General features: G+C 54.1%; 2 protein-coding genes across 14 annotated transcripts; one reads left to right on the top strand and one right to left on the bottom strand.

Annotated features, from left to right (window-relative positions):
• The first annotated feature begins 20325 nt into the window (after window positions 1-20325).
• Window positions 20326-31335, top strand: STK25 (serine/threonine kinase 25). Of its 6 annotated transcripts, none has more exons than XM_068544043.1 (12): window positions 20326-20485; window positions 20927-21049; window positions 25161-25391; window positions 26033-26089; window positions 26592-26700; window positions 27348-27505; window positions 27590-27775; window positions 28254-28399; window positions 28565-28712; window positions 28862-28933; window positions 30534-30670; window positions 30849-31335. In XM_068544043.1, the coding sequence occupies exons 2-12, from the start codon at window positions 21020-21022 to the stop codon at window positions 30886-30888; spliced, it is 1314 nt and encodes a 437-aa protein (XP_068400144.1). In that variant the 5' UTR covers window positions 20326-20485; window positions 20927-21019; the 3' UTR covers window positions 30889-31335. The 6 variants fall into 6 exon arrangements, with proteins under 6 accessions (XP_068400144.1, XP_068400146.1, XP_068400145.1 ...); XM_068544045.1 differs by having other exon boundaries at window positions 28565-28679; XM_068544044.1 differs by having other exon boundaries at window positions 20326-20423.
• A 118-nt stretch (window positions 31336-31453) lies between these two features.
• FARP2 (FERM, ARH/RhoGEF and pleckstrin domain protein 2) lies at window positions 31454-121340 on the bottom strand. 8 transcript variants are annotated; one of them, XM_068544050.1, is made up of 30 exons: window positions 121254-121319; window positions 117674-117752; window positions 116107-116191; window positions 113278-113308; window positions 110763-110979; window positions 83768-83872; window positions 82891-82933; window positions 81658-81736; window positions 78878-78975; window positions 77130-77244; window positions 72191-72338; window positions 64878-64973; window positions 62681-62844; window positions 62273-62341; window positions 61681-61738; window positions 59597-59828; window positions 49276-49436; window positions 45252-45341; window positions 44747-44880; window positions 44330-44411; window positions 43309-43558; window positions 42327-42457; window positions 39170-39238; window positions 38522-38611; window positions 35087-35169; window positions 34126-34244; window positions 33730-33890; window positions 32617-32724; window positions 32279-32430; window positions 31454-31983 (listed from the first exon to the last, which is right to left on the bottom strand). In XM_068544050.1, the coding sequence occupies exons 5-30, from the start codon at window positions 110949-110951 to the stop codon at window positions 31914-31916; spliced, it is 3096 nt and encodes a 1031-aa protein (XP_068400151.1). In that variant the 5' UTR covers window positions 110952-110979; window positions 113278-113308; window positions 116107-116191; window positions 117674-117752; window positions 121254-121319; the 3' UTR covers window positions 31454-31913. The 8 variants fall into 8 exon arrangements, 5 of the variants coding, with proteins under 5 accessions (XP_068400151.1, XP_068400152.1, XP_068400153.1 ...); XM_068544051.1 differs by lacking the exon at window positions 117674-117752 and having other exon boundaries at window positions 121254-121332; XM_068544052.1 differs by lacking the exon at window positions 113278-113308.
• Window positions 121341-121896: the final 556 nt, after the last annotated feature.

A 121896-nucleotide genomic window follows, 5' to 3' on the forward strand; every position in this document is an offset into this window, starting at 1 on the left:
CATGTATAAAAGTGCTTGTCATATAATAGTTGCTCAGTAATTGTTAGCTGTTTTTTCAGAAAAGCTTTAAAATGTGAGTGCTCATTTTAATGCACTCTTTAACTCACAGTCTGGAGCAGGACAGAGTCTGCCTCTGGCATTTCTGAAGAGCACTAAGGTTTGGGATTCCGTGTATTTTATAGATGGAAATATGGAAGCTTGGAATGGGAAAGGGATTGCTGAAGGAGTCAGCGCAGGACTTCGCATAGGCAGATTGGGACACCCCCCCACCCCCGCCCCGGGCCCATGGAATGTATCTCTGGCAGAGGAAGAACCTATGCCACCCCCATCCCCCCCGCCCCGCAGTGGCCTCAGGCAGCTTCCCACCCTGCCCACCGCCTCAGTTTCCTCCTATACAAAAATAGGATCACGTTTTCTACTTCCTGTCTCCTGGGCAGCATGGACGGGTGTGGAAAGACTCATGCGCCCTGACACAGGAGTGACAGATGCATCTGTTTAGCGTGGTTCCTTCAGTACAGGAGCTGCCGTGCCTGGATCCAGCCATGCCTGAACCAGTGGACCTCTCCCTGGACTTTTTAGACCAGCTCAAAGCCGTGTCTCAGGATATTCACTACAGGATACTGAGGACCCTGAGGAACTGGAAACGGCCCAAGTGTTTATCAGAAGGGGAGGTTAAGCCCATCTGGAGTATCCAGACCACAGACCCTGAGCCAGACCTTAGAAAGCCCAGGTCAGGGTAGAATCAGTTGAGACCTTCCTGTCGCTTGAGGACTGGAGGAGGCTGACCTGATCGGCCCAGTCCCAGCCCCCAATCCCCCAAGTGTGTGTAGACTTTCCTACGGTTGCCATTGGCGCTGAGTTTCCACCTCTGCAGATTTCCTGCTCTCCGCTCTTGTCTTTTGTCCGATCCCTCTGTCTGCCCTGCACTTGGCCCAGTGGGTCCCTGGTTGCCGAGAAGCCTTCTGAGTGCCGACACCGGCCCAAACTGGCTTGAGCACAGGGAGCTTTGTTGATTTATGTGACTAAATTGTCCTGGGAGACACGTACTGGTTTCAGGCATGGCTGGATCCAGGGGTCTCTCTTTCTATCTGTGAGTCTGTCTGTGCTCCTTCGTGACAGCTCTGCTCTCAGGCAGGCTGTCCCTGAGTGATGGCAGAAGACGCCACAGCTCCCTGTCTACACCGCACGAGTTCAGTCTGTCCCAGTGGGAAAAAAAGCCGGTCTTCCCAGGGAGCTCCTGGGGATGACCTGGGGCCAGCAGCTTCTGTCCCGTGCCCATCTCTGAACCAGCTGTGGCTGGAGATGGGAAGGTGCCAGTCTTTCGGGCCCGGTCATATCTGCGGCTCTGTGCAGGGTGCAGGGGCCTATCGGTGCCTCCGAACCACCTGGAGGAGGGTCCTGGCTTTCCGGAGAAACCTGCTCAAGTCCGCTGTGTGGGCCACAGTTTGGGGAGCAGAGCGCTCCATAACCCAGTGACACCAGTGTAAGAAAGTGAGCGGCAACGTCCACCGCGACGTGGACAGGGGTCCTGCCTGGTCTGCACATGGCCACGCAGAGGGACAGGCACAGGAGAGTGTTGTCCCCTCCCCCGAAGCAAGTGCCCAGGCCCCCGGCATACCCTGTCCACAGCCTCCTCCAGCGCCCGTGTGGGCCTCTTCCCGAGCCTGGCCCTGGAGGGGACTGAGTGGCCGGAGTGGACGGGTGTGGACGTGCAGGGCTCACGTGCAGGCTCTGGCGTGCAGGGCCAGCTGTGGGCCCAGCAAGGGTCTTGGCAGGAGGCTGGCCTCCCGGTGGGTCTGGGCCTTGCACCTGTTGGGTGCTGGCCTGCGTCATTTATTGAGTGGTTCCTGGGCTCCTCCTGTGTCCAAGGATCCCCGGGCCGGCGGGGCCGGCCTCACCACAGCCTCTTCGCTCTCCTCTCACAACGTATCCCGAGAGCCACTTCTGCCTCCTGCTGCTAGTGCCCCAGGCCAGGCCACTGCCGCCCACCCCCTCTCCAGTCTGCCCTGTGCACGGGGACAGTGTCGTTTCAAACCAACCAGATTCGTCAGCGCAAAGCCAAGGCCTCTCCCCTCTCTGCCTGCTCGGGGGGCTCCAGCTGAGCAAACACACTTGTGCCACGGGGCCTTTGCACGGGCTGTTCCTTCCTTCCTAGATTGTTACAGCTCTGCTCACGTGTCACTTCCTCAGAGAGGCCCCCTCCTGTGCCTGCCTCTCCCTTTGCCCCGGCTAAAATCTTCCCACCCCCCTGTGCCCAGCAGGTCCCTGCAGGGGTAGCTGAGGACAAGGTGGGCCGGGAGGATGTGGCGTGGAGCCCCCAAGGGGTGTGACACACTCTGCCCCTCGCTCACCCCCAGTCTGCCCTCTCGGGAGTCCAAACCATCCCTGACAGTAGGTGTTCATATATAGTGTTGTTCTGTGTGTGTTCTGCTTCCCTCTGGGCAGCCGCCCACCTAGGCCTCCCTCCTCCTTCTCAGGCTCCCCCCGGGCCCCAGGGCGGGCGCCTGTGCTGAGCACACGTGTGGACGGAACCGAGAGCGGGGCCGGCTGTGACTGTGGCCCCCACTCCTTCCAGTGGGTCCCCCGAATCATCTGCTTTGGGGGGGCGAGTTCTAAACCCCGAGCCCTCCTGGCCCCTTTCCTCTTGAGGGCTGCGGTGTCTGCCAGGCCATCAGCGATTACAGTAGCGATGGGACACCTCCGGCTACAAGGAACAGAAAGCCAGCCCTCAGACAGGCCAGGGACTTATGCTCTCACCTCCTGGAAGGAGGAAAAGACAGAGGGGCAGCCGGCCTTCCCAGGCACCAGCCTCTCTGCAGGGGGTTCCACGTGCCACCTCGGTGGAAGCTGGAGCAGCGGGGAGACGGAGGCTCCCAACCCAAAATTTAGAGTGTCCTTGAACCCTGGAGATGTTTAAGGAATCCCAGAAGCGGGGGCTAGTAAAGTGCTCAAGAGACAATCAGTCGTAACCCTCACGGCTGGCCCAGGCCTCGGGTGAGGTCACCACGCGGCTGCAGATCAGAGCGCCCCAGGGGCGGGAGCCTCAGGGGTGACACGCAGGGTCACAGTGGGCTGACTCCGGGGGGTCTCCCCTCGGGCTTCTCTGGCCCCCCCCCCAGGGACTAAACGGTGGGAGCTGCACCCCACCTCCCATTGGGGAGGGGTCCCACCGGTGCCACTGAGGGGCAGGTAACCCTCACCACCCCCCCAGCAGAGTTGGGTGGGCGGAGGCTGGGGGACGGGCCCCTGGGGTGGGGCTCTGCTCTGAAAGGCTGCCTGGGTGGGCGTCCATTCCCTGCTCTTCCAGTGACCCGGCCATGCGACTGTGACAGGAGATGTCCAGATGGGGCCTGGGCGCAGAGGCAGCACCTCCAAGCTTGGGAGGCTGACAGCCCCATTTGCCCAGAATTCTCCCGGGGCCAGCCCCTCCCCGTTTATTTTTCACCAGAAGCTCATACTTCACGGGGAATCAGAGCCCAGGCCAGAAGGGTTTTGTATAAACTTGGATAAGAGCACGATAAACAACCTGGGAGCCCGCACGACAGAGGGCAGAGCAGCCCGGGGAGGGGTCCACGTGCCCGGCTTTCAGCCCCGCCCCCCGTGTCCAGTGGTGGCCAGAAGGGTGGGCTCCATGCTGCTGTGGCCTCGTGTCCTGGGTCACATGGAGCAGCCACGTCGCACCTGCCACCATCGCCTGCCCCTCTGGCAGCACCCTGGCTGTTATAAGTTATAAAATGAAGTCTTGCCTGCCTGAGGGGTGAACAGGGCGTCGCGTTGTTTAATGCACTCGTAGGGCCCCGGGAGCCGAGGGGGCCAAGCACCTTCCTGGCGGTCTGTCAGCGTCTGAGCCTCATGACTCGTCCTGGCAGAGGATTTGCTCGTTTTTTCCAGCGCGACTTCTTTTTCTCATTGGTTTGTCTGTGTTCTTTATATTCTGGGTATTAATCCTTTGCCTGCAAAAGTTTCCCCCAGGCTGTCACTTCAAGCCTCGTTTCTTTGCTGGTTCAGAACTGGCAGGTCTGACCCTCCCCGCCCCAAGCTCCTAAGCCAGCCGCCCAGGCTTTGTTCCTGACCTTCTGGTGTGCTTTTTAAAATCCATTTCTGTGAATGTTGAAAAGACTTTCTTTTTCTTCCCCAGATCGGGCTGGCAGTTGGTCCAGCATCTCCTGCCGGAGAGGCCTGTGATTTTCCCAGAACTTTAAACACTAAGCTGAAGCCGGGTCTGAGTGTGTGTGTCCCAGACCTACCCCGGCTTCAATCCCTCCATGCTTCCTGTTACTTTATCATATGTGTTGACACCTGGTACAGTCATTTCCACCTGTATGCATTTGTTGGGCATTTTAACCAAAGTTATGCATGTCCGTGGTTTAAGGAATCCAGTGGTTCTTGGGGGTTTTCCAGGAAAAGCAGCTGTCTCAGGACCACCTTCCAGGCAGGCAGTTTCCAAATCAGGGCTCATCCCAGCCCCTCCTGTGAACGCCTCTGCTTTCACTGCTGCATTCCTCAGCCAGGGCACATCCATGCAGAACGAGGAACTAGCTCCCACAGCCCCACACCTACTTCTTGGCCCCTCTATCTTTCTTTTTTTAAAAAAATTTTAATGGTCTAGTTGATTTACAATGTTGTGTTAATTTCTGCTGTATAGCGAAGTGACTCAGTTAAACATATATACATTCTTTTTCATATTCTTTTCTATTCTGGTTTATCACAGGATATTGAATAGAGTTCCCTGTGCTCTACAGTAGGACCTTGTTGTTTATCCACCCTACGTATACTAGTTTGCATCTGCGAACCCCCCCAAACTCCCCATACTTCCCTCCCCCACCCCACCCCTACCCCCTTGGCAACCACAAGTCTGTTCTCTATGTCTGTGAGTCTGTTTCTGTTTTGTAGATAAGCTCTTTTGTGTCATAGTTTAGATTCCACATATAAATGACATCATAGGATGTTTGTCTTTCTCTTTCTGACTCACTTCACTTAGTATGATCATCTCTAGGTCCATCCATGTTGCTGCAAATGGCATTATTTCATTCTTTTGAATGGCTGAGTAATATTCCATTTTATATATATATAAATACATATGTATATATGTAAAGAAGATGTGGTACATATATACAATGGAATATATACATCCCACATCTTTCTCCATTCATCTGTTGATGAACATTTAGGTTGCTCCCATGGCTTGGCTATGCACATGGGGTGCATGTATCTTTTTGAATTATAGTTTTGTCTGAGCATATGCCCAGGAATGGAACTGCTGGATCATATGGCAACTCTATTTTTAGTTTTCTGAGGAACCTCCATACTGTTCTCCACAGTGGCTGCACCAGTTTACATTCCCACCAGCAGTGTAGGAGGGTCCCCTTTTCTCCACACCCTCTCCAGCATTTATTATTTGTAGACTTTTCTTTTTTAATAAATTTATTTATTTATTTATTTATTTATTTACTTTTGGCTGCATTGGGTCTTCATTGCTGTGCGTGGGCTTTCTCTAGTTGCGACGAGCAGGGGCTACTCTTCGTTGCGGTGCGCGGGCTTCTCATTGCAGTGGCTTCTCTTGTTGCAGAGCACGGGCTCTAGGCACGCGGGCTTCTGTAGATGTAGCACGCAGGCTCTAGAGCACAGGCTCAGTAGTTGTGGCGCACCGGCTTAGTTGTTCCGCGGCATGTGGGATCTTCCCAGACCAGGGCTCGAACCCGTGTTCCCTGCACTGGCAGGCGGATACTTAACCACTGTGCCACCAGGGAAGTCCCTATTTGTAGACTTTTTAATGATGGCCATTCTGACCCATGTGAGGTGATACCTCATTGTAGTTTTGATTTGCATTTCTCTAATAATTAACAATGTTGAGCGTCTTTTCATGTGCCTGTTGGCCATCTGTGTGTCTTCTTTGGAGAAATGTCTATCTAGGTCTTCTCCCCATTTTTCCATTGTGTTGTTTGTTTTTTTGATGTTGAGTTGTATGAGCTGTTTGTATATTTTGGAAATTAAGCCCTTATCGGTCACATCATTTGCAAATATTTTCCCCCAGTCCATAGGTTGTCTTTTTGTTTTGTTTATGGTTTCTTTTGCTGTGCAAAAGCTTATAAGCTTGATTAGGTCCCATTTGTTTATTTTTGCTTTTATTTCTATTACCTTTGGGAGGCTGACCTAAGAAAACATTGGTATGATTTATGTCAGAGAACGTTTTGCTTATGTTTTATGGTGTTCTCTCGTATATCTGTCTTTAAGTCATTTTGAGTTTATTTTTGTGTATGGTATGAGGGAGTGCTCTTACTTGACTGATTTACACGCAGCTGTCCAGCTTTCCCAGCACCACTTGCTGAAGAGACTGTCTTTTCCCCATTGTATAATCTTGCCTCTTTTGTCAAAGATTAATTGTCCATAGGCGTGTGGGTTTATTTCTGGTTGGCCTCTCTGTCTTTCTTTTTAAAATCTCCGGGTCCTTCATCTCCATGGATTGGTGGAGGCTTCTCCTCTCTGTAAAGGTTCGAAGCCGTGCTCACAGTTCTAATTTTCTGGGGGATCCTTCCGCGCACACCCCGAAGTTCGCCACAGGTGCGTCCAAGCATCCAGGGTTACCTACATTCAGATGCGCTCCCCAGATGAAGACCCTCGGCGTCCCTGGGCCCTGACCCCACAGCCCCTCCACTCCGCAGGGACCCCATCAGGACCACGAACGACGCTGTGGGCTGGCCTTACCCTGACCTCTTAAAGACACACGCAACACAGACCAAACACCTGCCGTAGTGCTCGTTAATCCTCGAGGCGGAGGACGACAGGCCCCACCTCCCTCTCTCATTGGTGGAGGGCCGAGTCCCCGCCCACCTCGGTGATCTCATCACCCTCAGCCTTGGCCGCAGCTGTAACTACCTTCGCCGCTGAGATGCCTTTCCTGCCTGGAGGTACCTTAAAGCCCTGCAAATACTTATCAGTCGCTTTTCCAGATGCCTCCGCCAGCCATCGTCACCTCCCCTCCGTCTTCCTGCCCCGTCTGTCTGCACGGGTCCCCGCCCCCCGCCCAGGGTTAGGAGAGCGCCTTCGTTCTGCCTTCTGGCCTTTCTGTTGGATTCTGATGCCTCCTTCTTACTCCCTGACTGTTGCCTTAACAGAGTACCCTGGCCTCTGTTTTACGGGCACAGTATCTTATCTCTGGGGATTGTGATTTCAAGAGGCTTTTTGGTGGCTGGCATCCCCAGGCTGCCTGCTTTGTCCCCATTTTTCCAGCACTTGTATATGATTTGGTCCTTCCCTTTGGGGGCGGCGGGGTGGGGGGGTTGGTGGAATTCCTTGGCTGTCCTTCCACGTGGACCAGCAGCTCCTTGTGGGGTCCGAGCAGAGCCGGGTGACTGACCGGCCTCTTTCTTGGGGTCCCCGAAAAGAGGTCTTCTTCCCCTGAGAAGGTTGCTTGGGTCTCCTGCGTGGGTGGGGTGGGGTCCCCGTCTGGCTGGTGGCATCCCGGAGCAGAGTGCGGGAAAAGGGGCCAGAACCACAGGTCGGGAGGTGGCACCTCCTTTACCCCTCCCCCAGCCCTCGCCGTCCCCCACTTTCCCAAGGCTGGGGCCTCGCGGACCCAGTTTCTCTTGTAAAGAGGGTCTGAGCTCATTTTGTCCAGGGGCCTGGCGGTAGGAGGTGGGGAAGGTCAGACCCCTCACAGCCACCTGTGCCCCACTGCTCATCACTGACCCCTTCTGCAGGGACTGGGTTTATCGCTGTCACAATATTCACATCTGGGGGGTGGGGGATGGGTGCACTCCCGTCCCTAGACAACGGGCCGGGCCACCTGACCTGCCTCGGCCAGTGATTTGTGAGCAGTCATGAGGGCCACAGCGTGTGTCTCTGCCTCCTTGCTTTTCCCTTTGCTGCAGGATGGCTGTCTTCCCACCGGGCACCTGGACGAGGACAGCATGTGAGTGGAGCCTCGGGGAACCTGGCAGGGGCGACACGGTGCCTGTGTGAGAAAGGAACCTCAGCTGCTGAGAGCCACCGTGGTTGCCGGGCTGTTTGTTACCAAGCGCGGCTGGGCTGGGCTGACAGCTGCCCTCACGGAGGTGGGTACCAGCCTCACCTTCCCATCAGAATCAGGTGGGAAACAGTAACATCTCTCACCCACTGCTGTCTTCTCTCCAGTTTCCTTTGTTCCTGTGGGTTCTCCTCTGGTTTAAGATCCCTCCGTGGTCATTCTGGAGGGGCTTGCCGAGGGGGACGTGGCTGCAGTGACCCTGTGCCTGTTTCCCAGCCAACACTCGTGCAGACTTTACGGGCGCCCCTGACGCCCCTGAGCCCACGCCTCTTGTGTTCTCTCGCCCCTATTCTCTTTCAGAGCAGCTTGTGGGAGCAAACTCCCTGAGTGCCCGTGTGTTTGAAAACGCCTTTAATTCCATTGTTGTGCTTGAAAGACTGTGGCTTGGAGTAGAATTTGAAGCATCCCTGCACTGTCTTCATACTCCAGGTGTACCTGTCCCCCTGATTTTTGTTCCTGTTCCCCCTCGTATCCTCCCCCACCCCTCCGTCCCTTCCTTCTCTCCATCCTTAATTTCCTGTGGCTGCTGCCACAAACCTGGTGACTGAGAACAACAGACACCTGTTCTCTCCCAGTTCTGGAGGCTGGAAGCCGGAAAATCCAGGAGTGGCAGGGCTGTGTCCCCTGCAGTCTCTGGGGGAGGGTCTGTCCCAGGCTCTCCGCCTCTGCTGCTAGCTGCTCGGCCTGGAGCTGCGTTGCTGCCCTGTCCGCCCATCTTGTCACGTGGCCCCTCCGTGTCTCCCTCTTCTTCTTTTTTTTTTTTTTTGGCTGCACCACACAACCTGCGGGATCTTTGTTCCCTGACCAGGGATCGAACCCATGCCCCCTGCAGTGGAAGCGCAGAGTCTTAACCACTGGACCACCAAGGAAGTCCCTCCCTCTTCCTATGAGGACATGAGTCACTGGGCTTAGGATGTCAGTGTGACCTCATCCTAACTTGTTCACATCTGCAAAGTCTCCATTTCCAAATAAAGTCACATTCACATGTATCGGGGGTTAGGCCTGCAACATATTTGGTGGGGGGGACACCATCAAATCCACAGCACCCCTCTCCATTTTTAAGATTTGTCTTTATCTTTAGAGTTCTGACATTTTACTATCATGTGTCAGGTCAAGATTTTCTAACCTGAAAACCTACATTCCTCTTCAGTTTCAGGGAAACTTTCCCCAGCGTGTGTGTGTTGGGGCGGGGGGGTGCCTCCCCTCCCCCTCCCTCCCCTCTGGTCCCCTCCTGGAACTCCTGCTAGAGGGACAGTAGGACTGGGGCATCTCTCCTCCACGTCTCGTGACTGTGTTTTTCTGGGCTCTACATTCTGGAGGGATTCCTCGGCTCAGCTCGTGAATCTGTTTACTGCGGAGACACAATTCCTTCCGCAGACGCTGCCCTCTCTGGCCTCCCTGCATCCCAGAGTCTTCTCCGGCTGCTCCATCAACTGCGTTTCCCAGGCTTGGGGTGGGGGTGGGGTTCTTTCTTCGGTCGAGCTGCTGTTTCCCGCCTGTCCTGGCCTTCTTCCAGTGCCCGGTGTGCTGGCTGAGGAACAACCCCCAGAGATGTTCTCATCCTGATCCCTGAGATACGCTATCTCACACAGCCACTGGGACTGTGGGATTAAACTCAGGGTCTTGAGAAGGGAGAGCACTCTGGACGGTCCAGGTAGGCCCAGGGCCATCGCAACGGTCCTATAACAGGGAGGTGGGAGGGTCGGCTCATAGGGGAGACGGATGTGTAACAGGGTCCGAGAGAAGCTGGGTCGGAGACACGCTGCGTTGCTGGCTTTGCAAGTGGAGGAGGGGCCACGAGGCAAGGGATGCCTGCGGCTTCTAGGAGCAGATTCTCCCCCAAGGCTACAGAAGGAACGGGCCCTGCTGACACTTTTAAAGCCCCCAGGCCTGCTTTGGACTTCTGCCCTCCAGGCTGTCGGATAAGGGTGTGTTGTCTTGGTCTTGCGCAGTTTGTGGTGATTTGCAGCCCAAGGACACGGGCTTAGGGACCTGCTCTGCTGCCCCCCTGCCCCTGTAACCTAGTCATAAAACTAATACATGTTCATCTGATAAATTCTGGAAAGTACAGAAAAAATGTTAAAATTTTGCATGGAACATTCATACTCTGGCTCACGGGCAGCCATTGTAATGGTTGGATGCATTTCTCGCCATCCACAGGAGAGACGGGGGAGGGGACTCAGGGATGGAGGGAGCTGGGCGGGAATACGAGCCATTTCTGTGTCTCCCACTTGTGTCTTAGGTTCCGGGCGCTCGAGCGTCAGGACCTTCTAAGCAGCGTTTTGGTGTCTGTACCACCTTCCACTCGATGGGCGTTTCATTCTGTTATTTATGTCACCGGTCACTATTGAGCTAAATCGTGCGTCTCTGATCATTTTCCTGGCCTTGGCGCCCGGGAGCGGAGTTGCGAGGCTGGCGGGAAGGGGAGTTTTAAAAGCTTCGCATCTGGAGCGAGTTGTGGGGACAGCGTTGTCCCCCGGGGCCCAGTGCCAGGACCCGAGCCAGAAAAGGGCTGAGGAGGTGGAGCTTTGTCGGCGGGCATGGGGCACAACGGGCATTTGGGCTGGAGCCCGATGCCACCCATCTCTGCCCAGAGAGATGGCGCTGGCAGCGTCTGGGAGGCTGGAGGCACCTGGAGGCGCCCGGCTTCACCAAGTGTCTCCCAAACACCTCTCAGTGCTGGAACGCAGGGATTGGCCCGTGCGGCTAGAGAAGGCGGCCCAGGCCCCGGGGGGACGCCTGTGTGGACGGCCTCGGGGGTGTGACTGTCAGGGCTGCTTGCCCCTTGGCTACCCTGGGCCCCAAGTCCCGGCGGGCCTGCAAGTGCCCTGCTCACTGGGATGAGTGGGAAAGACCTCAGCCCCACACTCGGCAATTACCGCGTGCCCCGAATGGACGTGCCAGACGTGGCGCCCACGCTGGGCAGAGAGGAGCCTGGCTCGGGCCCGTCCCAGCGGCCATCTCCACGGCTGTCACACCGTGCCCCACCCGCCCCCGGCCGTCCCCCATCTCGTGGCTGAGGGTTCACGGAGGGCAGCTTTGGGCCCTGGAGGAGGGTGGTGGGCACCCAGCACAGGCTGGCTGACCCTTGGCCAAGGTGGACACTCCGCCGGTTGCACGGCTCCTGGGAGAGGCCAGCGGAGGCCGGTGGGGGAGGGAAGGCCTGCCCTGGGGGCCACCCCCGTCTCAGAGCTGGGACCCGAGGCTGCTGTGAGCGCTGAGGCCCTGAGGACAGGCGGCAGGTGGCAGCAGCTGGCAGTGGGCACTGGGCACAGCCTGAGCTGCCAGAGCCTCCGGAGCAGCCCTGGGCTGTGAGGCCAGACCCAGTTCAAGGTCCGGAGAGAGAACCTGGGGCTGGGGGCCCTCAGGGGTGGGCGTCCACTGCATCTGCCACCCGGGTCCAGCTAGGGTGGGGAGGGGGTCCCGGAGGTAGGCAGGGGGCACCTATGATGCCCCCACCTCCCCCGGAGAGGGTCAGAGGTAGGAGGAGAGCTGGGCCCCCCGGGGTTGAGGGAGGGCAGGGCCCTGGGTTTCCGGTCACTGTTGGGGGCGGGAGCAACGAGCCACATCCCTTACTGTTGAAGTTTCCACAGTTGGGAGGATTCAGTGAATGTGGGGGCGGGGGGAGGAGGGCCCCGACCCCCTCCTCGCTGCCCAGCTCCAGGGGCAGCACGGGGATGCAGGGCCCTCCCCCGGACTGCCCACACCCCTTTGCGGAGCTGGAGACCCCAGGCCGCCCCCACCTGCCTCCAACCCTGGCCTTGACCCAGCAGCCGGCCTCACGCCCCCTTCACCGAGGCCATAAACCGTAGATGGTTTTCCTCTCATCTGTGACAAACGGTTTAACCACAGGTGTGGACCTGCCAGCCAGGTGCCAGCAGGGTGGGGAGGGGTTGGGGGCAGTCTGCCTGTCCCACGTCCCAAGCTCGTGAAGCCGTGACCCCTGCGGTGCCCAGAGGCCATCGGCTGAGGGATGTGACAGGGCTCGCCTGCCCAGGGGCCGCCGGGAGCCCCCCAGCCTGCAGCCCACGTGGGACAGAAAGCGCCCCGGTCCCCGGCCACCCCAGGCGACAGGGACAGGCAGCGACAGGGCTGGGCAATTACTGGGCCCTTTTCCTCCTCTTGGGACGTTTATTTTTCCCGACAGGAGTTCTTTTTCTTCCGTTTTCTCCCCCTTCCTGAGGTCTGGAGGCCTTCTTTATGCACAAATATGTTATTTTGAAGCACTCTGCATTGTTCTGAGATTTCAAAGTCACGGCCAGAAGCCAGAGACAACATATTTTTCTGGCTATAAATCCTGGTCACTAAAGTACGCTTGGAAAATAAGAAAGCACGCAGAGAGAAAACATTTAAATCTGTGTTGCTGTGTAGAGAGAAGACTGTGAGTATTTTGGCCTGTTTCTCCTCAGTTTAAAATAACACACACACTTGTACAAAACTAGTGCGTGGCCCTGAAACCTGGTCTTGCACTTAATGCTCTATCCTGTGTGCCCCTGGCGTCCCTTCTCCTTCCTGGTGGCCGTGGGGCATCCCGTCCATAACCAGAGGCTCCTACCCGCCCCTCCAGCAGCCTGTCCTCACCCACAAGGCGTGCCTGCCTGGGAGAGCCCCGCTCTTCGCAGACACTCCCCCCGGCTTTGGGAGTGGGGGGCTGCATCGCACGTGGCAAGCCCGGGGTCTGCCTGGGGTTTGGACTTGAACCTGACGGAGGGACGGGGTACTTCAGCTCAGAGGAGAAAGCCTGGTGCCCTCTGACCTTTCCAGTCCCAGGGACCTCCAGGGTGCGTGTGGTTTAGGGACCATTCGCACTCAGCTGGGGGTCCACTCACGGTCCCCACTGGACAGAGGGGAAGCGAGGCTCAGGGTGCGTGTGGACAGCAGGGGTCAAAGTCTGCGGGTCAGGCAGAGAGACCCCAGGGGCCCGAGGCGCCAGCAGGGTGGTGGCTGGCGGGGGGACCCGGCAGGTCCTCTGCCCTGAAGTGCTCACCGCCCGGGTTCTGTGCCACACCCGAGCCCAGGGGCCGCTTGACCCCGTCCTCCCTGTTCCCCAGGACACCCTGAGATGGGACATCCCTGGGGGCCCCGGGACGCCTGCCATGTCCTTGGAAGAGGGGCCGTTCCGCCCAAGGAGAGGCGGCCAGACAGGTTCCACCCGCCACCCACCCAACACGGCCTCAGCACCCTCGCCGCCCGCTCTCCACGAGGGCACCACCGCCAGCTTCAGCCCACGCACGGGGCCTGGCGATTTCCCTCAGGGACCCGCTCCCAGGGGGAGGCAGCTCCAGCCCCACCTACGCCTGCCACCCACGGTCCCTGCACGGAATGTGCTCCTCCGACACCCCTGGCGTGAGTCAGTTCGACACCAGTGTGGCTGGAAGAGGGCGCGCCGTGGAGCAGAGGCCTGGGTGCCTCACGCCAACGCCAGGCCCCGGACCCAGTGTCCCGGCACAGTCTGACACCAGCACCAGGGCCACCTTGCGCCTGGGATCATCAGGCCGTGGGGAGCCCGGTCAGGCCCGGAAAGGGTGGCAGGGACAGAAAGCACTGCTCCTCACCGGGACCCTGGGTCCGGCATCGCAAAGGAGAACCCAAGCTCTGGTGGCAGGGAAGCCCCCTCCGAGCGTCTGCCCCCGGGAGCCCCTCCCTGATGGGCATGGCCTCGAGTGGAAGCCTGGGTGGCATCCTGTGCAGTTCAGGGAGGCCCACCGGCGGTCTTCCCCACGCAGCACGTTCAGAACCTGCTCGCCCCGCCCGCCCCTGCGCTCGCCCCTGCGCCCGCCCCTGCGCCGAGCCCCTGCGCTCGCCCCTGCGCTGAGCCGGCACCGTCCCGTGCAGCCACCCTGACCCCTGCCTGGCCTGCTGCCCGTGTCCTCCAACCCCAGCACCTGGGCCAGGCAAGGGCCAGCCGCCAACGCTCCAGCTGCTCGTGTCCTTTTGTTGCAGGAAGGCAGACCCCTTCCAGGGCCCGAGAGCAGGCTCTTGTCTAACACTCGGAAGTGAAATGTCCGAGGAGACACACGTGCTGACAAAGCAGGGGACGTTATTGGGAAGGGGCGCCCGGGGGGAGAGCAGGAGGGTGAGGGGACCCAGGAGGACTGCTCAGCCGCGTGGCTCGCGGTCTCGGGTTTTACGGTGATGGGGTTAGTTTCCGGGTTGCCTCTGGTCGGTCATCTTGCTTGGCCCATAGTCTGACTCAGGGTTCTTCCTGGTGGCGCGCGCATCTCTCAGCCACGATGGACTCCAGCGAGAAGGGCTCTGGGAGGTCGGGCGTCTCCTCCATCTTCCAGCCCCTCCTGAATCCTCCCGGTGAGTTTTGGCAGTGGCGGCAGCACCGTGTCCCTTATGGGGACCTCCTGTTGTGAGAGAACTCAGGCAAGCGGCCTGGTCAGGGCGGGCGGTCCCGGTCAGTGGTTCCCTACCACTTCCTCATCGGGCCGTGCAGCCTCTAGATGGCAGCCCTGCCGAGCCCTTTGAAGGCAGAGAGGAGACTTCCCGGCCCACAGCATCTTCCGTAAGGTGGGGTTGCCCTCAGGCTCAGGCCCTCCCTGCAGGAGGCTCACCTGCACCTTCTCTCCATACCTGCCTGCCCACTTCGCTGGATCTGTTTTCCTTTTCCTTTGCTTTTGTGTTTCTAGCATATTCCTCTAGAACACTATGGACCGAATGGTGTCCCCCCCAAATTCATATGTTGAACCCCAATGTGGTGGTGTTACGAGATGGGCCTTTGGAGGGTAATTCGGGTTAGATGAGGTCCCCACGATGGCATTAGCACCCTTCCAAGAAGAGACACCAGAGGGCTCCAGCTCTCTGTCTGTCTGTCTGTCCGTCATGTGAGGACATGGCAAAAAGATAGCCGCGCGCCTGTAAGCCGAGAAGAGGGTTCTCCCGGGAAATAACCCTTCTGGCCTTGGCCTTGACCTCGGACTCCCAGCCTCCAGATGTGAGAAATGAATGTCTGTCCTCTAAGCCTCCGGGGCTGTGGGTCTCTCCTGGCAGTCGGAGCGGACTGATGTGAGTCTGGTGCCCAGCTGTCGTCTTGACTCCTTGTTTCTGCCTCTGCCACATGCTTTCGTCACCCAAGCGTGCTGTGCGCCCCCCTTCCAGGCGGCTGAACTCCTACCCCCCGGGAGGGGCCAGCTGGGCCCTGAGCTGTAGGTCTGCCCCCTCCTGTGGTGCAATCCCCCCCCCCCGCCGTGGCCGGGGTGACATCGCTGACGTGCAGCACAGCCCTGGAGGGCTGCCCTGTGCTGATGCGCTCAGGCACAGACGGAAAAGAAAAGTGGAGCAAAATGGTTAGGAAGAGATGCGTTGCTAACATAACTCATTCTAAGTATTTATAATTAATTTTTTGCTAATGGCGGTAACACCCCGCTCAGAAAATTCCTGAAAATTTAAGGGCAGGCTCTTGGGAGCCGCTTGGTGTTTGTTTCCCACGGAGGCTGAATCCCCAGCCCTGGGGCGCGGGCGGCAACAGCCCCCCTCCGTCACCATCGCCCAAGCTCTGGCCCTGGGAGTCTTCCAGCACCTTCCCAGCCTCCCTCGGCGCAGTGGCTGCCAGTGTCCGGGGCGGGGGCCCCAGCTGGGGGCACAGGTGTCTGCGGGGCCCCCTGGCCCCAGAGGCCTTGCCCTGTTGTGCCCCGGCAGCTTTCCTGGGTGAAAACAAGCACAGGCTGCTCTTCTGGTCTCCTGGAGTCCCAGGGGCGGCCTGGCTCTGGGCTCTCCTGCAGCTGTTCCTGGGCCAGGCTTCTCCGAGCCAGTTTCCCAGCACTGATGAGTCGGCTTCGGGATCAGTGTCCCCACCGTGGCCACCTCCCGAGCAGAGGGAGGGAGGTGGGGAAGCTCAGCCTTTCCTGCCCCGAGGTGGTGGCCCTCCCGTGGAGAAGAGCACTGGGCTGGGACACGGAAAGTCCAGGCTGACAGAGTTGACCGGCCAGAGGTGACTTGAGACCACTCTCTGGGGGGAGGGCATGGCGACCCAGGATCCAGCCGGGGCTGCACCCGGACCACAGCAGCACCTGGTGATGGGAGAGCTGCTGGCTCTCCCGGGTCCCTGCCTGGGGTCCCCTGTCCGGGAGACACCGACTCTGGCCCTTCGGGCTCCTGACGCCTCCCCCTGGGCCCTGCCTCTCAGCTTCCCCTGCAGACCCCAGCAGGGAGTGCCCACCGGTTCCTCCCAGCCCCACCCAGGCAGCAAACCCAAGGGTGCAGGAGCCCCGACCTCACAGCCCCGTGCATTGTTGGGGGTTTCAGCCTTGTCTCTGCGGCATGGCTCTCCTCCCCTGGCACCCTGCCCCACCCTGCCCAGGCTGGGCTGCCGCGGGCACTGCCTGCTTCCAGGCCCAACGCAGACGTCCCAGGACTGAGACCCAGGCCACCGCTTTCAGATTCCAATCCGTTTCTGGACTACAGAAATTCCTATCATATCTTCAAGTCCAGCCGTTTCTCCTCCCTCTGTGTCTGTCTCTCTCTGTCTCGCCGCTTCTGTCTCTCTCCCCCAGGTGTTCAGAAATACTCCGGTGGGGGCCGCCTCCTGGACCAGCTCCCTGGGGACTGAAGATGCGCGGGACGCCCTGCCGTGAACACGGGGGCTGCCGTCAGAGGAGCGTCACCAGGACAGCAAGCTGTGGGGTGGCTGCAAGGATGGCGCGGGGCCCTGGACTACACAAGGCGCAGCCCCCAGGGGGCTGGCCCCTCCCCAGTTCCCAGGCCCGCATCGCTTTACGGATCTGCTCCCTGGGCAGAAGAGGAGGCTGGACAAGGGGGAGGAGGAGCCCGGCCCCAGGATCAGGCCCGGCCTTCCCAGGCTGTGGGCCCTGATCCCTGAGTCCCAGCTGGGGTTCCCTCGAGGGGCAGAACCCCGTGAGCATCCTCTTCCCAGAGCATGGGGTGGTCACACCCCTGAGGTCTGGCACTGGACAAGGGCCCGTCGTGAGGCTGGTTGTCCCACAGCCAAGCGCACAGGCCCAGGGAGGCCGCTGGTCCGTCCCTGAAGGTGTGGCTCTTCCCACCTGAGGTCCGCGCTCGGGAGGGGCAGGGGCTGGTTCTGTCGGGCGGGTTATCTCAGGTCCTGGGCCCCCGGCCTCCCTGGCTTTGAGGCAGCCTCGCTTCCTCCGTCTCCAAACCTTCCCCTTCTCTGTTTCTCGGGGCCCCTCATGAGGAGGTCCCTGGGGGGCTGCACCCTCCCCCAGCCCCACTTCTGCAGAGCCTCAGGGCAGTGCCACTCAGCTGTGGGCAGGGCTCGCCTGGGTGGTGAGAAGGGGCTGGGCACCCGCTGGGGTGTCCTCAGCACCCCGGGCTCCAGGACTTTCCAAGGGGACATGCTCTGTCCTCCCCCTTTGGGGTGTGCGTGCCGTCTGATAAAGGTGCCCTGCACCTCCTCACAGAAGCCATGGGGCCTGGAGTCCACCTGTGAAGTCCCAGGAGGGGACAGGAGCAGGTGAGATGGGGAGGCAAGCGGCAAAGTGCAGTCTGGGCCCCTTCACAGAACAAGTGGCCAGATTTCTTCAGCACCTAAATGGCGAAGGGAAAAAGAGACAAGAGACGGATCACAACGTGTGGGCCTTACTGGATCTCAATTTGAACAAACTGTGTGTAGTCACACATCTGAAACCACATATATACACACACACACACATATATATGAAATTTGAACACTGACTCTATATTTGCTATTAAGGAATTATTGTCAATGTAAAAAAAATTTATTTGTAAAAAAAAATACAGTAACATGGCCTTTTTTAGTGTACAGTTCTATGAGTTTTACTGCCTGTATGGATTTGCGTAATCTCCAACACAGTCCCGCGCCCGGAAGCCCCCTCCCGCTGCACCGCTGTAGGCGAGGCTGCACCCCAGGCCCTGGAAGCCACTGCTCAGTTCTCCTTCCCTGGTGTTGCGTCCTTGTGCCCATGTCGCCTAAATGGAGCCCTGTACCACGTACGCAGCCTTTTGCGACTGGCTTCCTCCTCTCACGTGATGCCTTTATGGCCCCTCAAGTTGCAGAAGTACCAGTGCTTTGTTCCTTTATATTGCTCCGTGGTGCTCCGTGGTGGGGATGGACCACGGTCTCTGCACTCACCCTGTTGAAGGCCATCTGGGTTGTTTCCAGTTTGGGGCGATTATGAATAGACATGCTGTAGACATTTATGTATAGGTTTTTGTGTAAAGGTAAGTTTTCATTTCTCCAGGGTAAGTACCCAGGAACGGCAATGCTGGGTCATTATGTAAAGTGTCTGGTTGACTTTCTTTTTTTTTAATTAACAAACTTTCTTATTTTTGGCTGCGTTGGGTCTTTGTTGCTGCGCGCGGGCTTTCCTCTAGTTGGGGCGAGTGGGGGCTACTCTTCGTTGAGGAGCGCGGGCTTCTTATCGCGGTGGCTTCTCTTGTTCCAGAGCACGGGCTCTAGGCGCGCAGGCTTCAGTAGTTGTGGCCCCCGGGCTCCAGAGCTCAGGCTCAGTAGTTGTGGCGCAGGGGCTTAGTTGCTCCGCGGCAGGTGGGATCTTCCCGGACCAGGGCTGGAACCCGTGTCCCCTGCACTGGCAGGCGGATTCTTAACCACTGCGCCACCAGGGAAGTCCCAAGTTGACTTCCTAAGAAGCTGCCAAGCTGTTGTCAGAGTGGCTGCACCATTTTGCATTCTCAGCATCGACGGCCTATGTCCCAGCTTGTATCCTCACCCTGAGTGACTGACCATCCTGCTTTGCCAGGACCTAGGGGTTTCCTGGGACAGGGGACTTTTCAGTGCTGGAACCAGGAAACCCCTGGGAAACCAGGATAGTTCGTCACCCTACCTTTGTCAGCACTTGGTATTGTCAGTGTTTTTTATTTTAGCCATTGTAATATGTGAGTAGTTAGTATCTCATTATGGGCTTAATTTGTATTTCCCTGAGAGCTAACGATGTTGAGCATCTGTTCACGTGCTATTTGCCATCCATGTGTCCTCTGTGGGGAAGTGTCTGTTGAAGTCTATTCTCAATTTTTTCTTATTGGGTTGTTTGTTTTTTAACTGTTGATTTTTGAGAGCTCTTTATATATTCTCAGTACATACAGTTGGATATGTGATTTGCAATTTTTTCTTCCAGTCTATGGCTTGTCTTTTCGTTCTCTTAATAATGTCTTTCTGAGAGCAAAATTTAAAAATTTTGATGAAATCCAATTTATCATTGCTCTTTTAAAATTTGTGGTAAAATATGAAGAACATAAAATGTATCATTTTAACCATTTTTAAGTGTACAATTCACTGACATTAGGTAAATTCACCATGTTGTGTAACCATGATCACTGTCTATTTCCAGAACTTTGTCATCACTCCAAACAGAAACTCTGTACCCATTAGGTAATATCTCCCCGTTTTCCCCTCCCCCAGCCCCTGGAAATCTCTATTCTACTTTCTGTCTCTTGAGTTGGCCTATTCTTGACCCCTCATCTAAGTGAAGTCATACAGCGTTTGTCCCTTTGTGATAGATTTATTTCATTTTATTTTATTTCCTTTTAATTGTGGTAAAATACAGGTCGCATAAAACTTACCATCTTAACAGTGTACAGTTCAGCAGCGTTAAATACATTCACACAGTTGTGCAGCCAACCTCCAGACCTCTTTTCATCTTCCCAAACTGAAACTCTGCCCGCATTGAACAACACGCCCACCCTGGCAGTTACCCTTCACCTTTCTGTCTCTACGAATCTGGCTACTCTCGGGACCTCACATACGTGGAATCAAACAGTATTTGTCCTTCCGTGACTGGCTTATGTCACTTAGCGCCACGTCGTCAAGGTTCATCCAGGCAGTGGCTCGTGTCAGAACCGCCTCCCTTTTTCAGGCTGAATAGTGTTCCCGGGCACGTCCAGACCCAGTCATCCCTCCCTGACCGGGGGATGCTGCAAGGGGCGGGGCCTGCAGGACTGGGCGGGAGCCCAGGGCCAGGTGCTCCCAGGTGCGGGGAGGAGGAGGGACAGCGTGAGGGCAGAGGGCGGAGGGCGGGGGGGAGGGCGGAGCGGAGGGGCGGCCCCACCCACGGCCACCCCGGCCCGGCCCCGCCCCGCGGCCTGCCGGGAGACGTAGGCCCGAGCCTCTCAGGAAGCCGGACTCGGAGTCCCAGAGAGCTCCGCGGCGCGCCTGCGGGCCGCGACACTGCTCCACCGCGTGGCCTGCCGGGACTTGTAGTCCAGCGCCTGCGGGCGCCCCGGCGCAGGGCGAGAGAGGGACTCGGTGTCCCAGAGAGCCCCGCGCTGGGCCACGACGCCGCGCGCCCTCGCCGTCGCCGCCGCCGCCGCCGCCGCCGCCGCCGCCGCCGCCGCCGCCGCCGCCGCCGCCGCCGGGGCTTTCTCCGGCTGCCGCCGCCACTGCCGCTGCTTCGCGGACTGGAGGGCCCAGGCATCTCCGGGCGAGCGGAGGCTGCGGGTGGGAGCCTTCGTAGGCACTGCGGAGCGGGCCGGGGGAGGCCGGGATGGAGCCCCCCGGAGGTGGGCGCGCTGCCGGGCGGGCCCGCGCCTGGGGCGGTTGGGGAGGGGGCCGGGCGGCTGGGGGAGTGGGGCGGGGGGACGGCTCCGGGGGCGGGGTCGGCGGTGGGGGTGGGGCGCGGAGAGGGCACTGGGGGCGGGGTTAGGGGCGGGGGTCCTGGGTCTGAAGGAAGGGCAGGGGCCGGGGGCGGAGGTGTGAGGGGCTTCGAGGAGTGCCCGGTGTTGGGTAGCTCCTCCGGGGAGGCATTGGGCTGGGCCGGGCGAGGAGGAGAGCGCGGCAGTGGGGATCCTTCGGAGGAATGGCCCTTCCTGCTGACTCCAGCCCGCTCCCAACCCCAGCTGGTCCCCAGATGGTTGGAGGAGGGGGCGGCCGCCGGGTCCCAGGGGAGCGGGGAGCCCCGTGTACCCGGAACAGGGCACCGAGCAGGCCTGCTCTCCCTGCAGTTGACTGAAGCGGGTGAGCCAGGTTCCAGAGCCTCCAGGCGGGATCTCGGGGCCTCCCGGCGGTGCAGCGGATGGTCTGAGGGCCGCGCAGACATGGCTCACCTCAGGGGATTTGCCAACCAGGTAAGGGGGGCGTCTCGACCGCGGGCGTGTGTGTCGTCGGTGCACGTGCGCCTGGCACGGAGCGCTGGCTGCAGGGTCTAGAAAGGGCGCTTCACCAAGGTCTGTCTGTTGAAAGTCGTCCTGGCGTTTCCGAAGAGCAGCCCCTCCTAAGGCGTGTGTGGGTTGAAGGGAGGAGCTCGTGGGGAGCCCTGTGATGCACAGCCGTGGGCAGAGCGGGGAGCAGTCTTGCGGTGCTCAGGCTTGGTGGGCGCAGGGCCGACTCCGGTTGGCTGGTTTGCAGCGTTCTGTGGGGCAGGGGTCTCCAAGCCTGTCAGCGTAGAGCCACAGCGCAAGGTCAGCGGAGGGCGTGCAGAGACCTATCTTGGCAACGGGGCCGGCCCGCAGGAACCTGGGTCTGCGCATCTGGAGGCACGTGGAAGGTCGGGGTCCACACGGAGCCTCGGCCTGGGCAGGGACGCTGGCCGTGTCCGGCTGGGGCAGGGGCTGGGGGGGGACGAGAGGAGCTGGGAATGGGATTTAGCAGCTGTTGGGAGAGTCGGTTTGCAGGGAAAGCCGAGGACACGTGTGTGCGTGTGTCTCTCGAGGGGGCTGGAAAGGGCTGCCTCTGGGCTGGAGGTGCCTGCCTGGAAAGCGCCCACTCTCTTTCTTTTTTGGCTGATTGGTTCTCATAATTCCCGACACCCAGCCACCTTGAGGCGTCTGGCTTTGCATGTTAACTGCCTGACTCCTGGGGACCCTCCACAGTGTGCCCTGAGGCTCCGTGGCTCTGGATAAGAGCGTCGGGGGCAGCCGGCGTCCGGGCTTCTGGGCCATACGATTCCCCCTCTTTTGTTAGTTCAAATCGAGTGTGACTGGAAGCTGATGTGAGGTGAACCACCCTGGGAGTCGGGCGTTCCTGCGTCCTAGCTGTTGGGTCTTGTTTTCCTTAACGTGTCGGCTCCAGCGTGGTGTAGGCTGACCGCTGTAAGGTATTGGGAGCTCCTCTTAAAGAGAATATAGCGCTCAGTCTCACTTCCGTTAGCTGAATCTGAGGATGGGTGCCCAGGAGGAACAGGAAGTGTGTGTGTGTGTGTGTGTGTGTGTGTGTGTGTGGGCGGCAGGGCTGGGGTCAGGGTCAGCTCCAGACCCAGCTGGGCTCCTTGGAGAAACCTGGAGCACCTCGCACAGTTGCTGGGCAGGGCATCCTGGACCAGCTATGGCTGCAGATGGGCCCCAGGGCTTGCTCACTGACGCTGACGGGAGCTGGTGGGTTTTCGTTCATCAGTGACATCTTGTGTCTTTTAAATTACATGACTAAGATACTGGGAGGGAAGTCGGGCTCGAGTTTATTCTTATAAAGAGCTATAGGAGTGGCTCCTGTGGGTCCCAGAATGAGAAATTGGAGCTATGAGCCACCCCTGTACCTGTGTGCTGATGGCACTTGGAGTGTGGCGGCCTGGGCGTCCGGATCAGTCGCCCGGGGAAGGGGGCGCAGGCCCAAAGGAGCTGAGGAAGAGACCCCAAAGGAAGGAAGCCCCTTTTGTCCTTTTATGGGTGGAGAGACTTGGTCTTTGTTGGCGGCAGGAAGCCGGACAGGACGTTGTTTTCTCTTGAGGTGGTTGTCACTGTGGCCCTTTGAGGCGGTCCCTGCATGGGGCATGGGGTGTGCTCCTCCACAGCCACGGGGGAGCCCTGGATGTCAGGCCCCCGCCCAGCTGGTTCCTGCCCTGCCTGCAGGGTCTGGATGGCTCCAGGGAGCACCGCGTGCACATTGGCTGCCACCCGTCGTGGGGTGGATGGGGCCGTCGGGCACCCCTCATCTTGGAGGGTGACGCTAATGGCAGGCGTATCACTAAACGGACATACATACAGACAGACACACTGCTAAGTGGTGGCCGCAGACCTGGCAGCCCCAGGGCTGATTCAGAGAACCAGGGTCTGGGCCCAGCGAGCAGCCTGAGCAATTGTCCAGACCGTGCGTGTTGTCAGGAAGGGCAGCCGGAGACCCAGGCTCCGGAGCACTTGTCTCTCCTTCCGCGGGCAGGGCTGTGAGCAGGTGTGTCTGCGACATGCCTGCAGGGCTGGGACCACGGCCCGGGAGGCTTCCTGTCACGCTGTCTGCTCAGGGGACTGGCCTGTAGCACTGGGGACCCAAAGAGGGTGAGAGTTGGGGCCGGGGCTCCCCACTTCCCTGCCGAGCCCGGAATCTGGTTAGGGGTCTGCCCTGTCTCCCACTTTGGGGCCGTGGAGGGCTGGGCGCCCTGCCTGGGGTATCCCTGGTCAGGCCGCTGCGGGGGACCAGACCCAGCCCTGCCCCGCGTGGAGAAGGCGGGGAGCGTGTGTCGCTGGCAGAGGCCCGAGAGCGGGAGGGACGGCGGTGCCCATTCGTGCTGCCAGCCCTCGGCCCTCCTTCCCTGGCTCTTCTCTGAGACCACCTCAGAAGGGGCACCGGCTGGACCGGAGGCGTCCCCGGGGCCGTGCCAGCGCTGGCGCGGGCTGGGGCTGGGGCTGGCTTGCAGGTGAGTGGTTTGCTGGGCCGGCCCCCAGGGGTGCGAGAGGCCCTCCTGGGCTGGCTGAGCCGAGGGGCACTGGCGGAGGGGCAGGCGGAAGGGGGCCGTGTCCCAGGCTCGCTGGCCCAGCCCTCCCCGAGGCCCCGTCACCTGCTGCCCTCTCCTGGGAAGGCAGTTCGCTGGCCACTTCGGGTTGACACGTCATCTCAGTCTGGAGCCAGCTGGGCCGCAAACGGAGCTCTGCCTGGGCGTGAACCCGCGGGGTGCACGTGGGCTCTGTGCTCCCCTGGGCTGTCTCCTCTGGACCTGGTGAGCGCGGCCGCCCTGGGATGGGCCCGCCCTCGGCACCAGCGCGGACGGTGCTTAGCAGCCGAGCAAGTGGTGACTGTGCCTTTTAACGCCGCCGCTTTGGGTGGGCGCCCGCCCAGACGTCCTCTGGGTGACGGTGCTTGGGGTGGGAGGGATGTGAGTCCTGGTGGATTTGAGGCCCGGCAGGGCTTGGAAAACCCTTTCCGCCTCTGTCTGGACTAAACGCTAGGCTCCCTGCCAGCCTTTCCACGGGTCCCGCCCAGGGCTGCCGAACCCCACGTGGGTCCTGGGGCTCCAGCGCCTGTGCGGCCGCTCCAGGCTCTAAGAACGTGGTCGGTGGCGGGAGTGAGGTGATCTCAGGAGCCCAGGGAACCGCGGAGCGGGGGTTGGGGGGATGCCAGGGGTGCCCCACCCGCTCTCTGGTGCTGCTGCCTCCGCGCAGCCCCACGTGGAGCTGTCTCAGCCTTGGATGCACTGAGGGTCAGGGTCAAAAAGCAGGGTTGTCACCGCGGATGCCCCTCTGCCACCGCGTCCAGGTGCTGGGACAAGGAGGTGCCGAGCACCTCCTGCCCCGGCGGCTCAGCGCCTGCCAGGGCGGTTTTGTGCTTCTGTCTTGGGGACTGGGCGGGATGGCGCTCTGTGTATTTGAACATCCGGATCGAGCATCCAAGACAGTGTCGGTTTTCAGCTCTGCGCTGGTGTGAGGACTGATCTGGGGGCTCGAATGGGACTCTCTCTAAGGGGTGTGGCTTCCAGGTGCGCAGGGAGAACTTGGTTAACGCGTGCTGGGTTTGTTTTTTGTTTTAGTTCACGGGCTTTATCTTTTAGAGCAGTTTTAGGTTTACAGGAAGGTTGGTGAGAGTTCCGTACATCCCTCGTCCCTTCCCCAGGGAGTTTGTTGCGGTCACTGACGCAGCGTGGACGGGCTGTTTCTCACGAGGCCGGCAGGGCGCGTGCGGTTGGCTCCTGGGTGGTTACAGCGTCGCCCGGGATCGCCTCACTGGCCCCAGCTCCCTGTGCTCCACCGACTTGTCCCTCTTAACCCATCACTGTGCCTCGCTGGGCCCTCCCCACGCGGGGGGTGGGGGCAGGTCGGGGTGCCCTGCGTGGCCCCTCTGCCTGCCCACGGCCCTGGTATCTTGCCGAGGGCCCAGGCCTCGCCGCGCTCTCTGGGGGCGTTTTCCCTTGTATGGAGGGTAACTTTATCTTCTGAACGAAAAGGGATAAAGGAGGTGAGGAAAGCATCTGGGGGCGCTCCTGGCTCTTCTCAGCTCTCGGGGTCACCGGCTGCCCGGCCCACCCTCTGTCCCCAGCACTCTCGCATGGACCCCGAGGAGCTCTTCACCAAGCTCGACCGCATCGGCAAGGGCTCGTTTGGGGAGGTGTACAAGGGCATTGACAACCGCACCAAGGAGGTGGTGGCCATCAAGATCATCGACCTGGAGGAGGCAGAGGACGAGATCGAGGACATCCAGCAGGAGATCACGGTGCTCAGCCAGTGCGACAGCCCCTACATCACGCGCTACTTCGGCTCCTACCTGAAGGTGCCTGCGGGCTGGGGGCTTGCTCTGCGCCAGCCGCGCCAGCGCCCGCCCCTCCGGGGAGCCGTCCAGGTTCCCTGTGGCCAGCATGGGGACGGCCCCGGCGGTCCCCGTGTCTGCTCGGGAGGCCGAGGCTGGGTCTGCCCACACGTGGGCCTAGTCTGAAGGGCGGGGGTCCCGACAGGTGAACACAGACCCAGCCTCACGGTGGAGAGGGCCCCCAAGAAGCGACAGCCCCCAGGGCCAGGCGTGCATGCAGAGAGGGGCCTGGCCTCATCCTGAGGGGGAGCCCTTGGGATGGCAGGGCGTGAGCAGGGTCCCTGGGGTCGGCTGGCTCCGGAGTGGCCTGGCTGTGCCCGCTCCCCAGCAAGGGTGTGTCTGCTGGGAGCGCTCTGGGCCCCCCTGCAGCCGGAGCCCGGAGCCCTTCCCAGGAGGGCTTTGAGGGCGGGGGCTCGGCTGCCGACGGGGCTCTTGGTCTGTCTGCAGAGTGTCTGCAGCGCGGGCGTGGCGGGAGGGGCGCCAGGCTGGGCTGCCGCAGCCCCTCCCTGGTGGGCGTCCTGGCTGAGTCACCCCTGCTGGGGGCGTGTGTCGGGGTCCCACGCTTGTCGGCTGCCCCGTGCTGACACGTGCTTCTCTGGTACCAGAGCACGAAGCTGTGGATCATCATGGAGTACCTGGGCGGCGGCTCCGCCTTGGACCTGGTGAGGTGTGGGCCGCGCGGTGGGTGGCCCGCAGGGCGGGGCCAGACTGAAGTTGTCTGGGGGTTGTCCTTGGGCCCTGGGTTCCCGTGACCTCCCTCCCTTTGCCGTCTTGGCGCGTCGGATGTTCCTCGGGACCCAGCCGGTGCTGAGGGGTCCCGGGCCTCTGCGGGCCTCTGGCGGGTGGGGCGGTTAGCTCCCCCAGGCAGACAGCTCAGGGGTGTGGCCGGGACCCCGTTGTCAGCTGCTACGTTTACAGCGAAGGTGCAGGTAGCATGTGTCTGTCCTCAGAAAAGGGCCTCCCCCACACCCACGTGACGTGGCATCTGGAACTTCTCTCTCGAGAGTGGGTAAAGAAGTAGGAAGCCCCCGCCATCCGGAGGGTCACCCCGCGCCCGGTAGAGAGGAGGTCGAGCTCAGGCCTTGGCGCTGGCTCTGGGTGGTGGGGAAGGGAGGGTGGGTCGGCGTTGCAGGGGAGGCCCGAGTGTCTCCTCTGTGTCTGCAGCTTAAGCCGGGCCCCCTGGAGGAGACCTACATCGCTACCATCCTGCGGGAGATCCTGAAGGGCCTGGATTACCTGCACTCGGAGCGCAAGATCCACCGAGACATCAAAGGTCCCTCGGGGCTGTGAGGTGGCGGGTGGCTCCGGGGCTCGGGGCTGGCGGTGCTCAGTGCGCCCAGCCTGCGCCCCCCGTGGCCTCGGAAACCCAGCGGTTCCATCTTGCTCTGTCTTCCAGAAGACACTGCCAGTAACGGACAGAGCTTTCTGAGTACCGTGTCCCCGCGCGCTGGCAGAGCAGCTCTGCACGTAGCGTAGGAGGGACCCTATTTAGGCCAAAAACAGGGACTCTCGCTCAGGTCTTAGATCTGAGCGTGAGGTGTAGTCAGGGCAACCGTGCTGGTGTACACGAGTGGCCAGGCCACCAGGGAGGGACGTGGCTGAGGGGCTGACGGGAGGTGACTGGGCAGAGTGAGTGGACGGTCAGGCTCACCTCCGCCTGTTGCGTGATTTGGGAGGAAGGGCCGTCGCTCTGTTTGTGGGATTTTTCATAAGAGGCGACCACCAGGAGGGCCCTGGAGCCTGGCCTGGGGGGAGCACGTGGCTGGGCCCCTCGCGCGCGGGTGCCCCCCGGCAGTGCCCTGGGGCCCTGGTCAGGTCGTAGGGTAGACGCCGGGAGGGAGGCGCTTCCTCGGGCAGCTGCGTGCGGGCAGGAGCCCTCGTGGCGCTGAGGGTGACGCCCCGCTGTCCTGTGTCGAGCAGCTGCCAACGTGCTGCTCTCAGAGCAGGGTGACGTGAAGCTGGCAGACTTCGGGGTGGCGGGGCAGCTCACGGACACGCAGATCAAGAGGAACACGTTCGTGGGCACCCCCTTCTGGATGGCACCCGAGGTCATCAAGCAGTCGGCCTATGACTTCAAGGTGGGCGCGGCGGGGGGGCGGGGGGGCGGGGGGGCGCGCTCAAGGTGCCCCGGCTGCAGTGGCCCCGTGTGGCTCTCCGTCCAGGCCGACATCTGGTCGCTGGGGATCACGGCCATCGAGCTGGCCAAGGGCGAGCCCCCCAACTCCGACCTCCACCCCATGCGCGTCCTGTTCCTGATCCCCAAGAACAGCCCACCCACGCTGGAGGGCCACCACAGCAAGCCCTTCAAGGAGTTCGTGGAGGCCTGCCTCAACAAGGACCCCCGATTCGTAAGCGCCTGCAGGCCCCCGGCTCCAGGAGGTGCCGGCCTGCATGGCTGGGCGGGTTCTGGCCGCGCTGGAACCAGGCCCCAGGGGACAGCCCTGTGTGTGTGTGTGTGTGTGTGTGTGGGGGGGGGGGTGTGTGTGTGTGGGGGGGTCTGTGCTGGGAGGCGATGGGGCCTGAGGCCCCTCCCCTGTGCCAGGTGCCCCCTCGGCCCAGCCCCTCCTAGTCCAGGGTGGGCTCCGCTGCAACCCCCGGCCGGGTCTGGGGACGCTCCGGAGGGCTTCCCCCTGGCGAGGACAGCGTGCAGCCCACCGCAGCCTCCCTGTGGCCCCCTCCCACCTGGAGGCCCCTCACCGAGCCCCCCGGGAGCAGCGAGGCCGAGGCCCAGGGCTCAGCCCCGGCTGCTTTGCGTCTGAGCCCCAGGAGCTCGAAGGGCGGAGCTTGGCTGCCCGGCGCCTGGTGACCCGTGTCTGTCCCCGGCAGCGGCCCACCGCCAAGGAGCTCCTGAAGCACAAGTTCATCACGCGCTACACCAAGAAGACCTCCTTCCTCACGGAGCTCATCGACCGCTACAAGCGCTGGAAGTCAGAGGGCCACGGCGAGGAGTCCAGCTCCGAGGACTCCGACATGTAGGGGCCCTGCTCGTCCTGTGGGGCTTCGGTGGGCGCAGGGGCAGGGTCCCTGCTCGGGGGTAGGGATTGGGTGCTTGTTGGCTGGTGTCCCGGGCCCAGCGTTCAGGGCCGTGAGGCCAGGTGGACTTCGGGGCCCTTGTGACTCTTCCCCTTCCCCTTCAGCGACGGAGACCCTGAGGACGGAGAGCAGGGCCCCGTCTGGACGTTCCCCCCCACCATCCGGCCGAGCCCGCACGGCAAGCTGCACAAGGGGACGGCCCTGCATGGCCCCCAGAAGGTCTGGCTGGCCCCAGCCTCGCGCCCGCGCCGGGTGGGTGGAGGCCTGTTCAGAGCTGACCGGGGGGGGAGGGCCGTGGGGGGCACGCCTCCTGGGCACGTGTGCTCCCCAGGGCGGGTTTCCAGGGGACCGGACACGGGGTGCCTGAGCTCGCGGCCCTGCTCACCCCCCACGCTTTGCAGTCAGCAGAGCCTGTCAAGCGGCAGCCGAGGTCCCAATGCCTGTCCACGCTGGTCCGGCCCGTCTTTGGCGAGGTGAGGGCCGGGCCGGGGTCCTGGGGGCAGGGGCTGCCCCCGCAGGGCCACAGCAAGGTGCGCCGGCCAGCCCGCCGGTGCGCAGGCTTTCTGGGTCCCGTAGAGCCCACGAGGGTGGACCCGCGGGCCCGGCCTTCCGAGTGGAAGGGCCAGGGATGGCTGGGGCAAGCTGGCCTGAGGTGACCCTTAAGTTCCCAAGCCTGCCAGGGTTCTCTGGGGTTCCAGGGCAGCTTTGATCACGAATTACCGTCTTAGGACCTTTTGTCTTGAACCAGAAGCACGGGGTGACTCTCTCGTCTAGAGAGAGGCCGGGAGATTTAGATCTTGGTGTTGGGTGTCAGGCCCTGGACAGGGAGCCCTTAAGGGCAACTCCCCAGTGGTCACGTGACCCGGTGTCTGTGTCACCTGCTCATGGGCAGTCGGTAGTATCCCCAGGAGCATGAGTCAGCCGGCAGTGGGTTGTGGTCAGGTTCACACCCAGGGTGTCGCTGGCACCTGGAGCCCGGGGAGGGGGATGGGATGTTGAGCGTAGCGGCAGCAGAGCCTTGCCACGGAGGGTGGGGTGCGGGCATGGGGCAGGGGCGTCAGGACGCAGGCAGGCACGCTGCCACCTCCAGGGGCCTGGAACGCCTGGGGTGGGGGGAAGGGGATGGGGGGGGAATGCCCCTGGTTGTGCGGGCACCTGGGGCTGTGCGGAAGGAGCTCGTGGGGCTCAGTGTAGACAGCTGGATCAGAAGCCTGAGCAAGGCCGCACACGGGGCGGGGCCGGCAGCTCTGGGGCTGTGTGGTGTGTGTGCGTGTGGGGTGTGTGTGTGTGTGTGTGTACACGTCCCAGCTGCGAGGGGGGGGTGCTGTGCACAGGGCAGGGCTTGGGGCTCTCGGGCTGCGTGGTGTGTCTGTGTGTGTGTACACGTCCCAGCTGCGAGGGGTGGGGCCGTGCACAGGGCTGGGCCTGGGGCTGCGTTGTGTGTGTGTGTGTGTGTGTGTGTGTACACGTCCCAGCTGCGAGGGGTGGGCCGTGGGCTGGTGTGTCTGGGTAGGGAGGTAGGTGGGGAGGTGTAGCCCCACCTAGGCTGGCTGGGGCCCCCCACTTAGGGTCCTGATGCTGAGGGCTGGGCCTAAAGTCTGGCTGCTGGGTGGGTGTCCTGGAAGGTGCGTACCCCTCTGTTTCTGTAGTGTCGGGCGTGGTGGGGATGGCCTGACCAGTCTCCAGCCCCTCCCTGCCAGGCCAGTTGCAGGGAGAGCATTCCTCTCCTTTGGGTCCTCACAGCCCGGCGGTGCTGGTGGCCCCCTAGTCCCAAAGGTCGGGCCGGCGGGGTCTGGCTGTGTCCTCTCACTTGCCGGACCTGAGCTGTGGGCTTCCAGGACCCTGGTCAGGAGGGAGCCACGAGATTAGAGAGCCAAGACCCGAGGACTCCCGTGGTGCGGCGGCAGGCGAGGGGGTGGGGCAGCCACTGCCTCTCCTGGGAGCCCCTCCCTCAGGCGTTCCGGGGACCTGCCGTCCCAGCTCTGCGTGGAGGGACCACGCTGCAAGTCACAGGCGAGGGGGGCAGGCTGCCAGGCTGAGCCTCTGAGCAGGCGCACGGGGGTCTCCCTGCAGCTCAAAGAGAAGCACAAGCAGAGCGGCGGGGGCCTGGGGGCGCTGGAGGAGCTGGAGAACGCCTTCAGCCTGGCTGAGGAGTCCTGCCCCGGCATCTCGGACAAGCTGATGGCCCAGCTGGTGGAGCGGGTGCAGAGGTGAGGGTGCTGGGGTGGGGGGGGGGGGGGGAGGCCCAGGACGCGCTTTGGGTGCTCGCTCTCGGGACAGGGCAGGCGGCGGGACGAGGCCGCACTGGCTGCGCTCGGCGTCCCGGAGCCCCCACCCTGGCTGGCACTCCCAGGCGGCAGCAGCAGTGACGGGGCGTCCGGTCTGCAGGTTTTCACACAGCAGAAACCACCTGACGTCAGCCCGCTGAAGCCGCTGCGTTTCGCACGCAGGGGAGAGAGGGGTCTTCGTCTTGAGCTGCCTTGTCGAGGACCGCGCTGACTGGAAACCCCGTGTGCTGCCGGGGCCACGCCCCCAGCCCCGAGCAGAGGGCTGCCCCGTTGCCTCGCCCCCTCGCGGCCAGGCCACGGCCCCACTCGGCAGCAGAGCAGCGCCGGGCCGTCCCCTCTGCAGGCTCCCGGGCGGCGTGGCCACCCAGACTGAGGGGCAGATATGCCTCCTCCCCACCCGGCCCGATGGCCCTCGGAGGTCGTAGATTTGCCTTGTGGTGTTGGATCAGGTACCATGTCTTCTCATAAGTACTTGTGTCAGCCAGAATGTTGTTTTTTAAGAAAAATCGAACTTCCTTGCTTCCCTAGTCTGGTTTTCATAGAACGTTGAGAGGTTCCTGCCACTTTCAATAAAGACCTGACTTGGAGACATGCTGGTGGTGGCCGGGCGGGGTCCACAGCCTGTGCTCCAGGCCTCCGAGTCCTCATCACAGCACGTGGGGACCACGTGTGGCCCACTGGACGGCGAGGGGCAGCACGCAGGCACGCAGGAGATGCCCTTTATTTCTAACCACACGCACATTAGCACAGCACACCTCCTGGGGACTGATAAATTATGGGGACTTTTTGCAGAGGTATGTGGGGTGGGCGGCAGGGTGGCTTCTGCTGGACTTCCATGCAGCTGTGACCCAGGGGCCCTGTCCCCACCCCTCATTTCACCCAGCCTGAAAGGCAAGGTCCTGCTCTGGAGGCGGACAGAGGGCAGGTGAGCACCAGCCTCGTCAGTGCATGGAGCTGGGCCTGTTTCCACGCACACGCGTGTTCGTCCTGGTGCCCCACGGGGCCAAGAGAGTGACTGGGTCTTGAAGGGGCCTGTGCCCCTCCCAGGTGTCCCTGTGAGGCCCACCCACTGCCAGTCTGCAGGGGGGACACGGGACGAGCAGTCGTGGGCACGTGCTGGCCCTGCTCTGCTTGCTTGGCTCTCCTCAGCCGGGCACGGTGGGCTTCATGCCTCCTCCTCAGGGGTCCCAGCCCTCCCTGGTGAGGTGCTGGCGCTCTTGATCACCTCCATCCACCTGAGAAGAGGTTTCGGAACCGTCAGACCGGCCCCCCCCCCCCCCCGTCCCCACATGCTTGTTTGGGAAGCAGGGGGCGTGCTCTGGCCATCAGACCAGTGGGCTTGCGCTCAACTGTCTTCCCAAGAATGACCCCAAATGAGGGAGTGGGACTGAGCATGGGCCAGTTAAACGCCTGGAAGCAGTGCTCGGCCGTTCCTTTCCAGGACCCAGGAAACTCGCCTCTGGTGTCCTCAGTGGAAGCAGGAGAGGCGAGGAGATACGGGGGGCCCTGGCAGCCCCCCCGCGAAATTACCTCCCGAATGTGTATTTGCTCTCAGCCCGGAAGAAGTAGATGTGGGACTTGAACTGGAGCTTGAAGACGTGCTCCTTGTGGATGCCGTCGGCCTCCCCGGGGAGGCTCACGCTGTAGCCCAGCAGCGGGAGGCTGGCCAGGGGGCAGTCGTCCTGGAAGGCAGCAGGGCACGCACTCGGCACGCGCCCAGCCCCCGGCCCTCTCCCCACACGGCAGTGGCGGCGGGGCCAGGCTCGTTCGGAACTGAGGGGGTTCCGTGAGGGCGCAGTGGGCGGGCATGGCGGTCCTGCAGTGCCAAGGGCAGAGCCCCCCTCAGGCTCGGTTAAGCACCCCCCTACCTGGTGAGTTTTGTAGAAGAACAAACAGAAATTGGTGAAGACCACCCAAAGCTTCTGCCAGCCGTTACTGTTCTTGAACTTCCTCAGCAGGTATCCCGAGAGCTGGTTCTGAAAGGAAAAGAAAAGCCTGTGGGCCTGGGTGTCCAAGGACCGTCAGCCCCTAGACAGCCACTCTGCGGGCTCCGTCCTCGCAGGGGCCTCCTGGGAGCAGGTGTCTTCCCCAGGATCACCCGCCACAGGCTTCCCTGGCTCCGCTCCGCACTGACGGGAACGCGGTGCCCTTCCCCGTGCCGCTGGGACGCTCTGTGCGTCGGCAGTTAACAATCTGAAGGATGGTAAAAAGTCTGGAGAACGAAGTAGAATGACGCTGTTTCTTTCCTGTCATCACAAATCCCCTGTAACAGACACGGAGCCCAGACTGGAAGGTTCTCAGACGGTGGGGGACAGGGGTGCCCCATCAACAGAGGCCCACGCAGCCAGCTAACCCTGGCCCCGGCCCGCAGTGTGGCGCCCCTCTGGCAGGGCGAGGGGGAGCCGCCCCGCTCGGCCCCGAGTCCTGGCGCCACTCTGCGCTGGCCCTTGTGCCCTCCGGTTGGTGCCACCACTTCCGTCCTCGTACCTCACTCTGGGGCGAGGCACACGGGCCCGAATACGTCCGCAGACGGCAGGGCCCTCCCCACGACGCAGGCCTCTGTCCCCGTCAGGGTTGGTGCTCACGAGGGCCCCGCACCTCTGACATGTGAGGGGGTGGCACAGACGGCGGACGCGGTGTCCAGGGCCACTCCGCCGTCTTGCAGGCCCCAGCGAGCTGGCCACGCTCCCTGCTCCCCCCGCCGCCGTGTCAGGACCCCCCTGCGCTCCTCGCCTGCTCTGCTGGTCCCTCCCCCGGCTTCCGCAGAAGCTCAGGACAAGTGGAGGCAGAGGCGGCCCGGGTGCAAAGAGGCCTCTCCCGGTGAGGGAGGCAGCCATCCCGGGATCCCGGGGCGACAGGCCCTTCAGAGAGAGCTCCTGACGGCACCCACCCGGCCCCACCCACCCGGGCTGCTCTCCCCCGCCACCGTGGACCCCGGGTGCCCCATCAGCCCACACAAGCAGGGTCTCCGGTGGCCGCACCTCGACGGCCGCGCTGCGGTCGGCCCTGGAGATGCTGGTGGTGCGGTCCCAGCACACGTGCATGGCGGTGCTGGCCCGGTGCTGGCCCGGCCCCCCTGAGGAGCAGCGGGCCCCGCGAGCGTCGTCTTCCAACTCCTCCAGAGAGACCTCGTCGGAGGGCCCTGGGAGAGAAGTCAGCCCCCGCTCAGAGGAGACGGGAGCCCCCCCCGCCCCCCGGCCAGCAGCAGGCAGGGAGCGAGACCACGCGCTGCTCCTGCCAGAAGAGCTCCCGCCCCTCCCGCCCACCTGAAAGGTCCCTTGTGGACGGAGAGCACGTGGGCCCAGCGGGCTGCCCGTGACCAGGGGGACGCCCACAGGAAAGCTTCCTTGTCTCCCGGGGGCCCAGCCAGCACTCACTGCGGGGAAGGGGGCACAGCACGCTGCCCAGCGGTGCCAGGGCCGTGTCGGCGCTGCTCTTGGCTGCATCGATGGCGGCGTTCAGGTCCCTCATCCACTTTTCTTTCTCCAGCCGGGTGCTGCGGGGCAGGGCCGAAGCTCAGCCGCTGGGCAGGGCCCACAGCCGGGGCTCCCGGCCGCGCCCCCTCCCACTGGGGGGCAGAAGGTCAGGGTGCCTGTTTCCCCCTCGTGCGCCCTGTCCTTCGGGTCCAGAGGGCTTGTCAGGACGCTGCGGGAGGCCCAGCCTGCATCCGCCACGCTGGAACGGGGGTGCGCTACCGGGTACTTCGTTCCTGGAACGGGTTTTTAAGTCTCTGGGGCTGTGAAGCTGAAATATGAGACTGGGTCCTCGATCATAATTAAGCTGCCAGGGTTTCCTGGTGGGAGTCCAGCGCCCTGTGCTATGACGTCAGCCAGCACCCCGCAGGACGGGAGCTGAGAGCCAGGCGCCGCCCGCCCGGACGCAGGACGACGCCTCCTTCGGAAGAAGCTGGGGACGCAGGCTCCCACAGGGGAGGGACCAGGCACAGCGTCCAGGCCGCCAGGAGCTCGGGTCGCCTTGCTGTCGACAGGGCACAGGGGGCGGGGAAAGCGTCCGTTTGCCACTGTGCTACGGCCCAGTCAGCTCCTGCTGCCCAGCTCCGGGGCGGGAGGCGAGTGACGCCAGGCCTCGGTGTGGCCGCCCCGCCGGGCTCCCCCCGCTAGCCCGCCGGCCCATCCCTTGAGCAGCCAGCAGCGTCACAGCCAGTCTCTGCGGATGGTCTCACGGTCACAAGCTCCCACGGACAGTGCAGCTGCTCCTGTGGCCGCGTAGCTTTGAAGCAGCGCTCAAGGGGCCGTGTGTCCCCGTGACCGCGACACTCTCACAACTCAGAGGGGACCAGGGCCACTGGGCTGTGGAACGTGGGCGGAAGGCCCTTACCTGGCTGCCAGCACGACTGTCTTCTGAGCGGCGTAGATGGTGAAACAGTGCGGGACAGACCACTCATTCTCGCGTTCTTCCACCTGCGGCCGGGAGAGGAGGCAGAGCGTGACCAGGAGCGGGGCTGGCGGAGCCCGAGCTTGCGGCGGGACACAGGTGCTGACCAAGCCCACGCCGACTCTACGAGGGGCTACAGGAGACACAAGGGATCCCCGCGCCATGGCGCCTGCTGCCCAGGTGGGCAAGCTGAGGGCCATGGGCACCTAACTACTCACCGGTGGGTCCAGCACTATTAGCTGAAAATCAAGCACGGGAAAAAATGTTGAGCATTTTAGTTGAAAAGGGAGTTGGACAATTCATGTTTATAAAGTGGTACCAAAAGCTAACAGAGTAAGATTCAGGCTAATCTCAGTTATGAGAGATTAAGAGAAATAACTCCAGAACAAAGTATTCCTTAATCAGACCTAAAAACCTAGAGGAGAAACTGTCCTCTGACCAAGTGAGCTTGTTCTAGGAATGAGGAAGGTGACTGATGGAACCCACCCTGTCACAAAGTCGAAGGGAGAAGAGTGACCATCCCCCTCCACATGCTGAAACACCTTTGCCAAAATCCCACATGTTATTTCTGATAATACCTCTTAGATACAAACAGAAGCAAACGGTGTCTTTCACAAGCCAAGAGTCACCATCCTTCCCTCCACAGTCAGGAGCGAGGGCTGGCTGTCTGTCCCCAGGAGCAGCCAGTTACAGGCGACCCCCCCCCCCCCAGAACATGGGACGCCAACCACCGAGCCTCACACTGGACTTAAAAGGGTCTGAAACTAACACGAGCGCAGCCAGCAGGAGGTTATCAAGATGTCAGCTGCCCCCTCCAAGTCAATATGTAAATTTAATGCAGTTTCAACAGAAATGCCAATGGTGTTTCTTGAAGGAATTTGTCCAAATGACTCCAAAGTTGATTTAGAAGAATTAAATACTTGAGCAAAGAACTGTTTAAAGAGAAGGACAAACAAGGGAAGGAAGTTACCCACACAGTGACTAACCCTTACACCGCCACTAATTAGAAGAGTGTAGACTGATGTTGGGACAGACAGAAATGGAACAGGACCTTCAGAAAGAATCCAAGTGTAAAGACAAGAATTTTTTATATGATAAAGGCAGACTTTGGGATCAGTGAGAAAATGGAGGATGCAACAAATAATGGGAAAACTGACTATACGAGGAGAAAATGTTACATCCCAATCTAAAAACATCAAAACCAACAAATTTTAGGCAGATTAGGTAAACGAGAAAAAACTGTAAGCCCATCAGGAAAGAAGTCCCACACCAACATAGTCTTGGTGTGGGAAAGACTTTCTGAGCCCGTGCCAAGGACAGAAACCCTAAATTAGGAAAAGATGGACAGACTGACTACAGAAAAACGTCTAAGTTCACCCCTTCAACACGTATTCGTCGGGCCTCTGTGCCCGTGGCCATTCTAGGAACAAGACAAACGCGATCCCCGTCTGGAGGGAGTTTATAAACACTGAGGTGACACTGAACTGCAGGCAAAGTGACGGGAATTACGTACCTGGAAAGCACCTGAGACCTGGAAGGGTTTAGGAATGCTTCACAAACGCTAACAGGCCAGAGCGACAGACGCGCCCGGTGCCTCCTGGGGGAGGGCAGAGGGCGCAGGAAGCGGCCTTGCTGGCCGTCCCCGGGGCGCGGAGGACGGGGTGGACGGCCAGGGCTGCCCAAGGCTGGGATGGCGCAGGCGCAGACGGGCCTGGAGGGAAGGTCACCCAATCAGCCGCTCCCACAGCCACTCAGCGGGAACAGGGAGCCCCAGGCTCACATACACGCGTGGCTGTTTATCTCAAGGCCATAACTAAGGACGCGTAGAAAGATCCAATGGTGCTGTTTCTAATTCTGAAAAACCAGACGTAGCCAAAACGTCCAGTGCAGGGAGCTGGTTAAATAAACTGGGGCTCGGCGCGCCAATCCACTACCCATGGCTCCTGAGCCGGTGGCAGAAGCAGAGGACACGTGAGGATGTTCGAGATGAACTGCCGAGCAAAACCAGTGCGGGTTACACAGCAGCTTGCGCAGGGCGTTCCCCAGATGATGGCGAAATGCCGACAGCACTTACTACTGGGCAGTACGATGACGAGTGCTTTTCACTGTACATCTTCAGTTTCTCCCTATACTGAAGGTATAATTTTTAAAACAGATGGGGTCTGCTTCCAGGGATGGCAGGTGAGGTCATTCAAACTGACCCCTTTTTGCTGAGAGTTGGAAAAGCTGAACAAATGTTACAGAGACACCTGCGGAGGCTCTGACGCTCTCTGGAAGGCGGTGCAGTGCCCAGCGTGCGGATGGCGGCGAGAAGGGCCAGACGCCACGAAGGAGAAAGGGGCGGAGGACGGCGCTGACGCTTTGGGAATTGGGAACTGGACACGGGTCGGACCCCACCCATCCTACACCTGGATGGGGCCTGGCAGGGCTGCAGAGAGAGGTGTTCACCGCCTAAGATGTTCTGGACAAACAGCACATCTTTATGGCAAAAACCTGAACTTGGCCGCCTATCTCTGCTGTTCCCAAAGATGGGTTCCAGGCCGAGTCTACACTCAAGGGGGAGTCTCTCCCATGACCTTCAAGGCCACAGAAGGCACTGACCACGGAGGAGAAGACAGACCGCATCACATTAAGACGAAGAATTCCTGCTCATCAGAGACAACGTTAACATGCCACGCGGCACTGAGACGGTGGGGATGCGGACACGCCCTGGCGGCACGTGGCGTGGACAGAGCATGCGGTGCGGCCCAGGCCCTCAAGAGCTCTGAAGACAGAGCTTGCGCCTCTTCACGGGGTGGAGGTCAAAGGGCAAACGAGAGGCCACACAGCACGACTCAGGGGAGGTCACCGCGAGCTTCCCTGAGGCCAGTCCTGACCTGCAGCCCGCCCTCTCTTTAGCGGTGGTGCTATCTGTTTTACCATTTTAAAGCTGTGCGTGTGTGAAATAACTAATTATGATGGCGAAAGAAACCAAAATCGTCAGTATAAGAAAAAAGAGAGAAGTATAAAATCAAGGAAGTGAAAACTCTACAGTCTTAAGAATTAGGGGTCCAGCTTTCTCTTTTCAAAGCTGTGTCAGCACCCAACCCCTCCAGCAGCACGGTGGCCCCCGCGCCCGACCCGGGTTTTTCACGGAGTCTCCCCGCAAAGGACAGGGCTCCGTGGGAGGAGTAGGTGGGCTCCTGGAGGAGCTGGGCCTTGTCCTGCAGAGGCTGGTGGGCTTGGTCAAGAGGCCCTGGAGGGGCTGCAGGTGGGGCTGTTTGAGCACCAAGAACAGTAGCCATAACAGGGTGAAAAGGCACGAACAGCCCAGCAGGTGCTGCTACGTGGCACGGCCCCCGACCACCGGTCCGGACCTGCCCGGCGCCAGGCGCTCACCAGCATGCCGCGCAGCGGAAGGAGTCCCCGGATCCGGAAGTGGCTGGTCCCCGAGGCACCTCTGCTTGTGTACAGCAGCATGTCTGAGAACTGAGGGACCAGAAGCTTTAGATAAGTGAACTCTAAAAACAAGTAACAAGGACTCAACATCTTCACAATCAGACCAACTTCAACTCCAAGGGCCCTGTGTGCTTACTCAGTTTGCTGGAGGTTTTTGGCAAAAAAGCGATTTTTGTTTCATTCATACAGTCATTTCGGCCAGGGGTGACCAGTAACCACATGGGCCAGCAGACCTCTTGGGCCAGTGGGAGGCGGTGGGGGGCTGGTCCTGAGAGTCACCCCCACCCAGGAAGGCTGGGGTTTGACTCCACTAGCTGGGCACGAGGAAGGGAGCCGACAAAAGGGGACCTGCTGGCGGCAGGGACTCGCTGGGAGGACCTCTGGGCTCATGAGTAAGGCCCTGCGAACTGACGCTGGCACGACCAGAGCGGTCCTGCAGCCGCGGGTGTGTGGATTTTTCTACCTTCTGGCTTTTGCTCATCCTGCAGACAGGTGTCCAGAACCCAGAATAAGGACCCTTATTTCTGCGACCCTCTCCTGGCTCCTGACAATGAGGCCGCCCGCCTGGACCGTGCCCATCGCACCTACCAGGAAGAACATCCTCTGCTGCAGGCCCTTCCTGGTGAGCTTGTGGAGGCAGCCCTCGCGGATAAACTCCTGCAAGACACCATCGGGGTCCTTGTGTGCTGGCCGAGGGCACCTCGGCAGATGGCACGTCACCCTCCACACTCCTCCGAGCCCCTGGCAGGCCCCCTCGGGCCCATCTGCGGCTCCCTCCTGCCCGGATGGATGCCTGAGGACCTGCCGTTCCGCTCCAGCCTCCCTCCCATCTGCTCCCCTCGGTCAACCGCATCCTGTCTGGTGTCGGGTAACTCGGTGCCCGGTCTCTGAGCTCCCACAGGCCGGCTGCGCTGAGAGCTGGCACACAAGGCAAAGGGCACTGTTGAGGGGCAGCTTCTGGAAGGTTCCACCATGGAGATGACGTGAGTTCAGCTTGAGAAAAGCTGGATGGGGCAGCTTGAGAATGGGAGGGAGGACAGGACACCTGGTTCCCACCAAACGTCACAGGGGACTTGTCAGCTGCCGCCCTGGCGCTTGAGCAGAGGATTCCTAAGGCCACGAAGGTGCTACAGCCCAGAGTGAGACCCTCCAGTGGGCTAAGGCTCAGCGGGAGCCCCCCGTGTCCCGGGCAGCCCTCTCCCCCCGGGACTCGGGGCTCCCCTCACCGCCGGGCCAGGCCCCGCACCTGCCTCCGGGGCACAGATGCCCGACATCCCTAACTGCCTGCGCCCCGGCTGAAGCACCGTCCCGGGGGCCCCGAACAGTCCGCTTTGGACTATTTCTGGGCACTCTTCTACCATCTGCTGTTCTATCAGACAAACAGCACGGGCTGGTGCCCCGAGAACACGCCCGAAGACCCCAGCCTTAGCAGCCCTCAGATGACCTGAGCAAGGGCACAGGGAGGAGAGCTCATCCAGTAATCCTCACGGACACAGCGAGATGCGAAACCAGCCCCAACCCAAGGGACAGCCCTGCAGGAGGAGGAGGGCGGCCCCCAGCCCTCTCTGGGCCGCAGCTGGCAGGCCTTCCTGCCGTGGTCGCAGGGCCAGCTCCGCCGCTCCCCAGAGACCCCAGCCCTTGGGGGTATGCTCCCCGAGGTCCTGCCTCCTCGATGCCTGGCAGGGCTCACCCTCGGGGCCTCGTCACCCACCTTCAGTTCACAGCCCTGCCCTTCGACCCTGCGCTCAGGTTAACTGGGGTGGTCTCGTCTCTGACTGATGCACGCATTTCACTCGGGGAGGCCAGGAACCCCGGGGGTTAAGGCAGGACTCGGAGACCCTGACTAATAGCAGCGGTGACGGCAGCAAGGCCGTCCCGGGGAGCCCGCCCCGGCCCCTGCTCTATGTGGCTGCTCCTGTTTATTTGCCCCTCTGGTGACAGTTTCCTGGGGCCACCATCTATAAGTCACTGCGTGGGGCACTCAGAGAAACAACAATGTAACAAGAGCCCTCCCACCTCCCAGGAGCTCCCACCCAGCAGCACCCCTGGGAGCCGTCCAGGAGGGAGAGGAAAGGGGCTGTCCTGGCTCCCAGCCAAGGCCCTGCTCCAGGAGGGCAAAAGCTTCCTGTCTGTTTAGTCTTGTTTCTCTGAGCTCATGGTCCCACACTCGCAGCACCTTTCTTCTAACAAGGCTAACGCAAAACAGGATTTATACACCCACGCTCCAATACTCTTACGTTTGTGCTGAGACAGGAACACCCCTGTGCAACCCTTTTTTTTCGGGATCTTAGTTCCCTGACCAGGGATCGAACCTGCGCCCCCTGCATTGGAAGCGCGGATTCTTAACCACTGGACCTGTGCAACCCTTAAAACAATTTTCTTTTGTTGACAGTACTGAGTCCAAAGCAAAAGGAATTAGTGACAGAAAGTAAGCAGCCCGGGAGACATACAGACCCACAGAATACAACTGAAGGTTCAGAAATGAACTCACACTCCGTGGCCCACTGATTTTTGACAAAGGAGTGAAGACAGTTCAGCAAAGGTGTTGGGACAACTATATATCCACTTGGAAAAGAGCAAAGTTGGACCCATATCTCACACCATATACAAAACTCAAAATGATCAGCTCTAAATGTAAGAGCTAAAACATAAACAACTTTTAGATGAAAACACAGGGGTAAATCTTCATACCTTGGATTAGGCAATAGTTTCTTAGCTATGACACCTAAAGCACAAGCAACCAAAGAAAAAACAAACAAATTAGACATCAGCTAAATTAAAAACTTTAATGTTGTAAATGATACCACCAAGAAAGTGAAAAGATAACCCACAAAATGGGAGAACATACTTGCAAGTCATATTCTGGTAAGGGTCTGGTATCCAGAGTAGATAAGGAATCTCGCAACAGTAAAAACACAAGCAACCCAATTAAAAGGTGGGGAAAAGACTTGAATAGGCATTTCTCCAAAGAAGGCACAGAAATGGCCAATAAACATACGAAAAGATGCTTGATGTTAGTCACTAGGGAAACGCAAATCACAACCACGAAGAGATGCCACTATGTACCACCAGCATGGCTAGGATCAAAGACACGACATGGAGAAGTGGGAACCATCCTGTACCCCTGGTGGGAACGTAAAGCCGTGCAGCCACCGTGGACAAGTATGGCGATTCCTCAAAGTGTTAAACACAGAGTAACCACATGACCCGGCAATTCCACTCCTAGGTATGTACGTTTGTGCCCAGGAGAAATGAAAACACACGTTCACACAAGGACTTGTACGTGATGCTCACAGAAGCACTATTCACAATGGCCGAAAAGTGGAAACAACCCAAGTGTCTATCAGCAGATGAACAGGTAACCAAAATACGGTGTCTCCAGAGAATGAACACTATGCAGGCACAAGAAGGAATGAAGCCCCAACATAACACACAACACGAATGAAGCTTGAAGACACTGCGCTGAGTCAGAGAAGTGAGACACAGAAGGCCGCACACCGTGAGAGTCCATGTGTATGAAATGTCCGGAGAGAAGTCCAGAGACAGGAGACCGGGGAGCGGGGCGGGGGTGGCTGCTGACACGGATGGGGTCTCTCTTGGGGGAATGAAAACGTTCTGGAATTAGTGGTGACGGCTGCACAACCTCATGAATATACTGAAAGCCACCGAGCCACACATTTTGAATTATATCTCAATTAAAACCGGTGAAGTAACCAGTTCACAGAACTTTCTCAAAGCCACTCACCCTGCCGGGAGCAATGAGGTTCTCTATGCCGACCAAGTCCCGCTGCAGCTCCATCAGCTTCTGGAGGTTCTCCAGCCGGGCGAGGCTGTGCTGGAGGGTGGAGGTCACCTCTGTGATGGCCTTGAGGGCTTCTGCATGCAGAGGTCCCTCAGTACAGGTGCCCGGGCAGGGGAGCTGGGGGTGGCATGGACGAAACCCTCCACCCACCAGTTTGTGGCAGGAACTGACAATTTAAAGGTGGTTTTAACTCCAGGAGCATTGTACGCAAACTCCTCACAGGACTGCCAGGGACAGCAAGTGTGGGTCCCTGCAGATGACCTGAAACTTGGACTTGTTCGGCCCAAACTGCTGACTAGCCCACACTCAGGCTCAGTGAAGAGAAAGGGGGCAGTCTTTATAAACAACCATTTAACGTTACGGGCAAAGCAGCGTCGCCCGCCCTCGTTTTAGCTGTGCTGCTCTTCTTTCACATTTCCCTTAAAATGCATGGAAACATTTTGGGCAATTTTGTCCCTTCCTTTTTGGCAAACACGAAACACTTGCTTTTAGGATGCAGAGGAAGGGCGCTGTCCACATCATACGGTCCGTTTTGTTCCCTGTACGTCAGAAAGTATCTGATCTATTCCCAGGACACCGGGAGGCCCGGTGGAAGGAAGGGCTACCTAGTTCTTCACCTTGTACCTTTAGAGACAGACAGTGGTGACCCGACCTGAGAGGCAGTGACTTCCTGCTCTACGTTTGTGCTGCAACTGGAAGTCAGTCCTATCTGAGGTCACAAGGGTCAGGGTTTCTTCCTTCGTCCCTCTCACCAAAGCGAGGAATGACAAAGCCCACCGACATCAGAAGCTTCCCTCAGGCCACGTGGCCCCCAGGCGTGCGGTTCAGAAGCCGACCACCGCCCCGTCCCCCCCCCCCCCGCCCCCCGACGCCGCGGGCGGAGGACCGGGTGCCCGCGGGGGCGGCGTGCCGGGCGCGCACTCACCGCGGCGGTCGGCGCGGTCCTGGTCGCCGCGGCCGGGGTCCTGGCGGTCGGGGGCGCACAGGCGGCGCAGCAGCAGCCGGTAGTGGCGCAGGCGCTGCAGCGGCTTCAGCAAGAAGGCGTTGAGCGGCAGGTAGCAGACCTTCTGCAGCTCGAAGTCCCGGCGCAGCGCCTCCAGCCTCCGCAGGCGCCTGCTGGCCGCTTCCAGCTCCGTCAGGACCTCGTGGAGCCTCTGGAAGTGGCGGGTGAGCGTCTGCGGGGCGGGGGGCGGCTGAGCGGCTGCCCCCGGGCCCCGCCCGCGCCTCTCGGAGCCCCGCGCGCCCCTGTTAGGTCTCCCCCCACCCCGGTCTGCCTCGGTGGGCATCACAGGGGACCCGCCGGCCCGGCGGCCGCGCGTGCGTGTGGACCCTAAGCTCACGCCGCGCGCCTCCGCCTCCGGGACGCGTTCACGCCCGCCCCCAAAACCGGGGGCCTGGAGGCACGGCGGGCCTCGGGGGCGGGGCCTCGGCGACCCCACCGGTCCCGGTCCCGCGAGAGCGCCGAGCGCTGGAAGCACGACCCGCGCCGCCGCCCGGAGCGCTGAGGCCCGAGGAGAGGCCGGGAACGGGAGGGAGCCCAGAAGCCCCGTCTCGGGGGCGAGCTCAGCAGGAGCGGCTGCACCGGCCCGCGGCCCTGAGGGGCCCTGAGGCGGGACGCAGCCCTCGGGGAGCGCTCTTCATCCTGAGAAGAGCGCGTCGGGGCGAGTGCCGGCCGGCGGCAGCGCTGCGCTGGGCGGAAGGCGGCTCTCAGCGGACCTGCCCTGGGGGGGGGGGGGGGGGGCGGGGGGCGTGTCCCGAGGAGGGCGGTCCCCGCGCGGGCTGAGCTGTATGCCGTCCTCGCGGGACGCTGAGCTTCCAGAGGGGAAAGCCGCCCTGCCCTGTGCATCACTCTCCGGGGAACACCGTCCTGACGGGAGGCCGGGGAGGCCGGCGCCCACACGGCCAGCTGCTAGGTCGAGCGAGAGCCGCGCGCACGCCCGCGCTACCTTTAACTGAAGCATGTTGCTGAGCAGGACGTCCCCGATTCGTCGGTGGTCGCCTGTGGCCTGGGCACTGGAAGACCCCTCCCTGGAGCGGAGACGGACAGACACGGTCAAAACCTCGCGACAGCGTGCGAGATACGCTTCGCGTGCTGCCAGGGCCACGGCGGGTCCCAGGCTCAGCAAGACCAGCACCGAGAGGCTCTGAGGGCGAGGCCATCCTCGACAGAGGCAGTTGTCACATCCCAGCCATCCGCGAAACGGCGGTGGCCAGGCAAAAAAGGGTCTCCTTTGAGCCTGCTTCTGTCCCCACCTCTGGGGTAGGGTGAATGCACGCGACGTTACCTATGGACTAACGCTGGCCGTCTCGGTGGAACAGTGGCCCTTGTGAATTAGCTAGGAAGCCGGCACGCGGGGCGTTACCAGAGCGCCAGCCTCTGCTCCACCTCGCGCAGGAAGCCTCTGTGGAACTCGTAGATGGGGTCGATGTTGGAGAAGAGCAGGGTCATCAGGTCCGCAGGCATGGCGTCCGCCTTGACCACGGCGCTCCGGAACCACTGCCGGGACAGCTCAGGGTGACCAAGGGACCCGGCCCCCGACGACGCACGGCGCCCACCCCGGGGCCCCCACGAGCACGGCCCACATCAGTGCCGCGGCTGACCAGCCAGTTTTCACAACATGAGAAAGCAATTCTGGGTGAAAAGCTTCAAAGGGAGATTTCCCAGGTTCACAATCGGACCCAATATTCTGACCTGACATAGACATGTTTTAAGGCAGATACATTTAACAGAACACGTACACATACACACACACGCAGGTCTCACGATGGCCAAGAGCCGTTTCTCGGGGGAGGGGGATGCTCTTGTCTCTGGCCCGGATTTAAGAAGTATTAAGAAAATCAAAGCAACAAAGGACTTAGGTTTCATACCACGGTAATAACTTCTAAATCCTTCAGGTATGTTCGCTCTGTAGCAAGAATCTCCTTTGCTATGAAATAGGCCTCGTCCGCGGGCGCACACTGCAAGAAGTGCAGACAGCGTGAGCGTGTGGCGCCGGCCACGTCGCCGACGGTCCTAACGCTCCATCTCTTCTGCTCAAGGTAACGCTGTCATGTGATCTTCACGTGCACTTCCTGAGAGAGTCACTTCTAAGTAAAGACATAAGCCCAGCTGTATCTCCCCCAGATGTTTTTCTCATTTTATATTATTCTTTTTGAGAAAAGAACTGCTGTTCAAACAGCAACGTATAGTGAAGCTAATTACTCGTTTTGTGATGAAATTATTGTTCAGATATCACTCACAGGACTGTAGCTGCTTAACACACAGATACAGGCACACCTCAGAGATGTAGCGGGTTGGGTTCCAGACCACCGCAATAAAGCAAATACTGCAACGAAGTGAGTCACATGAATTTTTTTGGTTTCCCAGTGCATATAAAATTACATTTCCCCCCATACTGTAGTCTATTAAGGGTACAACGGCCTTGTGTCTTTCCCCCTTTTTTTTTTTTTTTTTGGCCATGCTGCACAGCTTGCGGGATTTTAGTTCCCTGACCAGGGATTGAACCTGGGGCCATGGCAGTGAAAGCACCGAGTCCTAACCACTGGACCGCCAGGGAACTCCCACATTATGTCTAAAGAAACAATGTACATACCGTAATTAAAAACTACTTAATTGGGACTTCCCTGGTGGCGGAGTGGTTAAGAATCTGCCTGCCAATGCAAGCGACATGGGTTCGATCCCTGGTCCAGGAAGATCCCACATGCCGCGGAGCAACAAAGCCCGTGCGCCACAACTACTGAGCCTGCGCTCTAGAGCCCACAAGCCACAACTACTGAGCCTGCACTCTAGAGCCTGTGAGCCATGACTACCGAAGCCTGCACGCCTAGAACCCGTGCTCCGCAACGAGAAGCCCGCGCACCCAAACAAAGAGGAGCCCCTCCTCCCCACAACTAGAGAAAGCCCACAGGCAGCAACGAAGACTCAATGAAGCCAAAAAAAACCCCAAAACAAACAAACAAACAAAAAAAACTACTTAATTGCTAAAAATACTAACCATCATCTGAGCCCTCAGTGAGTGGCAGTAGTAACATCAAAGCTCACTGACCACAGACACCACAACAATCATAATAATAATGGAAAAGTTTGAGGTATTGTGAGAATTATCAAAATGTGACACAGAGACACAAAGTGAGCAAATACTATTGGAAAAATGGTGCTGGCAGACTTGACACAGGGTCACCACAAACCTTCCATTTGTAGGAAAAAAAAAAGCAGTATCTGCGGAGCGCAATAATACGAGGTCTGCCCATACATGAATGTATGTGATTATAAACAATTAAGCCTAACTCACACAGAAGTCATTAAAATTGCCAAGCAGCGTATGTTTTATCCGTGCCTGTGGTTAGAGCCCGAGGCTGGCTGCCGTGGCCCAGCCCCGGGGCTCTTAAACCTGCGTCAGGGCCGCTGGCTGTCTGCAGGGGCCACAGGCCAGTCGGCGGTGACAGGACCCTCAGGAGCGGGAAGGGCAGCGCTGCGTTCCCAGCGAAGCACAGGCCTCATGCCCACCGGGGCCGGGGACTGTGTCTTGTCCCTGCAGGGCCCCACCCCGCCCTGAGCACACCTCAGATTGCCGCCTCCGCCTTGGTCAAGGTCCCGGTGCATGGCCGACCCTCCACTCTCTCCTACCTGGCGGACACCTGGTCCTGCTCCGTCCCCGCACGCTCACCCGCTGCTCTTCCCCCAGGCGGAGGATTCAGGGCCGACCCTCCCGTGTCCACCGTGCCAACAGGCACCTGGGACGTGCCCAGGAACAGAGGTCCCTGCCCTCGAGCTGACAGCCTCCCAGGCAGGAAAGCAACTCCAGCTACCGGGGAAGTGACCCAGCCGGGCAGCAAAGCGCACAGAAGGACGAAGGGAGCAGGTGGGGTGGAGGCTGGCAGGACAGACAGCTGCCTCCTAGAGAGGGCGGGGCCGGGCAGCTGGGCGGTGGGGGCCAGCCCAGAGGTCAAGGATTTGGGGTACAAGGTGAGCAAAGTGGTCACCGGCGGGGCGGCAAGGCAGGGTGTTTGGGGCCTATCTGAGCACATGGTGGTGCGCGGGGCCCAGGATGTGTCTGGGGGCTGGGGCTGGTCAGGAGGCGCAGGGAAGGGCGAGCCAGGCTGAGGGGTGGTGACCCTGCCGGTCAGGGTCCGGGTGGGTGGAGGCGGCAAGTCGGCCGAGGGAAGGAGTGCGGCAGGGCGAGGGTCTGAGTCTGCAGGTGACCCGTTTGGGGAGGAAGATGAGGCCGGGTTTGCACCGTGGGGTCTGAGACTTCTCCCTGGGGCCCTGGGGAGTTTAGGGAGGTCGCGGCAGCAGAGGCCGCTTCTCCTGTGTGTCCCGGAGGCCACTGCTACGGCAGCCGTCCCCTCAGCCGCGGGACACTGGGAGGTTCCACCTGACCCTTCACAGCCTGTCCTGCTGTCCTCCCTCTGGGACTTGTGTGTGGAGCGTCCGCGGGCTGCTTCTCACGCCAGCTTTTCCCACACCACTGGCAGCTACATGGTCCCACGCCATCTCCTGGTGTCCCGCCCCGGACACCTGCAGGCCGCCTTTCCAAACTTCGTGCACATCAATTCTTTCTTTCTGGGCTTCGTGCTATTAAAAAATGACTTCTTCAAATCCACTGAAAAATCACTGAGCTTGTGTGCTCAGTGAGCTCTCTGGGGTCAGAGCGGCCCCAAGAGGCCCACGGTCCTGGTCTGGGAGGCTTCGGCCCTCCCTGCCCTGGTCTCCCTGTGGCCAAGCGTCCCGGCTCTGGTCCGGATTGCGGACACGTCGCACGCACGCTGCCGGTGAGGGTTTCCTGCCTGGCTTCCCACTGAGGCCCGAGACCAGCTCCTCTCCCCGTGGCGGGTGAAGGTGCCCAGAGAGACGCTCGGAAACAACCACGGCAACATCACCGCTGAGGTCACAGTAATACTGCAGGTGCCAAGGGGACGCCAGCAGTAGAGCGGTCAGCAGCAGCTCGTGGATGGCCAGCCTGGGTAGCCAGGGCCAACCCCTGATTTCCAGAGCAAAGAGCACCTCTTAGGAAACTCAGTGGAGAGAAAGCAAAACAGCTGCTGCTCTGCCAGCCACACCAGCAAGCAGACCTGCCCGCAGGCCCCGGGTCAGAGCAGAGCGAGAGGCCCTGCTTTGTCCCCACAGAGCCCCGAGCCTGGTGCCCACACACAGGCAGGGAAGCAACCCCACCTTCCCTTTCAGGCCTTCCCAATACTGTGCGTCCCCAGCAATTTCTATTAAAAAGGAGAAACAGCACAGCAAGTGGGAGACACGGTAAGGAGGAGGGATTCCAGGAAGCAAGCTGGCACATGGGCTCCGAGGGAGGGTTGGGCAGCCCCCCCGCCCCCAGCTGGGCAGTCAGATGCCGGCGCCGGAGCCCAAGGCCTGGCCAGCTGACGCCGAGGCTTCCAGGACCTGCCAGGGGAGTCATCAGGAAACCTGGGGGTCTCCCAGCGCGCATCTGGCGGGCCGGGGCCTCGCTGGCGACGCTTCAGGCTATGGCCTCACCAGCGAGCGGGCACGTTTCTCTGCCTGGTCCGCGGTGCTCTGCCTACCGACCTCGCTCTTCCCCGAGGTGGAACAGGAGCCTGCGGGGCAGCTGCCTCACCTCCCCCGCGAGTCCACATGCCCAGCCCCTGGGACGCACCTCCAGAACCGCCTCAGCCACCAGCCCCACGGCCTCGCCTGACCCCCAGGCCTCCTCCCAGCAAAGCGGGGAGGCTGAGGCCCCCAGGATCCAGCCCCGCACTTGGAACCTACGGGCGCCAGGAAGGTGAAAGGAATAAGGAGGCCCGTCTAGGCACAGAGGGACCCCGAGCGCCCCGGAGGTGGTGGGAGGGTCTCAGGACTGGGGAACCCCCAGCCCCTGCTGCCCAGGCCCCCAGCAGCAAGCACCCCGGGGCCACCCACCTTGTGTCTCGGCTCCTCCTGGTCGTCCATCCCGGCTCCGCCAGCGTCGCTGAGGACGGGGCTCAGCAGGGGAGTGCAGCCCTGCTCGGCTGGGCCCAGTGGGCTCAGGCTCGGTGGGGTCTTCCGGGTGGACGGAAGCTGAGGACTCTCCACGGAAAGGCCTGGAAGTGAACGGGCGATGGAGCGAGAAATGAAGAAGGGCAGACCCGAGGGACAGCACCTGCCACCAGGCCCTTCCGGGGACACGCAGGCCTCAGTGTGACATAAAGCAACGGTGAGAACAGGTGACAAGTGAGAGCCCGCTTCCCCAGAGAACCTCCAGGGCGGCTTGGCCCAGGGCTCTGGGTTCCCGGGGAAGATGCGGCCACGATAGAGCCAACGGGGAGGAGGGTGCACACGTAAGAGGCCAAACTGAAGCTGACTTATCTGGAAAAGAGCGTGCAATCTAAGGCTAACCATTCACTTAAAAAACTGGATCACACTCGTCATACTGTTTTCTACTTCCTTGAATAGTTCGTTAGCAAGGATTTTATTCTGATTTCTAGAATCATACCACAAAAGTAACTAATACTTAATTTTTTCCCCTTCTGAAAATAATGTTTGCTTTTGACCAGACTGAAGCCAAAATTCTGGCCTCGTTCTATCTCATCCAACATTTTGGGATCAAGAAATTCTCTTTTCTATTTAAAAAAATCCTCAAAGGTTTATTTCTAATGTTTTCCTATGAAAGATTAGTAACTATTAAATGCCACATTTGAAAGTTACCTTAAAGCAGAGTTTTAGAGGAGACATTTAACTGTTCAAAAGCAATTTAAGATAGAAATTTACCTTGAGTTTATAAATGTATAGCGCTTTAACACCCAAAGTTTATAAATGTATAGCGCTTTAACACCCAAACTACCATTATCTCTAAGTATGATTATTAAGTCGGTTTACAAAACGCTAGAAGTAACACAACGGGTTTCAAAACGAGATCCTTTCACACCGTGATTGGGGACCAAATGCAGTTGCCCACGGTGACCAGTTTATAGACCCAAAACTTGGTTTATTCAGCCTAAAGCGTGAAGTGTGTAGGAGGCAGGCTGGTGCAGAGAGCTTCCTGCTGGCGGGGCTGCCACACACAAGCCCCTGCAGCCCTCCACCGTGGCCTGAAGGCGGGAGGGAGCCCTTATTTTCACATTGACAAGTTCAGAGCTCTGGGAAGCGGGGACCCCACCCAGGGCTTCTGCGGATGGGCTACCAATGCCGGACAGCAGAGCTCTCCTCTGGGATTCTCACAGCCACACAGATTTAAGACACAGAGAAACGTTCACTGACATTAGAAAACCTGGACAACGTAAGAACGTGAAATTATTGGAACCAGTTTTATTAAAATCTGCTTTTATTACACATTTAAAATAAGCTAAGCCACCTTAAAATGGCGTGCGTTGCCTACGTCCCTTCCCCCGACAGGCCTGCACTGTCACTTCTGCGGGACCAAAGCGACCGAGGGCTCTGGGCTGTGCCCGAGCACGGCTCCTCTGGCTGCAGAAGAGGCTCGTTTCCCGGCGAGCAGCTCAGGATCACACTCCAAGGTCCGCTGTGTCCCTAAGTAGCCCGGAATTGCATAATCAGACACCTCTACACAGTGAAAGTTCAGAAAAGATGTAGAAGCTACTAATAAGCTGTCTACTTATTCTTCCCAGGCATGTTGCTCAAGGTGTGAGAACCAAGACGCTCACCCTCGCCGGTTCTGAGAACAAGTCCACGGGGTGACCCTCGCGTCTTCCCGCCCCGCACAGCCCTCCCGCCCGACAGGAAGCTACGAGTGCACGGTTTACCACAGAGTTCTTGCAAAACCTGACTTTATTTTTACAGAGCAGAAGGGGACAGGCGAGGAGGTGGTGTTAGCTCTGAAGCCTCCTGTGACAAGGCTGCAGGCAGGCCCGGCCAGGGTGGGCTCGGGGGCCGACAAATGGGCCAACGAGCGGGAGGCCGAAGCCCAGCAAGCGACCCCCTCGGGACAAACAGCTCGTCTGGAATACACTGTTTTGGTTCTAGGGAGGTTAAAAGCCATCGCTGATATTATCACTGTAGACAAGGCTGCCCTCACATCTGCAGGTTCCACGTTTGAAGATTCAATCAATGAGGACGGAATATATCGGGGGGGGGGGAAAACATTCCAGAAAGGCCCCAAAAGCAACACTTGAATTTGCCGCTCTGGCAACTATTTACACAGCATCTTACATTATATTTACAACTATTCACAGAGTGTTTACACTGGATTAGGTGTTGTACCTAACGTAGAGATGATTTAAAGTATCCGAGAGCATGTGGGTGGGTTGTATGCAAATACGACGCCATCTCACATAAGAGACTTCCCTGTAAGGGGTTCTGCTATCTGTGGGGTCCTGGAACCAATCTCCCGTGAATACCAAGGGACAACTGTACTTATTATTTCACAAAAATTGTCAACTCACAATTTAGTGACTCGATTAAAAAGCACCACAGACATTAAACATTTGTTTTTATTAAATCTGTCAGCCGCATCAAAACGTAATACATCATACCTACATCAAATTCTGTCAACACAGACGCTACGAGATGAAGTGAACAAATCTGCGAGGAGCTTTTTCAAGCAAGTGGCAGTAAACGAGGCTGCTGGAGCGTGCGGGCCACTGCCTCTCTGTCGTGACGCCGGTGACGCGCGGGCCCTACGCCCAGAGCGCGTCCGTGGGGCCGTGGCTCTGCTGGCCGCTTCCAGGAGCAGCCAGGGCGCGTGAAGGCTGCTCTGGACCGTGTGGTGGCGTGACAGGCTCTGACCTTAGAAAGCCCGGTCCACGTGGACGACCTGTATTAGAATGCACACCAACAGGCAGATGGCTTAAGCATTTTTAAGATGCTAAATGTCAAGTTTTAGGTGCCACAGAGTATGTGTAGCCTTAACTGACATGGTGAAGAATCTAAAATGTTTGTAAACCCAGACTTCTGCGTCCAAGGTCCTCTACTGTCAAACAGCCAGGAGGAGTCAATGTTGCTCTGAGTCACAGAACCCGCTCACACGTAGGTGGTGCGCTACTGCCCCACCGTGGCACCGAGAACCACCAAATCCTTGCAGACGAGACAGGTCTGGAAACGCTTCCAAAAGGAAACGCTTTGGGATGGGTGGACAGCTCTCCGTTTCTGCTGTCCACCCGGAGTCCACAGGCAGCCTCTGCTCCCAAACGTGCAGGGTTTGACCATCTCCAAAAAAACACTGAAAAGGTAAAACTTCCGTCTCAGTCACTCAGCAGTGAGCCACCCTGGGAGATGATTTTCTCTGTGGCATTCTTTATTTCCAAACGTTTCTAAATATCCATCTTATAATTTTTGACATCGTTTTGAGAAGCGCAGTACTGTGCTTTGTGTAACCTCCTTATCGTCTGACCAGGTGATGAAAGAGAAACATCACATTTAGACAGGAAGCTCAGCTACTTTTATTTCATACCTTTAAATTCTCTTCTTCAAAACTCTGTAATAAAATAAACAATTCTGAAACTTTCTGCCTTATAGCAGAGCAAGAGTCAGCTCCAGTTTGGAAAATTCAAGGTCAAGTTTGAAGGTTAACATGATGGAGGGAGTGTAAGATCTGGAAGCTCCCTCTATGGCTGGAACAGTGACCACTAATCCCATAAGAAAAGGGAAAAGCTGATTTTTCCAAAGAACCCAGGTAAGCGTGACCCTGATGAGTCGCAGGAAACCACGTCTGGCTCCACTTCTGAACTAGAATGTCACGAGTCTCTCTTATAGGAAATATGGTTCATAAAATAAAAGTAGGAGGTAAAAAAGTGGCTACTCCGAGGGGTCCAAGCTCCAGCTCACCCCTTCTTCCTGCTGTGTGTTTGTCCGTCTCTCAGGGCTGTGACGGCTTAGTCTGGAAGTGGCTGTGGTCACCTGAGACTCAGGGGGTGACGTCTACACGCATGGCACACCCAGGGGCATTTTCCCGAGTCTTCTCTTCTGTTTCCTTCTGAGCAAACAAGACTCCTTCCTTGTTGAGAGAAACGGGGGTGCCAACCTACAACTCATTCACACTCTGGGCCATTTGTCCGGATGACGCCCGCCAGCTGTGGGGTCTCCTCTGCGCGACACGTGTAGGTCGTATAGGTGGTCCAGGGGGCACGTCCTTGTTCTAATAAATGACACATTTTGTCTCAAGTTTGAGAAGCTGTGACTTATGGATCTTTTGAACTACTGGAGCGACGGAGGCAAGGGCCCCGAAACAAACTATTCAAGTAAACCAGGAAGTGCGTAGGTGATGTTCGTTAGGAAGGAGATGCAACCTGAGTGAACGTTCTTGGAAAGTAAAGGCCACACAATTTTTACCCTCTTAACTGGTCACCCTGTACATCTACTGGGTTCATCACGGAGGTGTCGCCACCTCATCCCCGCGGGGGTGACGGCAGTGGGGAGCGTCAGTGAGGGACGGGCCAGTGTGATGGGGGATGAAGTGGAGACCCCCGTGATCCACTGTCCTCTGCTCTAAGGCAGGGTCTCCCAGGGAGTTCATGCCAACAGGAGCCTTTCTAGACGCTGCCAGCCGCCTCCCGCCCCCAGCACACTGGGCACCAGGTGCCTCGAGACCCCAGAGGGAGCCCGGCCCCCGCCCCGAGGGGCCTGCGCCGCCCCGAGCAGCCCGTCCTCAGCCGGCTTGCTGCAGCCGCTGCGCAGGAGTGGGGCAGCCCCAAGGCCTGAGAGGGGCTGAAGAGGCGGGCAGCTCCGCGGACACAGCAGAAGCTCGCGGCAGCAGAGAGGGGGTCCAGGAGGAAAGGCCAGTTCAGAATCTGAGCAGCTGCCACGCTTCGGGCCGGGGATTTTATCGGGTGGGGTCTAGCTGACTGCGGGTAAAAGGCAATAAAACGGTCTCATTTTCAGAATTAAGAAGCCAACAGCACGTGTTCTGTGCACTATAAACCCGAGAACCGTGCAGCTCAACCCCAACGCTGCCAACGGTGTTGCTCTCAGCCGGCACCTTGGAGGCTCGTGCGGGCCCAGGGCCAGCAGACCACCAGCTCGCCTACATCCCCCTCTGCACACTGACCACAGGGGCCACGACAGGCCCGAGCGGGGCCGCTGAGAAAAGCAAGGCACCTCCCCGACTGGCCTTCCATAGGGGCGTCGCCACCACGGCCGGCATGAGACAGTCTGGGCGCCATGGGGCCAACTGCCTATGAAGACAGACGTCGGTGGTGATGTGAAAAGATACAGGGCTGTTTCAGGGGTTCACCTGACACATGAGATAATCTTCCATGGGTGTAAATCAAAACTATATTCAAGTAGAGGGAAAGGAAGCTAAAAAAGCCATCAAAATCCACAGCAAATATTCCCTTATTTTATTGAGTAAACAAAGAGTTCTGAATTAGTACATATCTGCAAATTTATAAACGGCAATTTCAACGGGAAACAAATTTTCAAGAACCACAAACCAGGCAACGTCAATGTGTCTTCAAAGAATGAACGAGTTCAGATTTACAGAGAAATGCCATCCCCTTTTCTCCTCATTCCTGGGGACATAGATACGTTCACGCAAAAGACAGCATCCAGGGTCACGGTGGGCGGGGCGCCGCGTGGAGAGACAGTCCCACAGCGGCCCCCGCGCCCCGGCCAGCTGCGACAAGCTCTGTCACTTCAGGACAGGGGCCGGGGCACAATCCCACGAGTGACTCCGTGGCCTTGAGAACAGACACTGAAATGCCCAACTTTAAGTGCCTGAGAGAACGTGAACATTTTCATCTACAAAGTAATTGTTCTAACAATGGATTTCTTTTTGGTGCTCCCTGAACCGGGAGGGAACAGCGTACCCTGAAGATGCACAACTGGCATCCCTCGTCACACACACGTAGGGTCGTGACCGGTGTGCGCCACAGGACTGGAAGCACAGCACACCTGGTGCTCAGCCACTCCTCCAGGGCAGCAGGTGCGCAGGTGCCTGCGGTGAAAACCACAACACACACGGCACCAGAGCAATTAAAGGACTGTGCAAAGTGACGATCTTGGGGATGATGAAAGTTCTCCATGTTAAACTGTTTTGTGTGGTCTTTATTGCCCATCCCTCCATCATTACTACCATTTTAAAAACGTGTGTTAACTGGAAAAAGGAATCCTACTCTAACCCTGCACTGAGAGAACTCCTGTGTGATATGAAAAGGCACACACAGGACGCGCCGTGACCTGCTTTAGTGCTGTCAACCTGACTAACACGAGGCTGTGCTGTTGTTAGACGCTGGAAACGGAAAGACGATCATAGACTTGATAGCTAGTAAACATAAACAGTCCATGTAAGCGGAGTGCATCACTCCAGGGGACTCGGCGGGGACGGTGGGCACTGCCTCTGGGCTGCGGTGACGGTGCCAGGCTCCCCCGCGGGCGGAGCAAAGCTCACCGCGGCCGTGCGCTCTCAGCAGCCGGCGCCGGCGTGAGAAGGGCTGCTCCCAAGCCTGCGGGTCCCACGCCCATCTGCACATTCATCCTGTAATCCGGGTCTACGGGGCCACCCTTCCAAGGTGGTGCCACCGCATAACATGTTTTTTTGAAGAAAAGGCAATCACAATGAACAGCCTTCAGCAAACCCAGGAAAGGCCCGCTGCTGGCCTCACTCAGAACCATTCTGGATATTTTAATGTTTCCTATAAACCAGCTCTTACTAGACAGAACACGACAGTGCCACTGCCTGGGCTACAAGCAGAAAGACCGGACCTGTAGGATCCATCCTTCGGGCTCACTTTCCCGGTTGCTGAAGGGTCCCCTCTGGGAGGGGGCTCCTCCCACTTGAGTGAAGGGGAAGAAGGGCTGGGGGCAGAGTCCAAAGAAGCCACAACTGATATCAAAGAAATGGTTTCAACATAAAAGGAAAGCTGTAAAATTAAACATATCGTGAACACTCTGGAAAAGGAAAGTGGTTCAAAATTTCTCCAAATCTGACCAAAAAGCTAACCCTGAATCTGAAAATAACACCTTCACCAGCAGTGTCCACAGAGCGTCTGGGATGCTGGGCTCATTCTAGAGCCACGCTGCCCATGCGTGGAACAGGGGGTCGGGGGTCGGGGTCAGCAGTCAATGCAGCTGCAGGTCCAGCCTCCAGGGCTGCAGGGCCTGAGGGGCAGACCGACGACAGCCCAGGCCGCTCGGCTTCCCTGCAGGTCACCGGCACAGATGGGAAAGAGGAAGAGGAGACAGACGGGCTACCTTGGCCTTGAGCAGCAGGCGGACCGGGCCTGGATCCCGATTTGAGCAAACCAGACGTCGGCCAGCACTTTGTCTACCTTGTGGGGTGACGTCTGCGTGGGGCCAGTGAGGAGGCGCCTTACGTTTCAGAGACACATGAGCGCTGAGGAAGGTCGTCCGCGCGTCAGGCCCACTTTATAGGAGGGGGGCAACACCCGGGGGGACATGGTGGTGGTGGGGGACACAGGACGGCCCCGCCCAACAGGCTTGGGCTTCACTCCTGATACGCCTCTTTCTGCTTCTGCATATCCTGAAAACTGTCTAAACAAAAGCTAGAAAATTATCTCCAGTAAATGAGGTTTCATTGAAGAAACAAGACAGAACCTTCAACAGGAAGGCCCAGTAAAAGACGTCTGAGAACAGAACTTATTCAGATTCTCTGACATGTGACGACGACCACCCCCCCTCCCCCCACCGCCCCGCATCCTGCAGCCCCGGCTGCTGCGCTGGCTCAGACCTTCTGCCCAGACACCAGGACGGGCTGCTTTAAAGACAAAAGGACACTCTGTTAGTTCGGAGCGTCGGCGGGCACAGTCAGGAGACTAACAACCAACCAAGGACAGAGGCAGCCGTCGTGTCAACTAAGATTCAGGAAAAGCGCTGGACGGACCGCATCCGTATCGGCTCCTCGCCATACACGCCCACGGTGCGTCTTTTCAGTGACACAAAATGTCCCAGACGTGCCATCCTCACCAGTGACGTCGGTCACGGTCATACAGTCTCTCCACAGACGCCGGCCAGTCAGCACCAATGCAGACGGACCCGTGGCCTGGGAGGAGCGGAGGCGGCGGGTGTGAACGTCCCAGGACCGGAGCCACGAGGGACCTGGCGCGGCGGTAAGGCAGCTGCGAGGATGGAAAGTACCGGCCCATTAGGCTGAAGCCCCTGCTGGTACCCGACTGACACCATCGACACCATCGACGGACGGCGACCGAGCCTGCAGGGAAGCCCCGGCATCCCCACGTGGCCGCCGGGAACGGGGTCCACACACACGGCGAGGATGGGACTTTCAGGAAGAAAACTAACCTTTAAACACGGCGCTGCTCCACCAGGTGAGACCGGGAAGGAAGCACAAGACCCAGCCAGGGACTCGGTGACAAATTCAGCCCTCGAGGGGCCCGGCCGTGCAGCCTGTGCTGAGCGCTGGCCCCACGTCCGCGGGGAGTGGAGCGCGGTGCCCCCAGGGGCACAGCCACCTTGGCCTGTCTGCACACAGGACCTTGCCCATGGCCTCTGGACGGATGCGTGCGGATGGGGTCTATCAGAATCAGCCAGCAGCTGTGGTGGGTGCACACCTGACCGGAGGAGACACCATTGCTACAAGAGGCCAAGCCCCCTGCAGCTTGGGGAGGCCCTGGGTGCCCACTCCCCACAGGGAACAAGCCCCCGTCGGCCCCAAGGAAACGGCTGGCCGGCTCGAGCTAACGCCATGCCTCTCGGGCCAGTTGGTGTGTCTGGTTCTGCCTTCCCTGCAACCGAGTACGTGGCGTCCCCCAAGGAAGGTGGAAAGGACACAGTCCCGCTTACACCGCAGGTTAAACCAACGCCTCTCCAAGCACGGTCCCTGGATCCAAAGTCACGGACGCAACCAAGCCTCGGGCACTGAGCCGCCCTGGGCAGTCCCAGAACACAGCACAAGGAGGCCGCAGCCCCCGCTGCCCTCCCCAGGATTTGGGTCCTGTGGGGCCTACTCAAGACTTCGCGTAGTCAAATCAGACAAAACCTCCATCATAATTAATCATGGGCCGCACACCTCCCCTTAAAAAGCAGCAACAGGCGTAAGGCATATATTCCATTAAAGGTCAACATGAATCAGAACCGTGTAACATTCAAAACACATAGCACCACTTTAGCTGAATCAAAGCAAATGCCAGAAGAATAAAGCTGCAAAGGCTAAATGACCAGCCCCGAAGGATGAGCTAGAGATACTCATCCATTCTAAACCTGCTGCACAGCTTTTAACACCGCTCCAAGCGCAAGTTTTAATTTTTTGGCATTCCAAACGGGACAATCAATCAGAGAATTAGGGGGGAAAAAAGAATATCTAGCCATGACCACAAATCACCTTCTGTATCGAAAGCCGACCATCTGAGCCCTCACCCCTCAAGCAGGTGAGGGTCACCCGGGAGGGAACCCGGGAACCGTCAGGACAGGTTTTCATCGACCTGCTCTCCAGGAGTCAAGTTCTTTATGTTACTCTGCAGATCGAAAAGGACTCTCTCTCCCCTTGTCTGAGCAAAGGGGTTACCGAAGAAGAGGCTCACGTCTAGGGGGGCCTCGGCCTCGGAGCCCCACGAGTCTGTGTCGGAGCCGCTCGGGTCCTCAGCCGTTGTGGGCGGGTAGCTGAGCTGCTCTAACTGGTCGACGAGGTCCGAGAAATGGAAGGCCGAGCTGGCCTCGGAGCGGACCGAGCAGGCGGGGAAGTTGGCCATGGAGCTGGCCTCGGACCGGGTGGCAGAGCCGGGCGTGTGCGCAGACAGGCTGCCGGGCAGCGGCGCGTCGCTGAGGGAGCTGGTCTCGGACCGGTGGATCCGGAGCGAGCTGGTGTCGGACGGGCTGAGCAGGCGCTGAACCAGGCTGGCCTGCGCCTTCACCTCCAGCAGCTCCGAGGTGTCGGCGGGGTGCGCGTCGCCAAGGCTGCCCTCCTCCTCAAACTCAAAGCCGCGCTCCCCGCTCCCACGGGCCGGCTCCGGGGAGGACCCCTCTGGGCTGGACGGGGCAGACCCCAGGCGGCCACCCAGCAGGGCCTGCGGGCGCAGACTGCCGTGGGGGAAAGGAAAGGCCTCAGAGCCTCCGGCAAAGAAGGAAATGTCTGCCAGGTCGCCATCTCTTAACTCCTCGAACGCCTGCAGCTGGGCGCTTGTCAATGTGAAAACAGGGCCCCCCCGGCGGCTCTGCCGGCCACACGGGGGCCCCCCCCTGGAAGGGGAGGGGCCCACGGTCAAGGCACCCTCACCACGGCCACTGCGACCCGCCCGCTCCCTGCCGGCCCCCCCTGCCTCTGGGCCTAGGGCGGCACGACTCAGCCCCTCATTGCTGCTGGGGCCACGGCTCCTCACGCCCTGACCCAACCCGGCACCTTGGCAAGGCTGGAATGCCGGCGGCCCGGGGGGCTGGGCCGCGGCCACGCCGCTCCTCTCCGCAGCTGGCCACCTGGCGCTGGGAGCCGGGGGCCCCATCGGGGAGCCGCTGCTGTCCTTGGAATCGAGCGGGCCCACGGGGGCTGGAGCAGAGGCGGGGCCCGAGCAGACGGAGGCACTTGCTGAAGACGGGGACGCGGCAGCCCTCGTGCCCTCGGTGAACAAGATGCTCTGGGGAGCAAACCAGGAGGAGAGAAAAAGGAACACGTGAAATGAGCAACTGCTGCCGGGGAGTCGCAAAGCTAACTGGGCCCAGGTGAGTACATCCGCACCCACACATTTCTGCCGCAGCTTCTACAAAGGAGGGCAGCAGGGCAGACCTTTCCTTTTAGAACTGAAGATCTGTAAATGCAGATTAATCTCTTTTCGTGTGTCTACCACACGGCTTTTTCCTAATCATCGACCGTATTCCATGTTCTCCGTGACTTTTAAGAGACAGCATCAGAGAACTGAAAGCTTAAATGTAACTTTTAGACTACTCACAAATTTGAACTTTGTTAAAGAAACAAAAATAAGTTCTTTTAATTTCAGTTGATTTAACAAGGAATTCCAAAATAGAAAATGTACCTAGAAGAGTTAAAGAATGTTTTTATTTAAAAGACCCAATTAAAAAAAAATTTAGGACACACGAGCTTTAATATATGAGGTACAAGTGAAGCTTCTGGAAATACTGTAACAGTATAAATGACAAAACTGTCAACAAAAATTAACTTTCTGCAGCAATAGAAAGGTATAAATATGAAACTATACAGCCGCACACAGAAAGTTGTGAAATAACAGTACATGAAAAGAGCAAGATTCTATGTAAAAATACGCTTGCATGTGGCAGTCAACACGCAAATGTGAACACAGGGAGAGATGGCAGAGAAGCAGACCTGAAACACAGTCACCGACGTCCCAGCCTCGCAACACAGAACTGTCACGTCTGGGACACTGTGGCCAAACGTCTACTGTGAGTGTTTGTGTGCGCCTGTGTGCACCTGTTTTAATATAGCTGTGATCATGTCAAACACACAGGCATACACATTTGTCTCCTGCTTTTCACCCTGAAGATAATAGTAAAAGATCCACTCAGTGAACACGGCTTCACTAAGCAAACCACCTCCTAAGCTGGCATTTAACCTCACTTTGCACTTTTATAGAAGTAGTACTTCTCAGTTGTTTTCCTGACAACAAAAAGCACTGTGTCCACTGCACAAAGAGAAGAAAAAATACATAGAGAGAAGCACAAAGAGAAGATAAAAACTGCCTGGATCCAATCGCTGAGAGATCATGTTTGACGCTGTGCATACACTTGTCTTTTTTTTTTTAAACTTTTGGGTTTATTTATTTATTTATTTATTTATGGCTGTGTTGGGTCTTCGTTTGTGTGCGAGGGCTTTCTCTAGTTGCGGCAAGTGGGGGGCCACTCTTCATCGCGGTGCGTGGGCCTCTCATTATCACGGCCTCTCTTGTTGCGGAGCACAGGCTCCAGACGCGCAGGCTCAGTAATTGTGGCTCACGGGCCTAGTTGCTCCGCGGCATGTGGGATCTTCCCAGACCAGGGCTCGAACCCGTGTCCCGTGCATTGGCAGGCAGATTCTCAACCACTGCGCCACCAGGGAAGCCCACACTTGTCTTTTTAAATCACAATGAGGACATGCCCCCGGCTGCTTTGCCCCCTGCTACTTTCACACACGGATACTTTCTGGGCTCGTCCTGCTCACGCACTATTCTCCCGAAACGAGATTTTTAAAGGCTCTTGAGTAGCGGCTCACGTGGACACGCCCAGAACTGCCAGTGACTCACCCGGCACAGACGGTGGTCGCTAGGATTTCTCGAATGACAAACAACACTGTCACACATCTCAATGCACAGAGCTTTCTCTTCACTCAGGACTCCTTTCTGCAAACAGGGTCCCAGGATTGGAAATTCCGCACAAATGACAAAGCTAATTTTAGGACTCTTGTTACAACATTGCCAGATTATTTCCCAAAAGAGGACAGGTGATTATATCGTGTACGTTTTACGCAGAAGGACTGACCTGCCTCGGCAAGTTGGCATTTAGGGCGCGGAGAGACATCCGGGTCTTGCTGTGCTTTCTGCAAACAGAGAACAGGCTGTGAGCCCCCAGCCCTCCTCGCCTGACCCCTGTTTCTAAAGCAGCACGTGCTGTGCCACGAGAAGGACTCACATAAAAATGTGGCCAAGACTCTGTTAACATGCCATGAGGCACCTAACTAGAAATGGCAGGATAACAGGAAACAAGCATCCAAACAAAAAATACACGTCCAGAAGAGGAGAAATTATCCCCTTCACACTGAAGGAAAAGTCCCACATGCAAAGAAACAACATGAATTTTCAGATTCAAAGTTTACCATGCTGTGTAAAAACACTACATCTAAGCTAAGCGAAACAGACTAGAACCAAAAAGCGTGATCTGTATCTGTACACAATAACTGTAAATAACTGTAAAATACAAACCTATTACCATTAAAATAAATAAAAGAAACAGAACTCAAGTGCCAGAATACACGTTTACATATTTGAAGTGATTTTTATTCAAATAAAGGTTAAAGTATTTAAAACGTTAATTTTAAAAGCCCATACTTTTCGTCATGAAGATGAGAGATTACCTTTCATACGGAATCCTCTTCATCCCACCATCTTTGACATAATCCACTAGTTGCTTCTGAGTTCTTCCACTGTGAAAAAAAAAATCAGATTTTAAAGAAAAGAATAAACAGTAATTCACAGCATTAATTTTTCACAAAAGGGAAAGTAAGACTTGCCCATCCTCTCTCATGAGTTTACACATACATTTAAAAGTGATGCTTTGCAACAAGCATAGCCGGTTTTCTAAACAGTTTTTATGAAGCCTATTTTTCCCACTATTTTATTTGCGATGCTTTCTCCAGTTTTACAACAGCTGCGGTCTGTGTGTAGTTCTCTGGAACGTTCACACCACCTCCTTCCTGACTGAGGCTGAGCGGGTTCTCAGCCCCACGGGCAAGGTCGAGGCCCGCCTGGCGTTGCTGCCCCACCTGTATCTGAAGGAGGAGCCCCTGCTGAAGAGGGCGCCTCTAGCTCTGGGCTTCGGCGGATCGGAAAGCCTGAAGAAGGCGTGATACTCTACGCACGTCTTCCAGAAGTTCTTACACGCGTCCCTACTCCCCAGCACGAATTCCAGGGTGTCCTGGTAAGGCCCCTGGGAACAAAAGACAAAGGTTCGAGTTACTACCTCAAGAATGAAATCTAGGAAGGCAAAAGGCTACTCCAAAGTTAAAGATTAGGACGTTGTCTTCCTCGAAGCTGTACACGAAGACTTCTGGTTCCATTCACATTTAAGAGAAGAAAAACACAAGGTATATATTCATTGTAGGAACATCGGGAAAATGTGGTCATCTACAATTCCACAACTGCGAACATTCTGAAGTTTATACCTTTGTAACCTTTTCCCACCTAGGAAACTAAGGCATCTTTCCAGGCCGGCTGACGCATTTATCTATTATCACCCAATCATTCTCCTGGGGGTTTTCTGGGATGTTTCAGATGCCCAGGACACACAAGGTTTTCAGGCTCACAAACATCACCATGAAGAAACTACTGCATTGTCTCTCATGGTTATTCCTTAGGATAAATTCCTAGAAATGGTATATTGAGCTCAGAAACAATGCACATTTTTGAACCTTATGATATATTATTACCAAATTACTTTCCAGAAAGAGTATAATACTTTGACTCCTATGTTTAATCTTAAAAAACTAAGTGCTTAGGGATATAAAATGTAACCTTGCCAGGTGCAGAGACAGACACAGTTCGGAACTTTGACATATCATGCTATTCCAAAGAAGAGTAGCTTTGGAATATAAAGCAGTAATTCTCTTCTTTCCCTGTCCTTTCAGAATAACTGCCAGAAAGTTTTTTTTTTGCTTACAGAGAAAAAAAAAGCAGCCTTTTACTTGCATTTTGTACATGTTTTTGGCATTCCTTATACTTCTCTCTCATCCGCAGAAGAAATACTTGAGTAAAAAACAATTAAGCTATCTGTTCATACTTTCTACCAAACACACTTACATGCCGCACGTGACCCTGGGGTTTGACAAAAGCTAATCAAGTGCCTTTGAAAAGCTTAGGTGAAGCCTCTCCTCCAGATTGGCCCAGAGCTCTGATCTCCTAGAGTGTGTCTAAGCTGACAGCCTCCTAAGCTTCAACCCCACAGCGGCTCAGCTAATCTACTTTTTATTTCCGAACTTCCTTTGTACAGTAGACACGTACGTAACAATGTGAACATCCTTGAATAGTCTGACGTACTGGATTTTTCCAACTATCAGACTGTACAGACATTTACTTTTTCCCCTTTTTACTAATTTCAGTAAATTTCTATTTAATTATTACCTTACTGACTCACAATCTCAAAAGAAAGGAACATTTATTTTCCGAAAATCAAGCCTACTTCAATTAGAGCTATTAAAGGGCCAATTGCTGAATCAAAGACACATGAGAATGTTGGAGATGCCCCTCTCTTCATTCTGGACAGAAGCTCTGACACTGATTTGCTGTGGAGCTTCTTTAGATCACAGCTGAACACTCTGTATTTCAGCTTTATTACCCAGAGAAGGACTGGCTGCAATAAACCAACAGTTCTCAGCAGCCCTGGGAGCTTGTCGCATGTGCACTCTCTCAGGCCAACCCCACAGCTGAGTCTTGGGGCGGGGCCGCCCCCGGGGATGCTGATATGTCCTCTAGGTGAGAAGTGCTGGGCAGGTCACCCCGAAGCCCGTCCCCAGTCCCAAATCCTGTCCTTAAATTCTTATGTGAGTTATGCTGAAACGATACATAAAGTAATTAAAGGGGCTTCCCTGGTGGCGCAGTGGTTAAGAATCCTCCTGCCGGTGCAGGGGACACGGGTTCGAGCCCTGGTCCGGGAAGATCCCACATGCCGCGGAGCAACGAAGCCCGTGCGCCACAACTACTGAGCCCGCGTGCCACAACTACTGCAGCCCACGTGTCCCAGAGCCCGTGCTCTGCAACAAGAGACGCCACCGCAATGAGAAGCCCGCGCACCGCAACAAAGAGTAGCCCCCGCTCGCCACAACTAGATAAAGCCCACGCGCAGCAACCAAGACCCAACGTGGCCAAAAATAAATAAATACATTTTAAAAAGAAGTAATTAAAAACTCAGTATTCTAGCAGAGTAAATTCTCTTATAATTTAAAAGGTTCTCGAAATAATACTTACATGGACCTCTGGGTGGAGTTTGATAAGAAACCTTTTCCTCTTGAAGCTGAGCTTTCGGAGCCTGGACCAGTTGAAAGTGTTGATCTTGGTGCTGCTCTGAAATTCAGGAGACAGACGCTCGTTGAGGAACACATTTGTAACCTAGACGCGCGCACATGATTTCTCATGAAACAGAGAAGGTTTAAGTCACATCCTTGCCAGAAAGCACAGCAAGCCCCTGATATTTTATATTCGGAATGACTCTGAATTAAAATGTCAATACTAAACACACTAATCTCTCTGTTTTAGGAAGAAAACCTTATTTCTTTGATAAAGCTTTATTACAACCTCTTTTTTTCACTGTTAACAGTGAACATTTTTGAAGCCCCCCTACTGCGAGGACGGCGGCTGGGAGGGGCCTGGTGGTGGCGGGGCGGGGCTGGAGCTGAGCTGGGTTTCTCACTGCAGGGAAGAGGGAAGGATGCAGGGATCCCAGGGGTGCCGGATGGGACCCGGACCCAAGGCTGAACCCCCGACTCTCCAGAGTGGGCACACTGGGCAAGGACCTCAGCTTCTAAACAATCTTGTCCTCTAAGGAGACCAGGGCCCTTTGCTCTTCCAGGGTGGGGCAGGCAAAGAGCAAAGGAGCCTGGACCATCTTATTGTGTAAGAAAGTAAACAAGTGCTCAAAAAATGACGGGGAAAGGTCAAAAGGACACAGGAGGGACTTCCTTCCCTGGTGGTCCAGTGGTTAGGACTGCACCTTCCAATGCAGGGGGCGCGGGTTCGATCTCTGGTTGGGGAGCTAAGATCCCACGTGCCTCGCAGCCAGAAGACCAAAGCATAAAACAGAAGCAATATTGTGACAAATTTCAATAAAGACTTTAAAAATGGTCTACATCAAAAAAAATCTAAAAAAAACCACAAAGGGCACAGGAGGCACCTGAAGGGACTCCCTGACGTGGGCCAATTTAAAGATCGAAACAAATAATGACAACAGATCAAGTATCAGATTATAACCCGCATTATAACTTGAGTGACAGTACGATTATAATACAAACCCATGAGTCCACAGTGACGTGACGTAAAGACAATAAACAAATGAGGAGAAAACCCTCCTAGGATCATGAAGAATGGAATTTAAAAAGCTGCCTTTTGGCAACCATCAGGGAAATTTACAGTCTTCAAGTATCTCTCCACAAAATGCTTACTAATTACAAAGGATAAAAAGTCACTTTGCAGCAAAGGAGCCTGTCAAACGCCTTCCAACCAAGTGATGAATGCTGCCACCACCGGCAATGGGACAGACAGGCACCGCGGGCCACCGCGCGGGCTGGACCAGGCACTCTCTCGCTTCTGTGACTCACCCGCCCAAGAAGCTTAACTAGGGCCTGATCGTCAGCAGGTGCTGGGGGGCCCACGTTACAAAATGACTGGCCTCGAACCTTCCGAAGCATCAAGGTCGGGAGAATCAAGGAGAGAAGGAAGAGAGTTCCAGACCGAAGAGGCCAGAGCGGGATCTTGACTGGGCAGAGAGCGTGACCTCAGACCGGATCTTCTGAAACCACCGAGACCGGGGCAACTGGTGGAAGCTGGATGCGGTCTCTGGGGAAGGAGCGCTTTCTACTGCTCTCGTATCCCTTCTATAACCGTGAAACGTTTCCAGAATTAAAATGTTAAATGTACTGAAACACTTTTCTGGCATTTTCTTTTCTATTCTTGACTATCATGACCATTTACTCTTTTCTACAAATTCAAGATGGGGGGAGGCAAGGTGAAGAATGTTTTCCCTTCAGAGATACTAAAACAAACAAACAAACAAAAAAACCACAACAACTTAAGCAATTAAAGAGGAAGGAGGCACTGAAACATGCACGGCACGGACAAACACTGAAACGGGGGAAAGCTGTCAGGCACAAAGGCCGTTGACAGGAATGTCCAGAAAGGAAATCCGCAGAGACAGAAAGCAGATGAGTGGTTGTCAGGGGCGGGCAGTGACTGCTACGGTGTATGGGGTGAGGCTGGGATTTAAACGTTCCGGAGTTAGTGGTGACAGTGACACAATTCTGTGAATATACTAAAAACAACTGAATTATACTTTTAAATGGTGAACTTTACGTTATGTGTGAATTATATCCAGTTTTTAAAATTCCTGAGTTAAGAAATGTCCTTGAGGCCAAGATACAAATGACAGGGTCTAGATGAGACCCAAGTACCCCAGCTCCCAACACTGTCCAGACACGAAGTCGCTTCAACTACTACTCAAAGTAAAATATTCGAGGGTTTTCAAATGTGTTCTCAAAAAAGCAAACAAAACAACCAAACCATAAAACATCAACAAAGAAAGGAAAAGAAAATGCCCACCGCCAGCTCTCACCGCTAGATGGTAGGTGCCTAGGGCAAAGGCTTAAGAAAGCAGGTGGCCGCAGGAGGGGCAGGGAAGGGCCTGTCCTCCCCAGGAAGACACAGAGAAGAGCGAGGGACACACTGTTCCCAGCTGCAAGCTTGCCTTCCCATTTTCCCTTTGGGTCAAAATAAAAAATCACCATATCCCAGGGCTTTAACCGAGTCATAAATCACAAGTGGAAACAAAGAATCCACGGATGACTGCCCTCACTCTGCCCTGGGCAACCCTGACACTCACCCAGCAGTGCAACGCTCAGAGCCACTGCTTTCATTTTGGATTTTATCAAAAAAATCCATGGCTCAGCTGTAAATGCCAAATAAGACCTGAAACAGAACCCAGAGGCTCAGGGCTCTCCGGGCCGGCCCAGACAGAACTGCCTTCCGGATCTGTACCCGCACGTCCACACAGCTCGTTCAAGGCTGCTACTGCACCCTGCTCCGAGATCTCATCTCCTGGACTTCCACACCCACCACGACCTCACGTCCACCCCTCCTCACACTCCCTCCATTTTTGGTAAATTTAAAATTCGGTATTTATATTACTGATCACGTAAGTATTGCTTGCAAGTTGAGCCAACCTGAATTATAACTATATTTTTCTCCTTTGCTTTTTAAAATTAATTAATTAATTAATTTTGGCTGCTTTGGGCCTTTGTTGCCGTGCGCGGGCTCTCTCTAGTTGCGGCGAGCGGGGCTACTCTTCATTGAGGTGTGCGGGCTTCTCATTGTGGTGGCTTCTCTTGTTGCGGAGCATGGGCTCTAGGTGCATGGGCTTCAGCAGCTGTGGCACGTGGGCTCAGTAGCTGTGGCTCGCAGGCTCTAGAGTGCAAGCTCAGCAGTTGTGGTGCACGGGCTTAGCTGCTCTGCGGCATGTGGGATCTTCCGGGACCAGGGCTCGAACCCGTGTCCCCTGCATTGGCAGGCGGATTCTTAACCACTGCGCCACCAGGGAATTCCGCTCCTTTGCTTTTAATTTTCCTTGAGTCACTAACTGCCTCTTCTCATTTGCTTAATTTCTATGTACCCATCACTAATTCAGCCCAAAACTTCCCCGCAGACCTTTAAAACTCTTCGATATGGTCTAACCCATGAAGCCACCAGTCAGTTCTTCCCCCTGCCCCCTCACCGGCCGCACCTCCCGGCTTGCGGGATCTCAGTTCCCCGACCAGGGATTGGACCCCGGCCCTGGCAGCAAAAGCACCGAGCCCTGACCACTGGACGCCAGGGAGCTCCCCCGATCAGCCCTTTCTTGGAGGCCACCTCTGTCCTTATGCTGACGAACGTCCTCCCCATCCAAGCACAGCCCGCCCCTCTGCCTTCTCCAATCCGAGTCACCCTGTTTCCTCAACTCCCATCCGAGTTTCTCTCTCCTCCAGTGTCGGCCTTCAAAAGGCTGTGCAGGAACTGCATGTCTGAAAACGCTTTCATTTTCTCTCTGTACAGGAGTCACGGTGCCCAGGGCACAGAATGTCGGGCTGGAAACGGTCCTCTTTCATGTGCAGAGCCTCCGTCTCCAGCTTCCAGCGCTGCTGCTACCAGCCCGGCAGCGCTCCGACTGCCCCCGCCTCTGGCAGCTCACGCCGACGAGTCCTGCTGCCATCACACTGCGAACCTGTAGGCACCTCCAACCGGGAACTTTGTGCCTTGAGTTCTGGAAGCTTTTTCTCGTGTAATTTCTTTAACAATTCCTCCACTGCTTTTTGGTTCCTGCCTCTAGAATTCTGGGATGCTGGACCTCCTGGATGGTGCTGGAATTTTCTTTACTTTTCTCTCCCATCTTTCACCCTTTATCTTTTATTCTGTTCTGTGGAGATTTCCTCAACTGCATCTTCCAAACATTCTCGTTCCGCCAACCTGCGTCACTCTTGTTCTCCGTAACTGCCCTGCTCTCATTTCAGAGATGCAAGCTTTTCCCTTATTTCTGTGAGGCTTTTTAGGAAACGTAATACACACAAATTGAAGGTCTGTGGCAACCCTGCACTGAGCAAGTCTATGGGCACTGTTTTTCCAATAGCATTTGCTCACTTCGCGTCTCTGTGTCACATTTTGGTAACTCTCACAATATTTCCAACCGTTTCATTACTATATTTGTTATGATATCTGTGATCAATGATCTTTGATGTTACTGTTGAAAAGAGATTATGGCTCTCTGAAGGCTCAGATGATGGTTAACACTGTTAGCAATACCGTATTTTTACATTAGAAAAAAGAAAAAAAATGTAATACAGTAACATACTAACAAGGTTCAAATTCTAAAGGTACCAAAAATGAGTCCAGAATGAACAGGCCCCTTTCCCCACTTCTAAAAGCCTGCCGGCTATAGTAACCACCCTAGGGGCAGTCAGCACCAGTTCATTTTGTAGGGAATAAATAGAGTGTGTGTGTGTATGAGTTCCCCATAAGCGGTAGCAAATTCCACACACGGTTCTGAACATCTTCTCCATATAACAATACATCTCAAAGAATGTTTCACGTATCAGGACACAGAGAGCACCTGCAACCTTTGGACAGTTGTCCAATTATCCCATAATACAGATGCACCACCATTTACTTAACCAGCCTCCTAATAATTAATTACCAATATTTTACTATTACTATTACAAACAAGGCCAGAATAAAAAATCACAAGAGAAAAAGTTCACACTCGTGCTAAAGCTGTGTTCCGGTTCCTCACGAACGTGATACAGGGTAGAGCGATTTTTCTGTTTTGCGAATCTGGTAGAGGAAAAACAGTACCCTCTCTGAGGAACCATGCTTTCCATCTCTTCCACCCCCGGCACAGTTTCTGTTTCTTCTGAGTCTCTTCTTCCCACAAATTTGGTACCTGTCCCTCAAATACCATCTTCCTTTGAAGAAAGGCTTTCCTCAAATCTCTGGCGACCCTTGGTCATCGTCTGTGTTTAACAGCGAGGCTCTGGGTGTGCCTGAGTTAGTGACCATCCTGGTAAACACTGGCCAGGGGATGCTAGTCTAAGGGACATCTGACAAGGGACAGAACATCTGTGTCCTAAAGCGCCTCTCCATGGACCGCTTATTAGTTGAAAGAGGAAAACCAGTAACTATACAGTAGAAGAACCAGAAAACACAGGGATCAAGGTTCGCATCGCCAGGGGGCCAGGTGGCATCTCGGGTGCGACCCCCGAGGGGGACACACGTCACCTGGGCAGTGGTCCAGCTGGGAACACGTCACCTGAATCTAATCACAGGAAAACAGCCGACAAACGCAGACGAGGAACTTTCTGTTACAAAGGGGCTGTGTTCTTCAACACCGTCTTCATAAGAGAAAAAAGAATGTTCCAGATTAAAGGCGACTGCAGCATGACGGCCTGGTTGCAGACGGGATCCAGTCCTGCAGGGAGACCACTGGCCAGCTGACAGGAGTGGGGCCGGACCCGTGTGCCAGGTGTTGAGAGCCCGTGGCCTCAGCGGTGACCGACCGTGGTCACGACACGGAACATACTCTGCTCTCGGGAAACGCACACTGAAGTTCCCGGGGGAAAGGCCCCGACGCGTGCAGCTCACTCCCCAAGGCTTCAGAGAAAACTGTGTGCGTCTGGGCGGCAGGGATGAGAACACATGGCAGCGGGAGGTGCAAATGGTGACAGCTGAACCTGGGGGACAGCTGCGTGGGGTCTCTGTGTGCTACTCTCATTCTCACAGCTTTTTGGGACGTTTGAAAGTGTTTCCAGATGAAAGTCTTTACAAGAGGAGGCTCTGAAGTGCTGCTGGCTGGCAGCTCCCAGGGCGGCAGCGGGGCCCCGACGTCAGAACCCCGCTCGTGAGGCGCCTCATCTACACCTTCCGACGGGAGGGAGGCGCCTCGGTTTCCTTTTCCATTCTTTGTTCTTACTGATGCAAGGTTAACAAAAATTCCTTCACTGTCATGCTGGTGGGGATTTTGAGGGAGTGGAAATGAATTCAATCTGCCGCCTTTCATTTCAAGTCTCTAACCTCATGCTTTTACAGTTTCTTCTGGTCATAAATTATTTGTCCTTTTCTGGAAAAATGACAACAGCTTGATTCTGAGGGATGTGATTTCCCCCTCTGTGCCAGGTAGGAACCGCCATCAAAGGGAGCGGGTGTGGGAGATGCTGGACGCCACTCAAAGGGCCTGGAGTTTAGGTTGAATGTAACAGAACGGACATTCTAAATGCAAAATTAATTTTTTTTCCGACGGGAAATTGAAATTTGCTGGCTAAGTTGAGAAAGAGAAAGGAAAAGCAGAAGAAACGAAGTGTCCTTGATCAGGGAGGCCTGGATCAGACCAGCCGTTTCAGGCGCCGGCAGCGAAGACGGGCCACAGAGGGAGGAGCCGCAAAGCCAGCCCCCGGGCGCCAAGAGCGCCACCGCCAACCCCGGGCACCACGTTCCACCGGAGGCGCCCGGCTTCACGGGCCGGGAGCAGGCAGCTCCTGGAGAGGAGGCGGGAGCATCTGGCGAGGCGAGGGCTCCGGAGCTGCAGGCCAGCGCCCTGGCAGCTGTTTCCAGGCGCGTCACACCCCACGGCCCGGCACACGGACATTCACCACAAACACAACTCAGTGGCCATTCATGTAACACTCACCCATCCGAACGCCGCTACCGCACACATCGCTGGGACCCCGAGCGCCGCCCTCGGAGGGTCCCCAGGCTGCTCTGTCTTGTGCTTTAAACGGTGACTGTGACCCGTGGCGGAGACCCCACAGGGCAGCCAGAGCCCGGGCTTGAGGTTCCAAGGGGGCGACCTTCTGTCAACATTAGGACAGTGGGACGTGACTGAGCGCCGTGACAGTGAGTCCAGGACAAGAAGACAACTTCTCTAACGGGTGAGAGGTCGGATCGGAGGGTCCGCAAAGCTCTTCCTCCGAGTCTAAGACGGATTCAGCAACAAAGACTTCCCAGAGCACGTAAAACAACCCCGCGAAGCCACAGCACAGCCGCCCTCCTACCTGGAAGACGAGGACGCCCATGTGGGAAACGGCCAGGTTGATCTTGGCCCCCTCCCTGTCAGAAGCCGTGTGAAACCTGATGCCGTACATTTCCAGCTTCCGGGCAATTTCCAGCACCTGGAAATCCGACTCGGCAGGCGTCTGGCCCCTGTAACAAAAGACAGCATGATCACAGCACTTCTGAAAGAGCCGAAACACAGGACAGAAGCGACCAGGAAAACAGACCACAGAAACAAACCAACAAAGGAGGCTCTGTTCTTCAGAGGGTCGGTCACTCACTGTATGTTTATGTTCCCACATCAAACAAAACACCGCACACAAGCCACGGAAACTGCCCGCTTGCTTCTGTTCTGTAATCCGTTTCCTAGTGGGTCGAATGTTTTCTTTGCACTTATTAGATGTTCAGCCTTATAATTTTATCTTAATACAAAGTAACGTGCAAACATTACGTGCAGAGACAAATAGTAAATAAAGGAAATACCACAGATAACTCTAGTATCTCATTAAACCCATTTCAAAACTTTAAAAAACTATTTTCAAAAAGTACAATTCTAACCATTAGAATACACTTTTATAAAAATGAAATTATCAAAATGAATAAAAATATAATCACCAAAACAACTGGTTTTATTGACGCCTCGCACGCGGCCCACATGGCGCCGAGCAGCTCCAAGGCGTGATGCTCAGATAAGTCCCAAACCCTCCATGTGGGATTTTCCATTAACAACTCTTTTTTCTTCTTACTTCTGATTGCCTGAGTTTTTGGATCTTTAAGGAATAACACAACTGTTTGCGTTATGCCATTCTTGTGATTTCCATTCTTTGACTAAAATGTCTGTTCTTTGAAGTTGATATAGACATCTATTAACTTACGTTTTAATAAATCACCTTCAACAAGATGATGATTCCATTGTATATCCACCACATCTTCTTTACCCATTCATCTATTGATGGGCACTGCTTCTGTATCTAGGCTATTGTAAATTATGCTGCTATGAACACTGGGGTGCATATATCTTTTCGAGTTAGTGCTTCTCTTTTCTTTGGGTAAATACCCAGGAGTGGAATTGCTGGATCATATGGTAGCTCTATTTTTAATTTTTATTTATTTATTTAAAAAAATTTTTTTAAATTGGAGTAGAGTTGATTTACAATGTTGTGTTAGCTTCAGGTGTACAGCAAAGTGAATCTAATACATCCACTCTTTTTTCGATCCTTTTCCCATATAGGCCATTACAGAGTACTGAGTCTATTTTTAAATTTTTGGGGAACCTCCATGCTATTTTCCATAGTGGCTGCGGCAATTTTCATTCCCACCAACAGTGCACGAGGGTTCCCTTTTCTCCACATCCTTGCCAACACTTACTTCTTGTCTTTTTTTTTTTTTTAATATTTATTTATTTATTTATTATTTATTTATTTTGGCTGCTCTGGGTCTTAGTTGCAGCAACGCAGGATCTTTGCTGTGGCGTGCGGGCTCTTAGTTGTGGCATGCGGATCTAGTTCCCCGAACAGGGATTGAACCTGGGCCCCCTGCATTGGGAGCACAGACCTCTGGACCACTAGGGAAGTCCCCTCTTGTCTTTTTTTTCTATCGAAGTACAGTTGATGTACAACGTTATATAAGCTATAGGTGTGCAATATAATGATTCACAATTTTTAAAGGTTATGTACTCCGTTTATAGTTATTATAAAATATTGGCTATATTACCTATGTGCACAGTACATCCTCGTAGCTTATCTATTTTATGCTTAGTAGTCTGTACCTCTTAATCCCCTACCCTTATCTCACCCCTCCCCGCTTCCCTCTCCCGATGAGAAACCAGTAGTTTGTTCTCTATATCTGAGTCTGTTTCTTTTTTGTTATATTCACTAGTTTGTTGTAGCTTTAGATTCATACAGTATCATACAGTATTTAGCACAATGCCCTCCAGGTCCACAGAGGCTGCTGCAAATGGCAAAGTTTCTGTCTTTTTTATAGCTGAGTAGTGTTCCATTGTACAATACATACCACGTCTTCTTTACTCGTTCGTCTGCTGATTTATTGCTTGTCTTTTTGATGACAGCCATTCTGACAGGTGTGAGGTGGTATCTCATTGTGGTTTTGATGTGCCCTTCCCTGATGATTAGTGATGTTGAGCATCTTTTCATGTGGCTGTTGGCCCATCTGTCTGTCTTCTTTAGAAACATGTCTCTTCAGGTCCTCTGCCCAGTTTTTAATCAAGTTGTTTGCCTTTTTCATGTTGAGTTTTATGAGTTCTTTGTATATTTTTGCAGACATATAATTTGCAAATATCTTCTATTCAGTAGGTGGCCATTTGTTTTGTTGATGGTTTCCTTTGCTGCGCAAAAGTTTTTGGTTTTATGAGGTCCCATTTGTTTATTTTTGCTTTTGCTTCCCTTGCCTAAGCAGACAGATCCAAACAAAAATACAGTTGACCCTGAACAACTCGGGGGTTAGGGGCACCGACCCTCTGCACGTAAGTTACAGCCAGCCGTCTGTACCCGAGGTTCTGCATCTGAGAATTCAACCCGCCTCAGACCGTGTAGTATGCAGCGTCTACTAGGGAAAACAGTCCGTGTGTAAGGGGACTCACCCAGTTCACGCCCAGGTTGTTCAACGGTCAACTGTATTGCTAAGACCCGTGCCAAAGAATATACTGCCTGCTTTCTTCTAGGAGTTTTATGGTTTCAGGTCTTACGTGTAAGTCACCTTTTAAAAATATTTATTTATTATGTTACTTATTCGGTTGCACCAGGTCTTAGTTGTGGCAGGCAGGCCCCTTAGTTGCGGCTCGCGAACTCTTAGTTGTGGCACGCATGTGGGATCTAGTTCCCTGAGCAGGGATCGAACCTGGGCCCCCTGCATTGGGACTGTGGAGTCTTACCCACTGTGCCACCAGGGAAGTCCCCTTACATGTAAGTCTTTAATCCATTTTGAGTTTATTTTTTGTATATGGTATGAAAAAGGGGTCCAGTTTGATTCCTTTGTGTGTGGCTGTCCAGTTTCCCAATGCTATTTATTCAAGAGGTTGTCTTTTCCCCATTGTAGAGTCTTGTCTCTTTTATCACATACCCACAGGTGTGTGGGTTCATTTCTGGGCTCTCTGTCCTGTTCCACTGATCTGTGTGTCTGTTTTTATGCCACTGCCTTCCCGTTTTGATGGCTGTAGCTGTGTAGTTGTTTGAAATCAGGGAGTGATACCTCCAGCTTTGTTCTTCTTTCTCAAGATTATTTTGGCTATTTGGGGTCTTTCGTGTTTCCATACAGACTTTAGAGATATCCGCAACACTTACAAACACGTGCACACGTGCACACGAACACACAACGTGCAGGCGCGGAGCCACCTCTCAGGCCTGGTGCTTCACTCCCCTCAAGGCAGGTTCTCGGTGTAGCTGAGCAGAGACCGGTCACCGTCCCGCCAGCCTCCCCATGCGTGGGGGGGTCACATCATGAACCCCCACCCACCGGGCCTGGCGGTGAGCTGCTCCCACGGGGCTGTGGACCCCATCCTGAAGCACTCTTCCCTGGGGTCCGCGGCCCCAGGCTGTCTTCCTTCCTCTGGCTGCTCACGGCCCTGTCGTGACGGCCTCCTTCTCACGGCCTCTGGGGCCTCTCCCCACCCCATCCTCCAGGGCCGCGTCCTGGCCCCGCTCTGCCTCACCCCTTCCCCAGCCCGTCTCACCCTGCACAGTGCGCTTCGGCTCCACCCCTGCCCCGGGAGCTGCTGCCCAGGTGGGGCGCTTCACACCGCGGCCACCCCATCCTCCACGGGTGCCGGCTGCAGCCCTGTGTGTCCTGGCAGGAAGGGGACCCTGCCCCCAACTCTAGAACAAATCCCACACAGGTGACCGTCCCCTTTGGGACAGACAGGGGACTCACTCAGGCTGGCACGGGGAGGGGGCCCTCTGCTCGGCTGGTCCTCAGGGTCTGGGTGTGACATGGGGCGTGGTGCACTCCCCTGCCACCAGCCAGAACCAAGGCAGCCTCGAAAGAGGCCACGCCCAGGGGGTCTAGGAAGCGGGGCCAGAGCCCTAAGGGCCAGGTGCGCGCTGAGGCCGCGGCTGGGAAAGGGCGGCCCTGTGTGCACAGCTCGGACGCCCAGCGGTGCCCCAAACCACCATGCCCAGGACGGAGCTCAGGCCTTGGCTCCGTTTCACCACGTGACGAAGGGGGGCCCACAGCCCAGGGCACGCGCGGCACCGCAGGATCACGTGCAGCCTCCCGCCAGCAGCTGGGGCTGTTACTGGTTCCTAGAACCTTGGGTGCCACGCCCCCCACCCCCAGGCTGTTGCCTCTGCCGGCATCCTCCCCGCAGAGTGGGCTCTGCCTGGCACTCCAGCCCACGTGCCACAAGTGACACATCTGTACAGACAGTGCCACCCCGAGCCAGGCACACAAAGGCCCGCCGGTGGCTCTGAGCGGTAAAGGCATGGAAACGCGCACGGCCTCACAGGGAAGGGCCTCCTCCAGGGTTGGAGCCTGGGTCTGCGTTGCCCAACCCCCGCCCTGCACGCGACGTCAGTGCGCTTACCTCTCGACAGGCTGCCCCCCAAGGGGGCCCAGTCCTCCAGGACCCCTCCCCATCGAGCTCTCCCTCTGGTGAACTCAAGCTCACAACCCCCGGGCCCGGGGCCGCCAGCCCTTCTCACGGACCCCCCATCTCTCTTCCCCTCCTCCTCCGGGTCGCCCTCACCTTGTCCCAGCGTCAAGCCTTAGGGAAGCCAGGCAGCAGGGCTGCAGCAGGAACCATCCCGCCCCCCGACACCTGAGGGCTGGGCGCGGCCAGTGCGGGACCCCGTCCACCGCCCCCTACTTAAGGAGGGACGCCAGCACCGCCCGGGGCCCGGGCACCCTCCCAGCCTGTCCCGAAGCGGCCTGTGGACGGAGTCCCGCCCGGCCAGCTGACTGCCCCGACGTCCGGCGTTGCCGACTCACACGTGCTCCCGGTGGAGCTCCAGGATCCGCTCCAGGGCCCGCTCCTGGCCCGGCAGGTACTCGTGGGCCCGCAGGTGCTCCCGGTCCAGCGCCTCTTCGTAATCTCCTATTTCCGCTGAGACAAGAAAGTAACAGGCGGTCTTTTTCATGTTTACATGAAGAAAAATACAAGTGTTTGTGCATGCAAATGCGTAAGTTAAAAGCAGAAAAAAATTATCCTAAATCTGTAGTAAAAAAGTATATCCCTTAAATAAACAAAATGTTGTATTTTATTTTTCCAAATATTTTATGCCGTTAAAGGCAAACATAAAGGCAGGCGAAGAGAATTTTTTCTGAGTGTTGAAGAGGAAAGACGCTGGTGAGCAGCCCCAGGGAGGGAAACTCCGAGCTGCTGCTTTACCCTGTTTGCTGCGTTGTAAACGTTTTCTCTGTAAGTTGTCTCAAGACTACTGTGACCAGGATAAGGGCCTTTATTTTGTTTCAAGATAGTGTATTTTAAATTGTTTCTTCCTTCAGGTCCTCTCAAATTCTTGAGGCACAATGAATGTTTCTTTCTAATTTCGTGTATTTTAAGGCCACACATATTTTCAAAATAGTAGTTAAAGCCCAATAATTTTAAGCAACATACTTTGTTTTGAGACAGTCTCAAATCACAGAAAAGCTGCACGCACAGGATCACACCTTGGTATGTGTTTTCTACAAAACAGGACATTCTCACGCATAACCCCGGCACCGCCACCCAGGTAAGGACAAGACCACCATCTGCTGCTGCAACCGAGCCTCAGAACCCGTTCACGCTTCAGCAGCTGCCTAACTTCAAAGCAAAAGACCCGCTCAGAATCCTACACGGCATCTGGCTGTTGTGGCTCCCTACCGTCCTTCCATCTAAGCAGCACACTTCCGAGGTGGAACCTACAGGCAGACGAGTTCTTCTAAGATAACTCAGCTGCGCACAGAGCCCTCAGCAAGAGGCACTACCGAAGGCCGTCTGCACTGAAAAGCCACCTGCCGCCTGAGAGGACCTCACGACAAATCACAGATAACTAAGCCACTTCCACACTTGTGCTTATGGGCGTGAACGGGTCCCATTGCGCAGGACGGCAAACCTCTGGTAAAATATGCTGTTTGGAGAAAGTGTGTCAGGGGAAGGACCAAGTAAACTGCACATTAACCCATTAACTTAGAAGTTCCTAAAATTCTGGAATCTCTCTACATCATACTTCCTGAGTTCAAATTTCAGAAGTATTGGTTCTATGCCAGGAAGATGCGGTCCAGCCCCTAGTCCAGAGGCCAGGCGGGGATTTCCTTCTTTCTGTCCCGCGGGGGGAGGGGGCTGGAGAGCCCGGGGGGAAGCGCGCACCTGCCCTCCAGACCCTCCTGTTACGCTTCTCCCAGTTCGTGCCTGAAGTCACCAGGGTGCTCCACACGCTCAAACCACCTCTCGCTCTGAGATACCGAAGGGCTTCCTTTGTCCTTCGGGGACTGACACCTGACTTGTCACGGGGACTGTGACGCTCTCCCCAGAGTCGGGGTGCTGCCTGGCCCCCCACTGGAGGTCCGAGGGCCACGTGAGACTGCGGGGAGGATGCGAGGCCCGTCTCCCCTCCCAGGTGGGAAGTTAACCCTCAGCTCTGCAGAAAAACCTGCAAACTGAACCGCCCGTCCTCTGTTGGTGCCCCGCCTGGGGCAGGTGAGTCAGCCACAGGCGCAGCCATCCCGTGTGAGCGCGGGGCCAGCGGGACACTCACCCTGCAGGAGGTGGGACGCCAGGAGGGCAGCCGTGGTGTCCGTGCAGGTCAGACGCTCCTCCAGAAGGTCTCTCTTAAGTTGCAGGGCAAACAAGTATCTAGGAGGGAGTTCCAAGCACAGAGATCAGCTCCAGCGCTTCTGAACGCACTTCCCACGTCTGTCTCAGGAGGACACCCAGCCCCAGGCCACACCAGAGCAGGCGGCGAGCAAGGGCGGTCACAGGAGGCCCGGCACCACAGAGCTCAGCGCGTCCACACGGCGGGCGGCCCACACGCCGGGCACACCGTAGCCCAGGGCACCAGAGCACCTGGAGCCACACCTTCAAGGGGGAAGCTCACAAATTCGTGCCACTTCTGTTACACACACAAAACTGCACTCGCGCTTCTGTGTGAAGTAGCAGAAATAGCCAATGAAGACAAAGCTTCAAGTGTGGCTATGAAGCTTTAAGGCAAACTGATAACGTTTGGTCTTGGCTAGAATCTGAGAAACAGGGTTCTTGAATTAACTGGTGAGAATGGAACAGAGAGGGTGATTGAAACTATGTATATACCCATTCATTCCACAAGCAAATAATCCCCGAGCACACATGTGCTCCAGGTGCTGTCCTGGGAGCTGGAACTAGGATGGGGAGCAAGACAGACTCCCGCCCTTGTGGGGCCCCACGCCAGCATGAGCCGTCCCGTTTACTGTGCTCCCGTGAACTTGAACTTGAAATGGATGCACCCTTGGCCTGAAGCAATCCCACCCCTATGAACTCTTCTACAGAAACACTTCCAGGGTTCACAAAGACATGTGGACAAGGGTATTTATCCGCAGCATTACAGCAGAGAAAAACTGGAAACAATCTAAATTTGCACTAACATGAGACTGGCTAAATAAATGAGGTTACAGCCATACATGCTAATACGGAAAGACATCCATGGCATGCCGTGGATATGTGGGGAAAAAGAAACTCAACCTGCAGTTCTCTATGGAGAGTCTGATACTGTTTTGTAAAATAATGACTTAAAGCCCCACGTCCACTGGCATACTGCTGTGAATTCATCTGGAAGACTCACGTCCAAGTGTTAATACTTCTGGGAAGGGTGGGTGGGCCGGGAGTGAAGAGGAACGCTGACTTTTTACTCTACATAACTTTAAAGTGTTTCTTCTTTTACCACAAACATGCAGTTTTTTTATAAATAAAAAAATGGCCTTCTGCATAAACCCGGCTTGGACCCAGGACATGGAATTAGGTTAACACTTCCTGTTACTCACCATTGTCTAGGAATATATGTTTAAAAGTGAGTCTCTCAAAAGGGACTTTTTGGTAAATGTGAGGTATTTAATACACTATTAAGACAAGCTCTGTGTTCACTATAAAGGCGCTTCCTGCCGTCCTGGGGTTCGGCTCCTCACCCGTGAAGATGAGAGGCTAGAGCCTCGTGGTCGCTATGTGTCCTCGCGGCCGAGTCTATGACTCTGTGATACAGAAGCGGTTGGCAAAGACCTTCTAAGCAGAGGATCTACGACTCTGAGGATCCAGGTACGAACCCACGCGTGGTCAGGAGGCTGTTCTGTTACTTCTACGACCCTGAGGATCCAGGTACGAACCCACGCGTGGTCAGGAGGCTGTTCTGTTACTTCTACGACCCTGAGGATCCAGGTACGAACCCACGCGTGGTCAGGAGGCTGTTCTGTTACTTCTACGACCCTGAGGATCCAGGTACGAACCCACGCGTGGTCAGGAGGCTGTTCTGTTACTTCTACGACCCTGAGGATCCAGGTACGAACCCACGCGTGGTCAGGAGGCTGTTCTGTTACTTCTACGACCCTGAGGATCCAGGTACGAACCCACGCGTGGTCAGGAGGCTGTTCTGTTACTTCTACGACCCTGAGGATCCAGGTACGAACCCACGCGTGGTCAGGAGGCTGTTCTGTTACTTCTACGACCCTGAGGATCCAGGTACGAACCCACGTGTGGTCAGGAGGCTGTTCTGTTACTTCTACGACCCTGAGGATCCAGGTACGAACCCACGTGTGGTCAGGAGGCTATTCTGTTACTACTGCATCTGAGGATCCAGGTATGAACCCACGCGTGGTCAGGAGGCTATTCTGTTACTTCTACGACCCTGAGGATCCAGGTACGAACCCACGTGTGGTCAGGAGGCTATTCTGCTACTACTGCATCATCATCATAGCCCTCGCTTACCTACCTTCTGACTCCGGGTTTTGAGTTCATTTTTAGGTTTTTGCTTTATTCCTCATGATAAAATCAGTACATAAAACACAAGGAAAAAAACCACTTCCATAATCTTATTGCCCAGATGAAACAACTGCAAACATTTTCTTTCAAAGAATCAATCGTGAATTTAGAAGAGTAGCACAAAAGAAATCACCTAAAGTATTTCTGCTCCATATATTCATAAGGACAGTCCCAATTAAGTGTGTTTTGTTGATAAAAAAGGAAAGGAATGGGCGAAAGTCCTACCGACTTCACGCACAGGCATAGATCTATGCTCGTTTGGAGAATATCTGTTCAGCAGTACCCTCAAACGCCATTTTTAATTCTCAAATTTGTGCCATAACCTTTCTTCCAAACCCTATTTGCATTTGTGTCTGTGCAAGAGTGAAAATGCAAAACTATGACATCTTGGTTACAGCTTTGACACAGACGCTAGGCTCGTTCTTTGAATAAACAACCCTGACCAGGTGCTTAGGTAAAGCACAGGTGCTGTTGGGGACACAGGTGAAGCAGGACCCTGCCCACGGTAGGCTCTGGGTCAGTCAAGCTCTTTACCGTGTATATTCTTCTTGCAACTGACCAGGATCAGGTGGGAAAAATTTCACTGCTAGGCGAAGCACTGTATTCTTTGGCCCTATAAAAAGAAAAATTTTAAAGTCCACAAATAAGGTCACACTCTGTATTTGCTATCTTTCTGCATATTCTGGTGTGACTGAGCTAGTGCTTTCAAATGGACTGTTAAAGCAAATCTTTTCAAGTAAGAGGATGTTAAGAAATTTCCTCTGCGTGAAATTGTTAGTCCTAAGTACCAGTCACATATAGCAAAGAAAAAACTGAAAACTTTTGCTTTATGTAGAGATTACTAAAAGAAACCCTAAAAACAAGCAGGAAACTGCACCTTAAAATCTTAAAATGTATTCTTCTTTATATTTTAGGAATAAAAAAGTGATTAAAAAAATTAAGGTGTTTATACTATTAGTCATAGTAATAATTTTAAAAGCCTGGGAGTTCCCTGGTGGCCTAGTGGTTAGGACTCTGGGCTTTCACTGCCAGGGCCTGGGTATGATCCCTGGTCGGGGAAATGAGATCTCGTAAGCCATGTGGCAAGGCCAAAAAAAAAATTAATAATAATAAAAAGGCCATTATTTTTGAAATCCTTATATACTTTAGTGAAAGAAAAATGTTATCATTCACTATACTGAACTAGAACAACCTGATGACTGTAAAGAATAAGTGTAGGATATTAGCTTATCTGAGTATTTTAGCTTTATTGAAATTTTATAATAACACAGCCATGTGATTTCCTCCACAAGAAAAGAGGAACTGTTTTGCTAAAATGCTATGGCAACCGAAACGGCCTTCGCTTATCAGTGAACAAAAGTTCCTTCCATACAACCTCTTCTCCTCAATTTAGTCCTAAAAAACTTACAGGTGAATTCAGATGACTAGAGATTTCACCCCGTATGTCTTTTCATAACTTAGAAACTGCACACTTATTTTTGCGTATTGGCGAAAAATGAAAGCAATACCGAGCAGCATATCCTATGTCTTCCAAATTAGAGGCAAGTAACTGAGAACTACCTGAGTTAAATGACGCCCCACCCTCCACGTCTTACAATTTAAAGCTAAACAGCAAAGTGACCTCCAAGTTCACCTGCTGCTGGCGTCACTTCGCTGCTGCCCAGAGTGGTGACGACCATGATCATCTGAACGTGCCTTGAATTTGAACAGTCAAGGACAAAGCATCTTAAATGAGCAGAGTTTTAAAGAGTTAAGAAAAGGACTTACTTCGTACTTGTCTAACGATGGGTTTCATAGGTTCAAGCCAGATCTAAAGAGGATGTAAGAAAAGATATCAAATCCATTAAATTATTTCTCTATTTAATAAGAATGTTACAAAACACAAATATTTATAATTAAGGGAGATATTTAAGGCAGGAGTATTTTGGCCCTGCTGCTCTTAGACACACATCGAATCCTGACATAACAGAGCACGCTGTGGGAGGCGTAGGACAGGATGCCGTGAACCGCCCCAAGTCACAGAGGCTGCTGTCGCCGTGCACAGGACGGGCACCCAGAGCTGTGTGTGTGCGTGCTGGGGCCGGTATCCGTTAAGACCAGGCAAATATCGGGCACCCGCTGCCTTTGTAAACAGCGAGCTGATGAGAGGGTTCCTGAGCGACAGGGGTAGAAGGGGCTCTACGATGCTGACGTGCTTTTCCAACTAATGGGTTCATTTGGTTTCTTTAAAACAGTTCCACCTGTAAATATTAAAGTTCCACACTTTTACGGTTCACCTATCAAGTAAAATGAGGCATAACCAGTTTAGTAAAGCAGTTTGCTCAAAATCCACTCTTGAAATGATTATCACACACGATATACTCTAGTTGCTTTTATAACTTATGAAGAAAGGATTTCCTTGGCACATGTGTTAGTAGATTGAAAAAAATTAGGGGGGATGCCAATTCAGGCTTAGGTAGAAGGCAAATATATTCCCTACAGTTGTAAATAAAATAATAGCACAGCTTTGATAATAACAACGTGCCCTGCTTGTATCATTCCAGGAGGTCCTCAGCGGTCTCTGGCCCAGATGCACGGAGGCATCATCGTAAGCACCTGCAGCCCACCTAGAGCCTATTTCCAAAAACAGATGAGAAGCACATACCCAGCAGGACTGGGCGTTTTGAAACTCCAACCCGAAGTAGTCACATTCTATCAGATTCAAGCGCTTCCACACCTGGGTCAGTAACACCTGGCCATCGCATTTAGGCTGTGGTGAGACAGATGAGAAAAAACACGAGGAGGGTTACACGACTTTAGACAACAAAGATTTACGAACACTGCGGCATAAAGTCCCTTCCCACATGTAAAACTTTATTATATTTAACTTCTTGCTTCGCTCTCCCTTCTGACGAGGCGCACAAACTGTCACGAAGCGAACAGATGAACCTGAGGCTCTTTGTGCTCAGAAACTGACGCCTAAATACAGCTAAAAACTCCTCGATTTTACATTCTCAGAGTGTGTGGAGTCACATTTCTTTGTAACTTTAAGGTTGTAGGAACCATTTTTAGCCTCAGTAAACATTTTATCAAACAGTTCTGATATTTACTAAAAAGGTGAGTCTCATGGTCCATGTTTGCATGAGATCCCGTGGATAACTTAGCGTCTGGCAGCCTTTCCCATAGGGAGGAGAGCATGAACTAGGCAACAAACCAGGTGGGGAGTCGGCCCTCCACTCTGTTCACAAAGATAAATTCCAGGGGACTAAAGGCACAGGAGAATGTTTCCATACTCTCGGGCTGAGTACCGCCCCCTAAGCGGAGCATAAAGGAAAGATTGATAGATCCGATTAAGCAGAAATGGAAAATTTCTGAATAGAAAGACACTGAACAAAGTTACAATCTAGAATCATGCTGAAAAAATTATAACTTATGTCTCACGCTGCTCTTATGAAGAAATACAAATGGCTTTAGGCATACAAAAAGGTACTCAAGGGACTTCCCTGGTGGTCCAGTGGGTAAGACTCCACACTCCCAATGCAGAGGGCCCCAGGTTTGATTCCTGGTCGGGGAACTAGATCCCACACGCATGCCGCAACTAAGAGCCCACAGGCCACAATTAAGAGTCCGCATACCGCAACTAAGAGTCTGCATGCCACAACTAAGACCCGGCGCAGCCTAAATAAATATTAAAAAAAAAAACAAAAACAAACAAACAAAAAACCCCAAAAGGTACTCAAGCCCTCTAGTAATAAAATAGATTAAAACAGTGAGGTGTCACTTTTCACCCATCAAAGAGGTTATGATGATGTCAAGAGTGCGTGGCGCGGCCATGGGAAGACAGCCACACACCTGCCGCGATACTGTGAAAACACCTTCCAGCCTGAAGTGTATACATGTACCTTTGCCACAGCAACTCCGCTTCTACTTCCTCCTACAGATAGTCCAAAACAGCTGCACAGAGCTAAACACCAAGGACAAACTAGCAAAGAACTGGCAAAATGAGTAATGGCATACCCCTCATTAAAAATTACGCATCCCTTAAAAAGAACACAGAAATTCTGTATGGACCATCACAAAATAAAGCCAAGACTACAGTTCAGTCAAGGAGAAAGGTTTCCACTTCTACACAGCATGATTCCCTTTCATAAAACACACCCTCTGTTAGCACACAGCAGAAACAGGTCTGGAAGGCTGCGCGCCATGTCTCTAAGGGACTGGACAGAGGTGGGGGACTGGGAAGAGGACTTTCACTTTCACCTCAATTATGAACTTGTCTTAGCCATTAATGTCTAAATTTTTCATCAGTAGACATGTTATTTTCACAATTAAAATATAACATACACAAGTGGGTGGGGAGGGAAACGTCCACTATTTAACCACCAGCTCTTCTCTCCGTGGGCTCAGGAAGTGTTGAGGCTCCTGAAATGAGAACTGTTATTTGAAGGGATAAAAACCCGCCCTCCGTCCTAACAGGGAGGCTCGCAGAGAACCACAGAGCACAGCGAGCGCCTCGTCAGGACGGAAGGTGAGCTACCGCGTGATCTCACGCTGAAAATAAACACACTTAGTAGAGAACAGATACGCAGGTCTTGCTGGGCTCCGTTCCTATGACGTCGTCCCTAAGAGCACCACGGGAGAGCTCCCTGTGACAGAGTGGGTGCTGGGGAGGCCGTGCAGTGCCCTGCAGGCCCCGTGTCACCACAGGGACCGCCCACACCGGGGCCCCTCCGTGGTTAACCAGTCAGAAATCACGGATTTTGCTGCAACCCACCCCTGACCCCACGACCCCTGGGTGTCTGACCCCCCTAGAAGTCCTCTCGAAGCCACGTCACCCCTCCCCCAGGACGGGCCAGGACACCCCAGCCTCACCCTCAGCCCCCACCCAGGGCTGGGTGCACCCCTCCCTGTCCGGTCGGCCTCCAGGGGGGCGTGTCCTCTGAGAACCCGCTAAGGTGCCCTTGACCTCTGTCAGCTCCCCCAACAGCCACATCACGTGACCCCCGGACACGGCAATGGTGGCACTGAGGCTGGTCCTCACCCGCCCTGGGCTCCCCACCCCGTCTGCGGCCGGACAGGAGGCGGCACAGCCTTACCCGAGCCCCCCCCCCCAACACCCTGGCTACCCGCCGGTCAGCCCTCCACCTGCAGTGAGCGCAGCCTGAGCTCTGCTCTGGGACCGGCCCACTGGGACTACGGGCACCGACCACGGCACATGTGCAACACGAGGTCGCTCACGACACACTGCTGCCTGGCACCGCCCAACACCCAGGGCAGGGGCTGTAAATCGGGGCACAAAGCACATGAGTTACACATGTATTTGTATGTATATGCACATATGTACACACATATTTATGGATACACGAAAACACATACATGTATGATGCACACAAGAATGGACACACATACATACACACATGCATGGATACACATACGGACACACACAAACACATGTGGGGATATGCATATATAAATGCTCACGTATGATACACACATATACACAGACCTGAATGGACAACTATATATATTTAACTTCCTGAATTGAAATAAATTTTACTAAAGTAAAAAAGTTTTCCAAGTCAATTACTAGCCTATGTTCAGGTAACAAAAAGAATTTTGTATTCTCCGTGTGCCCTGAAATACATAATCAATTCCCACAAAAAACCATCAGAAACAGGTGTCTTCACAAACCATGAAGGCACAGACATTTCCAAAGTTATTTAAATTAATCCAAGGTGACACAGATGGCGGGGCGGGGGGCGAGGGAATCCCTTAAATTTGTTTTATGGAAAAGAACCCCCAAACTCCAAACAAATCCACATATACACACACATCCCCCAACAGAAAGATTCCTACTTATGGATGTCAATGAAAATATCAGCAAACATAATCTGGCAAAAACAGAAAGGGTGACACATCATAACCAAGTAAAATTATTCAAAAGAGAGAGGATAATTCAATATACTATTAGGACATTTAACATTACATCTTTTCAACAGACCTGCAGAAAAATATTCTATGGTTATTCCCAGAATCTGAGATTCTGAGAAGGCAACTGATAAAATTCAATTCTTAATAAAATAGGAAGAGAGGCATGATTCCCTAACATCCAGCAAGACGGGGTTGCTGCCCCCAACCGCACATTCCATCACTAACTAAACGCCAGCACCAAAACAGGAAGGCACGGGAGGCAAAAAAACTGGAAAAGAGCAAGCAAGGTGTCATTACTTGCAGGTATGATACTGTACTTTGAAAATCCAAGAACATCAACTAGAAAACTATTATAAAAAGATGAAATTCAATTAGGTGATGGGGGAAAATTATTATACGGATATCAACAGCCTTTTCAGGATAGAGAGGAAGAAACGACCACATTTGTAACAGCAATGAAAAAACTGAAATATCATGGAATAAACTTACAGTAAAAGAAAGCCTTACGGGGAAAATTTTAAAAACACTGCCAGGAGACTGAACAAGGGGCAGAAGTAGATGGCGCCACCTTCTTGGAGAGACACACCCGCGGAGCCGGCAAGCTTCCTTCCATTAATCCACAGACCCCATGCGGCCCTAATAAAAGTACCAAGAGGATTCTTTAAGGAACCTGAGAGGCTGATTCTACAGTTGATGTATTTTTTAAAATGCAAGAATGGTCAGGAAAATGCTGAAAAAGAAAATTAAGAGAGGATGAGCCTTAGCAGATAGTCAAACTGTTGAAAAACTACAGTAATTAAAACATTTGGTACTGGTGCACGCCCACACAGACAAATCAACGGAACAGAGCAGGAGGTGCAGAAATATACCCAAACACATAAAACAGGGGAGTGGCTGGTAACAGTGACATTTCAAATCAATCAGTGAGAGGAAAACAGATTATTCAATAAATATTATTAGGCATCCATCTGGAAAAAACTAGGCTGTACCCGTATCTGGCAAAATAATTTCGAGATGAATCAAATATCTAAACACGAAAACATCTACCCGTCAAAGTACTGCAGTGAGATAAATCTGTTTTGTACTCCACACGGGGAGAGGCTGTTTTCAGTTCACTCCAGCAGCTAAACGCCATCATAGGAGGCTTGAGAGACTGAACACAAAAATAAAAACCTCTGCACAGAAAGAAACACTGTAAAGTCAAAGGACTTCTTCAAAGACAAACAAGGGAAAAACTTTGATAGCTCACAGCACAGACAAAGGGTTAATTTCTTTAAAACATGCCAAACTGCAACTGAATAGAAAAATGGGCAAAAGAAGAGGCTGTTCACAAAAACAGAAACCTAAATGACGTTTAAACACATAATTAGAGACATGCAAATCAAAACTACACTGAGATCCCATTTTTCGTCTATCAGATGGGCAGAACTCAGAGAGTCTGAAAGCGCCGTGTCAGGAAGCATAGCAAACAGGCACCCCCTGTGGGACCATGGGAGCAAACTGGGACCGCCTCTGTGGAGCTCACGATGGAGCTACCTACCAAAATTTAAATGTCCACACCATGCTTTTAAAAACCCCACTTCTGAACAGTATTTCAGGGGATTCCCTGGCGGTCCAGTGCTTAGAACTCTGCGCTCTCACTGCCGAGGGCCCGGGTTCAATCCCTGGTGGGGGAACTAAGATCCTGGAAGCCACGTGGCACGGCCAAAAAAAACAAAAAAAAGTATTTCACAGGTGCAAAGCCGTGCATATAGAACAGCATTTGTCACAATAATGCTTCTAATAGCAGACAATTAACCATACCCTAAATCTGCAGCACAGGACAGGCTGCTAAACTGCAGCAAATCCAGTGACACTCGAGGCGGGTAGACTAAGGCTGTTCTCTCTGCACTAAAGTGAAAAGACCGCCAAGGTAAACTGTTAGGATAAAAAATCTGGGTGCTGAACAACGCACACACCACCACTGCATGGGGGGATATAAATATAGATATAAATCTCTAAATATGCACATATGTACTGTAGGTAAACGCACAGACTCTCTGAAGGGGCAGTTAACTAGGAACGGTTGTTGGTTCCAGAGAATTGAACCATGTGACTTAACCACAAAAGAATGTCTGAAAAATGGACCACCTGAAAATCAGAAACTTCTGTACATCAGAAGACACTGTTAAGACAGGAAAACGGGAAGTCACAAACTAGAAAATATGTGCCATACAAAAGTCCAACAAAGGTCATGAAGCCAACACATATTTAAAGATCTACAAATCATAAGGAAAAGGCAGACAGTCCGGTTAAACAGAAGTGGGCAGAAACACCTGAACAGGCACTTTCAAAAGAGCATTATCTAAATGGCCAATAAACAGTAAGAAAAGCTGTGCAATATGACGTCAGGGAAACACGTGCTCAACCAGATGCCCTCCAGGAAGCTAAGAATAAGAGGACGGGCAGTACTGACGCTGGCGAGAACGTGGGGCACCGCACGGAGGCCGCGCCCAGGCTGGCGGGGGAGCAGCTCTGCAGGTCCCCTGGGGAAAGCGGCGGCCAGACCTGCCCTACGGCCGCGCAGTCCAGTCCCGGGGTACGCTGAACAGAAGTGCGCTTACGTACAGCAAAACACACGTTTGAGAACGTTCACCGCAGCTTCACTTACAGGCAAAAACTGACAAGAGCTGAAACGTCAAACTGGATGGATAAACGATATACGGTTTGTTGACACGATGGACTATGACCCAGTGATGGAAAAAAGAGACCACTGCTTCATGCAGCAATACTGGTTACTGATAAACGTCAGTGCACACACCATATGACTGTCTCTGGACCAAACTGAGCATCTGGCAAAACCATTTTATAGTCCTAAAGATCCAAACAGCAGCTATTTGGGGGCTGTAAGTGGCTGGCGGGGGCACAAGGGAGCCTGTGGTCCATCTCCACCAGGGGTGGAGGGCACGTGCACACATGTCAGCTCACCAAGCTGCACACGAAGGGCTGCACACCTCACTGTGCAAGTGACACCCTGGTACAAAAGTCACCACAAGGAAAATATGAGGTCAAACAGCCTTGGGAGTTCCTGAAAGCTGACCTTTCACCTTTTACATTAATCCTTCTAGAGTTGCTCTGAGGCGTCAGGACGCACAGGGCACGAGGCACCTGGATCCACCGCTGGACGGCCCTGCCTGGAAAGAGTTCCCAGCCTTTGGCCAAAATGCCTTTGCCTAAATCCTCCCCTGATCAATCTCCTGCAGACACGGTCCAGTTTGTCAAGGGCCCTTTCAGAAAGGTAATCCATCCAAAACAAAAGGATCAGGAGTGGGTGAGGTACCACGCAGGCCACACGCGAATTGGGAAAGCAAAGCAGGAGGGCAGAGCTGCGGGTCTCCGGCCGCTCCCGGCTGCCCTTGGGCCCTCTGCCCCTGCAGTGACACAAGACGCACGGTTCCCGGGCGTGTGAAGAATTTTAGGAAGATGCTGAGCGGTTATTTTCCAAACCCAAAGAGGACAAAACTAGAAGAAACAGTTTAATCGACATTTTAGATTTCAGCTAAAAATATAGAGAGGCATCGATGGTCAAGATGATGAATTGTAAAAGAATCGGCGTGCTGCCCGATCAGCGCCAAAACGGCAGAGACAGTGACCTGACCAAGCTTGGTCACCCTCTGCCTGATGTGGACGAGAAACCAGGGATTTTCTTGAGATACCTTCCGGCTCCTTGGTTTCATCACAAGGAACAAGTTGCGTCCCGCGGCCATAGGAGCACAGACCTGGAGTTGGAATCCCGGCTTTCCGCTTGGTGGCTATGCTGGTCCTGGGTTTTCCTCATTTGAAAAACAAATAATTCTTACCCTGAAAGGGTTTTCTGGGGATGTCACGAAACCAGTATGAACACTGCCCCACGGGACGCCCGGCACAAGCCGGGGCCGTTGTCTGCACATGCGCTGCTGTGTCGGCATTGCACAAAACATCTTCCAACTGTGCACAGAGAGAGCTCCCACCCCCGAGGACCGTCCGTCCAGGTCTTGTGTTTGTTCAGTCTCCTCCTGACACGTGTCTGGAAAGAGGCACTTGTTTCATCTGCCCGGGGAGCGTGCTTCTCGCAGGCAGCCAGTGGTTCCTCCCTCCTGTCAACGCCTATGCAAACACGTGGACACGGACTATCTTTTCTACAGTGTAGTTTAAGAGTATTTCAACATGACTCGCCAAGATGATTTTCCACAGGTTCATTCCTCTTAATTTTTACAGAAGCATCTCGACTAGGACTTAGCTAGTGAAATACGGCAGCTCTGTCCTGCATCCCTTGTATCTGTCACATGTCCATCTCTGCCTTCTCACGCCTTCCACACTCAGAGTTTACCTTCTGTTCCTAAAAATACAGACACTGACCATCAGTCGGACTGCAGTCCGCACGGTCTGTGCCCACAGGGGCGGATGGTCAGAGGGAACGAGGCTGCCTGACCACCATGGAGGGCGTCTGAGCACCGGCAGCCCCAACAGACGCAATGGAGAGACCGACTTCACAGCCCAAACCAGGGCGGGGCTTCAAACACCAGGCTGGAGGAGACACGGCATTAATAACATAACCAAAGTACAAAATACAGGTTACAAACGTTTTGTTCAGTGTTTCCATTTTTCCAGTTGGTCACAACGGCAGAGCTCTTCTCCAAGCTTAGACATAAAGCATATTGTTAAAAATCTACATAGACAAAAGTACCATTAAAAATTTTGTCTGGATGGAAATGGGTTACAGAAGCTTAGCTAACAAAGTACTTCTTTATTCTTTGTCTTAGCAGTGTGGGAAAATCCTTCCTGAAAATGCTTGACTTTGTCCTTTAACTTGTTTGTTCCATGTGCCCGTTTGCAGCTCATCTGCCAAACGACAGCTCCCCTGTCTCTGCTCCTGTACTGAAACTCACATCTCCACCATTAGCTTCAGGACTTAAGATTCTTCTTGTCTAATAATTAGATCAACCCCAAACTTCCTTTTATAATGTTACACTGTGCAATGAAGATAATCTTGCGAGCTCAGAGGAAACTGTAGCCACATTCATTCTAGACACTCTGAAAGGTCACCCGCGTTTCTGACGGGCATTTCCCCCTCACTCTGGCTCACGCTCAAGTCTGAGATTCTCGCATATTCCTCAAATGCTGTATAACCAGAGATCCACTCCCTCCTGCGCTGAAGGCCACAGGAGTTGTGTGAAGGTGGAGGACGTGAAGACATCACTGCTACGTCTACTTATGAGGCAGGGGACCCAGCGTCCTCAGACAGAGATCACCTTGACCACGGGACGTGGGCACCAAATGAGCTCACACATCCGTGGATCCACTGGTGCCCCAGCTCCTCTTACAATAGCTTCTCCGAAACTACTCGAGGAAACAGGACAGCTTAAATCCCCAAGTAAGAACCTGTTAGTACGGGTGAGCTAGTTATCCCTGTATTGCCCCTCTGCTCCAAGCCCACCCTTCTTTGTGGCTTTGTGACCCTGGAACAGGACCTGCAGACATTTCTCTCTGACCAGCTGGAGACAGCACAGGAAGAGAGGGCCTCTCTCGCTGCTTCTGGGCTCTGGGCTCACAGCTGCTGGCCCGTGCAGGAGACCCAGCAGCGACTCTCCCTCAAGCTCCGGTCCCGCCGCTGGGCAGCTCCTGCCCACAGCCTGTTCCCGGGGCCCTTGGTCTGAGCCGTGGGCTTGGGGGCGGCGGCAGCTGACTGCACTTCCTGCTCCGCATCCCGCGGGGCACCCTCCCCGCTTCGTAGTTACTGTCTGTGACCAGTTAACAACCGTTGCATTTCCCAGTTCACAGGGCAGGTGTATTCTGTCTCCTGACCCGGACCCTGAATAACGCGGCTCGCAGACCCTGGACGACGCCCACGGCGTGCACGGCCTAGGCAGGAGAGGGCTCCAGAACTGGGGGAAAAGCCCAATCCACAGCAAGCCTCCTGCAGCTCGTCCAAACGCACACGGTTAGCACAACAGCCGTGACGTGACGGCGGCAGAAGCTCGTGGCCAGATGAGGCTTAAACGCGGAACGGTGAGCCTTAGACAGAGGGTCACGCAGACGTCTGTCCTGCGGGGTGCTCTCACCAGCGGGGGAGGGGGCGACGGCAGAGAAGCAGAATCGGTGGAGAGCATCTTCACAAGACCCTGTGGAGTGGGGAGGGGCTGAGGTGTGAGCACAGAAGGAGAGAGACGGGAAACCCCCCCCCCCCAGCTCGGGGAAGGACCACCCGTCTCCTCCCACCAGAGCGAGGGCGCTGGTGACCTGGCTGACCCGGGTGAACGAGGCCGCACGTCCCCACCACATCCTTACGTAGCTTACGTCCCACGGCGGCAGCCAAGGAAGCAACCTGCTACTTTAGGTTTGGTAGTTGGGCGATCAACCCACTACTATTTTTATTCCTTGTCTTTAACGCAGCATCAGGGAAAAATAAAACGGAGGGTGCGTCTTGGCGGTGAATCTCCTGGAGCAGCCAGTCTCTCGGGTGATTCCCTTCTTTCGTCCTCGTCAACAGAAGGGTCCGGTTGGCTTGCCGGCCCTGATGTGTGTGCACCTGTGGAGACTGCCTGCTCCCCAGCCAGGGCCCTGCAGCGGGGAGCCTGCCTACAAGATCAAACTGCGCCTTTAAAAAGGTCACTGGAACCGATACCAAGCAGTCTGAACCTTCATCTGCAAAAATACACAGACAACCAGGAATGAGCAGAGGCTTAACACCAAACTCCTGAAACAGAGGCGTCGAACTGGAAAGCAGACAGATGAATTCCCGATGGACGGAGCGGATGTGGTAACCAAAACCGAAACGACGTCATTAAAAAAAAACACGAAGATCCTCAGAAAGGCCAATGGAACAGGTCAATGTATTCATAAAATGAGAAGATTTCGAAGTAAGAAAAACAGCAACTAAAGACTAAAAGGAGGAAATAAAAAGATAACTCCAGAAATTAAAGGTCAACAGGAGGCCTGAACTGAACGGGTAAGACGTGCACCTGCACGGGTGTGGACGGTAAATGGAGGCATTCCTCTCGAGATGGAGTAATGAAAGCAGCGTTCAGACTCAGGAACGTGAATCGGGAGCCACAAACGTGTCTAAGAGGAATCCCAGGAGGGGGCGACACAGGAGGGGAGGGGCTGGGGGGAGGGGTGCTCAGTGACTCTTCTGAGGACGAGGTGTAGACTGTCACTTCCTCAATCTCTTGCTGGAATCACTGAAAATCAAGAAAGAAGATAAGAAACAAAAATGTAAAGTCCATTTCCAGCAAAACTAGGAAACTGCTAAACCCTGACTCACAGCTGGGTGGGAGGAGCGCCAGCAGCAGAGCCAGCCCGAGGGCGTGGGAGGCTGTGGGACGACGCGCGACAAGACGCCAGGGCACAGGTTTCAGCAGAAAGCCTCACAGAGCACTAAGCCACGCGATGGGCACAGCTTGGGGGGTGAAACCTACACCCCTTGTTTGCAAAAAGGAGGGGAAGAGGCGGCGGTGGCAGAATCCAAACCCGGCCCGTCTGGCTTGGAGATGCACAGGAGGCGGAGCCAGATGAGGCACACGCAGGACAGGGTGAAAGACCGCCCTGCAAAGAGCCAGGCCAGCTGCTGCTTTCGGCTGACTGAAAATGAGGGGTGAACTGAGTCACCCCCAAGCCTTAGGTCTTACATAAATGCCAAATGTCCACGACTCTACAACCAGTCACTCATACAAGACCCCCTTAAAATAGCTAATCCATGAACAGCTGAACTGCTTCAAAGATGGGTGACCAAAATAGAACGATCCTGCAAATATTCAAACACATTCAAGATAAAAGGAGGGAAAAAAAAACAGAAAAAAAAAGTCAGATGAACACTTAGCAGAAAAATGCTGCCTCTTAGCAGATGAAACTGCGGCCAAAATTTCATCATGAAGTTAGAAAACAGTTAATAAAGCAACTGCCTCTGTAATACAGGAGCACAAAGTAGAGAAACAGGAGCTCTGGAAAGAGAAGAGAAGAGAACAGCTATTCAAGGAAAAGGGACCACCTGGGAGTGAGTTCCCGGGTGCCTGCTTTCTGGCCATGTGACCCTGGGCAACAGTGTAAACTGGGTTACTTGCCTGTTATTATTGAGTTGTGAGAGTTGTTTTAAAAAATATATTCTAGGGAATTCCCTGGTGGCACAGTGGTTAAGAATCCGCCTGCCAATGCAGGGGACACGGGTTCGAGCCCTGGTCTGGGAAGATCCCACATGCCACGGAGCAACGAAGCCCATGTGCCACAACTACTGCCTGCGCTCCAGGGCCCATGAGCCACAACTACTGAGCCCGCGTGCCACAACTACTGAAGCCCGCGCGCCTAGAGCCCGTGCTCCGCAACAAGAGAAGCCACCGCAATGAGAAGCCCGCACACCGCAACGAAGAGTAGCCCCTGCTCGCCGCAACTAGAGAAAGCCCTCACGCAGCAAGAAAGACCCAACGCAGCCAAATAAATTTATATATAAAAAATATATATATATTTTTAGATAAAGTCCTTATCAGATGTATAATTGTAATTTTTTCTCATTCCTTTAACTTTCTTGATAGTGTTATTTCTAGCACAAATTTTCTTTTTTATTTTTATTTTTTTTTCTTTCTTTTCTTTCTTTTTTAAATGAAACCCAATTTATCTATTTTTTTTGTCATGTGTGATTTTGGTGTCATATCTAAGAAACTACTGTCTAACCTGAGGCATGAAAATTTACTCTTAGGTTTTCTCCTAGAGTGTCATAGTTTTAACTCTGACATTTAGGTCATTGATCCATTTTGAGTTACTTTTTGTGTATGGTTTGAGGCCAGAGTCCGACTTCACGTAAGGATTTATTTCTGGACTCTCAGTTCTATTCCACTGACCTATACCGTCGCCTCTCGGTATCCAGGGGCACTGCCACAGGTAGCCAGATCCGCAGATGCTCAAGTCCCCTAGTGGTGCTCCATGTCTGCGAGTTACGTGTGCGTGGATTTATCCGTGGTTGGCTGAATGTGTGATGTGGAGCCTGCAGGCACGGAGGGTGGTCTGTACTTCTGTCCTCCTGCTGGCACACCACCACCTGGATCACTGTTGCATGCTAGTCATCCTTGGAACGGGAAAGTGTGACTCTTCCAACGTTCTTCTTTTTCAAGATTGTTTTTGGCTATTCTAGGTCCCTTGAATTCCCATATACATTTTAAGATCACCTTGTCAGTTTCTGTAAAAAAGCCAGCTGGGACGTGACAGGGATCACAACAGATCTGTAGGTCAGTCGGGGAGCAGGGCCATCTTAATAACAGCAAGTCTGATGATCCAGAAGATGGAATAGCTTTCCACTGACTTATTTACATCTTCCTTCACTTCTTTCAGTAGTGTTGCAGTTTTCAGTGCACAAGGTGTTTTTTTGTTTGTTTGTTTTAAAGTTACAGTTTCACTGGAGCTCGTAATATGTGTCTGGAATTGAGTTGCGCTGTCTCTGGTGATGGTTAGGTCTGGGCCATCCCAAGCAGGGGTGGGAAGTGGAGGGATGAAATGCAAAGCAAAACTCCTGGGCCTCCACAGCTGAGCTCCATGTTTCCGTTCACTGCCCTTTGCTAGAAGCACGAGGAACAGTTGCAAATAAGCAGTTATGACATTTTGGTAAACACCATCCTAAAATGCCAGTGAAAAATATATATTCTCTAAACCAAATCTTTTCTTTTAATCTTTAGCTATTCATTGAAGGCAAAAAAAAAAGAAAAAAATCTGTTTCTCCTGACATTTGATTCCGGCATTTAAAATTCATCTTTAAAGATCATGTTTTTCAGAAACACAGAGTGAGATTTATTGAATTTGTTTTTAGTAGCATGTAGGCATTTCCCCCCCTAATTAATGGAGCTTTTCAGAGAACATAAAATCTGGTTCTATCACAAATCAGTACTTCTAGTAGACAAATGTAAGAGATTCAATTATTTTAGGACTTTACATATATTATTGTGTTTAGTTTTTAGGAAAAAATGCAATGTAAAAAATAGTTAATATCTTTGTAGCTGGATTCAACGTAAATACTCTACAACTGTGGTTTAAGTTTTAAAACATAGGAAAATGGATGGACAATACAAAAGGGAGGATAATTTGACCATATAAATTAAAAAATCAGTGAATTGTAATTTAATTAGAATTTTACTGTGCTTGAGAATTTGCAATTATTTTTATAATTATACTGCAAAGGAGAAAAGAAAAGACCTTTCTAGGCTATTCCCTTTGGAATTTTTTTCCCATAAATAAAAAGTTTCATTCAAAATCTACAGGTGACTAACTGGCTTTTCAAAACTCTCTTTTTATGGGTTAAAACTACAAATTTCCCCTTCAAGAAATTAGTAGTTGACTACCAGGGAGCATATAAATTTTGAGGTTCTTTTTTTAAAATTTTATTTATTTATTTATTTATTTTTGGCTGTGTTGGGTCTTCGTTTCTGTGCGAGGGCTTTCTCTAGTTGTGGCGAGCGGGGACCACTCTTCATCGCGGTGCGCGGGCCTCTCACTATCGCGGCCTCTCTTGTTGTGGAGCACAGGCTCCAGATGCGCAGGCTCAATAGTTGTGGCTCACAGGCCTAGTTGCTCCGCGGCATGTGGGATCTTCCCAGACCAGGGCTCGAACCCGTGTCCCCTGCACTGGCAGGCAGATTCTCAACCACTGCGCCACCAGGGAAGCCCTTGAGGTTCTTTTGTTAAATTTGTTCCCAAGTATTTTATTCTTTTTTGATGCCACTGTAAATGGAATTGTTTTCTTAATTTTATTTTGGGATTGTACATTGCTGGTGTATTGAAATACAAATTGATATTTGTATATTGATCTTGTATCCTGTGGCTTTGTTGAATTTGTTTAATAGTTCCAATAGTTTTTTTTTTTTTTTTTTTGTAGATTCCTTAGGATTTTCCATATACATCATAATGTCATCTGTAAATAAGAGATGGTTTCACTTCTTCCTTTCCAATACGGATTCCTTATATTTCATTTTTTCTTACTCTTTTCCTTTTTTTCCTAATTGTCCTGGCTGGAACTTCCAGTACTGGGTAAGTTTTAAAAATTCCCTGTATCTCAGTTTTCTCAATTATAATACAAAACTAATAATAATGCTGCTAATGGTTAAGGAGGAAATTAAATAATACATGCAAAGTGCTTTTGAACAGCACTCAGAATGTGGTAAACACTCAGTGTTGGCCATTGGGTTGTACATAAGAAACACAGCTGAAGCAAATGATACAGAAAGGTTGAAAATAAAAGAATGACATGGTTGAATCACGACTGTGGCAAACAACAACAACAAAAAGTAAGGGAACATGAACTTTATAGAATACGTGGTTGAATTTAGGCCAAAAAGGCAACTGAGACCAAAAAAAAGTACACATTTTATAAGAGGAAAACAGTGCTATGCCCATCAGCATATTACAACGAATATCTTGGTACCAATTCACATGGTGTCAAGATTCATAACACAGAAACTACAGGAGGTAAAAAGAGAAACAGGTAAACTCGTGAACGTTGGGAAGTGCTTACGTGATCAGGTGGACGGCGTGTGACGTGGACGGCGAGCCTGCACCCCACGTGCACACACACGGCCGACCGTCTGGAAGATTAAACGGGTAGCATGACCAAAATGTCAAAGACGTTATTTCTGGGTGTAGGAGAATAATACATTTAACTTTTTTCCTCTGTACTGACTGACTGAATTTCTTACTGTGAGCATGTATTAATCTTATCATTTGAAAAAAATACGTAAAAAGTTTTCTACAGTGAAAAAGCAAAAAAAAAATCAACACGAAATACTATAACTTTATAAAGTCAGTTGACTTGAATAATTAAAAATAACAGCATCAGTTTCTAAACTGTAGAAAATTTGCGGCAATAAAAACTTTGGGGGACTTCCCTGGTGGCGCAGTGGTTGGGAATCCGCCTGCCAATGCAGGGGACACGGGTTCGAGCCCTGGTCCGGGAAGATCCCACGTGCCGCAGAGCAGCTAAGCCCGTGCGCCACAGCTGCTGGGCCTGCGCTCTAGAGCCCGCGAGCCACAACTACTGAGCCCGTGTGCCACAACTACTGAAGCCTGTGTGCCTAGAGCCCGTGCTCTGCAACAAGAGAAGCCACTGCAATGAGAAGCCCGTGCACCGCAACGAAGAGTAGCCCCCGCTCGCTGCAACTAGAGAAGGCCCGTGCGCAGCAACGAAGACCCAGCACAGCCAAAAATAAAAAATAAAATAAATAAAAATTAAAAAAACAAAAACAAACAAACTTTGGTTTTCCAGAACTTACAGCAACAATTTTCCAAAACAAGTTTGCCCTCCTCTAGTGCTCTTAGGTGTCTCCTAATCTGATTCCACTAAATAAGGAAAAATTGAAGACCCTTTGTAGAAGCCTGTGTTCTCAGCAAGAGTGTATCAAAGTTTCTCAAGATGTCTTTTTTTATTATGTCTTTATGTTAATATGCTAACAAGTTAAATTTTATCTCAGTACTTATGTAAAATTTATAGTTTCATTTCATAATTTGGATTCCTCGCTACATTTAGGATATGTTTCTACTATTTTATACGGTTTTAAAAGACATAGGATTGATGTAAATCAGAGCCAGAAGCAAACAGCTATAAAGCTGACTATCCTTGATTTCGTATGCCTGATTTAAAAGAGTCCATGTTCCAACATAATTTCCAGAAGGAGAGCAATGTCTAGAGCCTTAAAGTCATTCTGAGTTGTCTTAACTGAAAATTACTTTAATAGGGGGAAAAAAAAAAGGCTTTTCTTCGGCTACAAAAATCTAACTTTATCAGATTCAAATATCAAAACATGCAAAAAAGCATAAGGCCACATATTATTGGATTAAACAAATGCAAAAAATATGAGGAAACATTATAAATACCTAAAAAGAGAACAGTAAGAAAGAATGTACCTTTCATAATCAGTAATGTTATATTTATTTTAGAAAAAGATATTTTAGGCTCGACAGTGAAGCTATGACAGAAGTCTACACGGGAACTTCTGAAGAAGGCTCAGTCCCAGGCAGGGGTTTGAGACCAAGAGCCGAGCAGGAAAACATTTCTTTCTGATTTTCACTGTCACCAGAAAAAGCCCTCAAGTAAGGGCCGGGATCCTCTCTGCCACGGTGGCAAAATGAAGCCGTGTTACATAAACTACAAAATTACACACACAAAAGCATAACACATGTGCAAAGGACATTCCAAAGCATTCCAGTAACAACAGTTTGGAAGCACCTACAGATGTTTTTCATGTTTCTCTTTAAAGACTAGTCAAAATCTCGCTGAAAATAAAAGCCCATAATTCCTGTGACCCAGGAGTCGAGGATAGGAGAGTTTAAAGCGGCCTCCTCGGCCAACAGCTGACATGGCTGGCACGTGCGTCTCGCCGCGAGGGGCCCGAGCGCAGGAGGGCCAGGGCCTCCCCGGGGACCCACCCCCTGCGTCCCCTCTCCTCCCGCCCACATGCCCGGCTCTGGGTCTGCACCCCCTGCACGCGCCGGTCCATCCCCACCCCTTCCTGCCTAAGGGTGCACCCACACTCCGCCCCTGCCTGCTTTGTTTCTCTCCTGAGCACTAAGGGCTCTGCTTTCCCTGGTTTATCCTCGAGCGTCTACTGCAGCATAAGCAGCAAGAAGGCTGGGCTCACCTGGCATCCCGGCCCGGCTTCCACAGCGGTGCCCAGAGCATCCCAGGTGCTGGGAAACACCTGCCCCCGAGAGCCACGGGGTCGCGGAGCGCGGCACAAACCCACACCGACGGCCTGTCCAGGTGTCCAATCCCTGACAGTGTTTGCCATAAACTTTCTGTCCTTTTCTCCACTGTAAGTTGCCACTTTCTGTGATGTCTCCAGCATCCCCTGGCTTTTTCTTTTCACTTCAAATACCATATACTTACTCTCAACTTCCTATTTTTTTTAACTTCTAATACGATGTAGAAAAATTTGCAAATTGCATATTTAATAAGGGGTTAAGATCCAGGATACGTAGAGAACTTTTAAAACTTAACCAAAAAACCAAACAACTCAATTCAAAAATGGGCAAAGGACCTGGATAGATATTTCTCCAAAGAAAAAATATATATACAAATAAGCCCACGAAAAGATGCTCAACATCACTGACCATCAGGAAAATGCCAATCAAAACCGCAGTGAGATACCACCCCACACCCATCAGGATAGCTGCTATCAAAAAAAAAAAAAAGAAAGAAAGAAAGAAAAAGAAAAGAAAATAACGAGTGTTGGCTAGGATGTGGAGAAATTAGAAACCTCATGCACTGTTGGTGAGAATGCAAAATGGTACAGTCACTGTGGAAAACAGTATAGAGCTTCCTCAAAAAATCAAAATAGACCACGTGATTAAGCAATCCCACTACTGGGTATACACCCAAACAAAAAGAAAGCAGAGTCTCGAGGAGATGTCTGTACACCCACGTTCACAGCAGCACTACTCACAAGAGCCAAAACGTGGAAGCAACCCATCTGCCCCTCAGCATTTGAAGGGATAAGCAAAATGTGGGCCATCCATACAGTGGGACATCATTCACCTTGAAAAGGAAGTCCTGACACAGGCTGCAACACGAGAGAACCTCGACACCACGGTGCTGAGTGAAATAAGCCACTCGCTCCAGAACAAATACTGTGTGATTCCGCTTATATGAGGTACTCAGAGGAGAAGAACCACAGAGACAGTAGGATGGTGGGTGCCAGGGGCTGGGGGTGGGTCAGTGTTTCACGGGGACAGAGCTTCAATTTTACAAGATGAAGAGTGACAGGGATGGACGGTGGTGATGGCTGCACAACGACGAGACTGGATTTAGTGCCACTGAGCTGCGCACTGAAGAGTGGTCAACGTGGTAAATCTCTCTTGCATGTATTTTACCGAAAAAAAAAAAAAAAAAAAAAAAAAAGTAAAGCAAACACACACACACAAAACCCCTCAAAACAAAACCAAAATAGTTAAGTCTGATAAAACTGTGTCTAAAAAACATAACTTCTGCCTATTAAACTGGAGATTTTATTAAAAACCATAATAGGTGCTGCTGGGGGGTGTAAAGCGCTTCTGCCCTTTGTGGGGCCCCCCGAGGGCCGTACAACACCCGCTGACGCAGAACCTCCAGCTCCAGATATTTATCTAAAGGGAAAAATCCAGAATGTGTATAAAGATTTATTACAAAGAAACTGAAAACTAGAAAACTACGTAGTCATTAAAAATTTAAGGAGAAAGTATACAGAAACATGTTCAACAGTATGCTAAGTTTAAAAACAGACTACAAATGTATGTGGTTTGATTCTAGGTGTGTTTAATGAATACATGTGAACAGATAGAAGGCTGGGAGGATATTCAGAACACTGTACTTGGCTGTTTCCTGGGTGGTGATTCTTGGCTGTAGGCCTTCCCCATCTTCCATTTTCTTACAAGGGACACGTGTGATTTGTATCAATCAGCTGAACTCCCTCCCAAACAGGCGGCATCAGGAACCCCGCGTGCCATCCTGGCTGGGCTCCGAGGTGCCGGCTGCACGAGAGCCTCGCCAGGGGCACAGTGTTGCCAGGGAGCAGACGCGGCGCTGGTGCAAGTGCTAATCCTGGTGGACACGCTATTTGTGAAACAGTAAGATAAACTCTGGAAAAAACGTGTATTAAACAGTGCAAGTGAAAACACAGAATGCTCTCCTTGAAAGAAGAGAGAGAACTGTAATCCTCCAGCCAGCTTTCTGGAGAATCTTGGTTACTTTCTTTAACTGAAAGTCATCAGTAACACAGAATTAGGTTCTTAGGACAGAAAATGAATTGTGGGGCTGCTACGACCTAGCAAAGCTCCACTGAAAAGTGGAGCTTGGAGGAAGTCTTGCGGAACATCATACCTTCTGGGGGAGGGGAGGGGGAGGGGAGGGGGGGAGGAGGGGAGGGGAGGGGAGGGGAAGGGAGGGGAGGGGAGGCGATGGTGTGTTTGTTTTGTTCAGGGATTGAGTGAATGGACGGAGGGAAGAAATGAGGGTCAGGAGGAATGGGTCAACAGAGGGTGCCCGGGGTGGGGGAGGGCACACATTCCAGAACCCGTCAGCTCTTCTCTGAACCCCGGCCGCCCATCCTGCCCAGAATCACCTGAGGATTCCTCAGCAGCACGGCATGTTTTAAAGGTGGCCTTGGTGACCCGAATGTGCAGTAGGTGTGAAAGGCCCACTGGAGGCTGCGGGGGGTGGGGGGGACCAGGAGGACGGCAGCGCTCTCGGATGACCTGGCTGGGGACAGGAATCAGGACGGGACGCAGACGGCCCCGGGGCCAGGCCCACCAGCGGCCCGCACTGGGCAGCAGCCCCCGTGGACGGAAGCAGCAGGAGAAAGGCCACAGGCCCAGAGGACGGCTGGCAGTGGTCCTGTGTGGACGAAGGGCCCGTGAGACGGTCTAACGGGTTTCCAGAACAATCCACGTACCTGGGCAGGGCGAAAACGGGCACATCCTACAACCACAAAGTCCACGCTGGGGACACACCCTAGAGAAACCTGCGCACGCGCACACGGCGACACACACAGGAACGTCCGCAGCAGCACTGCTCCTAACACCCAGACACTGTTCACCACCGAACAGAGCAGATTCTAGTAAGTTCTGAAAGCCCTGGGGTGTGCCAGGCTACACGGCTCAATATGGGGGGCAGGACATGGGGTGTGTGTCGGGCAGCTGAGCGAAGGCCTGCAGAGGAGAACTCCGGGCCTTTCTGGCCTCCCCGCCCATGTGGCCCCCGCAGGAGCAGACGGGCGCGGACGTCACCCCGCCCCCCAACTCTGGCCACACGTCCGGACGGGGCCCCTGAGCAAAGCCGTTCCCAGACTTGGAGCAAGGCCCTTCCTCACGCCATCGGGTGGTGAGGGGCTGAGATTTAAAACCTGGTGCTAACGTGCCCCACGCGGCTGCAGGGAGAGGGGTGAGCGCGCGAGCCTGGGAGGCCGAGGTGGTCAGGCAGCATCACTCCGAGGCGGGCCACCTCCCTGTGGGGAGTTGGGCCAAGAGCGCAGACATCGGAGATTTCTGGGAAGGGATGGAAACTGAACGGGAACAGCGATTCAAGGGCCCAATCAGTGCAACAAGTACAAGGTCAGCTCTTCTAGCCTCCTATGAACAAAGGACAACAGAACCAAATTCCTTCTGAGTAGTAAATGAGAGCATCACGTGGATAAGAGCAAGGGTTCCAGAGACAGCCGAGGGGTGGGGTGGGGTCACAGGTCAGCTGCGTCACCCAGCGGCTCACTCTGCCTCTGCGTCCTGCTGGGGATGCCAATGACACGAGCCCGTCACGTGTCTTAAGGGCTCAGGAAACAGCTTACAAGTCAAGACAACCCAATGGGCAAGTTTCCTTTCTATGACCCTCTGCTGGGACCCTGAGACAAGTCTGCTGTCTTCCATTACACAACCGTGGGGATGGGTCTTCTCTCGGTGACATTTCCCAATTCTTTTCCATTTGTCACCGGTCATCATCGCGGGGTCATCCAACATAGACTGTACATGCCAACCCGCAGGCATGTGCGTGTGCAGGCGTGTGCGTGCATGTGTTTTGGAGCTTTGATACCACAGCTGGGTAAACGTCCACACCTCTGCCTCGTCCCACCCTGCCACATTCCTGGGCTTCAGGGTCAAAACACAGATCAATTTTCCAAGACAAAATAATAGGTTTCAAAACCTAGGGCAGAATCACATAATTGCTGCATATACTAGGGACACACAGAGCTCTTATATAAAGCCTATATTACCGCCAAACTTCAGATGCTGAATTACTAACTTCTTCTTCTGAGATCAGACCAAAATAAGCTCTAAGGCGGTTTCTTTGCCATATTTAGGGTGCTCATGTAGGAGCAGTGACAAACATCTGGCTACGATACTTCGTGGAATTCTGGCTATTTCTTCCTGGCCAGAAAGAAAACATTAAGTTTTTACTGGAATAGCAACTTCAAGTCCTCCAGCATGGGACTTCATGGCTGAGAATCCGTCCTCCTACTTGCCACATATTTAAGCTAAAGCTTTTGCAATTCTAAAAAAAAGAAAGAAAGAAAGCCCACTCTGAAACTTTTGAGGATGTTAAGAAAAGGGGGAACGTGAGCAACCTTCATGTTCATTAGAACTCCATCACACCTGCCAGCAAAGGCATGACATTCACTCCCGTGGGTGAGGTCTCCCTCACCCAAACCACATCCCAGACTGTTCTTTCAATCACTAAATATCACTCTTTCCACAATACCGACTCCAGATAACAGAAAAGCTATAGGTGACGTCCATTCCTAAACCCGCCATGAACGGTCAGCGACGCAGGTACGTGCCCCGTCCCCAACGCCGCGCCCTCTGCAGTCGAGGGGAGGCCTCTCCAGGGAGGACAGGACCGCCAGCTCGGCCCCTCTGCCGCTCCCGGGGCAGCACGGAGACCGCTCACACGTACAGGGCAAGGAGCCGGACTCTTTCGACTCCCCGACTTTGCACGCAGGACAATCGAGCTGACACACGGCCTCCAGATGGTTTCTCTTACAGCTCAGAAAAAAGCTTCCCAGAGCTGAGGTCAGATTTCTAATTTCAAAACCACAGAATTCACTTAATTAACTGAAAACAAATCATGGTTTTACTAGATCAAAAACTTGGTCACTGACTGACCTTCGGGGGAGTTAAAAATCCCATCAGTAAATGTCAAACATCACTTAAAATAAAACAGAGTTGAAGCTCCACCCTGAATCCATCAGACAGATTTCTCCCCCTTTCTTTGCGCCCTTCCAGACAAAACAGAAGTATTTTAATTTAACTAGTAATCAATATAAAGAACCACAAAGTACATCTTGCTTCATTATCATACATAATCATAATAAACATAAGTTTGTTAAAGCAAATGATCTACATGGATAGAGTAAATCATAGACATTGGCAGCTAGTACTTACAAATGAGATAAATATTGATTTAAAAATACAATTGTCAGGGGACTTCCCTGGTGGTCCAGTGGGTAAGACTCCGTGCTCCCAATGCAGGGGGAACACGATCCCTGGTCGGGGAACTAGATCCCGCATGCCGCAACTAAGAGTCCGCATGCCGCAACTAAGACCCGGCACAGCCCAAATAAATAAACAAGCAAATATATCTTTTAAAAATAAATAAATAAAAAGTGTCAGTAAAAGTTCCTAGTTCTATAAATTTGCATGACAACTCTAAATGAAACTTTAAGATGTTTTAAAAAATTTGACAAGGCAGCTCCCACTCCTCTACCAGCTTCAGTTCCCAGGGCCTCCAGCGCCTGTCCTCAGCCTGCTTTCTCTGTGGTCCTCACAACTCTGGCATGTAGAAATGTTCATTCCACGTGTGGTGACTGGGCCACAGCTAGACGGTTAACTCCACAATTACTCATCATCTATCCAAGGAACCACCCCCAAAGATAAATTTTTAATGGTACAATTCTCACATTTTTGGGCTGAAAACCTTTAAAAATTTTAAAAATTTCACCTCAAACCACAACGAGATACCACCTGAAACCCACTAGGATGGCTAGAATCAAAAAGTCAAAGAATAGTAAGTGTAGTTGAGAACGTGGGGAAATTGGAAGCCTCATAAAGTTGCTGGTGGATATAAATGGTGCGGCCGCTTTGGAAAGCAGTCTGCCGGTTCCCCAAACGGTCACACACAGTCGCTGTACGACTCAGCAGTCCCACCCCCAGGTGTCTGTCCAAGACATGCGAAACGCATGTCCCCACAAAACCTGTACCCGAATGTTTACGGCAGCGATGTTCGCAACAGCCCAAAGGTGGGACGTCCACCAGCTGAAGAGTGGGGAACAAAAAGGAAAATAGTGCTGAGACGTCAAACAACGTGGATGAAGCCCTACAACACCACGCTAAGTGACAAGCCAGTCACAAAAAGCCACGTGCGACCCTGCTCAGATGAAAGGGGTCTGTGGAAACAGGACCCAGGTCACGGTTTGCTTAGAGCTGGGTGGGGCACGGAGGATGCTGGGGTGTGAGGGCGACAGCTAAAGGGCGTGGGGTTTCCCGCTGGGAGGGATGAAAACGTTCTAAAACCGACCGGCGTGACGGCTCTGCGTTTCTGTGAATACGTTAAAAACCACTGAATTGTACGCTTTACGTGGGTGATTGTACGGTTATGTGAGTTGTATCTCAATAAAGCTGCTAAAAAGTTTCAGCGTATTCAGTGCTGCTCAGGAAAAAGCAGACAGACCCCAGCTTCCAGCTTCCAGCCACCTTGACTCTGGGGCAGCAGGACTGCAGACCGAGAGAGAAAGCCAGAGAAGGAAAAGGCTCCCGTGTGGCCAGCGGTTCTGGCTCTCAGAGCGCTGGCCGGTATCGTGGGGCCCGAGCTGGCGGAAGCAAAGCTCACGTCACCGCCCTGGCGGGTGGGAGACAGACGGAGCCGGCGGCTCGCGGATGGCGCTCACCCCTCGGAAGGAAGGGAACGAGGGCGGCGGGAGGGCAGCCTCAGCTGCTGAAGCAGCAGGAGACGACGAGCCACAGACTCCGCCTGTGAAGAGCCACGGGCACCAGCAGACGACGCCGTTTCAAAAATAACTAAACGTCAACTTCTTCCCCTAAGAATAAACCTTCGGTATCAACCAGGGGAGTCCACACAGGCCACACCGGGCCAGGTGCCACCGGCTGCACCAGAAGGTAACATCAGCACATCAACCCTGCGAGTCTGCAGATACTGCTGCAGAAAACGTAGTAGAAAATAAACCAAATCAGCACACCGTAAGATAGGTGTGGACGGCCAAAAAACCCCAGACACACAAAACACGACACCTGAATCCCTAACGTCAGAAGACGCTGCCATAGAGGGAAAAACCAAAAACTCTCCTAAAGCAAGCATGTTACCCAAGCTCACCCTCGCTTCCGTTCGGTCGACCGCACTTACCGGCACTGGTCCAAACACGGAAGCAGCTTCGCCGCCCAGGACCTGCCTTCCAGGAGGAGAGCCCGGCCAGCTCCGGGGCGGGGGCGTCTTCCCCAAGACCTGCCTTTTGTGCCACCAACAGAGGCCACGCGCCCCGGGACCTCACTGCCCGGCACCTCAAGTCTATACCACCCACAGGCCCACAGCGAAAGTCACCCAACCACAGTGTGTCTCTCAGTCCAACTGTACAGGGCGGGCGGGGGAACGACAGACAAGATCAGTGACCAGGGATGGTGGGGCAGGGGCGGCAGGCCCGGGGAGACCCAGCCTGGGCTCTGCGTCTCGGATCTTGGCAACGGTGGCCCACGGGAGACACTGGGGAGGAGGGAGCAGGGCAAATGCACCTTCTCCAGCAGCCCCTCCCGGAGGAGGCCCCACAAAGTGCTTCATCTGGCAAACCCGCCCAGCCCGCTGACACCAGATACCAGAGCTTCGGAGACCGCTTCTTTCCAGGGACTGCGCACCTGATCCTTGGCAACAGCTGTGTGAGAGCCTGCAGAAAACAGACTCCTGGGTACTTCTCCACCCCCTGAACCTAGGCTGGCCTGGCAGCCTCCTTGATCAGTAAAATCCGGTAGAAGGTACACGCATGAATTACAAGCCTAGACCTCAGGGACCTCACAGCTGCCACCCCCGAGCGCATTCCCATCACCATGCGAACAAGGTCACGCCAGCTCGCTGGAGAGTGAGGTCCCACACGGAGAGAGGTTCCAGTTGGGGCCCCAGACATGTGAGCGAGGCCATCCTAGACCACTCAGCACTCTGAGCCCCACCCAGACCAGAAGAACCTCCAAGCCAACACTCAGACATGCAGAAAATATTAAATATGTGCTCTTTTAAGTTATCAGGTTTGGGCTTGACGTGTTACTCAGCAAAGCTAACTGATACAGTTGTAGACGACTAGGGTACTTAGAAATAGAATACAACTTACAAAAAAATACATTGAGTTTTAACTTCTCCTGAAAGGTATGCATCAGTGGGTAGCAAAATTTAAAAAGTACCCTATCCAACTCAGGATATACAACAGCAATTTGATTCTATAATTTCTGGTAACTCTGCCAGGTATATCAAAATACCAAACATGATGGTTCTATTTGGTTAAAAGAAACAACAATCACAATTTATTAAAACTTTGACAGACTCTCTATATTCTGAACATTTATAAAATGCTATCTCTGATTTAAAAGCGAATTTCTCAGAGAAGGATTACATCTTATTTATGACTCAACAATAAATGTGTGCTTTTTTCCTTTTTTGGTCCTAGGTTTAGTTGATAAACACCATTAAGCAGGCCAGAAAAAGATGCTCTAAAAGTAAACCCTAACTAATGCAATTCTTTTCTTTTCTCTTCTTTCTTCCTTTCTTTCAAAAAATCTGAACCTCTTTTAAGCCTAGACCATAGCAAATGTGTTTATCATAGGATGGCTACATGGTGGAAATTCTTCCAAACATTTGGCTGGAAGAGACCTGAGAGCCCAGCTAATTCCCAGACCTTTAACCTGTTTCTCCAGGTGACTCATCCGAGTATGGTTAAGACAGGGACTGAGAGCCAGCCCCCCCCCCCCACCCCTCCGCTTCAGGGCTCAAAGGTGGCCTGTTCCCAACTCCCTGCCCTGCAAAGGCTGCTTCTGGCAACACAGGAGCGACTTGTGAAGGTGGACAGACAGGCCCTACCAGCTCCAGTTACCACTGCCCTGATGAAATGACATCTGGTTTCTTCCTCAAATAAGACCTAAAAGAAGCATTCAGGGTTCCCTGAGTTCAGACACTAGGAATCTAGGCACTAGATACCTGCCATCGAACACTCAAGGTGTACCCTGGGCTCCAAGCAGGAGGGCACCTCTACTCCTCAAGCCCCCCAGCTGGCCTCTCCCCTCCGCTCCCCCCCGACCGTGCTCACCTCCTTCCTCACCTCCGCCTTCTCACGCAAGGCATCCTGCAATCAGGCTCCGGGGAGCCTCAAGGTTTCCTCTAGGCCTCTTCACACCGGGCCCACAGCTCCTCAATCATCTTTCTATTTTCTGTGTAGCATCTTGACCTCTCCCCAAGCATAAATAAACCTCCTGCTAAAGTTTAAGTTCATTCTCTCGTCTTTACTTTGTGACATTAAGAGTAGGGGACGCTTCCAAAGGTATTATTTTAAACCAATATAAAAATATTAGAAAAAAGAATATGTTCCTGCATTACTTATGAAAATAAGTAATTTTTAAAAAGAACATTCATTCTATTGCCATTTAGAAAATCAGAAAAGATGTTTTCAAACATTTGCTATATTCAATTGTCTTTGCCAACATGATCAGTGCAATCTATTATTAGAGAATTTTCACAATAAAAATGTTCCTACTGCTGAGCTAGAAAGACATGCCCTGTGCGAGCGCTGTGCCAGGTGCCAGGCTCTTCGTGTGCTGAGTGCTCCGCCCTCGCCCCAGCCACCCTGGGAAGCGGGGACCTGAGTCACCCTCACATTCAGACGAGGACACGCTGTGAGGCTAAGGGGCGCCCTCACCCAGCGGCTCGGCCACCAGGACCTGGGTGCAGACGAGCTGGTTCCAGTCTGCACTGCACAGCTCTCAGCTAGCCTCTCAAAAGAGAAGAACGTCAAGACCACGTTACGTCAGAACTTTAAGACAGGAGAATACCACTCCCCAGCCTAAAAGGCGAAACGCAGACGGAGTTCCCAAGGATTTTATTACCAGCCACTCGGGGGCGACTCGATAAACAGGCAAAGTCTAAGCAGCAAAATGGAGTTCGGTACATAATACCAAATAATACCCGACTTCTAGAAAACATGAGGAACTAGGCCTCCAGGGATCACGCTTCTTACCTCAACGCCAAACACCTCGACGGAGTCGTCCAGCAGCTGCACTCGGACGGGCGTCCTGGCCGCCGGCCACGCCGCTGCCGCCGAGGGGCCCGGCCCAGGCTCGAGGGTGCTAATGCCCGCGGGGGTCGGGGCGCCTAGGCGTGTCCCTGGGGTCTGCAGGGCGCGGTAGGTTCCTTCCAGCTCCCCCATTCTTCACCAGCTAAGAGTGAGGAATGCACTAAAACACACAAAAACCCCCCAAATTATCTCCAGTTATTTCGATATTAGAACAACGTAAGAAAATTATCGGGTACACAAGAATTCTCTGCACTGTTTCTGCACTTCTACGAGTCTTAACTTACATCAACATTAAGAGTTTAGAAAGATCATCTTCTCCTCATAGCTCGACTGGTGAGCGTACCCAGCAAGAGGCCCAGCACCGCTGCCGCCGGGCGCGCGCAAGCAGGCGGTGCGGGAACTCCTTTAACCCCAGACCCTGTGGAGGAGCCGCAGCACCTCTGCTCACCAGCAGCGGCAGCGGGAGGGGAGGCCCACAGCCGCCGGCGCTCTTTCCCCAGACCAGCCTGAGGCCCCGCACCTCCTCCCTCCACCAGCCCGGACATTCACGTGCTGACCACACGCTGTGTGTGCCCGGAGGGCGCTTTTCTGCAAAGGGAAAGGGGTACACACAGCACGGTGCCAACGTGGGTCCCGGGCCCCACCTCTGCCGACACAGTGGGGAAAATGCCAAGGAAGGTGGATGAAGAGAGCCAGGCTGTCTGCCCGCTTTGCACGCCCTGGTTTTTCTAAGCTGTGTCACCAGGCCGGAGCGGGGGCCGCCAGCGGTTCAGGAGGTAACTTCAGACCTAGCGCTGAGTGACAGCCTGGCACACGTCACGGGGAGCACACGCGGGCCACCCTTCCCAGCACCCGCTCTGCCCTGTCCTCACAATACCCCTGTGGTCACCACCACCCACGCCCTCCTCACCCATGACGACACCGAGGGTCTGCGAGGGTCAGAGAGCTGCCCCGGCAGGCGCCCGTGCCCTTTCAACCCTCCTCAACGTGCCGGGGGAAGGGTTTCCGGTGCTTAGCTGTCAAGTTGAACAGAGCCAATCACGCCATTGTTTTTAACAACCACAGGACAGGCTCAGCGCCCGCTAGAACCTGGTCACACTGCCGTGCTTTCAGTCGCCCTTATTAATATAGTTACCTTCTATTTATGGCCAATTCCCTTCTTAAATGCGTGTATTTATGTATGAAAGTCAACTTAAAGAAACATACCTAATGGTTAAACGCAGTATGGCCAACACAAATGTCAGATGTTTAATCAAGAAAGAATGCAGATGCTGTGAAAATCATTTTATTTTGCTTAATTATCTTCAAAAAGTCTTCTACTAATTTGCAGTAAATATTTTAGAGAATTAATCTCACTAAACTCCTAGTCTGTGCCCTTTCATGCCGACTTAATTGCTGAGTCCTCTGGCCTTTTCCTCTTTTTCGAGCTTATTTTGTTATCAAGATAAACCAACTCATGAACTTATTATCTCTTCAATTAAGATGGAAAAGCTTCTCAGTGACCCACTGCCAAGCAACTCCTACTTAAACCCTACTCAGCGAAGACCTTCCCAATAATCTGCGTGAGAATTTCCAGGCACATCTGGCTTATCAAACAAGCAAACAGAAAATGAGAAAGCTAAAACCCCCGGGAATGGTGAAATGTGCGTAGCATGAGCAAAGTGATGAGGCGACGTGTCATTCCGCGAAATGCAGCTCCCGACCCATCTCATGCACAAACGAGCGGGCTGACCCCCTGCTCGGACTGGCACATGGATCTCCCGCGCCACACGTGTGGCCCAGGTTGGCAGTTACCCACCGTCTTCAGAATTCTCTCTCCAGGCTGCATGCCCCCGGGAGCGGTCACTAATTCTGTAAATATTTGCTAAGTATTTACTTAATTAACATCGCAGGCATCAAAGAACAGGCACTGCACAGGCCGCAGTCAGGAAGCACACTTCAGAAAAGCCCTGTTTTCATGCCACTGCCTGATACTCAGCGTGAGGCATATGAGGTTCTGAGAGCCATAAATGTGAGCGTTTTCATGCCAGTCTCACAAACCTGAGTAGTTACTGCAGAAGAGAGGGGTGTTAAGGAAGTCAAGCCCACCTCTCAGGTGTCCCAGGTGCGTACACAGGTGAGAGCAAAGCGTGGTCAGCTCACAGCACTCGCCCAACACCCACCACCAAGAGGAGGTTCTCCTGAAACAAGCTACGGGATGTTTTACTTTGGGCACCAAAGTGATCCTTTCCCTTTTAAGTAAAGCTACAATTCTGAAAACATATATACAACCAAGGTGTACTTTTAGGAGTCACTTCTGTTGTGTATTCCATTGTAAAATTCTCATTTATATTTCTTCATAATAATTTTAGATGGAAAAAAATTTCTTCAGGTTCTTTCTCTTCTACTTATTATAAGAAAGTCATGTCTAAACGCCTACTTTAAAAAACAAAAACAAAAAAAACCAAGCAAGACTAACCTGTCTTGAGGGGCACGTCCGGCTGAGAAAACTGCAAGAAGAACATGCAAGGAGGTTATTCCTAGAACAGTCAGGGCAGTGGTCCCCTTGGTGGGGGGGTCTGACCCGGGGGCAGGGCACAGGGGAGGGGTCCTGGGTGTGGCTGGCACAGTTCCATTGCTTCACTGGACAGTGTCCACTTCATTCATTAATCTGTACATTTGATTAATGCAGTTTTTCTGTATCTGTGTTTATTTTATAATAAAAAATATATTTAGGGCTTCCCTGGTGGCGCAGTGGTTGAGAATCTGCCTGCCAATGCAGGGGACATGGGTTCGAGCCCCGGTCTGGGAAGATCCCATATGCCGCGGAGCAACTAGGCCCGTGAGCCACAACTACTGAGCCTGCGCGTCTGGAGCCTGTGCTCCGCAACGAGAGAGGCCGCGATAACGAGAGGCCCGCGCACCGCGATGAAGAGTGGCCCCCACTTGCCGCAACTAGAGAAAGCCCTCGCACAGAAACGAAGACCCAACACACCCATAAACAATAAATAAATAAATTAAAAAATATATATATATTTAAACCAGCATACTCTTAATTTACCATTGTTTCGTCTCTCATAAGAACAAAAGATACGTTAGACAGATGAAAAAAACAATTTTCTTGGCTCAAGGAATTCTAAAACACGGCTCTTGAGAGGAAGCCTTTGCAGGTTTGTACACCTTCTGAGCAGCACGCTTACATCCTAGTTATCTGCACCTGGTCAAAGTAAGACACCCACACAGCTTAGGCTGAGACTCCGGACCACGAGACGGCCTGATCCCGGAGGTTCATCCGAGGGAGACAAGTTCTCTTAAGAGGAAGTGACCCCATGGGGCACCCTCCTGCTGATATTCCAAAGAAAGCTCTGTTTGCTATTACACAACAGCAATGTGGCATTAAACCACCCATTTAATAATTACTCAGCTTTAAGCTTAAGAAAGTTTAGAAAGGAAGACACTTAATGGAAAATTGAATGTAACTGCCGTGCTGTGAATGTTAGTTAATCATGGTCTCATTTTAGAACAAGCTGCAGAAGGGACCCCTCCCTGCAGGAGCGTGAAGCTTCTCATTCAACAGTCTTGCTACAGCCCGATTGCTTCCTGTAGTCTTACAATGGGAAAAAATGAAAGGAAAAAATGTATGCACTGAATTTGCTTTACATAAATTATAACCTAACAGAAATTACTTTGTTTTGCTGTGTGCTTATAAATAAACATTAAAAAGGCAAGAATATGCAAACTGGACTAGACCCCCAGAGCGCGTCCCGCAGTCCTGCAGGCCCTAAACGTCAGGCATTAGCCCCTGCTCACTCCCCTGATGCTGCCAGAGACCCTCTCCAGAAATCTGGAGGGAATCAGTGGCGTCAAGAGTCAGGCGCCTACGAGGGACTCCAGTTCCCTTCTCCCTCCCAGGTGAACAAAATGATTTGCAGTCTTCATTCCTAAAAATATTTCTGGTGGCTGCATACAAATTTCCGCCACTGATATTTAGTGTTACCTACTACAAACTCGGCTCCTATATATTCTCATTTAATAAAAAATTTAAAAACCAACTCGTGACATATAATTTCCATCTCGAAGTTGGAAAAATTCGGCTCAAAAGTCTGCCAAGGCTTTGGGTGATGATGTGTCAATGCAGGTTTGTAACAAAGGTACCACTCGGGGGGGGTGGAGGGGACAGGGGGGGAGACTGTGCACGTCTGGGGGCAGGGGGCATATGAGAAATCTGTGAAACTTCCACTCGATTTTGCTGTGAACTTAAAATTGCTCTAAAAAGCAGGTCTATTAAAAAGAAAAAAAAGCTCTGCCACAGAACACATAATCCAGAAGTGACAAAGCCGGGACATGAGCCCAGCCCAGATGTGGCCCTCGAGTCGCCTCCCCCTCGGCTGGGAAATCAGCCCGTGGCTCCCCAGACAAGCGCAGTCCACTGTCCACAGCAGTGGAAGTCGCTAAAATTTCTGTCACGTGTGGAAAAGCTCTCTACATGCTTCTTTGATGAGAAGGTGAATAAAAGCAAGGTGCAAAGCAGGCGCATGGCGCGCTAACTCTGGTTAAAAGAGGAAGACCGTAAACACATGCATTTTTCAAACCACCACCCTGGAGGGTAAACCAAAACCTAAAGGAAAGAGCTGCCTCTGGGGGCAGGGGGAGGGGGAGGCGCTGGGAGGCCAGCGCTGGGCTCTGCTTCCTGAGTCTACGGTGTTCAGTCATGTAGCATAGGGAACCTTGTCGATGTGCTTTTGCCACGTAACATAACCTGTTCCCGGAAGTAACACCAGGGGGTGACGACCATGGGGGCCAAAATTCTGCCGACCGCAAGGTCTTTGTCGGGTAATTCCGACGTCTGCATCATCTCAGCTGTAGCCTGTCTTTTCTCTCGTGAGTTGGTATTTCCCTGGTTCTGTGTAGGCCAGATGATTTTGGATTATATCCTGGACATTTTAAACATCGCGTTATGAGCCTCTGGCCTCGTTTAACTCCCACAGAGAACGCGGCACTTCTCTTTCAGCAGCGCCAGCCTTGCCGGGTTCAGGCCGCCGCCGTGGTCTCGGCATCAGCTCCACCTTCAGAGGCTCCATCCTCCCTGTGCACCATCACCCAGCTGACAGCCTGGCTCCCGGGCTGTGGTCGACCCCTTAGTCGAGTTCCCACAGCCTCTGGCAAGTGGCGCAGGGTCGGCCCCATGCGTGTACTGCTCGGTGTCGAGCCCACAAGCTCATCGGCAGCTCTGAGGGGTCACCTCCTGAGCACCGCCCTCCACGGGGGTCACCTCCTGAGCTCCCCCCTCCACAGCTCCCTGGCTTACTTCTCAGTCCTCCAGCCAGAGCACTGTGGCTTGTTCCCCTGCTCTGCCGTGCACGTCCTGGGACTGCGTCCTTGCTGGGACCAGGCTGCAGGAAAGAGAGTAAAAAGCCCGTGGAGTTTTAGGTGTCTCAGGCCTGGCTGGAGAACAGGGAGAGAGAGAAGAAGAAATGGTGGCTTTCTCCCACTCTCTCTAGAGCCCAAACTGGGTGGCTCCCCCTGCAGCCCTCCCTATCTGCCCCTGGAGCCCACCTCTGGGTTTCGGACACCCTGAAGCCGGCTGGGGGCCGGGGGTGCTGGAGGGAGAACAGGAAGCTCAGTGCTCCTGCGGCAGGCACTTCAGACCCTGGCCTTTGTCTGCCCGCCACCACTTCCCTGCCAGGGTCCTCAGAGCTGCTCACGCAGCTGTCCAGCTGCGTAGCCACAGTCAGCGGGAGAGCCAGGGTGGAGGAGGCTTATTCCTTCTTCCCACAAACGGAACCTGCCATCCATGCATTTAAAGCATGTTTGCAGAGGTCACCTTTGGGAGAGGGAAGAGGGTTGATTTTTACTTCCTTCTTTCCTGGCGCCTGTATCTCTTGAACTGCCTGCCATGACGAACGTGCGCTACTTCTGAAATCAGACGGCTTCCGGGCAGACGACGGCAGGGGCTACCCACAGCCGAGCCTGGTCACCTTCAAGGAGCGAGCCGGGGTAACTGCCCACGTCTCCTCTAGGCGTGGTGCTTGCCCCTCCTTCTCAAACAGTGCAGTTAAAGTAAAAACTAACTAACATTTTAAAACACTCTCTTTAAATCAATTTAAAAAATTGATTTTTTGTTCAGATATTGAGACTTGTTCCCCCCAACATTCATCTCGTGCTAACTATTACCAAGGCAACTGGGATCTGAATGATGTAGGAGATACAGTTAATAACGCCCAGTCATTTAAACGACTTGTAAAACAGCCAGTGCTGCTTGCTCCTTCCAGACACATCCCACCAGCCGCAGGAAGAGGTGCCGTGCACCCTCACCCACGTGCCTCCACGGTGTCATGTGGCACCAAGCAGCGGACCACAAGCTGCCCCTATGCCGGCAGTGTGACTCTAAAGCCATTCTGCCTCGTTTCTGGGCCCCTCACTGGCACCGGCCCTTCCAAGGTCCTAAGAAAGGCCCTCAGTGAAGTGTGGCCATGATCACAGCCTTCTGGAAAATTCGAAAACATATTCAAATTGCAATCGACTAACACTGCTGCCCCTTCCACCCCAAGTCTGTCTCTGTCCCTCCTTCCCTCCATGTCAGGCAGCTCAGGAGAGGACCCAGCTACCAGCACAAGGAGCTGGAGACACCCTTAGTTTGGGCTCAAGCGGAGACGTTTCAGGTGTTCACACTGAGGTGACCACCAGCCTCGCAATGCAGCTATGGTTCCCGGAACACCACTGCCAGCCCCGTGCTTGCGCGCCGGAGGGTTATGGAACAAAGGTGCAGGGCCCGGGCCCTGCAGCAACATGAACAGACCCGATGGCACCTGGTGCTGGAAGCGTGTGGGCCCGGGGAAAGGAGCAAGGTTTGAAACTCGGGGAGCCAGACGCACATTTGTGGGAAAATCATCACCAGACTTGTTAAAATGCAAGCAGAGTTCGGTACTCCGTAGTCAAAACTGCACTTCTTGCCTGTCAGAAAAAAAAATTTATAACGTAGCAGTATAACTATAAATACACCATTGATTTTTTAACGTTTTTGAATGGAACTGTGCAAAACAGAATTTATCAGAACTCCTGCTTTTCCAAGACACAATCTGTAGCTGTGCTAGAAACAGCAAGTGGGAAACCATGTTTTACATATCCTAACAATCAATAATAAGATTTTTGATCAGCCATGCTAGAGGAATCACTGAATTCTTTCTATTCTCTGTCACATGAAGAGGCAACTAAAAACTACATACCCAAATGAAAAGTATTACAGAAGTGTGTCAGATAATTAACAAATATGCTATCTTTCTGGATTTAGTGATGTTTCTATCAACGGTCAGCTTTTTCAAATCTGTATCTTATTTACTTTTTCTCATTCTAAATAAATATCTGCAAATTAATTTTCAAATTGATTTTTATTTGTAACACTGTATTTTCTTAAAGAGGCCTCCTCCCCCAAATTGGATAAGTCTCAGGCCCCATAAAAGTTGGCATCTGCCCTTGCCCCAGATGAAATTTGATTAGTTCAAACATTTATTGAGCACCTTGCCTCTGTATCAAGGAAGTCTAAGTCCTTAAAGATACAGGAGCCTGCAAGAGAGAGGAAATCCCTCCCATTACAGTGGGAGAAGACAAAGAAGACAGTCTGTTAAAGGGTGGTAAGAGCCGTGTGGAAGTGAAGTGAGGAAGCCTCCAGGAATCTGGTAGGTGGAAAGGGAGGGAGGAGGCCTCAGCAAAATGGGGGTGTCTGCGCATCTGGTCCTCACAACCCCCATCACACACGTGCTGTCTCGTCTCCGGTTTAAGGGACCCCACGTGGCGAGCACACAATGATCTAGAAGGGGAGACAACTGTGGACGTGGCCCTGACCACTGCCCGCCGCAGCAGCGGAGGGCAGGAAGCACGAGGTAACACCAAGGAAGGCAGCGCTGCTAGCCTGGCCAGGGCGGCTCTCCAGGATGCAGCGGGCGCTGGGCCCCGCAGGGCGACAGGAGACCAGCTAGACAAGAGCAGCGTGCGCGCAGGCAGGGGCTGCTGGGCAAGGCTGAGAGTGGCAGGCGCCCTGAGGATGCCCACGGGGGGCCGGGCTGTGGGGGTCTCGAGGGCCCACCTAAGAGGTCTGGGCGGAATCTCATACCTCCTTCTGTGCTGCAGCTGGGAGAGAGGGGATGAAGAAAGATTCGTCACTGCATCCGACAACGTCAGAGGGCCTTTCTGCTTTTGAATTTTAAAATGACTATAAACCCAAACACCAGCTTAGCGAGAAAACAGTCCTGTGGCCCTAAAATGAAACTACTTACATCACCCCACCTTCCCCTCTGGGCCCTGTCCACGTCCTCGCACGTTGTTACATCAGTAGAATCGCTGCGTACAAACGACTTCGCCTTTTTAGTTAAGACGTGTTTTTGAACATATTTCCATGGATCAAAATGGTTCAAATTTTGCTGGGAAGGAAGGACAGGAAGGAGATCGCCAGAGCATGTCTGCTGGCGGAGGACTCTACCCCTCTGACATGCAGAGTTTATGTATCAAAGTTTGTTTTCAAAACTGGGATTCCAAAATCAAAACCTTTTATCACATACGGCTAGCTGCTCTCCAAAAAGATGAGACCAATTTACAGAATCACCAGAAACCCACCAAACACCGGCCTCTATCATATTAAGCTTTGTGGAACCCTCTCACCTTTTTGGCACCCTGTTGCCAAGGTAAAACCTGGAGTTGACAAATATGCTACCATCCAATCATGCTCTACACACGGGATCTCAGAGAACACGACCAGAGTGACCTCGGCTCAACATCCAGCTTTACAGGGGGGGTTTCCCTGCACCTAACGCCAAGCCGTGTGCAGGAAGCTCACGACCCACTGAGCAAATGGGGAGGTGGCAGGCTTATACGAAAGCGGGTGAAGAAAAAACAGGAGCAAACCTGAAAGGGCAAGCAGCAGTAACAAACACCTGTTACCGTCTCAAGGTAGAGGAGGTGCTGGTGTGACGAGAGGCAGGAGTGTCTGGAAAGGAGTGGAACAGAATTCCTTGGGGTCCAGTGGATTTAAAAGAGCTTGCATGGAATTACCCATGCATCCACCTTTGCTTTGTCAATCCAGTGCCTATCCTTCCCTCCAAGCAGGATAATTCTGCTTAAATACTGCGTACTTCTCTCTCTACTGTCTACTCAGATTCTTCTTCCACCTGGTAATATAATGGCTAACACTTATTAAGCACTTACTGTGTGCCGGGCATCCAGCTAACAGCTTTTCCACTGAAGCTTAATCCTCACAACAAGTCTATGAGGCAGGTAAACTGTAACCTCATTTGCTGATAGGGAACCTGAGGCAGAGATAAATGAATGTATCATATAAACTTCCCTTTTGGGAAAGGATGCCCACGCATGTAAATGAGCCAGCAAACTTCTGCAGCTCCTGTCGGCGTCCGGGCCAAACAGCTCAGTGTGAACTGCTCACTGAGAATCTGCAATGAAGCAGGCGCACCGGGGAAGCAGGGCCAGGGTGTGATCCTAAACCCGTCACCCCACTCCTCTGCTTCCAAACGGGGCCTGGGCACGTCTCCTCTGAGATTGAGAGAACCAAATAAAATAACGGGCGTGAAGCGCTTCACAACCCTTCCCAAAGAGCTACGTCTGCAGTGTACAGGAACTCATAAAAACCTTTCAAAAAACAGCAGATACAGACAATGAACATTAGATTTGGCCTACTAGCAAAGGTCACTCCATGCCTGCCGACCTCAAATGTCCTCTCCCATCTCTGTGGCAGGAGAAAACTGCACACCGTCCACACACAAGCAGCCCGCTGGCCCGACGCTCCTGACAGCCATCGAGCACCTCCGCAGTCCTCCGCCGGAAGCGCCCTCACAGACGTGAGCAAAGGTACAGAGAAGAGCCACCCTGAGATGTAAATCTTTCCATCCTTTCACTGTGGACTGACATTATTTCCTTCAATGCACCTTGTGTGAATTTGTTTTTCACGGCAATTACTGACCAGCACACGAAAGGCCACCAGAGGCTGCAGCCACCATAGTAAATGGAAACGGGGGCATATTCCAGCCCCAGCTTTCACCATCTGCCTTTAGAAGGCTCCCCACTGCCTGAGGAGCCGTTCTACACTTCATGGAGTAAAAACATTAACACCTAATACTGCTTCCCGGCGTTAAGATACAATCTAAGGAAAGGCCAAAAAGGGCGTGGTCTCAGGCGGCGTGAGCTTCCACCTGTGGCTCTGCCGGGGCCTCCACGCGGGACCCTCCCGCCCACCCTGGGCCTCCAGCGGGCAGGCTCCCCACACACGGCCCTCCCCGCACGGGGCCTGCCGCCCTAAGGCCTTCTGAGCCCGGGCGTGGACTCCTCTGGCCGCCCGCCGTCCGGAGGCGCCCGCCCTGCCCTGGGCTTCGGCCCACGGCCTCCGCCGCCCGCCCCCGAGGCGCAGCCCGGCCCCTGCCTGACCGGGGCCCCGCTGCCCCGCACGCTCACCAGCCGCCAGGACCCCGCCGTCCCCTGCAGCGCCCTGCAGACGCCGCGTCTGCTCCTCCCGCTTGCAACGGCCCGTAGGCCGCCCCCGCGTCGCGCGCCCAGTCCCTACCCCCCGCCCAGGGCCCCGCCCCCGCCCCCGCGGACGCGCCGCCGATTGGCCTGCGGACTCTGGGGCGGGGCCTCTGCGGCCGCGGCCTAGAAGTGCGGCACAGAATTCTGATTGGTGAATGGACCGGAGGAGGCAGGGCGAGAGGGCAAGCGCGGAGTCCAATGCAATTCAGCAGATATTCGGCTCGCAGGGCGGCGCGGGGTCCTGGGCGGGGCGCGGTTCCGGCTCGGGGAGGGGCGGGGCGCCGGCTCTGGGGGGCGGGGCGTCGGCTCTGAGAGAAGGGTCCGGCTCGGAGGGCGGGGCGCGGTCCCGGCACAGCACCCATCTGCTGGCTCCCTCCGCCCCCGACCCTGGCTGCCAGCCTCCCCGTTACCCGCTCCACGTACCAATTGCGATCCTCCTGGGGCTACTGGGGTCGTGGCCTACGGGCAGCGAGAGCCCCGCGAGGATGTGCTGAGGAGGAAACGGGCCGTGCTGGCGAGGCCCGCGGCCCTTCCAGGCTTCACAGTCCTCTTCTAGTCTCGTGGCCCCCAC

Source organism: Eschrichtius robustus, chromosome 5, assembly GCF_028021215.1.
Source record: "Eschrichtius robustus isolate mEscRob2 chromosome 5, mEscRob2.pri, whole genome shotgun sequence".
In the NCBI taxonomy this organism is placed as follows: Eukaryota; Metazoa; Chordata; class Mammalia; order Artiodactyla; family Eschrichtiidae; genus Eschrichtius; species Eschrichtius robustus.

Coding starts and splice junctions, on each gene's coding strand:
- STK25 (XM_068544043.1), top strand. CDS start 21,020: ATGGCTCACCTCAGGGGATTTGCCAACCAG. Junction 27,776..28,253: donor TCAACAAGGACCCCCGATTC/GTAAGCGCCTGC, acceptor TGTCCCCGGCAG/CGGCCCACCGCCAAGGAGCT. Junction 28,713..28,861: donor CAGCCTCGCGCCCGCGCCGG/GTGGGTGGAGGC, acceptor CACGCTTTGCAG/TCAGCAGAGCCTGTCAAGCG.
- FARP2 (XM_068544054.1), bottom strand. CDS start 110,951: ATGGGGGAGCTGGAAGGAACCTACCGCGCCCTGCAGACCCCAGGGACA. Junction 72,339..77,129: donor GAGCTCCACCGGGAGCACGT/GTGAGTCGGCAA, acceptor CTTTTGTTACAG/GGGCCAGACGCCTGCCGAGT. Junction 38,612..39,169: donor AGCAGAGGATGTTCTTCCTG/GTAGGTGCGATG, acceptor CTGGTCCCTCAG/TTCTCAGACATGCTGCTGTA.